The following is a 142846-nucleotide window of genomic DNA, read 5'->3' on the forward strand; positions in this document are numbered from 1 at the left end:
AGGGCACGTACCTTGGTTGCGGGCACATCCCCAGTAGGGGGTGTGCAGGAGGCAGCTGATTGATGTTTCTAACTCTCTATCCCTCTCCCTTCCTCTCTGTAAAAAATCAATAAAATTTATTTTTTAAAAATCAATCAATAAATAAAATTTAAAAAAAATTTTTTTTTAATTTCTGAGGGGAGAGGTAGGAGGAAGTCACATGCTAGAGTGGTGGCTAAGGTCATCTCAACACAAAGCAGTGATATGCTCCGCTTTTCATGTTTTTAACCCGAGTTTCCCCTGAACTGCTCTTACAAATTCCAACCTCGAACCACAGCTAATTTTACTGAAGACCCAGGGCCTTCACCAAAACCAGGGAAGTAATTTTTGAAAATCAGATCAGTAACTCTCTGCAAGGCAGAGGACTCTACTCCACACACAAAGACAACTGGATGCAGACCTTTTCTTTGGAACCTTTTTTATTAATCATATAACCAACAAAGGTGGTCAGCTTGAACCAAAAGTGGTCAGCTGTAACAGCCTCAAAAAAGGCCTGCTTCATTACAACACAATAGGGCAAAACCAGAAATGAAGACAGTCTAGCCTCCGTTCTTTTCAGAGTAGGCCAAACATGTATCTGTACATAGTTGCCCTATTAAAAACTGATTAGCAACATATGTAATACTTCCAACAATAAAGAAAAAAACACACCAAAAAACTGATTAGCAGTGCACCATCACCAAAACCACAGTGTGTAGAAATCCTGTTGGGGATTCCTAACGTGTCATTCTCAGAGCCAGCCTCTTCCTCAGCTATAAACAAGCCCTTGCTTTTTTAGGGAGAAAGAATAGAAATACAGGATGATCAGCCTGTATCTTCAGTGATGGCATCTGGAACTTTGATGGGGAGGGAACTCACTTATTTCCTCCCTGAATCTGAGATGCTAGCCTGTTTGAATATCAAACAAGTGTCCTGGGTGATAGGTGGTGGAGGTTCCCTTAACAAAGAGTTTACAGAACAATTGTGTAGGGCTCTTTAAGTACTTAATCCTGTTGTTTTTCAGAAGCCTTTGCACCTGGGCTCCCAAGAAGCAAGGAGGGCCAAATCAGTGCCCCACCAGCCTGTGAGTGAGGTGCTTCTCAGAGCAGTCAGCCACAGAAGCGGAGGCAGCAGGGGAGGGCAAAGGTGGAGATGCAGGGGGACAGAAATCAGCTGAAACACTCCATGCTGGTTCTGACTCGCTCCATCTCATGCAGGAAGCTGTAGAACTGAGGCAAGGTTAACTCTGGGGGAAGAAAAGTCAGCTTCAGGTAAATGTTTCCAACTCCACAGAATCATCCAAGAAAATTAATTTCCACCCAGAGAAATTTTTTTTTCTTTTTTGGCTTAGTACAACCAGGCAGCTTTTGATGGGTAATTGATCATAATAAAAAACTGAGAGCCTTGAATATAGGGAAGTTCTCAGCCCCATAAAAAAAGGAAGGAGGTTTAAAATGGCCCAACTCCAGGGCATAGAGATGAAAGGGCATTAGTAGGATGTACAATGACTTCTACTAGAAGAGCCTCTTGCTCTTCGATCTTTGCCATTCCTTTCCCCCCTTTTTCAGAAAGGTTCTTCAACTCTGGGGTCTCCAACTTGCCGGCGGCTTATTAAGTATCTTTGTACCATCTTTTATGAGAGGAAAGGCAGTGGTTATAATACAACTTAGTAATGACTTTTTCTACATGAGTCCATTGAGTGAAGAGAACAGAGAAAAAGGGGAAAGGTTCAAATGGGAATTTGAACTCACCTATATATAAATTTTCAGTCTGATTTCCTTTCTTAAGCACCAACTTTAACTGATTAAAAAGAAGAAATATAAAAATTTAAATTAAAATGACAATTGGGCAAAGAAATTTTTAAAACCTGAACTTTCACTTAAACATCAAAGCATCCAGTTTCTAACTTGAGGGCTTACAAGAGCAGTCTGGATTGTCCACCAAAACTTCTAAAAAGTCCCATGATTACAGGAGCAATCAAACTTTTAAAAATAATACCTGGATCCTATTAATCTGAAAGTAAACATGTTGATGACCATGTCTTTGGCTGACCACATTGCTCTGAGGCACTTCAGTGGAACATCCATTTAACTGGATATTTAAAGAAATCCAATGTAGGTTTAATAATTTTTAACCAGGTCAAAAATCTACCCATTTTCAACAATCAAGAGAAGACTTACTTGTAAAAAAATACTTCCCACTTTTTCCAGTTCACTGCTCCCAGAAGTCACTATGATACAAAGAAAAAACTAGTAAGCGGCTGGTTGAGGACCCACTCTGAAGACCCCCATCCTGCAGGTTGTGCAGCAGAAGCCACATGGGGGTGAGTATGAGGACAGCAAAATGTGTTTTTCAGGAAGTCAACACATCAACAGCGTGGGCAGAAACAGCTGCTGAATATGGACGGCAATACCAGAGGCAGGTGCTGGCCCCAACGGTGTTGGAGGATGGAGGGCACCTCTTCCCCATAGAAGCTCTCTAAAACAGGGGTCCTCAGACTTTTTAATCAGGGGGCCAGTTCACTGTCCCTCAGACCGTTGGAGGGCCGGACTATAGTTTAAAGAAAACTATGAACAAATTCCTATGCACACTGCACATATCTTATTTTAAAGTAAAAAAACAAAACGGCAAAAACACCCACATGTGGCCCGCGGGCCGTAGTTTGAGGACGCCTGATCTAAAAGCTTCTGCAACCCAACCCTACATCACCCAAAGGACCTGAGACTGGCTCTAACTAGTTACCTCCAAATTTCCACTCCATATCTATAAGCTGGTTAATCATCAGAGTCTGACCTATGGCCCATCGAGCAAGGGTGGGGGCATTCTGCTTCCACTGAAACAAAAACAAAAAGCCAAAGTCATAACAATGGGAAAAATTCTCCCTCTTCATTCCACCCCCCACAGCAATGTTTAGTTATTTATACTGACAGTGAGAAGAAAGCAGAACCAAGGGCTGGTCTATATACACAGATCTGGGTGGTGGGGGAGTGTAGAGGGCGCAGAAGTTAATATAAATTTTTTCTTTCATTCTCAGATTTAATCTATGTTGGAACAACAGTATGACATTAATACTTAATCAGATCAATGGGGTACACTAAAAAATGCACAAAAAATACAAATGTGTTAAATAGTGCAATTTAAAAGCTGGATGTATGTCATTTGCATGAAACCAAATAAAAAAACATTAAGCTGGGGAAATGACACATAATGATTGATGACTTTTCCTTAGTTGGCATTTTCCATTTGTTTCTTTTCATGAAATAAAAGCAAGTGATCTTAATTAACCTTGATTAAGAGGAATTATGATACCTTTTCAGAAAAGTAAGTGGCTTTCTCTTCACTAAGACCTATGAGAGAACATAGGGAGACATTAATATACGAAAGAGTTGCAAGGCCTATCATTCTGAGGAACCTTGGTAATGACCTACCCAGAGTTATGAAATCAGCCCGGACCTGCTCAGCTGTGAGACTCTTCTTCAAGGCACCTGGAAAAAAGGGGAGAAATCCGTTACAAAGGACAAATCAATTAATCAGTTAATAGTATTTATTGGGCACAACTTATACAACACAGATGACACAAGGAATAGGCAAAACTCAGTTGCTCCATGAAGATCTCAATTCAGCTGGGGGAAAAAGTCACATTGAGACAAGTGGAGAACAAGACAGACTATTTTGTTTATTGTACAACACAAGTGTTTACCTCCCACCTTCCCTGAAAGTATAGAGGACATTAGAGACAGAAGAAAGGGTTTTGTGAAGTTAGGGGTAGGGTACCTGATCTGAGGAAAGAAGAAGGCCACAGATTCCTGGAGCAAAGTGGAGGAAGCTCAATGCTGGGCTGGGCACAGGGGCAACAACCTAGAACTGTACTGTGCCATACATAACCACTAAACACGTGTGGTTAAATTTATTAAAATTAGCCCTAACCGGGTTGGCTCAGTGGATAGAGTGTCAGCCTGCGGACTGAAACGTCCCAGGTTCGATTCCGGTCAAGGGCATGTACCTTGGTTGCAGGCACATCTTCAGTAGGGGGTGTGTAGGAGGCAGCTGATCGATGTTTCTCTCACATCGATGTTTCTAACTCTCTATCCCTCTCCCTTCCTCTCTGTAAAAAATCAATAAAATACATTAAAAATTTTTATTAAAATTAAATAAAATTTTAAATTCTGTTCCTTGGCCCCACTAGCTATTTCAAATGCTTAATAGCCATATGGCTCCAGTGGCCATAATACATACTGGAAAGTGCAGATTACAGACCATTTCCATCTATAAACGAAGTTCTAGCCTGGCCAGCGTGGCTCAGTAGTTGAGCTTTGACCTATGAACCAGGAGGTCGCAGTTTGATTCTGGTCAAGACACATGCCGGGGTTGTGGGTTCAATCCCCAGTGTGGGGTGCGCAGGAGGCAGCTGATCAATGATTCTCTCTCATCATTGATGTTTCCATCTCTCTTCTCCCTCTCCCTTCCTCTCTGAAATCAATAAAAATATTAAAACACACACAAACAAAACAAAGTTCTATTGGACAGTGCTGCCCTAGAAAACCAGCTTTCAGGAAGTACACCCAGATGGGCTCAATATTTGGCCTTTAGAATTCACAAGTCCCTTCCAAGAGGCGTATCAAACCTTCCCCTCAGAAATTCTGGAACACTCCCCAGTGGGGGCTGCTTTGTTCTTTCTGCCCACAAGCTCCAATTCCTGAAAACTAAGTATTGCCAGCAATCTGAATGTCTCAATGTTTAACCTGCAGGCTACAGCCTAGAGTCACAATTTGGCAACGGGTCTAAAAATTTCCACTTCTTAGTCTTCCAGAAGATGAATAAAGAATAAGGAGGGCTCTGAAGTAATTCCCTAACACCAAGTCCCCACCCCACCCTCATCTCACTCCAGAAAAACAATCCTAAAGGCTGTTGTGCCTGAAAAATAAACCATGTAAACAAAGGGAGGAAATCTTTTATCTCCAAAATCAGTCGGAGCAAGGAAGCCAAAAAAGGAAATAAAAAAAGGCAAGACCTGAGGAAACTGTGGCCATAAAGGCCTTCCAAGCAGGGGGTCACTTCCTAGCCAATCCAATGAACTCAAACTATCACATGTACAACTCCTTCATATTCATCCAGTTAAAACCCACATTCCGCTTGATTATCCCAAATACTCTGAAGTGGGCATTATTAAAACCTTTATCAGGAACATAAATAGCAAGCTTTTGGGGGAGAAAATTTATAAAATGTACATAGTCAACAATTGCACTGCCAAGAATTCACCCAACCGATTCACTCCAAAAGTATCCGGAGGCCCTAGCTGGCTTGGCTCAGTGAATAGAGCGTTGGCCTGTGTACTGAAGGCTCCCGGGTTTGATTCTGGTCAAGGGCACATGCCCGGGTTGCAGGCTCAATCCCCAGCAGGAGGCTTGCAGGAGGCAGCTGATCAATGATTCTCTCTCTCACCATTAATGTTTCTATCTCTCTCTCCCTCTCCCTTATTTATAGCTTTAATTATATCCTCATCCAAGAGTAAGTAGGCAGCCCTAACCGGTTTGGCTCAGTGGATAGAGCGTCGGCCTTCAGACTGAAGGGTCCCAGGTTTGATTCCGGTCAAGGGCACATGCCTGCCTGGTGTGCAGACTCAACCCCTTGTAGGGGACCTGCAGAAGGCAGCCAATCAATGATTCTCTCTTATCATTGATGTTTCTATAGCGCTTTTCCTGCCCGGGTTGTGGGCTCCATCCCTATCGGGGGGCATGCAGGAGGCAGCCGATCAATGATTCTCTCTCATCATTGATGTTTCCATCTCTTCTCCTTCTCTCTTCCTCTAGTTAGCATTGGAATTTCCAACAGGACCCAAGCAAAGAATTCAAGGAAGATTATAATTGCAGCAAGGTACACACTTGGTCGGCCAAAGCCTTCTTGCCCGCATCCGCCGCCAGCGGGCGCCGCGCCGCTGCCCGCCACGCCCTCCCGCGCACCCGCGCCCCCGGCCATGGCTCCCGCCGCAGGCCGCGCTGGCTCCAGATCGCTGGCGCCATCGCATTACTACATCACGCGCCCGCGCCCTCTTGGGCTCCGAGCCTACGCCTGCGGGCCCACGGCCCAGGTGGAGGCATCTGAGGTCTGAAGCCCCAAAGAATTTTTTTAAAGCAATTAAATGAATTGTCCAGGGCCACAAGAGCTGGCAAATGGCAGAGACAATTAGCTTTTGGCTCTTTCCACATCGTCATTCTGAGATGCTGTCCCAGTGAAGCTATACCTTGACGGTGACCACGAAAGCTCCCAACTGCAGGGACCAAAGGGCTAGTTTTCCATCCTGTATTACTCTGCCAGGCAAACTTAAAAAGTTTCTCAGTGGGTACTGAAGGGTCGTGGATTTAATTCCCTGTCAAGGACATTTTTTTAATTGATTGATTGAGTTGCAAGTTTGATCCCTGGCCCCCTCCGGGGTGTATACAGGAGGCAATCAATCAATGTCTCTCCCTTACATCGATATTTCTCTCTCTTTCTTCCTCCCTTGTGCTCTCTCTAAAAATCAATGAAAAAAATATCCTTGGGTGAGATTAACAACACAAATATATATGCATCACACTAGGCCTAAGTCCTTAACTAATTTCTTTCCTCCTCCAGTTCCTCCCTCCATCTTTCTTAAAAAATATATTTGCATCGTGCTAGCCTTAAACCCTTAACCCATCTCTTCCTTCCATTCCTTCATTTGTGAGATCTAATTGACATATGGCATTGTAATTTTAAGGTGTTAATTTGACACACTTATATATTGCAATATGGTTACCACTATAACATCAGCCAACACTTCTATCAGGTCACATAATTATCATTTCATTTTTGTGGTGAGAACATTTAAGATCTAGTTTCTCAGCAATTTTAGAATTCATAATATAGTATAGTTGGCTATAACTCTTAACTTCCTTTTCAGCTTTTTCCTTTGGTGACTCCTTTGCCCTAACCACAAGACAGGCCTGCAGCCTAGATCCTATACCAGACAGAAAACTGTGAATTCCAGAGCTGGAATCACCAGAACATGTTAATTGGTGGAAATTGAGAATGTCCTTTTTTTAGAATATATTTTTACTGATTTCAGATAGGAAGGGACAGGGGAAGAGAGATAGAAATATCAATGATGAGAGAGAATCATTGATCGACTGCCTCCTGCATCCCCCTACTGAGGATCAAGGCCACAACCCAGGCATGTGCCCTGACCAGGAATTGAACTGAGATCTCCTGGATCATGGGTCAATGCTCAATCACTGAGCGAGAATGTCCTTTAAACACAGATAACCATCTGGGATAGTTTATAAATTCCTTGAACACAAATTTCCAATGGAATGGCAAAATTTCATTGCCATTATACAGTATGGTGGACAAGACAGAGATGTATGTGAGGGTGAGAATTTCAGTTTTGCCGGGGAACAATTGGAAAATGAGCAAACATTGTTCTTCTAACCAAAAAATCTATGTAAGCTTATTCAGTGTAATAAGAAAAGCCCAAGGAACAGAACTAAGCCTTGGTGAAAATTCCTGGAGGGATATGAGAGAGGAGGGTGAGCTGTATTCATTCAGTGATTATAGACCCTGAAGGTTGACCAGCTGAATCCACCCCTACAAGGCTCGTGAGGGAACAGTATCTGGATTTACTGAGCACCTGCTATTGCCAGCACTGTGCTGGACACTGGGAAACATCAATGCACCAAACAGACAACAACTCTTAGGCCTCATTAGGTCTACATTCTATTGGGAGGAGAAAACCATAACTATAACAAATAAGTAAGCCATGTATAAGATGAAAAGTGCCACAGAGCAAAGTAATAAAGCAGGTTAAGAATGGAAATCCTGCCCTAACCGGTTTGGCTCAGTGGATAGAGCGTCTGCCTGCAGACTGAATGGTCCCAGGTTCGATTCTGGTCAAGGGCATGTACCTTGGTTGCAGGCACATCCCCAGTGTGGGGTGTGCAGGAGGCAACTGATTGATGTTTCTAACTCTCTATCCCTCTCCCTTCCTCTCTGTAAAAAATCACTAAGATATATATTTTTTTTTAATGGAAATCCTGGGGAACTTTGTTCAACAGTTGATTAAATACTATTTGTAGCTATTTTTCAATGCTGATCGTTCCTCCCAAACACACACAGAGAAATAATTCCTTTGGGAGTTGGAAAAGGGAGTTAACACCTTTTCTTTAAAAAAACAAAACAAAACAAAATATAAAAAATCAGTTAGTGAGTACCCACAATAGGGAAGGAGGAAAAGAGGCAGGGTTCAGGCTCACAAGGGAAAGGCGAATGGGAAGGGGACGGTGGGAGGAGTAAGAAGGAGACAGACATGGAAAATGAAGGGAGAGAGGGGCCGCAGGAGGTTCAAAGGGAGGGAGGGAAAGAAAGCAGGAAAGAGAAGGATCCTAAAATGGGGTGAGGCCAGGAAAATAGTTCAATAAAAAGAAGAAACAGAATGTGAGAGTGAGGGGAGTTAGTAAGAAAATTAAGTACACCTGGCCCCGGGTCCGGGTGGGGCCGCGGGCCCCTGGATCCGGGTGGGCCTGGCCCCGGGTCCGGGTGGGGCCGCGGGCCCCTGGATCCGGGTGGGCCTGGCCCCGGGTCCGGGGGGGGCCGTGGGCCCCTGGATCCGGGTGAGCCTGGCCCCGGGTCCGGGTGAGGCCGTGGGCCCCTGTATCCGGGTGAGCCTGGCCCCGGGTCCGGGTGAGGCCGTGGGTCCCTGGATCCGGGTGAGCCTGGCCCCGGGTCCGGGTGAGGCCGTGGGCCCCTGGATCCGGGTGAGCCTGGCCCCGGGTCCGGGTGAGGCCGTGGGCCCCTGGATCCGGGTGAATCAGTGCCCCTGGGTCCGGCCGAGACCAAACCAGAGGGAGTCGGACCTGCATTACCACCATTTGTCCACCATCCAGAGCTGAGGGGTCAGTGCCGACATGTACTCATAGCGAACTGGTGGACATTGATATTGGGTCTCAAAAGAACTGTTGGTCCAGAAAGAAACTCACTACAGACTGATTCATTTGCCTGTCAGCATAACTATTATTGCTCGTCGCACATTCAATTCTTATAAGTATATCTCTAGTGACACATGATTTCGCTCATCTAGGGGAAATGATGAACAACATAGACTGATGAACAAGAACAGAACCAGAAACAAGGAGGCATCGATCGGACTATCGGGCCTCAGAGGGAGGATAGGGGAGGGTGGGGGGAGGGGGGAGAGATCAACCAAAGGTCTTGTGTGCATGCATATGAGCCTAACCAATGCTTAAGTTCAAGGGAGGGTTGGGGCATCCAAGGGGAGGGGTGTGGGATGGGAATGGGGGGATGAGGACAAATATGTGACACCTTAATCAATAAAGAAATTAAAAAAAAAAAAAAAAAAGAAAATTAAGTACAGGGTGATTTTTAAAAAATGTAGTCAGACATCCCCTGAGGGCTCCCGAACTGTGAAAGGGAGCAGGCTTGGCTGAGCTCCCCTCTCCCCCGCACCCCATGCACGAATTTCATGCACCAGGCCTCTAGTTTTAGATATGATAATGGCATTGTAGTTGATAAGGGTTTGGAAAAGTCCTTTCAGAGATACAAAACTAGGTATTTAGGAATTCATTCATCATGATATGATGTCTGAGAGATTTAGATTTGCTTTAAAATAATCCAGTTTATAGAGCAGCAGGTGAAGTGGGTGGGATACAGATGAAACAATTTGGACATGAGTTGAGTAACTGAAGTCAGGGTTTTTAGAATTACATACTAAATAGTGTAAGATAAACATTAAAAAATTCCACTAGACTTTAACTCAATCAAGGGAGGTTCTAGCTCCAGTTTTTGCACTACAAGATCTTAAATCAAGTTGCTTTCCTTCTGTTAGGACTCTGTTTCTTTATCTCCAAGACCAAGACTAGACTAGATTAGCACTTTATAAAGCTTTTACTTGACCCCCATCCTGACAAAACAAAAAACGAGTTCCATGATTAACTGTTTCACAGATACTGGTTAAGCAGGTCCCAAGGCTGCAGAGGTGGAGAGACAGTATATTCTGACTGTCTGGCTGCTGAAACCTTTTCTGAATGAAAATACAAACTTTGGACCCTGGCCAGTGTTTCACAGTGGTTAGAGCATTGGCCCATGCACTGAAGGGTCGCAGGTTTGATTTTCAGTCAAGGGCACGCACTTGGGTTGCAGGTTTGATCCCTGGCCCTGGTAGAGCGTGTGTGGGAGGAAACCAATCAATGTGTCTCTCTCGCCCAGGCCGGTTTGGATCAGTAAAGAGCATCGATCTGCAGACGGAAGGGTCAAGGGTTTGATGCCGTTCAAGGGCACATGCCTGGGTTGAGACTCGATCCCCAGTAGGGGGCGTGCAGGAGGCAGCCGATCAATAATTCTCTCTCATTATTGATGTTTCTATCTCTCCCTCTCCCTTCCTCTCTGAAATCAATAAAAAAATATATTTCAAAAAAATCTCTCTCTCTCTCTCTCACATTGATATCTCTCTCTCTCTCTTCCTCCCTCCCACTATCTCTAAAAATCAACGGAAAAAATACCCTCAGCTGAGGATTAACAAAACAAAGAAAAGAAAAGAAAACACAAATTTGGGGAAGACTGATCTGGAGGGTCCTTGAGGCCCCTTCAGCTCTAATAAGCTCTGATTCTACAGTGAGGTCTAACTGCACAGGCAGAAAGAGGATGAGGGAAGTGGAAGAGGATGAGGGTCTTACATTTCAGATTTAAAAAGGCCTTGAATACCAAATTAAGGACTGCAGACTTCATTATGTAAAGTAAATAGTTGAGAGGAGCAGCATGTTCCGAGTTGTACGGTATAAGCGTGCTTCCAGGGCAAACTGGAATCTGGGATGGGAGAACGGAAGTGAAGCTGTTACTGCCACAATAAGGTACAAAGGGCCAAGACCTTGCTCTGGGATGGCAGACTCTGGGACTGGAAAGAAAATGACACACAAGACCAAGATTTGAGGAAGAGGCCAAGAGACTTACAAGCTACAATAGCAAATGATTAGGAGTCACTCTAGAAGAAACGGAGAATTCAAGTAGGAAAACTCTGCAGGAAGACAAAAGTCAGATTGCATGGGAACAAAAAGAACAGTAAAAAAATCTGTTGAGAGCTGAGAAGTACAGCAAACCTGAGACTTCAGTACTAAAATTTAAAAAGCTTGAAAGCTTTGGAGCATCAACAGACAAGAAGTGAATTCAGGTTCTCTCCATTAAGTGAAGGAAAATTTTATTGCATAACCTGATATTGAGGCATGGGGCTGAAACTAACTGAACTATCAACAAATAAAACTAAAATTTAGCAAGTACTGTATTAAGTTCTTTACACATATTAACCCACTTATTCCTAATGCCACTGCCATAATCTGCTCTTATTACTTCATTTTTTCAGATAAGAAACTGAGCCTCCAAGAGGCTGGTTTGTCCAAGGTCAAATAATTGCATTAGGTGATATGAACAACAGTCAAATCCAGTGAGCCTCCAAAGCCCAGGTCTGGACTGACATGCTATGAGTTCTTCAGTGTTCTCTACATCTATAGAAAATGACCTTCTATAATCATTCCTGCTTAAAAAACACCCAGCCACAGGATACCTCAAATTCAGTTCAACTCACCCAGCATGTACTAAGCACTTGTTCTATGTCATTAAATTGTAACCCTAAGTTCAGAAAGTAGTACAAGACCAGCCCGACTTCAAGGAATTAGCTATCTGTGAGAGCCACGAGACAAATACATACAAAGCAGTATGAACAATAGAAAAGTAAATGATTATGTTCAAAATGAGAGATGCAAGTAAACAACAACAACACCCAGATCTGTTGCTGAGCGGAACAAAGGTCACTGCAGACTGAGGAAGGCTTTCTGAAGGAGACAGCGCAGGGGCTGGAGCCCAGAGGCTGGGAAGGACTGGAGGCAGTTTGACAGGATGGAGTGGAGTAGGGAGCAGAGATGAGAAAAAAGACAGGAAAGAATGGAGGCAGGGACACCAGACAGAGGTCTCCAGAAAATCAGTGTCCATAACAGTTACTGTATAAACAGGTCTCCACCTGCAGACAAACCCATTTCCATGGGTATAGACTTGACAATGACAGCAAAGTGCTGGTTCTGCACTCTGGGCACCTGTCCTACAGAAATGCTCACACACGGTGAGCACACAAACGTTCACTGGCCTTGTTTCTAAGAGTGAGAAGTTAGAACAACTCAAAGTCCAGCAATAGGAAATGGATTCACTAAAAAATGAGACTTTTAGTCCAAGGTATTACAGTTATCAGAAGAATGCAGTTGATGTGGAGATATCTCCATGATAGGTATGAAAAAAAATGCAAGCTGCATATCTATTCTATGGTTTGCTACCATCACTGCATGTAAGTTTGTCAGTGTATGTAAAAATACAAAAGGACATACATCAAAATTATATTGTGATTATTTCTAGAGACAAGAGTGGGATGACAGTAAAAGGGAATTTTCACTTTTGACTCTCCATAGCTCTGCACTGTTTTAAGTTTGCAATGAAAATTTAGTCCTGTGTTTAAAAGACTGCAAGTTCCCATCCAGCCTTGTGGTTCACATGCCTTTAACCTTCCATGAGGGTATTGGGGGGAAAAGGGAGAAATCTGTAATACTTTCAACATTTATAAAGATAAAATAAAAAAATAAAAAAAGAATGTAAGAATCACACAAACAAAGGTTCATAAAATCTCACAGTTGAAAACCTCAGGGATGTTTTGATTCAAGCCTCCAGAACTTCTGGAGCACAAGACAGGCAAAGGAAAGGGATGTGCACTAAGATACGGGAAGACACCCAAAAGGAACAAACAAATTTAAGCCCCCAACTTTTAGTGCACCATTTGGCTGAATCCTGGGAAGATCAGCTTATTCATGATTTTTAAACTGTGCAAACGCAAACAAGGGATGCTGTTTTACTCCTTTCAGTCTTGTCAACATTTATTGGTTCTTTCAGACTGGGCTCAAATGTTGCCTCTCTTTAAATAAAGTTAATTTTAAATTACCAATTTAATTCTAGCAAATTTTTAGACAGTACATAGGCAAAAATAAACAAAACCACCTACAGTCTTACCGCCTAGATATAGCCACAGTTAACATTCACTTCCTTCCTTTCATCCTTCCTCCCTTCCTTTACAAAAAATACCACTGTGGTAGAAAGTTTTGTAAACTACTACTTTAAACAGTATATTGTGAAAGGTTTTCCAAATCATTACATTTTCCTCAAGAGCATCTTTTTAAATGACTACATAATTTGAAAAATAAGAGCAACTTTTACTGAGGTACTGTGCTAAGTATTTTATTTACACGATCTCAATCTTCAAAGCAAGCCTCCCCTTCGCCCCCCCCCCCCATACACACCAAAAAAAAGCCTTAGCTTGGGGTGGGGGGAATGTTGGTAGGGGTTGGGATTCACACCCAGGTCCATCTAACTCAGAACTGTGAATTCTTTTTTTTTTTTTAGAACTGTGAATTCTTGACCACCATAATGTCCCCTGGTAAAAATAGACCACAACTTACACCAATCTCCAGTTGCCAATTTAATGGTTTCTAATTTCTCTCTATCATATACAGTGCTACAATGGACATCCCTGCAGCCACACCTTTCTCACCTCCTCCCTCCTGGCTAGAAACTTCCCAACTGGCCTAGGCAAACTCTGTTTATCAAACTACCTGCACCTTTTTTGTTTTCAATCTATCACAGATCAATATTTTTGTAAAATACAACCAAAATTAATTCCTAGAAATGGGAAATGAGCCCTTGCCGGTTTGGCTAAGTGGTTAGAGCATCAGGCCTTGATAGTAGGGCCTCGGGTTCTGGGCACATACATGGGCTTTGGTTCAATCCCCGGCCCTGATCAGGCAAGTTGGGGAGGCAACCAATCGATGTGTCTCTCACATTGATGTTTCTCTCTCTCTCTCTCTCTCTCTCTCTCTCTCTCTCTCTCTCTCTCTCTCCCTCCCTCCCTCTCTCTCTCTCTCTCTCTCCCCGCCCGCCACCTTTCCTTCCTTCCCACTCTAAGAACCAATGGACATAGAAACCCACACCTTAAACCTATATAATCATGCTGACCAATGTACTCCAATAAACTTAAAAAAAAAAGCATCAATGGAAAAAATATCCTCTGGTAAGGATTAAAAAAAGAAAGAAAGAAAACATACAAGCCCCATATGATTAAAATAATAAAGTTTGTTACATATATTTTACCACATTTAAAAAAAACCCACCAAGCACCATTTTAAAAAACTGTATTAGACTTAAGAGACTTTGTCAAATTGCTTTAAAAGTTTCTAAATGCTTACTCTCAAAAGTTTCTAAATGTTTACTGTGTAGAGGACTAGATAACATTTTGGGGACTGAAGCCGGGATGCAGACTACACTTTGAACTGCAACTCTATTATACTCTACCAGGGTTATCTATCGACCTGGCTTCCCTCCCGTGTCTGTGATTCCCGCCCATGTCTAGTTTACTACTGAATGCTCTGGCTCAGTGCCCAGAGCACGCTTGCCTACTCTGTGGACTGAAGGAATGTTCAAGTAATGTCTCTGACCTCAGCTGCTGACAGAGGCTACTCACCGTTTGGAACCAGAAGGAAGCTTTTCACGATGCTTCTGAGGGGGCCAACACTGATCTGATTGATGGTGGCAAATTCAGAGAGCTGAGCCAGAAACCTTTCCACCTGCAGAAAGGGAACGGCACAAATGAGGCTGTCACTTGCTAAGCATCTCAGGACTGTAGACCCACACCCAGAAACTCCCCTTATCACAAAATACTTTACCTCTTTAGGCTCAGTTAGGAAGTGAAAAAGCACTTCTGTCAGGGCTGAGAACTGCTGTGAAGAGAATAACACAGAACATCAGTAAAATTCTACGCCTGGTCAGTGTTCCCACATTCCATCCAACCATAGACCATTAAGAGAGAAAGAATAACATGCAGGTTTTGATCATCTTAGAGTTAAAAAATATTTACAATATCCACCACCAATGTCAATATACGTGTCACTATATTCTCTGAAAAACTTGTATATTTTATTGGGATACTTGGGAGGTATATATTGAGAGAGTGTGAGTGTGTGTGCACAGGTGCACACATACATCTCAAGGGCCCAAATATACGAAAGAATGAACACTCTTCCCCGCCCCCCCCCCCCCCCACAGCCTAAAAGGAAAGTTCACTGGAACATTAATAGCAGTTACTTCTGTTTGTTTGTTTATACTTACACATACTTATTCAAACATAAGCCAATCCAAATATACAAATTCTCCCCCCCCCCAAAAAAAAAAGATAATATACCCTATAAACTTTTTCTGTACCTTTTCAAAAGCAGTTACTTTTGTGCGGTGAGATTTGGAGTAATTTTTATTTTCTTCTGTTTTGTCTATCTATCTTTCTAGTGGCTTACCCCATAGAAAGATCGTGTGTGTGTGTGTGTGTGTGTGTGTGTGTGTAATATATATATATATATTATTTGTAATATATATAATAAAACAGTAAAGTTTAACAGTTTATTTTACATTGTCTTAGACCAGTCTCTTATTATTTTGTGCATGTAAATCTTCTCTTTATTGGTATTGTACTTTTAAGGACTGAATGTTTGTGTCCCACAAAATTCATATATTGAATTTATTACTGTATTTGGAGATAGAGCCTGTGAAGAGGTAAAGAAGGTTAGAAGAGGTCATAAAGGTAGGGCCCTAAATTCCTTGGAAGAGGAAGAGACACCAGAGCTCACTCTCTCTAAGACACATGAGAAGGCAGCCATCTGCAAGCCAGGAAGAGGGCTCTCACCAGAAACTAAATCTGTTCGCACCTTGATCTTGGATTTAACATCCCCCAGAACTGTGAGAAATAAATTTCTGTTGTTAAAGCCATCCAGTCTGAGGTATTTTGTTATAGCAGCCCAAGCAGACTGACACATTTACCATAACTTTACCATGTTCTCTCCCAATGGACAGTGTGTGCACAGTGTGGGAAAGAGTTTAAAAGACCCAGATGTGAATCAGTGTTTTGCTACTTACCCCACCATGTGCTTCTGGGCAAGTCACTTAGCCTCTCTGTGTCTCAGTCCCCAGAGGGAAAACAAAGGTAATAATACATAGCTTCCAGAACATACTAAAGGTGGCATATGCAAAGCCTCCAGCACAGTGCCAAGCTAGAGGCTAAACAAACGGTAGCAATTATAATAGCCACTAGAGGCCCGGCGCACAAAATTCGTGCACGGAGGGGGGTTGTTCCCTCAGCCCAGCCTGTACCCTCTCCAATATGGGACCCCTCAAGGGATGTCCGACTGCCCGTTTAGGCCCGATCCCACTATGGGATCGGGCCTAAACGGGCAGTCGGACATCCCTCTCACAATCCAGGACTGCTGGCTCCCAACTGCTTGCCTGCCTGCCTTCCTGAATTGCCCCTAACCGCTTCTGCCTGCCAGCCTGATCACCCCCTAACCACTCTGCTGCCAGCCTGTTTGCCCCCAACTTCCCTCCTCTGCCAGCCTGGTCACCCCTAACTGCCCTCTCCTGCAGGGTTGATCACCTCCAACTGCCCTCCCTTGCAGGCCTGGTCCCTCTCAACTGCCCTCCCTTGCAGGCTGGGTGCCTCCCAACTGCCCTCTCCTGCTGGCCATCTTGTGGTGGCCATCTTGTGTCCACATGGGGGCAGGATCTTTGACCACATGGGGGCAGCTATATTGTTGGAGTGATGGTCAATCTGCATATTACTTTTTTATTAGATAGGATAGAGGCCTGGTACAGGGGTGGGGGCCAGCTGGTTTGTCCTGAAGGGTGTCCTGGATCAGGTGGGGGTTCCCTTGGGGCGTGGGGCGGCCTGAGCGAGGGGCCTGTGGTGGTTTGCAGGCCGGCCACGCCCCCTGGCAACCCAAGGGGAGGCCCTGGTATCTGGAATTTATTTTCCTTCTACAATTGAAACTTTGTAGCCTGGAGCGGAGCCAAGCCTGGGGCTCCCTCCGCAGCGGCAGCTATTTCTGTTGGGGTTATAATTGAAACTTTGTTGCCTTAAGCGGGTGGGCCTGGCCAGGGTGTGCGGAAAGCTTTGCTTCCCATTGCCGGCGGCAACCCTGGCCTGCTCTCTCAAGCTCCATTCTGCCGCCATTTGTTTGAATTTGTTTACCTTCTATAATTGAAACTTTGTAGATTGAGTGGAGGCTTAGGCCTGGCAAGGGCAGGCGGAAAGCTTGGCTTCCTCTGTTACCTAGGAAACCTTGCTCTCTGTGGCTGTAGCCATCTTGGTTTGGGTTAATTTGCATACTCGCTCTGATTGGATGGTGGGCGTGGCTTGTGGGCGTGTCGGAGGTATGGTCAATTTGCAAATTTGTCTATTATTAGGTAGGATAATTAGAGTCACTATACCACTTGATCCACCTTCAAGAAACAATACAACTTAAACAAAATTATATGCAGAAACTTCAGCTCAAAGTCCCTAAAGCTGTACATGTAATATGATTATCAAATGCACCTAACCCTTTTGCATGAGCCACTAAATTCCACACAAACCCCTGGTATAGCTCTGTATTATTTTATTCTAAAATGTATTATGTTTAAAAACTAGTCTTTGAGGCCCTGGCCAGGTAGCTAAGTTAAAGCATTGTCCCAATATACCAAGGTTCTAGGGTTGACCCCCAGTCAGAATGCACAAATAAGTGGAACAACAAATCAATGTTTTTCTCTCTCTCTCTCTCTCCCTCTCTTTCCCTTTCTCTCTCTCTAAAATTAATAAAAAACAAACAAAAACCGCCAAAGCCAGTTTGGCTCAGTGGATAGAGTGTCGGCCTGCAGACTGAAAGGTCCCAGGTTCAATTCCGGTCAAGGGCATGTACCTTGGTTGCGGGCACATCCCCAGTATGGGGTGTGCAGGAGGCAGCTGATCGATGTTTCTCTCTCATCGATGTTTCTAACTCTCTATCCCTCTCCCTTCCTCTCTGTAAAAAATCAATATATTAAAAAAAAAAAAAAACTACCACACTAGCCTTTTGAAAATATAAGACCAATATATGTGCAAGGTTTTGAAAAGACCCAACTAGTATAAAAGATTATAAACATTTCTCTTTCTCCCTGCCCACACCTCCGTCCCACTCCCCACAAGTAGTTACTGCTAACACCTCTGTGGCTTTCCCATCATTTTATTTTCATTTATTTTAAATACAAACTGACTCCCAGCACTATGCCTTTTTTCACTCAATTTTATCATAGAGATCAATCATGTCAGCAGATATAAATGTAGCCAACTCTTTTAACAACTGCATGGCATTCAACATAAGTTAGCTTCCTAAAGAGGCACATTAGTGTGTGTGTATGTGTGTATCTTGTTGGTATTATTAAACAACTAGAGGCCCAGTGCACAAAATTTGTGCACTGGGGGGCGGGGGGCCCTCAGCCTGGATTGCGAGAGGGCACAGGCCAGGCTGAGGGATCCCACCTGTGCACAATTGGGGCCGGGAAGGGACACGGGAGGTTGGCCAGCCAGGGAGGGATCATGGGAAGGCTCCAGGCTTGTCTTGCTCAGTCCCGATCGGCAGGACCCTAGCAGCAAGTAACCTACTGGTTGGAGCATCTGCCCCTGGTGGTCAGTGCACATCACAGCAAGCGGTTGAGCAGCCTTAGCATATCATTAGGATATTACGCTGTGATTGGTTGTTCGGTTGTTCTGCCATTCAGTTTATTTGCATATTACTCTTTTATTATATAGTATATAGATAAATTCTTAAAACATATCCTAGGTCAGAGGATATATGCATTTTTTTAAATTCTGAGAAAATTTTGCCAAACTGCTTTGCAAAGAAGTTGTACAGATTTACACTCCTGGAAGTGTCTATTGTCTTGAAATTTTAATATACCCTGGAAACATGTTAACCAATGTTGATCCAGGCATTGTCTTTCTCCAGTATTTGTGATATTGGGTAGTAGCCTTGCTTAACTGCTGATTCTACAAAGTAAACACAACAGGATGGGCTGGAGAATGTGTCCTCAAACTATTCATGAGTTTTTATTTCTTTACATTTCTGCTGCAAATCTGTGGAACTATCAGATCTTTGGCCAACTGTATTTCCTGATACCCAGGGCCTTAAAAATAAACAAAAAATAGGGCAGCTGAGAAGCCCTCCAACTGCTTTTCCATTTCCAGGCCTCAGCCTAGCAGTCAGGCTCAATCCCCTTGTGAGGTCTCATCGCCCACTTCTCAAGAGGGGCCTCAAGCTAATCTGGTCTGTCAGTTGTTACAGACCCCCATCCCTATCTTTATTTGCCCAAACCCTCTTTGTCCTTCAAAACCTAGGACAAGATACCAGGACACTCCCAACAAGAAAGGGACCTATCCAGATTCTTAATCTCTGAGGCTCCCCCTTGGAACTTTACCTGGGGGAACTTAGAATTTTCAATCCAGATAAGGAACAAGAACAAGTCTTCCCAGAGATTCCTTGTATGGCTTTGTATGGTCACAGCACCTTAACCATTGTAAGGGCACAGTAAGTATTTATAGAATAAATCTCTGAATATTTTCCCCCATTCTTTGCCTTTGTACCTGCATAGCTACCTCTCCCTGGAATGCTCACCTGCCTGTGACTATCCACTAAATCAATATCTTAACTATTCTCACCAGTAAACATATGAAAAGATGCTCAAGATCATTCCAGATTAAAGAAATGCAAATTAGTAAAACATGGAAATATGATTGTTGTTGTTTTCTTATGAGATCTTCAAAAATAAAAGTTAAAAATAATAAAAGTTTGATGACATCAGTTCTGGTCGAAGTGCAAGGAAATACACATGTTCACACACTGCTGATGAGAGGATAAGATAGAGCAACATTTCTGGAGGGCAATTTGGCAATCTGCATCTAATTTTTAAAGTTTATTTATTTATTTATTTATGAGAAATGGGAGGGAAGGAAAGAGATATCAATTTGTTGTTCCACTTATTTATGAATTAATTGGTTGATTCTTGCATGTGCCCTGACTGGATCGAACCTACAATCTTGGCATATCAGGACAAAATTCTCTTTTTTAAAAAAATATATTTTATTGATTTTTAGAGAGGAAGAGAGAGGGAGAGAGAGGGAGAGAGAGATAGAAACATCAATGATGAGAGAGAATCATTGATTGGCTGCCTCCTGCATGCCCCCTAATGGGTATCGAGCCCGCAACCCAGGCATGTGCCCTTGGCAGGAATCGAACCCAGGACCCTTCATTCCGCAGGCTGAAGCTCTATCCATTGAGCCAAACCAGCTAGGGCCAGGACAAAATTCTTAACCAGTGGAGCTACCTAGCTAGGGCTGCATCTAATTTTTAAATGACCATGCCCCTTGACCTAGTAATTTCATTGCAAGTACATCCTTCAGATATGTTCAAAAAGTAATCCCAGACACATTTACACAAAGCAGTTCTTTGACAGCATTGTTCATAAAAACTGAAAACAACTTAAGTGTCAAATAGGGGACAGGCTAAATAAATTATGGTAGATCCATTTAAAGGAATATCACACAATCCCTTTAATGCCAAAAAAAATATTTTTTAAGGATACCTACATGTGGTGACAGATGCAGACATTTTTCCTCCATAGGTACACAAGAAACTATTAAAATGACTATTTCTGGGGACAAGATAAATAGGTGTTTTGTTTTTTATTTTATACCTTCAGATACTGTTTGAATTTTCTAATGTGTGTGTATTGCTTTTGTTTATAGGTAGGTGAGAGGCTTGCAGGCCATTTATTTTCTTCTTTATATTTTTCTAAATTTCCTCTCTCATAACCACTCTAAAAATGAATATTTTTTAAAATCCCACCTACTTTCAAGGCTCCACATTACCCAGAACTGATTATAGGCATTACAGAGCACATGCAGATACACTTAGTACTATATTGCATCTCCATTTTTGACCTGCTCTCTCAGATCACAACTGCCCCAGCACAATAGGTTGCATCCACTAAGCCTTTGTAAACCTCACTGGGTTTAGTGGCTAGTTGGTATGCAGTGAGCGTTCAGATAAATATCCACTGAATGAACAATAAATGGTGATGCCAATATTAATAAAATGATTCCTTTTCTCCTTTAGCCCTAGGCCATGGACTTCAAAATAAATTCAGATAATAGAGTGGGTACTAGAAAATGTCTGATCACTCAACAAAAGAAGAAAAAATGGCCCAAAGTTGGTAAGTTGCTTATCAGGAAAAAGCTTTCTGTATTAAAAACAAAGGTAAAGGTGTAGAGTATGTTTCAAAGTTAGAGAATGTGTCAAACCCTGGTCTTAAAGGAAATGGTTTGTATTTTCCATAACTGCCAAGTTGGAGGTGACCTTAGGGATCATATAATCCAGTAGCTTAAAGTTTTGTGGGTGTTTTTTTTATTTTTATTAAAGTACAGTTGGTATACAATATTATATTAGCTTCAGGTGGATGCTTAAAGTTTTTTGGATGCAGAATCTATTTTATTCTCCAAATGGAAGCCTTCCAGAAAACACCTACATATAAATAACAGCTAAGATACTTAGTTTGGGAGTTCATCTACAAAGCTCTGTTCCAGTGTGTTTAATTCCCCAGGATCTTAAATCAGATGTCTGGTCCTGAATTACTGACTCCATCACTTCCGAGCTGCCTGACTTTAAACTGGTCATTTTAGCGCTGCCGGATGTGGCTCAGTTGGTTGAGTGTCTTCCAGTGCACCCCAAGGTCAGGGCACATGCCTAGGTTTTGGGCTCCATCCTCGTTAAGGGTGTGTGCATGTGGGAGGCAATTGATGGATGTTTCTTGCTCTCTCTACTTTCCTCTCTCTCTACAAATCAATAAAAAACAAAAAGAAAAAAAATATTACAAAACACACAAATAAAAACTGGTCCCTTTATTTCCCTGAACCATTTTTCTTATCTGTAAAACCGGAATAAAGCTAGTAACTGACTTTTAGGGTTGTTAAGACATAAAGCACCTGAAACAGTGCTTGGCTCAGTAAATGACAGGTATTTTAACTGTTCCGTGGCTCTGCTTCCTCATCTGTAAAATGGGATTTATAATAGTACCTACCTGAGAGGGTGGTTGCAAGGACTCAATGAGTTAATGTACATAAAAGCACTTAGTCCTATGCTGTGCAGTACAGTAACCACATGCCACATCTATATTATAAAAGGCCAGTGGCTGTAACACCATAATGCTGTAACGACCAAACAACCAGTCACCAGGAGGTGCATGGAGCACCTCTTGGGCCCTCGCTCCCACACCCCCGGGGCGCCGGCAGAGTCCACGGAGCATGCGAGGTGTGGCAAGGTGGCGGACATGGCCCTGATGGCAGGCTAGGTCTAAGGGAACCTACACGCACACGATTTAATCGTGTGCTGGGCCTCTAGTATAGCTATAAAGGACTTAAAAGGGCTGGTCTAATTTGAGACATGCTATAAATGGAAATACATACCAGAATCAGAAAACTTAGTACCAAAAAGTAAAATATCTGATTGATATTTTTATGAGGATTACATGTTGAAATAATATTTTGACATAGTGGATTTAAAAAAACATTAAGATTAATTCCCTGTTTCTTTTTAATTTTTAAATGTGGCTGTTAGAAAATGTAAAATTAGACATGTGGCTTGCAATTTATTTCTTTTTATTTAAAAAAATGTATATTTTTTTATTTCAGAGAGGAGGGAGAGGGAGAGATAGACACATGAATGATGAGAGAACCACAGGCCAGAATGCCTCCTGCACAACCCCCACTGGGGATGGAGCCTACCACCCGGCATGTGCCCTGACCCCAGACTCGAATTGTGACCCCCTGGTTCATAGGTCAACGGCCAACCACTGGGCCACACCGGCCGGGCTTGCCATTTATTTCTATCAGACACCACCGCCTGAGAACATGCCTGGCATTATATGTCACTTTAACCTTTTTACTTAGCCGCCTTGGTGGCATCAAAGGGGCATCATCCCAGCCGGCACAGGCACCGGAAGCCTCCAAGGCGGGCGGGCTGGCACCCGAGGCCGGGCCCCGCGCGGTGGAGGGACAGTACGCGGGTTCTCCCTTTGGGACCCCCAGGCGGCTCCTCAGCTGGGGGTGCGGGCGGTGCCCGTCCTCACCAGCCTCGGCCCGGCCCCGCCCCGCCCGCAGCCCTCAGGCCCGCAGCCCAGGCCGGCCGGCTACTCCGGCCGCCACGTCCGAGCCCCGCCTCCCGGCCCCGCCCCTCCCCTCGGGAAGCTGGGACCGCTCCGTCCCCCAGGCCCCGCGCCGCCCTTTGCACGTCTCAGTCCCTCCCCGACCCCAACCCCTGCGCTCCCCCGGAGCCCCTCCGCCTCCCGGCGCCCTCGGTCTAGTCCTTAGTTCCCCAAACTCCCTTCCGCCTCGCCAGGACGCCCCTCAGTCCCTCTTCTGGGACCCCTCACGCTCAGCTCGTCCCGGAAGTGCCCGACCCCACCTCCACCCCGAGCCCCTCAGCGGGCCCTCAGGCCCCCCGAGCTCGCCGCAGACCCCAATTCCTCTCAGCCCCTCCCGGAGTCGCCACAACGCACACCGGACGCGGCTCGGCCTGGTTCCCCCAAACGCTCCTCGACGCCAGGCGGCCCTCAACCCGGCCGGCGCCCCCTCGGGCCGCCCCGCAGGCCCCCGCCCGCCCGCTGGGCCCACCTGCGCGCCCAGCTGGTTCAGCTGCTGCATGTCGCCGCCCACAGCCTCCGGCACCGGGCCCTGCGTGCAGAGCAGGCGGCCCATGGCGTCCTCCCGGCCCGCGGCCTCGCAGCTCCCGCCGCCGCCACCCCCCGCTTCCTCCTCGCCCGCTGCCTCCTCGCCGCGCTTCCGCAGCCGCACTTTCGCCACGGCCCCCGCCGCCTCGCTCCGCCCCCGCGGAGCCGCGGACACGCGCGAACTGCGGGGCGTGGGGCGGGGCGCCCCCGCGGACACGCGCAGACCCCGGGGGCGGGGCGCCTGGGTGGCCGCTGCGCCCGTGGATGTCCCTGAGGAACCAGCGATCAGACAAGGGATTCCCTACCGGCTCTCCCGCTGGGGGACCCCCCCCCCCCGGGCGCAGCTTGGCCTTGCAGAACCCCCGTTTCACTATCCCTAAAATGACCCCTGGGGTGGCTAGTCCGCCGGCGTTGTGTAGAACACAGCCTGACACACAGGAGGTCCTAGCCGCTATCGTTATCGTCGTTATTCAGCAGATTCCCATTGCCAGTGCCTCCCGGGGCCCGGCCCGGTGATGGGGAGGTGACCGGGAGGGCTTCCTCGGAGTAGGGAGAGCCGTGCGTCTCCAGCTGGAACTTGCATAAGCACCGTCTGGGGGGCTTGCTCCAGGGCAGATTGCTGGGTCCCATCCCCAGTGTCAGATTAGAAGAGCCTGGGTGGAGTCTGAGAATTTGCATTTCCAACCAGCTCCCTGGGACCACACTTGGAGAACATCCGGAGTGGAGGAACTGACCCAAAGAAGTGCAAGGGCTACCCTGGCCCTGGTCGGGAGGCATGCGGGAGGCAACCAATCAACACATCCATGTTTCTCTCTCTCCCTTACACTCTCTCTAAAAAAAACACACACAAACAATGGAAAATATTAGGTGAGGATTAACAAAACACAGAAGTGCAAGGGCTGTGCTAGTGCCAGGGAGGGCAGTGACCAGGTGGGTGAGAGGAGGTTACTGGGACAGTTGATCATCACTGCAGCCCTGTTAACCCCCAGGCTCTCTTCCCAAGGACCCCTCGAATTCTCCAGCTCCCCATTGGAAAATGGAGGCATGCTCCTTGCAATCTAGAACCTGATCTCCAAGCGCGAGAGCTTTTTCACCTTCTGGGAGGGTATGAACAAGATGTCTTCCACCTTCCCTAACCGGTTTGGCTCAGTGGATAGAGCGTTGGCCTGCAGACTGAAGGGTCCCAGGTTCAATTCCCGTCAAGGGCACATCCCCGGTGAGGAGTGTGCAGGAGGCCGCTGATCCATGTTTCTAACTCTCTATCCCTCTCCCTTCCTCTCTGTAAAAAATCAATAAAATATATATATATTTTAAAAAAAGATGTCTTCCACCCAGCCCTAGCTGGTTTGGCTCAGTGGGTAGAGTATTGGCCTGCAGACTGAAGGGTCCTGGGTTCGATTCTGGTCAAGGGCACATGCCTGGGTTGCGGGTTCGATCCCCAGTAGGGGGCATAGTAAATCAATGATTCTCTCTCATCATTGATGTTTCTTTCCCTTCCTCCCTGAAATCAATAAAAAATATATATTTTTTTCTAAAAATGTCTTCTACCCAGAGGCCAAGCTCCTCACATTTAATCATTATTTCATTCATGCATTCATTCAACAAATAATATTGAGTGCCTACTGTGAGGCAGATGCCAGGACAGGTGCTGGGACCCCTTGTGACAAAACCAGATGCAGAGCCTGGCCTGGGAGAAGTGAGTTTAGTCAGGAAGGCATACCCACACATGTGAAATTCATGTGTGTATGAAATCATTAACTGATGCCAAGAAGTACAAAGTGTTTCCAAGTTCAAGGTACCTGGAAGAGAGTAAACCTTCCAGTCACAGACAGACAGGGAGTGAACTCAGACTTCCTGACTCACCATCCAGGAATTTTTATTTTAAAATGTTTTTAACCTTTTAAAAAAAGATCCCTGTCAGAGCATTATATTTACTTATATCTTTAAGTGTTAAATCAACTTTGTTGAGTTATGACTTATATACAATTAAATGCACCCATTTTAAGTGTGTTTCTTTAAATTATTTTAGCCTTTTTTTTTTTTAAACATCCTTGAGGAAACCACTGGATTTCCTTTATTTCTACTCCTACGGTGCTGAGCCACTTAATAAATACTTGTGGAATTTGATTAGCCTATGTGACAGAAAACAGGGAAAGGGAAAGAAATTCATTCGAAACTGTAGGCCAACACTGCAATGAGTAACTATTATCTTATAGTCTTTTTCCATATGACAGGTCATTGGGGTTTCAGTGATATGTCTTGTTTTTATATATTCAGGGCTCTCCCACGCCCTGAATTCAAAATGTCGTCCTTGGACCAGCAGTAAGGACATTACCCGGGAATCTGTTAGAAATGCAGGCTCTTAGGCCTACCCTAGACCTGCTGATTCAGGACCTGCATTTTTAAACAAGATCTCCAGGTGATCACTGGGAACATTTAAGTTTGAGGTACAAATAATAAGCATTTTGTAAATGCCTACCATGTATAGGGCTTTATTTTAAGCACCCAAATATATAGCATGTGTAATGTTAACACTTTGCATTGCCTACCTACTGTTGCCCATATTATTTTTATGTTAATGCTTATCCCATTGTGTTATTGCTGTTGTTTACACATTTGTCTTCCCCACTTACTAATTATGTTGTCTTGGGCAAATTACTAACCTTTCTGTTCCTCCATTTCTTTTTACAATTGTAAAAAAAAGAAATATTTAATAGAACCTACTTGAAAAGATGAAATGAGATAATATTTGTAAAACAGCACAGCAACTGGCCCATGGTAAGTGCTCAATACATGTTTGTTATTATTATTCCAATTTTCCAATCTTATAAACAGAACAAGTCAAAAAGCATCCCTGTACACAATTCTTTTGCCATATCTGTTTCTTTGGGAGAAACTCCTAGAAGGGTCAAGGGATACTATGTTCCCAGTTTCTGGGTTCAAAACAGCACAAGGATGGACAAACTTCCAAGGTAGGGAGAGGCTAGGCCATCATTGATCTCTCCGAGAACACCCAGAAATTAGCATTTCAGCCTGAACAGGCACCTGGCAGCAGGTTGATCCTGCCCACAACCCACATTCCCTGAGCCTCAAGGAGAAGTTCAAGTGCTCCAAAAGAAGGCAAGAAGGCCTCAGAATCTCAGACAACCCCATTCTTGGCTTCAATTGTAAGTAGTACAAAAACATCATAAAATGCCACTGCGTACCCACACAGAATTCCCATGGTTGCCTATTTAGGTCTTTATGATTTTTTCAGTTTTATTAAGAACGTCTCAACTGACAAAGACAATAGATAAAAATGGTGTTTCCAACATTCTCGGTCACAGTCCACTCTTGGATAGAGGAAGGAGCAGTGATTACCGTTAATGTGACATTGTAGCAGGAAATGCAGACCTGGGGCCAGGCCACCCTTCTAAAGAACCCTGCCCCCAACAGTTCCCATTTCATCCTTAATGAGGGACCTTGCTCCCTTCATTCACTTTAAAATGTCCCCAAAGAAAGCAAAGGAACCCCCCTCCCCCAATCCCTGCAAGTGAAAGAAGTTCATTAAGAAGTCCTTTCTCAGGCGTGAGGATTCCTGCTGGGAATTTCACCAAGGGGCAGATTCTCTCCAGGAGAAGAGTTGTCCCTTCACTCTGAAAGGCCAAAGGACAGTTTATAAAACGAAACTTTTTATTTTGAGATAATTGTGACTCATACACAGTTGTAAGAAATCATACAGCGAGGTCTCTGTACCCAGTCTCACAACCAGGAGATTGACATTGAAACAGGTGAGATACAGAAGGATCCTGCGTGTTGCCCAAGGGTATTTTTTATTTAAAAAATGTTATTTTTAATGTTGACATAATTGAAGGTGTCCCTCTTTTTCCCCCTTTTGCCCACTTCCATTCACCCCCAACTCTCCCTCCTTTGGCCTTCACCAAACTATTGTCTGTGTCCAAGCAGTATGCATATATGGTCTTTAGCTAATCCCTGCACCTTCAAACTATACCACAAGGCCATTATAGTCAAAGCAGCCTGATACTGGCACAAGAACAGGCACATAGACCAATGGGACACAATAGAGAGCCCAGGAATCAACCTATGCCTCTATGTTCAATTAATATTTGACAAAGGAGTCAAGAGCATATAATGGAATAAAGATAGTCTCTTCAATAAATAGTGCTGGGAAAATTGGACAGGCACATGCAAAAAAAAAAAAATGAAAGAAAGAAAAGGAACTAGACCACCATACACAAGAATAAGTTCAAAATGGATAAAAGACTTAAATGTAAGTCGCAAAACAATACAAATCCTAGAAGAAAACATAAGCAATAAAATCTCAGCTATCTCTCACAGCAATATTTCTCTGCTCTATCTCCAAGGGTAAGGAAAACTCAGGAAAAGATAAACAAATAGGACGACATCAAGCTATTCTCATCATTGATGTTTCTACCTCTCTCTCCCTCTCCCTTCCTCTCTGAAATCAATAAAAACATATTTTAAAAAAAATAAGTACATGCTAGAAGTATTTAAGGTAAAGGAAGATAAAATGTTCCCAAAAAATTGAGGGGGTAGTGCAAATATGGCACATGTTAACAATTGGTGACATTGACTTTGTATTATTCTTGTAGCTCTTTTGTAAATTTGAATTCATTTACAAAATAAATTTTAAAGTGGTGGTTAAAAAAAGTGAAATGATCTTTGTTCCCATCCTGTCGTAAGGGAAATCATTTTCTATTTGAACAAATATCTGTGTACTCACTCAGGGAGAGGTGCTGGCCATTTACATGCATTTTCTCCCTTAATCCTCTCAGTAACACCACCAGGAGGTGTTAACTCTTATCCTTGTTTTCTGTAGCAGGGGATATGGGGCTTAGAGAGGTGTTACCCAGTCACTTGTTGGTTAGGGGCACATCAGGATCACTCTGGAATGATTAGCTTTTTCTCCATATTATTATTATTTTTTTGAACCATGGACTCGTACGTGCACTGTTTACACTATTTGTAGCATCTTGCCTTTTCACTTAGCGGTATATCTTGGAGCTCTCGCCTTATCAGCACTTTCAGATTTGCTAGTTCTTTTCCAGCTGCACAGTGTTTCATTGTATGGAAAAGTCCTATCTGATTTAACCACTTAGGGTTTGCCCGGGTTTTCACTATTACAAATGCTGGAGAGAACATTTCTGCATATACAGATATCTGATGAAGAGAGTTACTCGGTCTTAGAATGGAATTGCTAGGTCAGTACCTTCCATTTTGGTTGGAGTTGCCAAGTTGCCCAAGAAGATTTGAGTTCAGCCTTGTAGATACTTTAGTCCATTCATGCAGCATGTCTTAGTTGAACACCTACTATGCACCCCCACATCTTGCTGGGTGCTGGGACAAAACAGTGAGCCAGATTAAAACTCCCTTGTTGGGAGGCTGTTAGGCAGAGAAGATGAGACAGGTAAAAAAGGAGTCTGAAAAAATAAAAACAGTAAATCCGGACCAGGTTGGATGCAAGCTCACCATCATATGGAGCTGTGGCGAGATTACTGATTAGTTGTCAAATTGACTATAGAGCTTGCTGGAAGCTGGGGAAGAGGAGGCAATTCCATGTTTAGTTTTTTTTATCTTTATACAGGCAAATTAATACAAACACTATTCTATTGTTGGATTTCTAAGGCAGCTCCAATTCTGATATTTTCATAGGCTGGGGTGATGAATTCGCTTCTCTGCTTAAAAATATTCTTCCAAATCTCAAGATTTTTTCCTTGAGACAAATTTGAGATATGTAATTCCTGGAGTAAAGTTTAAGTCTTTTCAAGATCCTTGGCCTAAACTTCAATGGACATTTAAACCGTCCCCTCTAGAAATTTGCTCTTTAAAGGACCTTTTGGTAATTCCTAGTTTGGAGGGTGGGGGTGATAATGACTCCAACCTTTTGGATATCTCACCCTTTATTTCAAATTCAAGGGAGGACTCCTTTGCCTAAGAAAATGAGGGCTCAGATCTCTATTGTCCGCTTTGTTTTTCTCCTCAGGAATGCCTGGTCTGGCCCAGATTAAGACTGCAATGCAAATTGCTGCTGGGTGCTGTGAACACAACCTTGGGGTATAACCTTGGAGGATTTACCTGAAGAACTTTCTCTTCTAGACCATTTTTATTATCTTAAAGATTAAGGAGTCCACTCGTTCATTCATTCAGGCAGCACTTATTTATTGAGCACCTACTATGTGCCGGGCCCATTGCCAGGTGCTAGGGACACATCAGTGAACAACACAGACTACTGCTCCTCACCCATGCAGCTCACAATCTAATGGAGGGGACAGACTGTATTTGAAGACATTAAAAAGGGATAAATACTAGGAAAGAGTGGGGATTGTGAGCAGGTTCAAACATAACCTTGGGAGGGGGGAGAGGAAGCCAGGTGTAGGTAGACCTGAAAGATGAATAAAAAAAGTTAAGCAGACTGAGTTGTCAGGCCCTGAACAAAATAATATAACAATCAAGGGGGAAGCCCGGGGTCTTGGGCATGCCACCTTGCCTTCTCTCATTACTGCCCAGCTCAACAGAACTGAGTACAGCAGTTCCCACTTATCTGCAGTTTTGCTTTCCACGGTTTCAGTTACCCATGGTCAATCATGGTCTAAAAATATTAAATGGAAAATTCTAGAAATAAACAATTCATACGTTTTAAATTGTGCACCATTCTGAGTAGCCTGACAAAATCTCACACCATCCTGCTCAGGGCGTGGGTCATCCCTTTGTCCAGCATCCCCAGGCTGAGTATGCTTCCCGCCCCTTAGTCACTTTAGTAGCCAACCTTGCAATGCTTCTGTTCATTTTACTTAATATTGGCCCAAAAGCGCAAGAATAGCGATGCTGGCAATTCAGATATGTCCAAGAAGCCATAAAATGCTTCCTTTAAGTGAAAAGGTGAAAGTTCTTGACTTAATAAAGAAAGAAAAAAAATCATAAGCTGAGGTTGCTAAGATCTAGGGTAAGAATAAATCTATCATTGAAATTTTGAAGAAGGAAAGAAAAATTTGTGTTAGTTTTGCTATCGTACCTCAAACTTTAAAAGTTATGGCCACAACCCTGGCCAGGTTTTCTCAGTGGTTAGAGCATTGGCCTGAGGACTGAAGGGTCCCTGGTTTGATTCTGGTCAAGGGCACGTACCATGTACGTTGGTTGCAGGCTTGATCCCTGGACCCCCGGTCGGGGCATGCAGGATGTAACCAGTGGATGTCTCTCTGTCTCGGTCTCTCTTTCTCCCTTCCATTCTCTCTAAAAAAATCAATGGAAAAAATATCCTTGGGTAAGGATTAACAACAGCAAAAAAGTTATGGCCACAGTACATAATAAATGCTTAGTTAATATAGAAAAGACATTAAATTTGTGGGTGGAGGACATGAACAGAAAAAGTGTTGATGAATAGCTTCGGACAGCATTGAACCCCACCCGACATTAAGAGGAAATGCTTTTAATGACTTTCTCAAAGCTTTGGTCATTGAACAGTTTTAAAGGCTGTATACAGTATCTACAATAATGATAACCCTGCACCCAAACATTGTTTTTCATTAATAAACTCTGTAACACTTGTTCTTGGTATAGCTATTTAAAATCCTGGAGGAAAATCAAGAGAATAAAGAGCATGGTAGTTAGAAAAAAAGAAAGAAAGAGAGAGAGAGAGAGAGAGAGAGAGAGAGAGAGAGAGAGAGAGAGAGAGAAAGAGAGAGAGAGAGAAAGAGAGAGAGAAAGAAAGAAAGAAAGAAAGAAAGAAAGAAAGAAAGAAAGAAAGAAAGAAAGAAAGAAAGAAAGAAAGAAAGAAAGGAAGGGTTGATATTGAGGGCAATGTGTTGCACCAGAAAGCATTGAGCCTGTATGAAGACTTCAGCAAGGGTTCCGCTGAAACAAGTGACACCGAGCAATTTACTGCAAGTAAAGGCTGGTTACACAGACTCAGGAATAGGTATGGCATTTTATCATCTCACATCATCACAAGAAGAAGAAGGGTGAGTATAGAACAAGGTATTTTGAGAGAGAGAGAGAGAGAGAGAGAGAGAGAGAGAGAGAGAGAGAGACAGACTACATTCACATAACTTTTATTACAGTATATTATTATAATTGTTCTATTTTAATCTTAGTGTTACTAAGAATCTCTTACTGTGCCTAATTTATTAGTTAAACTTTATCATGGGTGTGTCTAGGAAAAAACATAGTATAATGGGGTTCAGTAGTATTAGAGGTTTCAGGCATCTACTGGGGTCTTGAAATGCATCCCCTGGGAGTAAAGGGGGAGCACTACTGTAATCACTTTCCAAAGCCCAGCCTGCAGGCAGGGTTATCAGCATGCTGTGTACGTGCACTTCCTGAAGCTTTGAGCAAGAGGGCCTGCCCAGAAGAGATAAGGACAGGTCTGCACTAGGGGGTCCATCCCCTCTATTTTATCCCACAACGAAAGAGGAGGCAGAGTCCGGATCCACAGCAAATCCAGGAAGTGGAATCCTTCCTTTCCAGTCCCTCAACAACAATGACAGTAGTTAATATTACTGCATATCAGGCATTGAGTTCAGTTTCCACAGGGCTTCTTATCTAACCCTCAGTAAACTTCTGAAGCAGATACTAGTTGGGCCAGGGAATTTGAGTGACCTTTCCAAGGTCACACAGACGTCAGAAGCCAATGTCCTAAGCCATAGGACCTCTTCACTAGCAACACTTGGGCAGTATTCTACAACGTGCATTTCCACGTACCGTGTAACGTATCATAACAACACAATGAGGAAAACTTTGGGAGCCCCCTTTTAAGGAAGAAATTCAAGCCTTAGAGAAGGTAAGTGCTATAGGTAAGTCCCAAACCTGTGTTCTCTCACTCATCAACTAATATTTATTGAGCACCCACTATGACAGTGGTCGACAAACTCATTAGTCAACAGAACCAAATATCAACAGTACAACGATTGAAATTTCTTTTGAGAGCCAAATTTTTTAAACTTAAACTTCTTCTAACGCCACTTCTTCAAAATAGACTCGCCCAGGCCGTGGTATTCTGTGGAAGAGCCACACTCAAGGGGCCAAAGAGCCGCATGTGGCTCGCGAGCCGCAGTTTGCCGACCACGGCACTATGAGCTAGGCCCTATTTTAGGTCCCAATGAACAACAGATAGCAGTGGTCAAACATATAAATAAGCTGTCCCTCAAAGACTTATTCTAGTCAGGTAGACAATAATAAGTAAATACATTGCATATTGGACGAAGATATATGGAAGGAGGATGGAAAGTGCATAAATAAGTGGAACAACAAATTGATATCTCTCTCTCTCTCTCTCTTCCTCCCTCTCGCTCTCTTTCTGTCTCTCTCTTATCAATAAATAGGCCCTAGCCAGTGTGGCTCAGTTGGCTAAGCATCGTCCTGTGCACCCAAAGGTTGCCGGTTCATTTCAGGTCAGGGCACATGCCCAGGTTGCAGGTTGGGTCCCGGTTGGGGTGTGGGGGAGAGGCAACCTATAAATGTTTCTCTCTCCATCTCTCTCTAAAATCAATTTTTAAAAAAATTCAAATCAATAAAAAGTTTTTTAAAATAATGAAGCAGAAAGGAATTCCTTCTAATGGTTACAGGATGTTCCTGTTGAAAATGAAAGGTGAGAAAAAAAGGAAAAGAAAATGAAAGGTGAGGAACCTACTTTGCAAATGAACATGACCTCTAATGACACTGCAATTAAGACTGAGTACTTTACAATGAGGTTCTTTCACATACTTGGGCTCTGTGAATCCCTCAGTCATTCTGGGAAGTAGGCATTAGGATTATTATTATTATTCCAATTAGATGAGGAGATGACTGAGGTCCAAACTCCTTAGCATAATACACTCAGAGCTACTCAGAGTAGGGGGGTGGGGCTGGAGCTCGGCGTCTAGTCCCAGCTTTGCCACCAACTAGCTGTGGCTTCCAGGCAAACTGCCTTCCCTTGCGGAGCCTCTGTTTCCTCGACTATAAAATGGGGCTCATGATACTAGACAGTGCTTGTAGACCTAGGGGTGAGCTGGGCTTGCCTTAGAAGCTGGGAGCCCAAGAGATTGCGAAGGCAGGGAGAGGGCCATCTCCAAGCCTGCCAAAAGCTGGGACAGCCGGGAGAGCAGAGCAGCATGTATTCATTATTATTAACAACAATGTATGTTTGTAATTTAACAAGCTCTTTTTTGGTATTTTTGCACGTACCAGGAACTGTTCAAAATGCCTTACATGTATTAACTCATATAATTCTCACAAAAATCCTATGGAGTTGGTACTGCTATTACCTCTTTTACAGATGAAGACATTGAGGCACAGAAAAATGAAGTCACTTGCTCATATAAACACCTACCATATATGCAGTATCTATAATGCATCAGGCATTGTGTTAAGCACTTTGCATGTGTTGTTAAAAACCTGTACCTGCCCTAGCGAATTTGGCTCAATGGATAGAGCATCGGCCTGCGGACTGAAGGGTCATGGGTTCAATTTTGGTCAAAACTGATTGCACGTGCCTTGATTGCAGGCTCGATTTTTGGGTCAGGGTGCATGTGGGAGGCAACCAATCGATGTGTCTCTCTCTCATGATGTTTCTCTCTGTCTCTCCCCCTCCCTTCCACTCTCTCTAAAAAAAAATCAATGGAAAAATATCCTTGGGTGAGGATTGACAACAACGAAACAAACAAACAAAAACCTGTAGCTGCTCCAAGCATTGCAAAGATGATGGCATAATTCAACACAAATATAATATTTAACCACAACATAGGTGTAAGTTCAATGTCTTGACTTACTAGCATGAGAGCTGGTTAAAGAGTTCACCTACCTCAAGCAGGCAACTGAGAACAAGTGCTGGGCACTCCAGGAGTTGAACAAGGCCTACCGCTGAACGTTGGCAGGCCAGGAGGCATGGCTTGCACATTGGCACTGCCTCCTCCTCTTCCTGCTAAAAGGACTCCCCGCCCCCACCCCCCAGGGCCATCTTCACTCAAGGGAGTGTGGGGACACTTGCTTAAAAACACTGCAGTCATTGAGGCACCCTCTTGGTTTCCCTTCTTCTTAAAAAAAGAAATATATATATATATATATATATATCAGGCGTCCTCAAACTACGGCCCGCAGGCCACATGTGGGTGTTTTTGCCGTATTGTTTTTTTACTTCGAAATAAGATATGTGCAGTGTGCATAGGAATTTGTTCATAGTTTTTTTAAAACTATAGTCCAGCCCTCCAACAGTCTGAGGGACAGTGAACTGGCCCCCTGTTTAAAAAGTTTGAGGACCCTTGATATATATATATACATATATATATGTATATATACTTTTTATCTAGATCAGAGAGGAATGGAAGACAGAGATGGAAACATCAATGATGAGAAAGAATCATCAATCAGCTGCCTCCTGCACACCCTCCACTGGAGATCAAGCCCACAACCCGGGCATGTGCCCTAACCTGGAATCGGGAATCAAACTGTGACCTCCTAGTTCATAGATTGATGCTCACCCACTGAGCAATGTTGACCAGGCCTGGTTTCCCTTTTTTGTTTACATGATTGAATCTCTTCTGGAAAAGGTAGCAGATTTATATAATTCTATGTACAGCTATTTTTAAAAACATTTTTAGGTATGTATTGATTTTAGAGAAAAAAAACATCAATTTGTTGTTCCACTTATTTATGCATTCATTGGTTGATACTTGTATGTGCCCTGACTGGGGATTGAACTCACAACCTTGGTGCATTGGGATGACACTCCAACCAACCGAGCTACCCGGCAGGGCTATGTACAACTATTTTTCAGTGTCAGCTCTGTATTGTATTTTATTATCTCCTGAATAAAGTGATGATATTGAGTCTTTTAAAAAGTTTTTTTTTTTTAAGTATATTGATTTGAGAGAGAGAGAGAAAGGAAGGAGGAGGGAGAGATCGAAAGAGAAACATCAATTTTGTTGTTTTACTTGTTAATGCATTCATTGGCTGATTTTTGTATGTGCCCTGACCAGGGATCAAACCCACAACCTTGGTATATCAGAAAGATGTTCTAGCCAACTGAACTACCTGGGCAGGGCAACATCAATTTGGAGGTGGGGGGGGAGGAGAGAATGGGAACCTTTTTAATCAATATAATCTCTAATTTATGGAAGTGTTGTAATACTAGTACTAGTACAAGGAACTCTCAAAATGTCTTTTTAATCAGATTCACCATTTATTTACATTTTGCCCATTTGCTTTATAGTCTCCCTCTCCCATATATATATATATATATATATATATATATATATATATATATATGCATCTTATTGTTTCTGAACCATTTAAGGGCAAATTGGTGACATTGTGTCCTTTACTCCTAATAAATACTTTAGTGTTTATTTCCTAACAGCAAGGACATTCTCTTATCTGTGTGTTTTTGGGTGATGAAACAAATGACCTTTAATCACAGAATTTTTGTTGTTTCCTTTATAAACATTGATTTCCATCACGATTACCATGATTATGATGTTACAATAAGATTTTAAGTAAATGCCGTTTTATCAATATGCAACCAGAGGAATATTTGAAGTCAGTCTAGAAACAAAAGTTTTTTTCTAACTTTCCATGTTCTCTGCTGCCTTTGTGTGTATATAGTAATACCGATATATTTTTTAAACATTAAAAAGCAAAATCTTGCTGGCGGGGGAGGGGGAAACGGTGAAAATAAAAGCAAAATCTTTCCTTTAAAATTTTTTTTCCAATTACAGACAAACAAAATCTTTCATAGAAATATTTCTGCCCTAGCCGGGTGGCTCAATTAGTTGGAGTGTTGTCCCCTACACCAAAAGGTTGTGGGTTTGATTCCTGGTCATGGCACATACCTAGGTTGCAGGTTCAATTCCTGGTCGAGGTGTGTATGAGATGTAATCAATTGATGTTTCTTTTTTTTTTTTCTCTCTCTCTCTCTCTGTTAAAATCAATAAAAATGTGTCCTTGGATAAGGATTAAAAATACAGGGTGTCCCAAAAAAATGCATACACACTTAACAGCTGATAGCTCAATTGATGTTTCTTTCTTTTCAGATTTAACCCATTGGAATTATTAATTATTCAAAGTGTATATATATTTTTTGGAACACCGTGTGTGTGTGTGTGTGTGTGTGTGTGTGTTTCTTTGGGGGCCGGAGCTTTGTCTGCCCAACTGGGTAATCCAGCATCAATGTTTCATTTAAGTGCATTCCATTGTCCCAGTAGCAATTCTGTGAAGGATTCTTTTTCTATGGCTGAGGAAACTGAGGCTCAGAGAAACGAGGTGATTTATCAGAGTCATGTGATCTTGGAGGTGGAATTCAAACCACAGTCTGATAAAAAGCCTCCCCCCTCTCCCCCAGGACATAGAGTCAGTCCCTCTAGGAATGCATGCTGGAGGAGAGGGTGTGGTGTGGGAGATATATATGGTATGTCCTACCACCCAGACAGTAAGAGGAACACTAGAAATGAGAGGCAGGGGACCTGGGCGTTAGCCCTGCACACAGTGGGTGTGACTCCACATTCACATTTACAGTCACATGGCCAAAGCAGATCTACTGAACTCCCCTCCAAATGCACATTCTGGGAGCCTTCCTCATTCAGTTAATGAACCTCCCTTCCCATGGGTGCTCAGGGTAAATCATCCACTCTTCCCTTTTTACCCCTGGAACCATCAGCACCACTTGACTCAATCTCCACCACCTATCCCAAATCCAGTCACCTTTCCACTTCCTTTGGTCCCACCATGGTCCAGGCCACCACATTCTCAGTCTTCCTGTTCAGGTACCAGCCTCCTCCTCATCCACCTCCCTACTTGGGTCTGTTTGATATATGAGTTGGATCATGGTTCAAATGGTGACATCCAAAGTCCAAAGTCACCAAAACTTATTAGACCCTGCAAAATCTTCTCCCATCCCCAGTTATTTCTCCCTTCCTCACGCCCTCTGCTCTGGCCACACTGGCCTCTAGGCTGTCCTTCCCACATGCCAAGCTGAATCCTGACCTGACTCAGGCTGCATCACTTCAGTCTCCATGTTATCTTCTTCCCAGATGTGTCTATACCCGCCATTCTCTTATTTCTTTATGTTTATTGTTTGACACTCCCCAACCAGCATGTAAGCCCTGGGCCTCCCTGTCTGAATTCATAGTCAGGTACATGCCACACAGCAGGTGCTCAGCCAAGGTCAGGCTGCCTGACAGACTTACTTTGTACAGTCCCTCTCTTCCCTAGACGCTAACGCCCAGGTCCCCAAGTAGGGACCTCAGTCTCCTCATCTGAAAAGGGGCCCTTCATTCTCCATGCCCTGACTCCTCCTGGAGTGGCTGTGAAGCTCAAATGAGATGGTGACTATGACCAATTTTTTTTTTTCCAAATTATAAAGTTTTGTGCCCATGGAGACATCATGCCTTTTTTCTTTCATGGTTCTCCTGGTGTTCACGCTCCTTTCCAAATGACAGGACTGAGGCAGCTTGCGCATTTGGACCCTCTATTTTTTATTTCTTGGAGTTAGGTTGTCTACTGTTCCCAGAAATGTGGGCCATGTCCCAGAAAACTCAACACTCGGGCATCTTAACTAGGCCTCCCAGGCATTCCTGGTGGGGCATAGACGTCCTTTACCACATGGCAGGTCTTAGCTTATGATCAGAAAACAGAGGCCCGGCAGCCTGCCCAGAGGCCCACCAGCTCATATATGTTTTCTTTCCTCTAAAGACATACCTCTTCTTCCTGTACCAACTGACGGGAACCCAATTTTGGATGTCTGTGCCCGGGGTCAAGGAGTTCCTGCTGCCCTTTCACACGAGGCTCCACTGGTTGCTGAGCGCGTTCACTTTTGTATCTCCCTAGCCTCTCTTCAGTTCCCTAGGTTGAACAAAAGCCAGTAAGTTTAGAAGCACTCGCAGCTTCCAGAGAATTTGCCACTTACTTATTTGCAAATACCTGGTAAGAGATGAAGGGAGAAAGCTGTGGTTTTACTCAGAGCCTAGAGCCCAGGAGGCAGGAAACCTGTGCTCATTCATTCATTCATTCATTCATCAAACTTGTATTGAACTCCTTGTAGGCACTGGAAATAAAGCTTGAAACAAGACAGACAGGTGTTTTCTGCCCTCATGAAGTAGAGTTGATTGATTGTGTGTGTGTGTGTGTGTGTGTGTGTGTGTGTGTAACAAGAAAACAAAGATGTGAACAAGGAATTATGCAAAATTATTCAAACAGCTGTAAGTGCTACAAAGAGAATGAAATAGGAGTGATGGAGAGGTAGACTGTTCTGGTGGCATGGTCAGGAAAAGCCTCTCCAGAAGGAGAGAGAACTGAATGGTGAGAAGCTGGCCCTGCAGAGATCTGGGCAAAGAATGTCCAGGAACATGCTTAATGTGTTTGAGGGACAGCAAAGAGGTGAGAAGATTAGAGTGATGTGAGGGAGGGTGAGGGTAGGAGGTGCTTAGAAAGGCAGGCAGGAGCCAGCTATAAGGCTTTGAAGGCCATCATGTCATCATTCATTTGTTCTTTCATTCATGCAACACATTTATTGAGCACCTACTGTGTGCTAAGACACACTGAGACCCTGTCTTCACAGTCTAATGTGTAGATACACATAAGCAGGTAAAAAACAAAACAAAAAACCCAACCCCAAAACAAATACAGGGCAGGGCAAAAGTAGGTTTACAGTTGTTTGTATGGAAAATAATACCATAATTAATAAATAATAATACAGGAATAAACTTTCATTTACTTAAAACTATAAATCTACTTTTGCCCCACCCTGTAAGAAGTATAAATACCAGGTATGATAAATATTAGGAAGTGCGGTTTTCCAGTAGTTTAGTGCCCCTTTAAGGGTAGAGGAAGTTGAGACCTGCGAACAGAATGAGGCTTCTCCGGTTCCTGAGGCGAGCAGATCCAAGAACCCAGGCAGCCAGGGACCGGACCGCCTTTCCTCCCCTGCTCTCCCCCCTCCCCTCTAAGATGGCTGATAAAGGCTGAGCCCGGAGGAAGGAAGGACTGACTAGTCAGCCTGCGAGTCCAGAACGGGGTGGCTGGCTGGCAGGGGCACCGCAGCGCCCAGGTGACCTTGCAGCTGGAGGTGGGGGTAAATGGCTGCTGGGGAACGGCTCCTTCTCTGGGCCCCCGTATCCAGACCCAGAACTCTGTTTCTGGGTCCGGGACCGGGGTAGGGGGCAGAGAGGAGACTCAGAAGGACTCTCGGGTATTGGGGGGACCTCTGCGAACTCCCTGTTAAGTCTTGGTATCTCTGCGGGTGACTTAACTGGCCCGGGTACGAGAGGCGGCGCCTGTGCAGGAGGGGCGGGGGGGAGGCTCCGGAGTGATTTCAAATTTCCCTCGTCCCCACCCCTCGCTCCCCCCGGCGCCGGAGGCGGGCTCTGAGTGGCTGCGGCGGGGGCGCCCCAGGGCGGGGGCGGGGCGAGCGCCGGGCCGGGGCTACAAGGGGACGCGGCACCGCCCCCAGCCCACCCTGTCCCGCAGCCCCGCCCGGCCCGCGCGGCTCCCTCGCCGCAGCTGCCCCGGCCGCAGCCCGCGTGGAGCTCCGCGAGTCCCCGGCCCGACACCACCGGCCCGCTGGCCCGCCGACGAGCGAGAGGCCGCGCCCGGCCGGCAGCGCGGGGGTTAAGTGGCCCAAGTAAACGCAGCTCCGCGATCGGCGCCGGAGATTCGCGAGCCGAGTGCCCTGCACGGCCGCCCGCCGGCCTCCCGCCCGCCTGTCGGGACCTGCGGCTGGACCTCGGAGCCGCGTCCGAGTCGGGTTCTCGGCAGGTGAGCGCCCCGTGGTGCGGAGGGGGCTGGCCCGTCCCGAGGCGCCGGGGCTGGTGGGGGAGGGGGGGCACCCCAGCGGTGCCGGGACTGCGAGGAGGAACCCGGTCCTGGGTATCTGCCGGGACAGCGGCTCCCATCCGGCTGGAGACCAGGCGTGCCAGGGGCGGAGAGGTCCCCTGGCCCTACTTGGGGGAAGCGCGCGAGAAGGGCAAAACGGGGTGGGGGGTGGAGGGCGGAGTACGTGTCTCCCAGGGATTCGAGTGGCAGGGCTACCCTTGCTGGACCCCAGGTCCCCGAGGAGAGAAGTTCATTCCAAGGGAGGCAGACCGGGCGGCCTTCCTGGGGTCTGGAGTCGAGTGGAGGAGGTGTCCCTATGGAGAAAAGGGGAGCTCAGTGGGAGGGGGTGCCCTTACCTAGCCTCGGCTTGTGAGGGATCCTCCTTGGGGAGGGGGAAGCGGAATAGGAGAGAGTTCTGCCTAGGAGGGGGGCATCCGGCGTCCGTTCTTCTGACCTGGACCTGGGGGTTCAGCTGAGAGAACTTGTTTTATTTCCCCTACGAGGGGTAGAAAAGAAGTGTTGTGCGTGGGTGCCGGCGAGCAGGTGGGCCGGGGTGTGCGCGCCGCCGGGGAGGGGCGGGCTCCCGGGGTCCTCCCTTGATGAACCGCGGGGGGTGAGGCGCAGCGGGGCTGCAGGGATGCCCGGAGGGGGTCCGGGGGGGGAAGGCTGCCCTCTCCCAGTGCACACCTGGCCGAGAGGAGCGGCCCGGGGGCGGCGCCTCCCTGCCTGGCCGCTGCCTGCCCTGGGGGCTCACTTTCCATTTTTTTTTACCCCTCTTCTGGAATGAGGCTGGTCCCACTTCCCTAACCTGTAAGCTGAGGCCTCAAGACTGCTATCTAGCACCACCTCCTAGAAGACGGGCTTCTTGACCAGGGTGACGGTTTGGCGAGGGAAGGTGGATGTTGAGTCCCACTTCACAGGTGAGAAAGTGGAAGACGGAAGACGGAGGGCGGACTTAGCAAGGTAGCAACCAGGAGCAGCTCTGGGGCCCAGCTTTTCCTGCTGGAGTTACTCACCTGTGGCAGGGAGAGGCTGCAGGAGTTCTGGGCCCAGCCCCAGGCCTGTGCTTCCAGCCGGCCTCCTTCCTTTACCCCCTGGGCTGAGAGGTAGGCTGGGCCTTTGTGCTTCCACCTCCCCCCACCTGCGTCCCCATCCCCCCAAGCCCAAAGGTTCATGAATCAAACAGAATTAAAGACAGTGTAAACCTTGAACTGCCTCCTGATTTCTGGATGCTGTGGATTTTTGGCCAACTGGTGGCAATTGTTTTTGGGAAGCAAATCCCTGCTGGGGCTCTCACTTAAAGTGCCCAGGAGGCTGACCTGCCTCTGCCCTCTAGGAGGCCTGCTTTGCTTCTTGAGTGGAGGCCATTGGACTCCCCAGGTGCAGACTTGATTATTTTCTGGAGTCGGGATGGTGGTACCATTTTGATAGGGATTGCATAGAGTAATCCCTCAATCGCAATAAAAGTTTGCCACTGTTGGCATCCTTATCTAGCACCTGGGCTAAGCAGGCTGCCCTGTTTGGGGGGATGCATGAATCTTTGGCCAGTGTTTAAATCCGCCCCAATCAGTCCCTTGTTTTCTATGTCCATGTTATTACTTCTGTGAAATGGGAACATGCAAAATAACCCCAGATTGTGTAAATGAAGCCAGTATGAGTGATTTAACCTCTAACCCCCAAAGCTCCTGAGATATCTGATGGGTGGAGTAGTCCTTATCACATACCATAGTAGGCTCGGGTGGAGACTCAATGAGATAGTGCTGGACAAAGCAGGTGGTGAATATTGACATCTGTATTAAGTAACCAGTAGCTCCTCTTTTAAGGGTAACCATTAATAAAACTTGGGGATGAGGGGAGGCACCCCTAATCATCATCCCTGATTTGGGAGTTGGCAGGAAGGAGTGCCTTTGTTCCTTTTTGAAAGGAGCCATGGTTTTTTTCTTTGAATGGGTTGGGGACATTTTAAACTGCCCATCTTCCTCCTCCCCCCAGCTTGGGGCCTTGAATTCTTAATTTCAAGCCAAGGAAGGTCCTTTACCTTGCCCCTTTGGGGTGGAGAGGGCTGAGACAAAGGGGCCAGGTTGGTGCTAGCTGCATCCTGCTCCTTAAAACCATAGGCATAATCTCCACCCCTTGCAAATGTTTGAAGGTGGGGGGGAAGCATCTGGGAGCTGCAGGGGTCTAAGGGGAGGAGCTAAGGAGAAGAAGTTGGGGGAGGCTGCTTCCCTTTCTTCCCTTCCTCCAGCCACGTGGGGGGGGGGGTGCCCTATGACCCAGAAGTGCCTGTCGCCCCTTATTATTGCAACCCCAGAGACCTGCTTCTGATGTTGGGTTTGGGCAAGTTCTTCTGGGAAAACTTACCTTGAGATTGAGTCCTTTGTCTCAGACCAGCTCTCATGTCAGTTGCCGCGCCTCCAGGCTCAGACCCCCTTTCCAATTTCATCGGAGATGGTCCTGGCTGAATCTGAAACTCTGGGTCCTACCCTATAGCAAGTGTCCCCTCCCCAGAGCCCTTGATAGGTACAGGGCCTCAGTTTAGAAATGCCCTTGTGTTGAGCAAGTTTTTTAAAAATCGCACTTGATTTTCAGTTTCTTGGTGGACCAGGGCTGAAGGAGTCCAGAATACCTCCTTTTCCTTGCAGGCTACCCTCTTTGTAAAGTGATGGATGGACTTGCCTCTCTTCTTGGGGTGGGGGGTGATGTTCTCACTGGGCCCCGTTTGCAGCTGATGGGACTGAGGGCCTGGGATATCCAGTCACTTTCAAAATTTGGTGGTTCTTTTCAGAACGCTTTTACATCTGCCACTATCTCAGGACAGAGTTTGGGAGGGAAAATGCCTGGAAAATGGCAGAGGAAGCCTGCACACAGGGCTGCTGCATCCTGCTCTTTAAAACCACAGGCAAAACCCCTCCCTTTCTCGATTTTTGTTTCCATCTGTGTAATGGGTACAAGCACACACCTACCCAGTAGAGTGCCTAGGAGGACTAAATGGAATCCAGGGGCCTTTTAGCTTAGCAAACCGTAGTTGCTCATTCACAATAAGTTGGCGGGGAGGAGGGGCTCTAAATATTGTAAAGATTCTGTTATTTGTTGGGTCATGTTATTTGTCCCAGACAACAGACTAAAGGGGTTTGGGCTTTGAAATTAACTTTTGATTTAGAGTCCTATTTGCTTCATTTATAAACCAGTGACCTGAGCCTCAGTTGTTCCATCTGAAAAATAACAATTGTTGGCCAATCCCAGGGGATATTGAAGTTTAAATAGAGTTGCTACAGATTAAAAAACGCACATACTGAGGGTTCAATAAATGTTGCATGTTATGTAGTAAACACTCAAATATTGGTAAGTGGTTGTGATTCACTTCCTGAAAGAAATGCAGTCTCAGTTAGTTAGCATTCCCGAGTTTTCCAGGTAATAAAGAATTTGGGGACTGTTTTGTGTAGAGAATTTGAATATTTCAAAAAGTGATATTCACTGTATTTCATACAAATAAAAGTCAAATTCACCTTCTGATGCTAAAAAGAAACAGATCATTACCTGTGAGCTCAGTCCCAAAGTACCTCACGTTTCTCCTCAGCATGGAGAACAGGGTAGTCAGGGCCAGGAGCCCTACCTAAACGAAGGGACAAGAACCCCGGAAAGGACAGATGGGGAAGAGGGGTGAAGTCTTAGATTTAGAAGGCACTGCTGTCACGTTGGGCCTGATGGAAGGTAGTTTGGGGTAACAGTGGGAAGAGATTCTTTGGAATCTGCAAAGCTTTGACCAGCTTGCCTGACCAAAGCACTTAAGTCACATCACCCACAGAGATTTCCATTCATTCAGTGTGGTCTACGGCCTCTGCCCTTGCAAACCCCGGCCTGTGCCCCACACCCCAACCACTCTGCTTTTTAGTTTTGCGACATAAGAATTAAACTTAAAATTTCCAGAAAATTGACTTTTACAGCCTTTGAAATTTGTGGGAGAGCGGTAGCCATTGAAAAGATTATGAGCAGGAAATTAGAAATGCATTTCCAAAAATGCCTGAGTGGATGGGTGGGAGATAAATAGTTGTCAGTGGGGAAAGGTTCTTAACCAATAACTTTCCTTTTGGGGACAGGTTGATGCTGATCAGATGTGTGAAAGAAGGGGGTGTGGAGGGAGAAGGGAGGGGGACCCTATCTTAAGGTTGAGGGAATAAATTTTCTTGGATCATCATCTTCCTTGTTTTTTTTCCTGCTCTCATTCTATAATTCTTATTCAGATGTTGCCTCTCCTGGCCTGGTGGAATTTTCCGTGATCATTTGTTGATTTCAGAGAGGGAGAGTAAGAGAGAAATGGAAACAATGATGAGAGAATCATCTGTTGGCTGCTTCCTGCACGCCCCCTACTGGATGGAGCCCGCCACCCCCCAGGCATGTGCCCTGACCAGGAATCGAACCATGACCTCCTGGTTCATAGGTCCACGCTCAACCACTGAGCCATACTCGCTGAGTGACCATTGGCCCTTACTGTTTTATTTTCTGGGTGATATCCTCAGCTACCAACCCTCTGTTTGAACTTTTGTTCTGTGTTTTGAAGAGTTCTTATTCTACAAATTGCATTTGTAATGGTATCTTCATCTTGTTTTGATCTCCCTGAGAAGATTAATTCTAGTGTTTAGTGATCCCTTTAATATTTATTTCTGAATATAGTTGTGTTTTTGGTGTTTTGTTTTTTATTTTTTACTGTTCAAACTTTATCGCTGTATTTGAGAGCAACCAAAATTGTCTGGGACTTGAGTACTGAAGGATTTCTTTGTGAGACAATGCCTTGAACTTGTCTTTTGGTTTCCCAAGATCTGAAGGAACTTCTTGGCTGTTGGGTCTGTCTTATTTCCCAGAGCAAAGGAATCTTCTGGTGCCCTGCCTAGGAGGTACAGGCCTGGCTGTAGGGGAAGGGTACTGCGGGGTAGGGGGGTGGAGGGGGGGCAGGGGGTGTCAGCCCGGCGGGAGGTCTCAGTTTGCCCTCAGAAGTCTTCAGCTGTTGCATGCTGGGTAGAGGACTGGTGGCCTCTAGAACAGGCTGGAGAAGGGGACGTGGGGCGTACCTATTTTCCATTCTTCCCTGCAGCCCCATGTTAGGTTAATTGGGCCTCTTCCTAAGTAGCATTTGTTTCCAGTTGCATTTGCTTCCTGTGGCAAGTAAACATGCTTGGGCCACCGCTGGGGCTGGTTCCCAGGCATTCACTGGGCCCCTGGCCCCTGGCTCCTTGGCTGTGTTCTGTAACTTGGCTAAAGCAGCAGAAGCAGGCATTGCTCTGCCATGTAGCTGCAGCAATGGAACCCACAGGAGACATTGAGAGTGAGTGGAAGGAAACCAGCTCACCGGGGATGCGGTGAGAAATGGAGTGTTAACTAGGCTGGATGCCTGAACAGGCAGGTGCTGTTGACAGATTTTCAGGGTTGTTCTGGGTTTTCTTGGGTTACTTGGGAGGCAGTGTGTAACTGGGTAGTAGGATTTGGAAAATTCTGAGCAAATGTGTAGAATCTCGTCTTGAGCTCTTGGCAAAAGGGTATCTGTAGTGTAAGAATAGTGTAGATTTTGGGGTGAACCAACCTTGTTATCGTAACTGTCTCCTAGCTTTCTTTTCCCTACACCCTCTCTGAACCCACTGGCAGCTGCATGAAGACAGGGGCTATCTGGCCTTCATCGATTCTCAGTACCGAGCATGGTTCCTGAAGCTTAGCAGGAACCTCCTATCTGATGAATGGGTAAGAGTGGCCTTTCCCAGTGTCTTGAACTGTCCTAGGATGTTATGTGTGAAGCTATAAGCACAGTTATATTAAATATTAACATATTACCCTAACCGGTTTGGCTCAGTGGATAGAGCGTCGGCCTGCGGACTCAAGGGTCCCAGGTTCGATTCTGGTCAAGGGCATGTACCTTGGTTGCGGGCACATCCCCGGAGGGGAGTGTGCAGGAGGCAGCTGATCGATGTTTCTCTCCCATCGATGTTTCTAACTCTCTATCCCTCTCCCTTCCTCTCTGTAAAAAAGCAATAAAAAAAAAATATATATATTAAAAAAAATAAATATTAACATATTATTGCTCTAATATTAAATAGTCAACATTACATAAGGCCACACAGCTAGTGAGGAGTGGAATCTTGATTGAAATGCTGTTAAATTTGAGACCCTAGTCTCCACTGGGCTTGGAGCCACAGAACTGGTATGATGCACAGATGTGTTGGGTTAAGATGCTTTGTCTGCAGGCCTGCTACCCTGCACCACTGCTGAGGTGGGTAGACCTGAAACCTGTTACCCTATCTATCATCAGGTAACTTTTTGGTTTTTCAAAAAATATATATTTTAAAAAATATTTTATTGATTTTTTTTTTTTTTTTTTATAGAGAGGAAGAGAGAGGGATAAAGAGTTAGAAACACTGGTGAGAGAGAAACACCAATCAGCTGCCTCCTGCACACCCCCTACTGGGGATGTGCACGCAACCAAGGTACATGCCTTTGACCGGAATTGAACCTGGCACCCTTTAGTCCGCAGGCCGATGCTCTATCCACTGAGCCAAACTGGTTAGGGCTCAAAAAATATTTTAAGCCTTAGCCAGTTTGGCTCAGTGAATAGAGCATCAGCCTGCGGACTAAAGGGTCCCGGGTTCTATTCCGGTCAAGGGCACATGCCCAGGTTGCCGGCTTGATTCCCAGTAGGGGGTGGGCAGGAGGCAGCCAACCATTGATCTCTCTCATCATTGATGTTTCTATCTCTCTTTTCCTCTCCCCTTCCTCTCTGAAATCAATAAAAATATATTTTAAAAATTGATTTTTAGAGAAAGGAAGAGAGGGAGAGAAACATCCATGCAAGAGCAAAGCATCAATTGGCTACCTCCAGCACACCCTTTACTCAGGATCCAGCCTGCAACCCCAGCACGTGCCCTAACCAGGAATAGAACCTGACCTCCTGGTTCCTAGCTCGATGTTCAGCCACCAAGCTAAGCTGGCAGGGCTAGTTACCTCATTCTTTTCTTTCTTTTTTAAAAATATATTTTTAATGATTTCAGAGAGGAAGGGAGAGAGATAGAAACATCAGTGATGAGAATCATTGATCAGCTGCCTCCTGCATGCCCCCTACTGACAATCGAGCCTGCAACCCGGGCGTTGTGCCCTTGGTCAGAATCAAACCCGGGACCCTTCAGGCTGCAGGCCAACGCTCTATCCACTAAGCCTAACCGGCTAAGGCGGGATCAATTCTTTTGATAATTCTGATCAATATTCCAAGGCATGGTGTTTACTGTACAAAGACCTAGAGGCACTGAGCAATTCTCAAATGCCTTCTGAGTCATCAGGGATGAAGGGATACTTTGCTTTGTGTGAGGCATAGCTGGGAAGTCTGGCAAGATCGCATAGAATGCGTTATTTCCATGTCTCAGGATTTTGTCACCTACTTTGGGATCCTTAGCACCAATTACCTAGGGCAGTGGTGGGAAAACTCATTAGTCAACAGAGCCAAATATCAACAGTACAACGATTGAAATTTCTTTTGAGAGCCAAATTTTTTAAACTTAAACTATATAGGTAGGTACATTGTTATTAACTTAATTAGGGTCCTCCTAAGCTGGCCTTTGCTAAAAACTCAAGGGGCCAAAGAGCCACATGTGGCTCGCGAGCCGCAGTTTTTGAGCCGCAGTTTGCCGACCACGGACCCAGGGAATTAATTAGGCAGGGTCACTTCATTTTACAGATGATAACACTGGGGTTTGAGAAGAACATTGGAGGCTTTTGCTTTCCTGCGAGCCTGTTCTCTTCTGGAATTTAGGGGTTATTTCCTTATCAAGCAAAGGCAATGCACTGGGACCTTGTGCTCTGCCTCCTGGGCCCCCTGCCTGGTGCCTCCCTGTTTTCTACGCACGTGGGTGGTGTTCTTCCTGGGGCTTAACTTTATAACTGTATTTGCCACATTGTTTTAAAGATGTTTTCAAGTTCTGTCCCTTGGATGAGGCCTAAATCGCCATCATTTTGTTGCTGTGTGAGCCTGGACAGGGGGTCGGCTGATCTGCTTCCACTGAGATTCAGTGTACTCCTCTGTAAAGTGGGACAATCAGAAGTCGCTTGTTTTTTGGTGAGGTACATAATGAGTGGTCCATCTCAGCTCTTCTTTTGGAATCTTGGACAGTGGGAACAGCTCAAAAAGACCTGAGCCCTTCGAGGGGAGATTCAGAAGGCTAGATTCCCCGCCCGTAGGTTTTAAAATAGGGGAGGTGGGAAGATCTTCCAACCTCTCCCTTTTTATTTCAGTCTCACTTCCTAGTAATACCCTCCAGCCTCCCTTTCTGCATTGTGAGTTTAATTAATGCAATTAACATTTACAAGGTGCTGCTGCCAGCCTACAGGAAATGAATGACATCACTTCTCAGCTTTATAGAAGGCTTGGGGGGAGTTCCTGGGCCTCCTCCCAGGGTCTAATTGGGGGTGCCACTCATCCTTAATGTCTGCCACGTCTCATTTGGACACATCTGACCTGGTTCAGTTTGAACACAAGCACCGTTCACTAATGAGGCAGGGCCTTGCAGGAAGAACCTTGAGGGTGAGCCCACCTCGCACGGCTGCACACCCCTCAATCACATGCTGGACCCCAGCCTCTGGGAAAGGGTCAGAGTTCACCCTGCCTCAGGAGGTTGGATCACCACCTCCTGTCTAGCTAAACACTCAGTTGGTATATCATGTCCCTCAGCCAAAAAAAACTATAGCTCCTGGGATGGAGGATGCATTGTCAGAACTTTAATATATTCTCCGTGGCCTTGTTTCCTGTACAGCAGTTACAGGCACGTGCCCTGGACTGCCTGGGCATGAGTCTTGGTGCTGCCACTTTGTTGAGTGACTTAACTAATCTGAGCCTGTTGAGAGCAGATTGATAACAGGACCTGCCTCAGGATGGGGTACAGGATAAGAGATGTTTGTACTGCCTTTAGCTTAAGTAGGAACTGGGGAACTGTTACTACAACAGTGGAATGACGAGGTGCAGTTCGAAAGCTGGTATGCCAGCCATTCTGGAAAAATCTCATAGGAAGGTGCCACCTCTTCCAATGAGGTAACCCAGCCAATTTTTCCTCTAGCCCTGGCATGATCACACTAGATAAAGCAGTTGGCTTGTGTTGGGAGAACACATTATCCGGAAAATGCCAATCTTTGAATCACCAGAAGCCAAACTGAGATAACATGGGATGAGGTGAGGGAGGTGTGTATCTGTCCTTACCCACCAGTCCCTGGTGCTAATTTATTCCTGTTGCCAAGGGCATGTATTTTTCTTATTTAACTTCCCTGGACGATTGCACTTCAAGGCACATTGATCAAGTATGTCTTACGTTACTTAACCTATCTGTCTCAGTTTATCCATCTATACAATAGGGATAACAGTATTCACCACATTTAAGGATTAAATGAATTAATACAGGCGAAGCACAGAAGAATGCCTGGCATCTGGTAAACACTGAAAAAGTTAGTCTATTATCAGGTGAGAGGGTTTGTATATTTACTTGAGGAGCAGAGAGGCCTGTGGGAGAAACCTTCCCGGCTTTTGAGATGTGGTTTCTGAAACCTGAGTAATAAGGAGGCAGGTGATAGGGAGATGGAAGGACTTCAGCAGCAGTCCACACCTGGAGGCTGGCTTTATTTGTCGCTGTAGAGTGTGGACGGGAGAGAGGAAATGGGCTGGGTGCAGGTTGTGGCAGAAAGGCAGCCCAGGGTAGTTAATGTTATCACAAACCCTCTGATGAAAACTACAGAGAGCGAATATATATATATATATATATATATTTAAATATATTTTATTGACTTTTTTACAGAGAGGAAGACAGAGGGATAGAGAGTTAGAAACATCGATCAGCTGCCTCCTGCACACCCCCTACTGGGGATGTGCCCGCAACCAAGGTACATGCCCTTAACTGGAATTGAACCTGGGACCCTTCAGTCCGCAGGCCGACGCTCTATCCACTGAGCCAAATCAGCTAGGGCGAGAGCGAATATTTTATGAAATCACATTGAATTATGTAACTGGAAAGAGTATTTTTACCTGCCCAGCTCACCCTGGGGCACCCAGGTAGCTGGTTGGTTTTCTTCCCTGAATCTTCCTTCAGGTCCCATGGATCTGGTTCTAGGGACAGATGTTTCCTGAATGTTGAGATCTGGCTTTGGGAAGGTGCTCTGCTCACACGTCCCTCAGGCAGGCCTGCAGCACAAATTGGCAGTGCTGAGCCCTGGGGGGAAGCCTGAGGTGGTTAATCATTGCTGGCTCTGGGCAGCAGGCTCACCTGGGCCTGTCTAGTTAATTGACCCCGTTAGGAGCTGTCTGAGGGAACTCTGGGTCCCCCAGATGAGAGGGAAGTCATGCACTTTGATTCAGCATATGATCTGCTACCAGCTCCTGATTTAGAAACCATGTCTACCCCTCCACAGGGCTCCTGGTGTCTTACACTCAATGGCCCAGCCTCCCACCTTTTGCCAGGTTACTTAGTTCACTGGTTTGGCCTGGAGTGAAATGCAGGGAATTATTACTTTGAACCACACTCCAGCAGTTTTCCTGGGATTCTGCCTGTTTGATCTCACCGGAACTGGCCATAGGTCAGGTAGCCTGTTCTAATTCCAGGTCAGGGCTTGGTAGGGAAAGGTACTGAGAAGCAGCCTATTAGGCCGGGTCAGGCATTCTTTTTCCCTGGGGCTGGTGAGATTCCTTAACATGTGTTGAGGAACTGTGAACCTGCACAGCCTAGAACCAACGGGTGTGTGTGTGTGCATGTGTAAATATTACATTGTACTCTCTATCAGTATATACATTTATAACCAGAACAGTATCTTTTTTTTTTAAACCTCACCTGAGGATATTTTTTTTTTATAGCTATTTAGAGAGAGTGGAAGGACTTTTTTTTTCCTCATTGATTTTTTGAGAAAGTGGAAGGGAGGGGAGAGGGAGAGACAGAGAGAGACACATAGATTGGTTGCTCCCACATGTGCCCCGACAAGGGCTGGGGATTGAGCCTGCAACCTAGGTATGTGCCCTTGACTGGAATCGAACCTGGGACCTTCAGTCCGCAGGCCCACTCTCTATCCACTTAGCCATATGGCTATGGCCAGAACCTTGCCCCTTTAACTTGCATATTAATCATCCATGGATCTTGTGAAAAGGTCTGTCCTGATTTAGTAGGTCTGGGATGGTGCCCGAGATTCTTCAGTTCTAACTGGCTCCAGGTGATGCGAAGGGCACTGGTCCTTGGGCCATGTGGAGAATAGCAGAGGTCTAGTTGCCCTACACCAGTGGTCGGCAAACTCATTAGTCAACAGAGCCAAATATCAGCAGTACGACGATTGAAATTTCTTTTGAGAGCGGAAAACCAACTTCTGCGCATGGGCCCCGAAGTTTCAATCGCACTGTACGTGAGCGCCTGCACGTGGTATTTTGTGGAAGAGCCACACTCAAGGGGCCAAAGAGCCGCATGTGGCTCGCGAGACGCGGTTTGCCGATCACTGCCCTACACCCAAGCCTGGGGAATGGACAGTTGCAGAGGATGGGATCTGGGACCCCCCTCCAGGTGACATTGGGAATCCGCCTGGGGGCGCTATAGGCCCCTCAGACTGAGCCCCACAGCGCCCCCTGGTGGGCACGGCACCAGCGTCACCACTGCAGCCCTATATACTAGATGCTTCTAGAAGGAACCCCGGGATGCTAGCGTGAGTCGTCTGGCATTTCATGTCATCTGGCTTCCTGTGTAATCTGTCACTACATGGTAAGTCCCTGAGACAGGACTCTGGGGCTGAGACAGGGCTCCGGGTCCGGAGTGTCTGTAGGCAGCCATTTGCTGGGGAAGCTTTCCCAGGCCTGGTTCCACGTCATGAAGGTGTGGTACCAGATACTTCTGGAATTGTTTTTGGGAAACTAAGAAATAGGTTAGTTTCCAACTGAGCCAGATAGCTCAGTTGGTTAGAAGGCCGTCCCAATAAGCCAAGGTTGTGGGTTTGAGTCCTGGTCAGGGCACATATAAGATTCAACCAATGAATGCATAAGTAACTGGAACAACAAATGAATGTTTCTATTTCTCAAAAAAATCAATAAAGTAAAATAAAATAAATTAAAAATATTTTAAACAAAGAAAAAAAAGAGAAAGAAAAAATATCAGTCTGAGGGCCTCACCCTGTACTTACGCTCTCGTTTTGCATTGGCCCCACTTCTTAGATGGGATTTTTGACTTAACAGTAGTAAGGTCTGTGTGTCAGTTTCCCTCTTCTATAAAATGGGCCCACAATGACATTAGGAGGGATAAATGAAAGGTACAGGTTCTTGCTGCCAACATGTTATAGGTGGTGGGCCAAGTCGAAGGTCACATAGCCCTTGAACCCATCTGTGAAGATCTGGCCTGAGCTGGTCTTAGCTGAGTAAGTGATGGTGCATTTACCAGGAGGAGCAGCAGTAGGAAGACAAAGGCCCAGAGTGGGGTAAGGCTGGAGCAGATTGGGGACATGCCTCCTGTTAACTGTCCCAGTCCTTTGCCTGTGCGTCCTCTTATCCCTTCCCTTCTTGGGAACTTGGGACTCTCAGCCTCAGCTGGTGAGGGTGGAGAGGAGAGAGCGACAGGCAAGCAGACCAATGGGTCCCTGAGGTTGGGGTGGGGCGGGGCTTGTGCTGCCATGGAGAAGAGAGAAGCTGTTCTGTGGGGGAGGAGGGGGCGGTGGGAAGAGGACCTGGAGATTGAGGGAAAGGGAGAGAGAGCAAACAAAGGGGTCAGGAGGGAAAATAATGCACTGGCTTCCCGAGGCCCCACAGAAGCTGGGCAGGGAGAAGGGGCCAGGGGCAGAGGGGACCAAGGCCAGCGGCAGTCAAGGCTGAGGCAGGCGGTTATTAGATGGCATTGTTTGAAGTGGCCAGCTAATTGCACAGAGCAGCCCGGGCCTCAGACCAAGGCCCAGCCTCCTGGGTGCTGGCGTCTGAGCCTTCGGGCAGCCTGGTCACATGGAACCAAGTCCTGAGCCTCCGAGTTTGGTGAGGGGGGCAGGCTGTGGGGGCAGTCTGGGTGGGGTCCTGGGGAAAGGAGTATCGCCCTGAGCCTATGTCCTAGGGTTTCTCTTGCCCCGAGGGCAAAGAACCATAGGTGGGACGTTTGGGGGCATGCTGCCCCCTCTAGCCCTTGCTTCACTGCTACCCTATCCATTCTGACCCTCTCACAGGAAACAATGAAGGGAGACACCAGGCCACTCAGCAGAGAGGAGGATGCCAGCGGGAGGGAAGACTCCATCATCACCAATGGGGACTGCAGCAACCAGTCTTCTGACTCCAAGGACGCGCCGTCACCCCCGATCTTGGAGGCCATCAGCACCCCGGAGATCAGAGGTGGCCGGGCCTGTGGGGAGGTGGGGTGGCACAGACACTGGACCGCAGCTGGGACATGAGCCTCCCTTTGAGCAGGCTGCAGGCAGATTGTGGGGAGAGGGTCTGGTCCCCGACTACCTCCCAGGGAAGGGAAGAGGAGGATACAGGCAGAGCCAAGCCCGCTTGTCACCCCTGCCACAGCCCTTGGCCTCCTTCCTCTCCTCACCTCAGTGGAGACTTTGAGGAGGCGACGATCCCTGTTTTTTTTCCAGTCACAATGCGGGTGGTTGCAGCATAGCCTAGGGTCTTTGGCTCTTCTGGGACCCTGTTCCCTGGCATCTGGGACTGTGACTGGGAAGAAAATCACTCAGGCTGGAGGGGCTGAGGCTTCTTTCCACCTTTCCCTTGCCTCAGCAGTTCCCCAGGTCAGATGACCTGGGATCCACCTCACTGAGCTTTTCTAACCCAGATGGTTAAAAAAATCCTGTATTGCCCCGTCCTATTATTGACAGCTCCTCACACTGTACTGTCTGATAGAACTTTGCAAGGGTGAAAGTGTTCTATTTCTGTATTCACTACAATAGCCAGTAGCCACATATGAGCACTTAAAATGTGGCTGATGTGGGAGGCAGTGGACTGTTCATTTAAGTGTGGTTAGTGCCACTGAATTGGGCAGCACAGTTCTGGAAGGAATTTTTGATGCCTTCTCTCATGGGAACCTCTAGTTTTGTTTTGGATCGTATAATGTGCCTGGCCCTGTACCCTGTTGCCTTATGAATACATTGAGGTGACTACAGGTCCTGAGTGGATAGGCGTTAACCCTTGAGGATGCCAGCAGCTTAAGTGAGATCCCATCAGCCCAAAGAGGAAGCTACAGAAGGTTGCCCATGAGCAAAGGAAGACATGGCTCCTGACCAGCCCCGGCTGCCCCTTCCACAAAACAAGCTGCGTTCTCTTTCCTCCACAGGCCGCAGATCAAGCTCACGATTGTCCAAGAGAGAGGTCTCCAGCCTGCTAAGTTATACTCAGGTATGGGCTCTGCTCTGCCTCTTCCAGGATTCAGGGGGATTCCCTTTAGCTTTCATTAAGTGGGGTACACAAGGCCCACCCAAATATTTGTGTGTTTTTTTGTTTGTTTTTTTAAATATATATTTTATTGATTTCAGAGAGGGAGGGAGAGGGAGAGGGAGAGAGAGAGAGACATAGAAACATCAATGATGAGAGAGAATCATTGACCGGCTGCCTCCTGCACGCTCCCCACCGGGGACAGAGCTCGCAACCCCAGGCATGTGCCCTCGACCAGAATCGAACCTGGGATCCCCTCAGTCCCCAGGCCGATGCTCCATCCACTGAGCCAAACCAGCCAGGGCCCAAATATTTGTTGAATGATGAGTTGTGGACTGCTAGGCACACAGTACTTTGAACAACCTCACACTTAGAATGGCATGTGCTGCCGTTGTATGCCAAGTTTTTAAAAAATCATAAACATTTATTTTACTAAATTATGAAGTTTTTTACTAGCTGCTTCCTGCATAATTTTTGAAATCACTTTTTTTCTCAACCTGAATAATCAGTTACTTAAATCGACAAATTCCTAATGAAGCAAATTGTCCTTTTATTCCTGGAATGAGTTCAACTTCAACTTGGGCACGTTATGTTTTGAATTTGATTTATGTTTTAGCATCTATTCCATGAATTAGATGTATGATTTTATTTCTCATATAATGTATCTGTGTCTGGCTTTGATGCACATTGGAAATAACTCACCTGGCTTGTTCTAGGGAATTTTTTCGCAGTCATTGCAATATCAGAGTTTCTACTTGAGTTTTTTCCCCAAGTTACAGTTTTCCTGACATTATTTATGCCTTCTGTCTTGTTAATTCCCTTAGAGTTTTGTCAACTTGGTTAACTTTTTTCAAAGAACCAGTGTCAGGCATAAGGGACAACGTCATGATAAAAGTGCATAAATGAAAGCTCGCCCTTTATTACAGCTTCTATTCTGGGGGGCACCCAGCTGCTGGGGACAGTGTGCTGGATGAGAGGCTCAGGGCAGCTGTTTTGGTCGATAGTTACCAGTAATAGCAATGAAGTCTCCTCCCTGGGCAATTTCTCAGTGCTGGCCTTGGGTGAAATGTGCTATAACCCTGTTGTTTTATAAGGGAAGTACTGTTGCTCCAATTTTATTTTATCCTCCCCTGAAGGTATGTTTTATTTTATCCTCCCCTGAAGGTACTGGTGAGAGAGAGACAGAGAGAGAGAGAGAGAGAGAAACATCAATGTATGAGAGAAACATTGATCAGTTGCCTCCCCATACACATCCCCACTGAGGATGTACCCTGACTGGGAATTGAACCAACAACCTTTCACTGTAGGAGACAACGCTCCAACCAGCTGAGCCACACCACCCAGGGAATGGACACACTGAAGGCCACACAGTTGAGACTGGGGTCCGGTCTCCCTGCTAGAGATAGCCAAATTAGTCTAAGGCGTAGACAAAGAAGTCTTCGTGATGTATATTGCCGTCACACAATTTCTTTGGTTTTCTGATTCTACTGGGGTTTTATCTTTCATGTCTTGACTTCATGATCCTATGGTTTGAGCTATTGTAAAATTTGTTTGGAACCTAATTAGATAGTTGAAAATATTTTTAGGTCTCTTGGACCAATATTAAGATTGCTTGTTTTTAATATGATTGACTTCATTTTTAAGCTATTTTGGTTTTATAACCTGTTCATGATATCCTGAAGCAGCACATGTTTCATTTATAAAGGATCTGACGGGTGATGGAGATGGCGATGAGGAAGATGGAGATGGCTCCGATACTCCAATAATGCCAAAACTCTTCCGGGAAACCAGGACTCGGTCTGAAAGCCCAGCTGTAAGTCCCCACCCCTGAGCCAAGGCACCATCTCAAACCACTCATAGGCCTGTGGTAAAAAAACAACACATGTTTAGGACCTAGGGGGACTTGGAAGAGAAGTAAACAGTTTTGAAAGTAGAAAAATGATAGCAAGGCTTATGAAATATCATTGTTTTCTTTCACATGGTAGTTTTTAAACTCTTAAAACACTGTTGGATGTGCCCAAGGGTGATAGAGTTGGCAGGTGGTTGGCTCAGTGCCAGTTACCTATGAGAGTCACTTCTGTGGGTGGATTCTGTGAATGGAAGATACTTATTGCTCTCGGGCAACCCAGTATGTTAGCCGGCTAACCCTTGGTGACCATTGCAGGTGCAGTTTATAATCACACTCTGCTCTAGGATATGATGTGTATCATCCCCCTTTTTACGGACGAGAGAAGATTCTGGTAACTTACCAATGGTTCAACATTAACTCTTCTGTAGGATTCCAACACAGGTCTGCAACCCCCAAGTTCATGCCACTTTGAGAAAGAAGCCCAAGGCTTTCCATCCATCTTGAGGATCCAGTACCTTCCTGAAGAATGCAATAATTATTCTAATGCTTTTTGGGGAAAAACATGTTTCGTTGAGAGTAAACTTGGATTTTATTTTTCAATCCAATTTACAGGTGCCAGTTTCAGCTGTGACAGGCAGTGGGGTCTGCTGTGGATTGTCTGTCAGCCCTGCTGGCTACCCTAACGCCTTATCGCACGAGCTGGGGAGTGTCTGAGTGGGAAGTTGGCAGTCTTCTCTACCCCCACTCACATACCTCATGCACTTCTGTTGACCTGAAACTGCCTCTTAAGCCCAGTCCTCTGGGCCCCCTGCGCGACACCACATGCCTACAGTCACCAAAGGCCTCGTGCTTATCCTCTCTTGCTTCTAGGTCCGAACCCGAAATAACATCAGTGCCTCTGGCCGGGAGAGGCACAGGCTCTCCCTCCGTTCCACCCGAGGCCGGCAGGGCCGCAATCACATGGACGAGTCCCCAGTGGAGTTCTCAACTACCAGGGTTGGTTCCCGGATGCTCAGACCCCTGTCCCCACTTCTACTTGGAAGATCACCATGAAAGTACCCAGTGTCTAACCCTAACTGGCTTCTGTTCTTCACACTCCTCTGCTTTTCAGGGTCTTGCCTTTCCTTTCTCTCCTGGGTGCTGGGTAAGCTTCTCTTAAGCCTGATGACCTCTCTGGCCTGATCCCGGATGGAACTGTGGTGGGAATGCAAGAATTACCTGATGACTGGGTTCTTTCCCCTCCTTGGAAACGAGCTATAAGCCACTGACTTCCAAAAATCTCTTGTCTCCCTGGTATCTTCACTGACTGTCTTGAGAACACCCGCAGGGGTTACAGCAACTCTCCGCTCCTGTTGCAAGTTTGGGCACACAGTGTAAGCACTTAGGAAGTCAGTGGTCCTCTCTGAGCGTGGCTCAGAGCCTCTACGTGAGCATCACTCATTCTATGCCTCTGTCCTCAACTGTCTGTTTTGATGGGCGTGGCTTTGCTTTCTCTCACCACTTAAGGGATACTTGGTCACGGAAAACCATTCTTGTTGGTCTCTGTACTTTTTAACTTACGTCTTTGTCTTCATTTTCTCTGCTTGCCTGGGAAGCAATCGGGGTGACGCTTATCTCTGGTCATCTACCTGGTTTGCTGTGGCCCAAGCTGTGTGTCTTTCTGTCCACAGTCCCTGAGGCGGCGCACGGCATCGTTGGCAGGCACACCGTGGCCGTCCCCCGAGAGCCCCTACCCCACCATCGACCTCACAGATGACAGTGTGGTGCCCCAGAGCAGTAGTACCCCTTACACCCGCCTGGCTCAGGACAGCCAACAGGAGAACTTGGACTCCCCACAGATGTATACAGAGGGCAGAGATACAGACGGCACTGAGTATCAGGTACCGCCAGGAAGGGGTGAATTTAGGAGACAAAAGCACACTGTTACTGGAGGGGACTGTTTCTACAATTTTGGGTCACTCTTGGCATAATATTTGAATTGATTCAAGTACATTTCCCACATGTAACATGCTCCTTTACCCTACTTGTCTCCCAGATATCTCAAGCACATGATTCCTGATTTTCTGAACATGACATAGTTACACCTAGAAATACATATACTTTGTATACATAGCGCATGATTCTGTTCATCATTGTATAGTATACATACAAGTGTTAATTGGCTTTTTTCACATATTAGGAAAATGAGTTGTCTTTCATGTCTGTAATCAACAAACTGAGCTTGTTTTCACTCAAGCACTGCTGTATAGTTAGTACATATCTACGTACACATATCGTGTAGAAATCCTTTTTTCACCATACATTACTTCAGAGTAGATTACACCATATATTTTAATAAGTTGCTTATTTTTATGGGCACCTCACATTTTATGGCAAGCTATGTGTAAATGGCCAACTTTATTTTTTTTGCATTTTAATGGCTTTGTGCTACCCCATCTGATGGCCTGTGGTGGAATATTCAGCTGATTGTCATTATTTTACTCTGATCTATTTCCTGTTCGTTTTCAGTCAACATTCTTGCATGCCTAAATGCTAGGTTAAATGTTACAGATCTAATATAATAAACCCCACATTCCTATCAAACAACCAATCCTGCCCATCCATTGCCCCTTATATTTTTAAATTTCTTGATTCTAATTTCATTTTTTAAAGATTATTTTAAATTTTATATTGAGAGAGAGAGGGGAAAAGATTGATTTTTGTTGTTGTTAAGAAACTGGTTTCTTCCACTTGTTTATGTATTCATTGGTATTCATTGGGTGGAAGTTTGACCAGGACAATGCTCTAACCAACTGAGCTACCTGGAAAGGGCCCACTGCCTCTTGTTTTCAGCCATTCTCACTCAGACTTTTCCTACCATGAAGTGTTGGAGGCGGGTAGGTAATGTCCCGAGGCGTTCTGGCAGGCACTCCAAGGAAGCCCTGGGTGGCTCGCTCAGGCAGTTGCTTGCCATTGGGGTCAGTGGGGCTGCAGGAGTTTCGCTTGGCCCAGGTCGTCCGTCTCATTAGGATTCCTTCATGTGGTTTGTCTTGCAGGATGGGAAGGAGTTTGGAATAGGGGACCTTGTGTGGGGAAAGATCAAGGGCTTCTCCTGGTGGCCTGCCATGGTAGTGTCTTGGAAGGTCACCTCCAAGCGCCAGGCCATGTCCGGCATGCGGTGGGTCCAGTGGTTTGGCGATGGCAAGTTCTCTGAGGTGAGTCCAGGGAAGGGCAGGCTGTCATGGGCCTGCAGACCCACAGCGTCTCTGTCCTTTCTTTTTGCAGTTGCCTTTTGAGATAAGGGCCTGTGCCTTGCTATTTCCAGATGGGTGAGACTATCTTTGACTCTGTATCCAGGAGTAATAACAAATCTTGCTTGTAAAATGGCTTAAAGAGACACACACAGGGTCTTGTGGGCCAGAGCTCAGTCTACCCTTACAGGAGACACATGGATGGGAAGTCCTCTGGGTCCATGGCCACTTGGTCTCTGGGGCAGAAACAGGAAGGGTGAACCTAATTTAGCCCTGCAGAGGTGGCAGGTAGGCGCCTCTAGGTAGCCTGGAGATGGTCTGGAGTTGCATGGTGATGGTAATCAACTTTGCAGAGTTGGTTATTTCAGGGTTTTTCAATTATTGGGGTTAGTCATTTTAAGTTCATCTTTCTTGAGAGTCTGCCCCATAAGAGTGGTGTTAGAGACAAATGAATTAGGCTGTTGTGATTCTTCTATTTTGAAGGCACATGCTGAAATCTCCAGGTGTTTTGTTTTGTTAATCCTCACCTGAGGATATTTAGTCCATTGATTTTAGAGAGAGTGGAAGGGAGGAGAGATGGAGGAGAAACATTGATGTGAGAGAGACACATCGATTGGTTGCCTCCCACACGAGCCCTCGGGCTGATGCTCTAACCACTGAGCACCCGGCTGGGGCTGAAGTCTCCAGGATTTGAGTAGAATGTTGCAGACAATAGTTTTCCTGGAGTGGTCTCTTTTTGAAATGTTCCTTTAACCTTCAGTATGCCCAGAGATTAGGTGAGGATACAGAACAAATTAGATGGAGGCAGATGTGGGAATGAAGGACCTCTAGTACATTTGTGGGACTTGGCCTCAAGTTGAGGTTTTGGTTTCCTAGGAATTGGGCTTCCTTTGGGCCATTTGCTATAAACACATTGAAGTTCCCACAGGGCAAGTCTCCCTGCATGCTGATGTCCTCATTGGCCAGCAGAGGGAGCAGGATAAGTGTCCTTGTCGCTGCTTGCCTTGAAGCATCTAAAGGCAGGGATGTGGGCAATGAATTCTGTGAAATGAAGAAGCATGGATTATTTGTGATTGCTTTGGCTTGGTGAGACATAAAATGCACTTTGCAAGACTGAGCCTGATGCTAATAAGATAAAGTGTGGGGCTGTAAGCATTAAGGAAGGTATTACCATGTGAGGTCTGGTGCTAAGCCCTTGTGCTACATTGGAGCAGCTTGGCGTTGGGAACAGCATTTGCATTCAGTATACAACTGTGTTGAGCCCCAGTTTCTTCTAGCCCTAGATATGGATGTAGAGTTGCCTGGTGACAGGAACCCCCACCTCGTGGGACCTTGGGCTAGAGGTGTATGTGAGTGCGAGCATGTTCCGTGGAAAATGAAGCATCGTGTGTGTCTTTCAGTCTGATCAGCACCCCAAACACCCAGTTCCATCCCTTCCTGATTGGTTCCTGCATGGCCTTGGAACTTGGGGCATGAGATTTTATGGATCTTTAGCCCCAGTGGAAGGAAGATAGGAACAAATAGAAAAAAAAAATCCTTACATTGTGCCAAACACTGTTCTCTAAACATATACTAAGTTCAACTAACAAATTAATAGAAGGCTAAGTAGTAATCATAGCTATTTGTCACATTTACAAAGGAGAGGGAAGAACATGTGCAAAACCCCAATGTTGGAGCATCCACAGAGAATTTCAAGACTCACCTGCAAGGGGCCCACACCAGGGACCATGTGGGTCATGTGCCCTTAAAATACGTACAAATACAGGTTGCTTCTAATTGTATCCACTTGGAGCAGAGACTTTCTCACACTGGGAGCGTCAACCATGCTTCTGGCTGTTGGGTGCATCGGGAGTATATATCATTTCTATTTTCTCTTTTACTCTTTCCCCTTTTTTTGAATCTGAACTTGATCCCCTGGAATAACCCTGTGAGAGATAGGTCACCCCAGATGCAGGGTAGGTGGATGTTGATGATGTCTTTCTCTTTTAGGTCTCTGCAGATAAGCTGGTGGCCTTGGGGCTATTCAGCCAGCACTTTAACCTGGCGACCTTCAATAAGCTGGTCTCTTATAGGAAGGCCATGTACCACGCTCTGGAGGTAACACGGTGGTGGGTGGTTAGACCTGGCCCCCAGAGCAGGATTAAGGCAAGAGACATACAGAAAGCCAGCTCAGGCCACAGTGTAACCAAGGATGGCTTGGAAGGGACAGGGCCACCAGGCAGGAGGTGAATGCAAACCTGTTGGCCTAAGGGCCAGACTGGGAAGGGAAGGAAGGGATTTGAGCCTTCCATATGACTCTGAGTACTAATTACTTCAGCTTCTCCCTGGTGGTTCTCAGTATTGCTGATTGAATTAAGAAGGAGGAGCACTGGAAAGTGGGGGACAATGTTTACAACAGTGAATAATGCTTTTCCAGAGCTAGCAAAACCTCCTTTATTTATTAAAAAAAATTTTTTTTATTGATGTCAGAAATGAAGGGGGAGGGGGAGAGAGATAGAAAGAAACATCCATGATGAGAGAGAATCATTGATCAGCTGCCTCCTACATGCCCCCCACGGGGATCAAGCCCGCAACCCAGCATGCGCCCTAACTGGTTGACAGGTTGACGCTCAATCACTGAGCCACACCAGCTGGGCAAAACCTCCTTCCTTTAAATGGCGTTGTTCAAGGCCAACACAGGGCAGCCGCTGAGGACAGCTGCCTTTTTCCCCTTGTCTGTGGGATCCATCAGGCTCTATCTATCTTTCCCGTTCCCTTGACTTAGAACTGAAAAGATCAGTGGCCTTTGCCCAGCATTTATGAACCAGCCTCTGCTTAGTTAGGAATCCTAGTGCTTCTTAAATAAGACCTAAAACTTGACACCTCGCCATCTTCATTAGGAAAATAAACCAAGAAATCTGGAGCATTCTCAGAGTTGGTGATACTTCTGTATCTAAAAGTAGCAGTGCTAATTCTGATCCTCTGCTCTCTGAGAGGGAGCTGACCACTCAAGTTCTCTACAGGGAAGAGGTCATATTTGGTGCCGGCATGGCCTCCCGCCCGTCCCCTGCACAGGCCCCTCCCTGTCACATACCATGCCCAGGACAGCTGCCTGGTTATGAAAGGGCCCAGAGTGAAGGGGAATGCAGGCCCCAGCTGCGGGAATCCCTGGGTGCCACCTGGCCAGCACCCACCCCTGCTGTTCATCACAGACTCGCCTTTATCTCGCCAGAAAGCCAGGGTGCGGGCTGGCAAGACCTTCCCCAGCAGCCCCGGAGACTCATTGGAGGACCAGCTGAAGCCCATGTTGGAGTGGGCCCATGGGGGCTTCAAGCCCACCGGGATCGAGGGCCTCAAACCCAACAACAAGCTAACAGGTGGGAATGGGTCCCTGTGACAGCCCTGACTGCCATTGCTAGTGGGAGCACCCTTGGGAGATGCAGCCACCTCTCCTACCCCTTGCCCCACCCCAGCTTTTCAGCAACCAGTCAGTCTTGGAGACCTGCTCTGTCACCCTGTGAACCCCAGGGCTATGGGAAAACAAGCAGCCCAACCTTTTCTGGCTTCGCTGGTCTGCGATGGAATCTGTTCTGTAAACTTGAGTCAACAGGAGATAAAGATGGAATCTTCACTAGCACCTTTACTTTTAAAAGGAAAAATTAAGCTCTGCTCATTGGTGAAAACTTGGAAAGTATTTTAAAAAACCTCCAAAACCCTGAAACCATGAGCCATCTCCAAAAGAGGCATAACCTTACTCTAACATTTTGACCAATAGCATAATTCCTCCATTATAAGCTATGTATAGTTTCCCATTATCACTTTCTAGAAATCCAGGATGCCTGAAATCCATGATTTGTCTACTAATTCATACATTTAACATAGTGTTTTCTGTTTTGTTTTGTCTCCCCCATTAAAAGTGGTTAATAAGTCGAAGGTGCGTCGTGCAGGCAGTATGAAATTAGAATCAAGGAAATACGGTATTCCCTTCCCATCCTTTGACTATGCACTATTTTCTCTGCACTTTTCTTTCAATTTCTTTGCCTATACAGTGGTCACTGGAAAAGAAATCTCAACCTGAACTCTCATCCCCCACTTCACTCTCAACCTTCACAAGTCCTCCATCCAGGTTCATCTTGTTGGGTGTGCACATCCTTCCAACTTTTTTTGTACACTAGTTGGATTCCTGCTTTCCCTTCTTGATATTAATCATATGGCCACTGACAGATGTCACTAAAGAGTCCTTATGATTTTTAATGACTGCATAATTTTCTTTCCTAGGAACAGAGTCGAACTTAACCATGCCCCTTTTAGATTATACTGTATATATACATATTGGAGCTAGAATATATATAAGTGGAATTTAAAGAAATGTAAAGAATTGCCACATCATATACTTTAAAGAATGTTCTAATAGCCACATTGAAAAGAGTAAAAGAAACAAAGACAGTTAGTATTAATTATGTGTTTAATTTAGTCCAGTATTTCCAACATTTTTAAGCAGTCCTAACAGTCAGTATGAAAATTAAGTTATTTTACATTTCCTTTTAGCACTGTTTTCAAAATCTCATATTTTGTATGTTTTACAACATCTCAATTTGGATGTGAAATTTTTGTTAGAAAAACTTGATCTGTATTTTCACAGATGTATGTTCCAAATTTTCACTTGACCAAGTTCCAAATGAACTACTTAATTGGAGCAATCTTAAAATTTACATTAAAATTAAATGCATTCAAGTTACATTTTAAGTGCTCAGTAGCTTTAAGTGACCGACAGTCACTGTGTTGGGCATCGGAGACAAATGTTTCAGGGTTTCAGCTATGGGTTAGCCTTTGCCTAATGTTTGTGCTGGGTCTAAAGCTCTTTAAAACCCTATAAACATGTTAGATATGTGAGGGATTTTGACTTATGTCCCATAGTGGGACCATATGGCGGACCCAGTGTGGACCCTGTCATGGCCCAAAAGCATCCGTCACCCAGGCCTAGCATGGTCCTGTCCCAGGCCCATGTTCGCCCTGCACCTCCTACCAGCCCCGGCTGCTATGTCCTTCCCTTTCACAGAGAACAAGAAGCGCAGACGCACAGCTGATGACTTGTCCACCTCCACGGACTACTGCCCCCAACCGAAGCGCCTCAAGACAAACTATAACAATGGCAAAGACCGAGGAGAGGAGGACCAGACCCGAGGTGATTTACGGCGCCGTGAACACCCATTACTGGGAGGGCACATCGTGAGGACTGCTCAGCAGGGGTTAATTGATCAGTAAGAGGCTCCCTGACCCCATGTCACACCTTCTTTTCTCAACAGAGCAAATGGCTTTGGATGTTGCCAACAACAAGAGTAGTCTGGAAGGTAATGGTAATACTCTCCCTCAAAGTCCTCACTTCCCGTCCTGGGTAGTTCCAGGCCTTTCCTGCTTGTCTATCCTGTCCTGCCTGCTGATAATGAAGGGAAGTCAGGGTAGCCCAATAGTTAACCACCTGGGGTCTGAAACTGTGATTATGGCTGTGTGTAGAGTCTGGTCATTGGAAAGTCCTTTCCTGATGTGACAGTGAGCCAATTGGTGTCACCACGAATTGTCCCAAAGTCCTAGTCTTTGAAGAGTCTCAGATTTGTGTGCCAGGCCTTTGCAGCTTGTCCTTGTGCTGGAGGTGCCCTGGCTCAGTGTGTGTCCCACGTCGGGAGTGGGTCTGTTAACGGGTCTGTTAGCGTGGAAGAATTGTTGAAAGGAATAAAGCATGAAGAGACCTTGGTATATTGCTAGCATGGAATAAATGTTCAGGAACCGTAGACACGAGGCTTTAGCAGCTGTTATTGGTCCTGAGGTGTCACAAGCTGCGTGCATGCTTTCTTACAGACAGCTGTTTGTCCTGTGGTCGGAAAAACCCCGTGTCCTTCCATCCTCTCTTTGAGGGGGGACTCTGTCAGACATGTCGGGTAAGTCCTGTCCTCTCCCTGGACTTTATTGCCCCTTCTCTCCACACAACTTCCCTGTCGTTCCCCCGAGAAAAGCACCTGCAGGTCGCCATTGGGGGAGGTTCTAGTGAAGCCCTCCCTGGCCACCATCACCCCATCCTCCCCTCTGAGGGCAGGTGCTGCCACAGAGGAAGTCATCTGCAGTGGCACGCACACCCCAGCCAGTTGTTCCTGTAACGGGAACCAAGCCACCAGTGACCTGTCCGTCGAGCCAGCGGGCCCGGTGGTCCCTGGTCTCAGTTTTATGAGTTTCTCTCTGGCCGCCAGGACCGGTTCCTCGAGCTGTTCTACATGTATGACGATGATGGCTATCAGTCCTACTGCACCGTGTGCTGTGAGGGGCGCGAGCTGCTCTTGTGCAGCAACACAAGCTGCTGCCGGTGAGCTTCAGACCAGCCGTGTGGGTGAGACCCAGCAGGGCCCTGAGGCTCCCACGTCATATCTGTGATTCCTACAGCCCAAAAAAACTCTGGCCCAGGGACTGGGAATCCAGTGGACCTGAGGACAGGGGCCCAGAGTTACTACTGCTCTGCAGGGGTTGTGGTTCTCATCTGTTTGAGACAGAAATGGCTGAGGGTGGTGCCTGAGTTGTGGAAGCCTCCCGGGAGAATGGCCACTTTGGGGGGTAGAGATCCTTTGCTGTGCAGAGCCTGTGCACTGAGGGTACTGATATCCTAGGAAAAACAGGTTAGTGTATCCCACATCACACTGTAGGGCCCTTCTGCCCATGGGGAGAAGCAACCGGTTCTTAGCCAGTGCATTACTATCTACCTGGGAAGGCGGGCTATGGATGTAGGAGAAAGGCCTGATGTCTTCTCTCCACTCCCGGCCGCAGGTGCTTCTGTGTGGAGTGCCTGGATTTGCTGGTGGGCGCGGGCACAGCAGCCGATGCCAAGCTGCAGGAGCCCTGGAGCTGCTACATGTGCCTCCCGCAGCGCTGTCACGGGGTCCTGCAGCGCCGGAAGGACTGGAATGTTCGCCTGCAGTCCTTTTTCACCAGTGACCCTGGGCTCGAATACGTAAGCCACAGGTTCCTTCTAGCACCACCTACCCCAGAGAGTCAGGGGACTGCAATGCTCTCGAAGTCTGTTGGCAAGATTTCATAAAGAGGTCCATTATACAAATGACTGGCTGGGTCGCTCCTACTTCAGAGACGGGGCCAATTCATATGTCCTTTGTACAGTCCTCGGCCTTCCCCTGTGGCCTTTCTCTCCTTTGTGGCCTTCCGTGGATTTTCTAAGGAAAGAGCAGCCCGTGACTTAGTCTTTAATTGTAGTGGGAGTGGATCTTCCTGGGCTCCATTCTACCAGTTCTGTGAGGCAGGCCCAGGTCTTCCTGTTTAGGGTGTCGTGTCCTTTTGTGTGTGTGCATCTGTCTCAGAGTCTCTGTGTTCCATGTCTTAAGGGTAGACTAGCCAGTCTGTGCCAAATCTCTTAAGGGGATCCCTGCTAAGAAATGGCTGAACACAGGGTTTGAGTTCCTCAAAGGAAGGTCAGCTCGCCCCTCGCCCAGAGGTTGATCCTTTTCCCCTGCACCCTGACCTCCATGACCTTCTTTAACCTGGCAGGAAGCCCCCAAGTTATACCCTGCGATTCCTGCAGCCAGAAGGCGGCCCATTCGAGTCTTGTCCCTGTTTGATGGAATTGCCACAGGTGAGTTTGGAATTCACCTTGGGATGCTCACCTGGACCAGGTGTCTGTCCTGAATGCCAAGCAAGACCCCTGGGATTATCTGTCTGTCAACAGTTTTGAGAAAACCAGTGGCTTCTTGTTTCTCTCCTCAAATCCTCTTCACGTATTTCACCTGCGTTGGTCCTCTTGTTCCTTTTAAAAGTCTTATACATATTTCATATCTTACATTTTACTTGTATTATATGTAGATATCTTGGAAAATTATTTTTACTCCATAAACATGGATATATTGGAGATTAATAGACAATTCCTATTAATATCCATTTTTTTCTCTCCCATTCCTCCAGTTTCCACATGTGTAGAATAAGCATAACCAACAAGCATGTCGCCCTTGGGGAGCTTTGCCTAATTTAACACATTTAATACTCAAAATTGCTTTGGAATGTAGGAATATCTCCATTTTACCAGAGCAGGAAGCAGTGGGGATGAGGTGCTATGCATTTAGCATCATTTGTACTTGTGTGTGTCTACCAGTGTCCACCTGCCTAAAGCGGACAGTTTTTAATGATTCTCAGGGTCATGGCTAGCTGCTTGTTTTCCCCACCCTGCTGCATCCTCACACCTGTGTATGCTGGCACAGGTAACAATAGAAAATGGAGTCTTGGCCATTGTCCCCTGACTTTGAGGTTATTTTCTAAACACGGTTTTGGTGAAGATCCCTGTCCTTGTGTCTGTGCTTGACTATGCTGGGCCAATGGTTGTAAACCTGTCAGGTTTGTGTGTGTGTGTGTGTGTGTGTGTGTGTGTGTGTGTGTGTTTTGTTTTCTTAATCCTCACCTAAGGATATTTTTCCATTGATTTTTATTTTTATTTTATTTTAAATAGAGTGGAAGGGATGGGGAGGGTGAAAAGAGGGAGAGAGACATGAGAGAGTCACATCCACTGGTTCCTCCCGCTACCCCAATCTGGGCCAGGGATCAAGCCTGCAAACGAGGTACATGTCCTTGACCAGAACTGAACCTCGGAACCTTTAGACTGCATGCCTACAACTATCCTCTGAACCAAACCAGCCAGTGCTAGACATGCCAGTTTTAATTAGTCCTACCAGTGGGCTGTACCAGTTGATACATACCTATTTCCTTCACAAAACTCTCTACTCTGCAGACCCTGCTGTTTCAGCTAGTTTGTGCCATATGCAGGGTTGCACGTGAGGACTATAATGTACTTTTTGGGTCTGGTGTGAGTTCTTAGATATGATGTAGAATCACAGGAGTCAAGATGAGCCTGAGTGTATTTTATGTCTCCCCAATCCCACACAGGGTACTTGGTCCTCAAAGAATTGGGGATCAAAGTAGAGAAGTATGTCGCCTCTGAAGTGTGTGAAGAGTCCATCGCCGTTGGAACTGTTAAGCACGAAGGCAATATTAAATACGTGAATGACGTCAGGAACATCACAAAGAAAAATGTGAGGACAGCCTGCACCCCTGGGGGCTTTGTAACACCCTCCTCCTCCAGGCCCTGAGCCCCATACAACCTCACAGCCGTACCCAGGGTTGTGGGAAAAGGTAACCTGTGGTCATAGCATCAAGCTATCTTGACAGGTTACCTGGAACCCAGGCTGTCTGTCCCTCCATCCTTGATCCTATCCTCCTGTGAGAATACTGGTTTTTTTTCCCACAGGTTGAAGAATGGGGTCCCTTTGACTTGGTAATTGGTGGGAGCCCATGCAATGATCTCTCAAATGTGAACCCCGCCAGGAAAGGCCTATATGGTGAGTATCCCTTCGTTTGGTAGCCCCAGAAGACCCTATGTCAGTGGTCGGCAAACTCATTAGTCAACAGAGCGGTAAACCACGGCTCTCGAGCCGCAGTTTGCCGACCACTGCCTTATATCAACTGAGTGTTGGTCTAAGAGTGCGTTGAGAAAGAGCTCTTAGCTTCTTGCCAGCCTTACCTGTCAGCTCTGTCCATGTCACATTGTGAAGCCTCAATCCCACAAGATACTTAAAAATATTGCACTGCCGATTAAGGGAATGTAGGAATGTAGAGCACCAGCCTCAGTTAGTTAATCTCTGGGAACCCATTGGTTGCAATGTGGAGGGGTGGTTTTGACCCCAGCCAGCCATCTTCTTTTGTGGGCTCAGAGGGCACAGGCCGACTTTTCTTCGAGTTCTACCACCTGCTGAATTACGCACGGCCCAAGGAAGGTGACGACCGGCCCTTCTTCTGGATGTTTGAGAATGTGGTAGCCATGAAGGTTGGCGACAAGAGGGACATCTGTCGGTTCCTGGAGGTGAGGGGACCTAGGGTCCTGATTGTCAAGGCGACATGGGCGGGGAGGCCCTGCTGGCAATGAGAGTGGGGATTTCTATGTTGTGAATTATTTTTGGGATTTTGACTGAAGACCTGGCAAGATCCCAGAATCTTGGAGTCAAGTTGGTTGAGTCTCTTGTTCAATCTCCTTTGGTTCAAATATTTTTGAGGGGAAAAGTAAATGATCTCTAAGTTCATCACGAACCTATTGAAGTTGGATGATGAAACAAACCATCACTTTTAGAGATCTCATGAGATTTGACTCCGATTTTTACTCTATAGAGAGTTTTTTAATCCTTACTCTGAGAATTGTTTCTTTAGGGCACATAGATAGGTTCATTATCCAATCCTTAATATGCATTAAACGTTGTAGTAATACTTTTTATACACTTACAACGTCATTTAATTTTCCCCAAAGCTTTACAGCTTAAGTTCTGTGATAACGATTATAGAACTGGCTAGTTAGTTCTCTCATGCTGTGTGAACCTGACAGTTGGGTGTCATGGGGCATATGTTGCCAACACTGCATTCCCACACTAGGGCCTTGATTTGCCAGATTTTTGTTTTGAGCTGTTTTTGTCACCTGTGCATCATAATAATCTGGTGCGCCCCAGCCCATACCTTCTCAGAACTTGCAGGTCTGATCTGGTCTCTTTTCCCACCATTAATATGGGGCACTAGCTATGCCTCCAGCCAGATTCTTGCTGAGAATTGGTCTGTCCCTTGGTTGGCAGGAATCGTGTGTCCTCGATAGCTAAGGAGCAGCCCTGTCACCTGCCCCACTCTGGTTACTACCTGGATTCTGCTGTGGGCTCCTAGCAGAGTTGTTCTTCTGTCTCCCTACAGTGTAATCCAGTGATGATTGATGCCATCAAAGTGTCTGCTGCTCACAGGGCCCGATACTTCTGGGGCAACCTGCCCGGGATGAACAGGTAACACAGGGCTCTGAGTGGGACAGATAACCACCAAGTGAAATGCATCTAATGGTGTGAGCTCTGACTGGTTTACTCACGAGACAGAGCCACCCTGGGCTTCAGACCAATCTCTGGTGTTACAGATTGACATCTGGTAAGACGTACAGCTACCTGGAAATCTCAGGCCCAGATTCCTCAGTCTGCTCCAACTTGTTTCCTGCTCTGCCCAGGGGCCTGGTGCTTACAGTGCCATGTGCTGGAGCAGACAGGCGTCTTCTCCCCGCTGGAGATGCTCATGCTTTATACCCCACCTCTTCTCCTAATGCCTGTCCCATTGGGAAATGGAGGAGAGTGTTAGACATGCCCTTCTCCCTGATAATGACCAAGCAGGTGGCAGAGCTGAGATGACAATTGGGAGCCCAAAGCCTGTCATCCTTGGATTTTCTTAGCCAAGAACTTTTCCCAGTTTTTCATTAGTCCATTCATATTACTGAGGATTAGTTATATTCTATATGTGGTTTCAGGGCTATGTGGTGTTCTAATTAAGATACAAAACGTGATGGTAATTTGATTTCCCGGACTGGCAAATAAGTTTTAAGCTTATAAAGATTCTCCTTTAGAAGGAAGAGTTGGAAGCATAAATAACTCTGGCCATTTAGCAAAATGTAGACCGAGGTGAGAAGGTACTGGTATAGCTTGGAGGATTTCTGCTTGGACATCTTGGCATTTAAAAAAATTTTTTTAAATATATTTATTGATTTTAGAGAGAAATATCGATAGGTTACTTCCTGCGTGCTCCCCACTTGGGATGGAACCCAAAACCCAGGCATGTGCTCAACATGGTACATGGGCCAATGTTCAACCACTAAGCCACAATGGCCAGGCATCTTGCAGTTTTATTCGGTAGTCACCCAATCAGATAGTGCAATGCCATCTGAATTTGGAGTCAAGTGGGCTCATTCACTGACCTCTCCTTCTGTAGCAGTCACTGTTGTACATGCTGTCAGTTTACTGGTGAACACATCAGATGTAAGTCTTCTTTCAGAGTTAACATGCTAGTGGGGGATGGGTAGAGAAGACAGTAAATGATTTCAGGGTCATGGCTGGAGCGGGCAGGGCATTGGAAGAATTGATGGGAAGGCTTCTCATTCCAGAAAAGACCTACAGTAGGAATGGAGCCATAGTTATTTGAGAGAACATTCTAGGCAAAAGGAAGAGGGTAAGGGGGTGGGGTTGCAGGGCACTGTGTTCCTCATTTAGTGAGGGGCTGTGAGAGGAGGACAGAGAACTCATTAGTATGGGCCAAATTATGTGGGGCCTATGGGTCCACTTAGATCTACTTTTGGAATTCTAAGAAGTTTTAAGCTGACGAGTTGTATCCTAGATTCATGGTAGTTTCTGGTAAAATAGATGATAGTGGGATGAGGGCAGAAATGAAGAGAAACTTGAGATGGTCATGGTCCTTTAGAGGAGGAGTCTAATTATTGTTGATGGCCCAGGAAGTGCCATTCATACACACATTGCACCTTGGGGCGTTGTATTTCCCTCCAGTGCTGTGAAACTTAGCAGGAGGGATTAGATTCTAGATAATGTGAGTGTTGGACTTTCAGGATTTGCTGAGGCACTGGATGTGCTGCAATAAAAGACGATAATCAGAGTCAGCAAAGATGCCACCAAGTTTTCTGTCTGAGCTGTGATAAGAATCAAGCTGTAGTACTATAGCCGACGCTACAGGGTTCTAGAATGATGACTCGAGCACTAACCAGGGGTCACAGACCCAAATCCAGCCTGGAGGTGGAAAACCTCAGATGTGCTCTGTCCTTTTCTCCAAGTCCCTCAGCCCCCTTGGATTATAAGAAAAGCTGGGAATGGGAATAGAGTGGCATTGGAAATGTGGAAGGTAAGGTCAAGGAAGATTGAATTTTAACGGAATGTTTTGTGTGATTCAATGGCCTCTCTTGTGGGCACTTGTTTCCATTCTTATGTCTGTTTCATTTGTGACCTTGAAGTTCCTTACACGGGAGCTGCTGAGGTATTGATCAAGTGTGGATACAGAGCTCTTCACTGTTTCTGCTCTTGAACTGCTCAACCACTTCGGTTCTAAAGCTCTATCCCCCTCTGGACACCTGTTTGCCTTTCTCTGCATTTGCAGGTTTGTTTGATGGTGAAAGGTACAAGGATAATTAGGGTTTTTTGAACCACCTCCTGTCTTTCCTACCTGCATCCACTTTTAGTCCTGAGACCCTCCCGTGGCTGCATCCCAAGCAGTAAGCCACCAAATCATGGCTTTGCAATGCTCTTTGTAGCAGGTAGACCCACAAAGATCTAATCCAAGCTCCTGAGACACTAGGTCCTGTGTAACTGCTCAGATCATCACTCGGTTAGTAATCGGGCTGGGATCGCATAGGGTCTCCCGACTCTTTCCAGCGTGCGTCCCCATTCCTGCTCTATTCAATGAGAGCCTAATTTGACTAATATTAAAATTTGAGGTAGAGGATCATTTGTTCCTCAACATTGATCTTGCCCCCTGAAGGGGCTAGTCTGTCCCTGACTTTGGCACACAGCTTTGTGCTTATGCCAGGATCTTTTTCACCATATAATTTATTTGTAACAGTTCGCTGCCAGAGCACATTTTGCAGGCTTAGGCCCTCACTCCCACCTTGGGAGGTGCCTAGCTATGGCCCATTGGCAGATGGTAGAAAGTAATGGGTTTTGGCTGTTCCCAGGCCCGTGATAGCATCAAAGAATGATAAACTCGAGCTGCAGGACTGCTTGGAGTTCAATAGGACAGCAAAGGTAAGATGTGCTCACAAACAGTCTGCGGAAAATGCACTTGGTGACCTCCAAGCGGGACTTGATCTTGGTACCGTTTGTTCCTGTCCCCTCTCCCTCACATGTAACTCCTTGGTGCTGGGACTCTTTCCCCACATAATTGTTCTGTCCTGCCTGTTAAGTACAGAGTAGGAGAGGTACTTGATAAACAATAATCACTATATGAGAAAAGGCAACTAGACTTTCTAATTTTGAATGCACATGCCATAGAGACACACATATAATTTCAGCTGGTCCTCCCAAGAAGTGATTAATACTTTGGCCAAAGGAAAAATTACCTGCTGGCAAGTCATAGATAATTATATTAAGATGTCCATAAACTTAATCCTTAATGTTTACATCAAGCCAAAATCCTGGTTTGGCTAACTATTCCCTATAATCTTGGGTGGACTGTTACATTTCGCTTAATGTTGCTTGATCAGTTGTGTTCTCTTGGCACCCATGTGATCTCATTCATGGGCACATTTTTATCTCTTGTCCTGAGGCTGATCCTTTCTGTGCATTAACTTCTTGGTGCTTGTGGGAAGCACAAAATGTCCTTGTCTTTCCAACTCTCCTTTTCTTATTCTCTCTGTGAGCCCAGCACTGCCACCTTCTCTCCCTCACCTGCCTCCATCCCGCATCTTCCCTCGGTGCTTCTGAGTCTTGACTCATCCCCAGAATCCTTCATTCCGTGCTCACTGCATGATGTCATTTTGTTCTCCAGTTAAAGAAAGTACAGACAATAACCACCAAGTCGAACTCGATCAGACAGGGGAAAAACCAACTTTTCCCTGTTGTCATGAATGGCAAAGAAGATGTTTTGTGGTGCACTGAGCTAGAAAGGTGAGCGAGGCTGCATGTGGAAAGGGAATGATGCAGACAGAGAGGAAGGGGAAGAAATGTGGTCAAGGCCAGCAACAAAAATTAGGCTTGCTTGCCTTCATGCTACATGGACCCACTGACCTTCCATGTTAGCGGGGCTGGGAGGAATACCTTTTCAGAGTTAGTCCTTATTTCCTGCCATAAATGGCGGAAGGGTGGTGGTGAGGAGGAATCTGAAACATGAGGTCATTAGACAGCACAGTGTGTGTGTGTGTTGGCTGTGCTGCCCTGGCATCTGCCTGCCTCAACATGCTGGGACACTAGGATGTAAGGAACCAGCTAAAGAAAACCCCACCAGCATGCCATTGCTCTTTCTCAGAAGACTTCCTTCTGCCAAGTTGCTCTTCTATAGCTGATTCCCACTGAGCCACAAATCTCTGTGTTTGGCTAAGTTTGGTAGCTTATCTATTTTGATTCAAAGAACCAACTTCTAAGTTTCAGTTCTCCTATTCTGGTTTCAATTTGTTCTCATTCCTTTTGTTTTTCTTGTTTATTATCTTATTTTTGTTAGACTATTGTTAAAGATGTAAGAAGGGCTATAGATATTCCCTCTACATTTTTGGCTTTGTCTTGAAGGATTTGATAGGCAGTATTTTCATTCCTGATATTTCAGTTCTACAACTACTTTTATTCTTTACTAAACATTAGTTTTCTTAGTACAAAAGTTCTCATTAGTAAAAACAAACTGGTCCTGTGGATTATTCTGTACAGTTGATCCTTGAACAACATAAGTTTGAACTACGTGGGTCCATTTATATCCAGATTATTTTCAATAAATATTGGAACATTTTCAGAAATTTGTGAGAGGTCCAAGCCTAACATGTTTGTGCCAGACCTGTGATACAGAATTGGTGCAGATGGCTCTCCATTATGTAGACAAATTAAGACAGAAGCCTCTGGAGCTGCAACGTTACATATTTCTTTTGATACCCATTCAGCATTGGCCCATTGATGAGAATTTTAGTGTTTGTTAAAAAGGTAAACCTGGATAAGAATAAGGTCCTCCTTGCCAGGCCTGATAAAATCCCATAAGGGAGGCTTTTGGTTTATTTGGTTGTTATCTACCATGGGGAAATGCTGGGATGCACATAGCAGGTACCCTCCTGGAGGGGCCATGCCCTCATGACTTAACATTTGTGTTCTGAAAGAAGCCTGCTCCTGACCTCTGGGGGTCAAGAGATGCTCATGTGCAAATGAGTAAAGGGGGCATAACGTATATTCTTTTCCAAAAATTTTAATTTCCAATAAAAATGAAAAAGTAAAAATAATAAAATAGTGTCTTTCTAAAATAAGAGGGCTCATAGAGTGGGCCCGGACAAAGGGCAGAGAGAGTGGCGCCTGGTGCCATCTTGGCCATGGTGAGGATCTCCCAGGGGCACTAAGTAGCTGCAGGTGGCAGTTGTGACTCCTGTCTTTTTACTCTGGTGCCCCCAGGATCTTCGGCTTTCCTGTACACTACACGGATGTGTCCAACATGGGCCGTGTTGCCCGCCAGAAGCTGCTCGGGAGGTCCTGGAGTGTGCCTGTCATCCGACACCTCTTCGCCCCCCTGAAGGACTACTTTGCCTGTGAATAGTCCCCCAGCCACTCTGGGGCACTGGGGTGTGTGGGACAGAGCTGGGACCCCGGAGGTACATCCCAGGCTCTGTCCTTTCTTAGCTCAACTGTGTGGGGCCACAGCCACCTGACACCCTCCTGGCAGAGGGTGCCCAGGTGCCACCTCCTTGCGCACAATTCAACTTGGCCCTCTTGGAATGGCCAAACACGGTGCTCATATTATCTTCTAAAACTTTGAAACTTGAAGTAGTTAGTAAAGATTGCTTTTTTTCCCCTCCTCCTGGGTTTACCGCTCAGAAACAATAGCTAATATACCAAAACCACAGTGCTGACTGCTCTCCCATACTCAGGTTAAGGCTGAAAAGTTAACCGAGACAGTGACTGCAATACTTTATTTTTTAAGCGTCTGCAGCAGCTTGTTTCCAGGAGTGTACAGTGGTAGACATGTTGTAGCTGAGGGACATTTTAAGGGACCAGGATGCTTTTTTCTAGGGCAGATTTGGAAATGATGTCTGCCATTATTGAATTTTACCCAGCATGTTCCCCTCACCTTAGTATAAAGGGCTGGGATGCACTGTTGGGGCCCATTGAGAGTTATTGTTCACACTGGTGATAATTTCAGGGCTATTTTCCCCTCTAGACTCAAGGGAAGGAAGGGTCTCCCTTAGCTAAATCCTTCCCAGTGACTGCAATAAGAACCCTTTAGGCAGTTCAGGAAGGAAGGAGTGGGCTGGGTCATATTATGTAGGTAGGTATGGCCTCTCACTATCTCTTCCCCATGTGAGGAGTGAAAGAGGATGCTTGGGTAAGGACTCCCCCCCCCCCCCCCCACACACACACACAGATGCACCCTCCTGACATCACAGATACAAGTCCCCCAGATTGGAAGTATGACCCTAGCTCCTCAGTCTTTCTCAAAACGCAGAAGCAGTGATAGCCAGGGGCAGAAGCACATTCCTCGCATCTAAGAGATTGCAGGGGGAAACTGATTAAAAGCGTGACCCTCCTTCCAGAGATTTTTAAAGTCCTTTTTTATTCCATGATAATTCTTTTGTAGGGATAACATGAGGTGAACAAGCTGCATTTCAGAAATGCTGTCGTAATGGTTTTTAACACCTTTTACTCTTCTTACTGGTGCTATTTTGTAGAATAAGGAATAATATTGACAGGTTTTGTGGGCGTTTTTTTTAATACATTTTTTTAAAACTCAGACTTCTATTTTTGTTTTACAATTTTCATAGAAATTTTTTGTGTGTGACTGGAGTCACATAACAAAAATGGGGGTAAATTGTGCCTTGTTTCAACAGTTTTTTGTTAATTTTTAGGCTGAAAGATAAAGGGTGCCTATTGTTTACCTTATGTTGGATTAAAATCAGTATTTCTCTATAACGGTCTGGTGTCCTTTGTGTTCTTCTGCAGGTCAGATGGGTGGGGATGGTGGGCTGCTGAAGTAGGTCAGTCATCCGAAGCACAGTGAATACCTTGGTGACTAAGCAGGCCAGCTCTAGGGCCCTGGTCTCCAAGCTCCAGTGTAGTCCCCGACAGGCTTATTCAAGAGATTTCTGGACCCCACCTTGTTTGCGATGCATTGAATGTGTATAGTGGAGACAGAATTCCATGCCTCTGGGTCAGAGATCACACTGGGCTAGTAAATGGGTTTCTAAATCTTGGCTTCAAACATAAGTGACTGGAATCTTAAAGGCTTGTTGTCTCCCAGTTCTTTATGCTACTCTAGCACCTCTTTCCACTGTTCCCGTGTTGCAGTTCAGCCACATTCATGGGGGGACTTGGCCCAGGGAAAGGACTGGTTGGGATGGCCCCATGATTCTAAAATAGCTGCCCATGGCTTTAGCTTTTTGGGAGGAGTGTGTGCCTGTTGCTCTTCTAAATTTAACATTGCAACTCCCTTCAGTAGTTCTGTCTTCAACCACTTAGCCTGGTGTCCCAAGACCAGAGTATGCCATAATCCCAGTGTCTCACTGAGGTAGGATAGTAAGAAGCTAGAAAAATTCCTTGGCAAGTGGAACAGGGAAACGGTTCAATGACCAGTTTGCATCCATCTCGTAAATCCTATCTTCCTTAAACCAAGAACACAATGGCTTAATCCCTGGCCAGATGGGTTTAGTTGGTTTGAGAATTGTACTGATACACTAAGGTTGTGGGTTCAATTCCTCGTGAGGACACATAAGAATCAACCAATAAATGGATAAGTGGAGGAACAAAATGGATGTTTCTCCCCCTAAAAATAAGTTTTTTGGAAGCTTTTTAAAGAATATTTTTATTGATTTCAGAGAGAAAGAGATAGAAACATCAATGATGTGAGAATCATCGATTGGCTGCCTCCTGCACACCCACTACTGGGGAAGATCGAGCCTGTAATTTAGGCATGTGCCCTTGGCTGGAATTGAACCTGGGACCCTTTAGTCCGCAGACTGACACTATCCATAAATAAATTTTTTTAAATGTAAATTTTGAAAGTAAATGGTTTATACACTTCTCCCCAATACCTTAAATCACAGTACTCAGAGATAACAGAAATAACAATCTGCCATTTGTGCCAACCACAGCCAAGGACAGATGAAGTTAAGGGAATAAATTTCATTTTAGCATATCAGCATAAGACATGAATATTCTATTGGGAATATGAAAGAGCTTAGCATAGACGCTAAGCTCCCTTAAGACCTCCCCAAAACTCCCAGCCTTTAAAAACCCTCAAAATGAAGGTCCCAGGTGAGCCTGTGCCTTCCTCTCACCCCTCAGGCAGGCATCTTCTAAACTCTAAGGGACCCCAGGAGACTCAACCAGGGGAGTAATGGGCAGCGGCTAACCCCCTAAACCAGTCTCCAAAGCCCCCTTTCCTCTGACTTCGCGGTGAGCTAAAGCAGCCACGCCTCAGCTCATTTCTCCCCTGTAACTTAGAGAACCAAAGCAGCCCAGCTTAGGCTCTCCTGTTCTATGCTAAGCCTTCCTTGTTTCACTGTCCCCACCTTTAATAAGTGTACCCTCAAAATCACCAAGACTTCCTCTACCTGGTTTGGTTCAGTGGATAGAGCATCGGCCTGTGGACTGAAGGGTCCCACCCGGGTTCTATTCCGGTCCAGGGCACATTCCCAGGTTGCAGGCTCGATCCCCAGTGGGGGATGGCAGCCGATCAATGGTTCTCATCATTGATGTTTCTATCTCCCTCTCCCTTACTCTCAAATCAATACAAATATATTATTTTTTAAAAATCACTTAGACTTTTGTTGTGAAATTATTTCCTGCATGAATTCAAGAACCCACACACCACCGGCCAGCCCTAGGCAGACCCTCTAAGGGCCAGGCCCCCTTTCGGTAATATCACTACCTCTCGCCTAGTCAGGGAAAAGGAGTCTACAAAGACTTAAGGGAGAAAGGTGTGTAAATGGGTGATGCCTGTGTAGTGTATTTGTTGAGCATTACTTAGACTTGGTAACTCTGAGCCTCTGTTACTTCACATGTAAGATAGATTATAACCCTAGCCACCTCCCATGATTGTAGTTGTGTGCCTTCAGATTGAGTTCCTAAATGATATGGCTCAGATTTGGAGTGGAGAATGGGAAACCAAATATGTTTTTAAATGCTGCTGGGCTTGAAACAGCCCAGGTGTGAGTTGCTATGGTGAGACAGTTGGCAATTAGTGAGCTGGTTGGCACTCCTCTCTGAGGTACTGAGACCCCAGGGACCTTAGGTGCCCTGTTAAGCCATCTTGTGTACAGTGCTGCATCAAATGCCAGGACAGGATGAAGCAAAATAAACAGCCCCGACCTCGAAACTCCAAGAGAGGAGATGGACGAGCCTTCCAGGTGAGGGGCCTTGGTGCTAGCCTGCTTGTGGGGCAGACTAGGGGAGGCCTGTTCTATGGGGGCAGTTCTTTTTTTTTTTTTTTTAATATATTTTATTGATTTTTTTACAGAGAGGAAGGGAGAGGGACAGAGAGTTAGAAACATCAATGAGAGAGAAACATCGATCAGCTGCCTCCTGCACACACCCTACTGGGGATGTGCCCGTAACCAAAGTACATGCCCTTTTCTGGAATCGAACCTGGGACCCTTGAGTCCGCAGGCCGACGCTCTATCCACTGAGCCAAACCGGTTAGGGCAGGGGGGCAGTTCTTTATGAGTTTTCTCAAGATGGCGAGAGTTGGTAACAAGTGATCGCAGGCTCAGTGGCAAGGGGATGAATGTTCCGCACTTGAGGGCCTTTGATGAAGCAATCTTCCAGGGTCTGGCATGTTTCCAGGATCACTTTGGGCAGGTGACGCTTGGACTTTTTGTTTGGTTTTCTTTTTATCTCTAAAAGGTGGGGATCATAAAGCCTATCTACTTCCTAGGGCTACTGTGAGCGTTCTTGGGCATGATCTGGGTAAAGTGCTTTGCCTGGTGCCTGGCATGAGCAAGCCCTCACATGCATTGGATGGTATTGTAATATGGCAAGCCATTAACACAGTGTGAATGACTGGGTGCCGGAAGTGATGGTAACACGCAATATTTACTAACATTATTTATTATGTATTAACTAGAGGCCCGGGGCACGAAATTTGGGCAGGGGGGAGGGCCTCCGCCAAGCCTGCACCCTTTCACAGTCCGGGAGTCCTCAGGGGATGTCTGACTACATTTTTAAAAAATCACCCTGTACTTAATTTTCTTACTAACTCCCCTCACACTCACATGCTGTTTCTTCTTTTTATTTAACTATTTTCCTGGCCTCACCCCATTTTAGCATCCTCTTTCCTGCTTTCTTTCCCTCCCTCCCTTTGAACCTCCCATGGCCCCTCTTCCTCCCTCCCTCCCTCCCTCCTCCCTTCTCTCCCTTCATTCCCCGTGTCTGGTGTCTGTCTCCTTCTTACTCCTCCCCTCCCCCCCATTCACCTTTCCCCTTGTGAGCCTGAACCCTGCCTCCCTCCCTCCTTCCCTATTATTACTCCCTCCGCCCCCCGCCATGTTCACTGGTTTTTCTTTTAAACCTTCCCCTTTCCTCTCTGGGACCTGCTTCTAGCCCCGCCTGAGCACACTTTGATATTAAAGCTTCCATTTGGGGGGCATTAACCCCCAGCCCAGGGCCCAGCCCCAGCCAGGCCTTCGCAGTCCCCCCTTCCCTGACCTCCCCACCACCACCCTCCTCCCATTCCCTGCCTGGGATGCCCCAACTTCTAGTCAACAAAGTACAATTAACGCGCCACCAACCTAATCCTGGCCAGTGTCTTTGGGGTCCAGCCCTCAGGGACGAACGTGGAACCCTCCTTAGTGTCCAACTCCGCCCCAGCTAAGCTGCGAGGGTGGCCGAGGCCGGTGCCGCCCGGGCACTGCTGCCATAGAGCAGGAGCACCTCCGCCTGGAAGGCCTTGGACCGTCCGTCCCAACGGCCTGCGCAGGGGGCCACTGCCCTCCTCCCACGTCTGGGCGGGGCTCCGCTCCACACTGCCTGGGCCCTGCCCCTCGCCAGGCACAGCTGCTCCCACCCCCGCGGTCGCCACCCCCTCCCGTGTGCAGCCCTGCATTTTCTTCCCTTTTCCATTCCTGTGTCTTTTTCTTGTTCTCTTTCTGTATTTGTTTCTCCTCTCGGCCTGTCTGCATGCAGGCCTGCCTTCCTCTCCCTCTCCTTTCTTATCCCCTCCTATTGTATCCTATCCTACCTACCCTGGGCCTCGCAGCTGCCTGAGCAGGGGGCGGGGACGCAGCCTGCTGAATGGTCGTTATGTAACGGCGTCCTGGACAATTTGCATATTCCTCTATTATTAGTATAGATAATAAAAGTTAAACAAAAGGACAGGGTAATGATCCCCCAGATGTTGCAGAGGAGCTGGGCTGTAGCAACAGCAGCGTCTGGTATTGAAGTTGTGTCCATCACAACACCCCACAGGGTTCCCTTGCTCCTTGTTAGGGAGAGTATATGGGGTGGACAGGATCTTTCTTGGGGGTATAGGGACTGGCCTCTGGATAGCACCAAACAAACAGGGCCTGCCACTGGACCTCAGTTCCTAAGGTTTTCTTGCCAACTGCTACTTCTTGAATGATCCTCTGTTCCCGGCCTGGGTTGGTTCTTGATTCCTCTCTGCAGCCAGGCTGGGTGCCCATTCTAGCTTTATCCCCTCCTGAGTTATGACCTTAGGTGTTTTCATAGCCTCTCTGCCTCAGTTTATCCAACTGTAAAACAGTGATAAATGATATCAACCTCTTAAGGCTGATGTGTGAATCAAATGATTCAGCATATGTGAAGCACATAGAAGAGTGCTGAGCAAACGGCACTGCTTTATTGCTATGCTAGAGAACCCTCCTAGCAACCCGGGAGTGAGGCTGTGATCACCATGATTATAGGTAAGAGAATTGAGACTGAGGACTCCCATAATAAACCCAAGCCACCCAGCTAGTGGAAAAGGAGTTGTGAGGTGGAATCTGTTTTGTGAAGCCAACATCTATTACTATTTCTCCTTGGTCTTACTTGCATCTACTTATTTATTTACTTATTTATTTATTGTATGTGTAGTTTTATTTTTTGTTTTGCTGGAGTTTGAAATTACTTGCTAACCTTTGCAGCATGTGATGCAATTTGCCTATTTCCCTTTCTTCCTTCCCTACTTTCTTCCAGCTTACCTTCCCACCTCCCCTCCATCCTTTCTACCTTCTGTTTAACTTCATTGATTTCTTAAATTTATTTTTAAAAAATTTTATTGAATTTATTAGGGTGACATTGGTTAATAAAATTATATAGGTTTCATCAGAAAAATACCCTTCACCCAAATTCTTCAAGTGTTAACATTTTGACACATTTGGTTTGTCATCCTCTCTATTATTTTTTTTTCTGAACTATTTGAGAGTAAGTTGCAGACATGAGGTCTCTTTACCCTTAAATCCTTCACTGTGTATTTCCTAAAGACCAGAACATTGTCTTACATAACCACAGTACATTTATCACAATCAGGTAATGAATATTCATTCACTTCTTTATCTAGTCTACAGACCTTATTTACATTTTGCCAATTGCTCCAATAATGCCTTTATAGAAGAAGAAAAAAGAAATATAAATAAGTAAACATATTTTGACTAGTATCTATTCCAGAATCATACATTGCACTTGGTTATTTTTTTACTCTTAAAACTTTTAATTAATTGTGAAATATACAAACAGAACAGTGTACATACAAGTCCTGGTGCTTCAGGCCTTATAACCTACCTGTGCTCTCTGACCTGAGGTTCATCTGAAGCTCTCAGCATTGTGTTAAAGGCAGGGGGAACCAGGTGTTAAACGGTGGGGTCAGACCAGACATGGGTTCAGCAACCTTGGTACTTGAATTCTGGCTAGGAAAGAATTCAGAGCCAAGAGTCCAACTATAAGAGAACATTTATTTGGTAAGTCACAGAGGTAGAAAAAGTGATTCCTAGAAGAACTGGGCTTAGGAAACAAGTTATAGAGGTAAAGGAAGGGCCCCTGGAGCTTGGGAAGGTAATGGTATCACACCTGGGGGTGGGGTGAGGGAAAGGTGCTGGGTCCTCCTTCAGGGTGATCTTAGGGGCAGTCCCAGGGGAAAATCTTAACAGAATATTCAGCAGCTTTCTAGGTGTGTCCTTTCAGGGCCTAGGTCTCCACTGATTGATTGGTGGGCACCAGGGCAGGGGATCATTATTCAATGAAGCTGGTCCCCTGAGGTCAGCCGTGGGGTCACTGGTCTGGTTTTGTCGCTCTTCTGGGCTTGGAACTAAAATACAACAAAGGCCTAGGTGCTGTCTCTAGGGAGCAAAGGTTAGGGGTCCAAACCACATGACCAGTGATATGCTAGGGGAGGAAAGGTCACCGTGGGGGCAAGGTCCCACCTTACATTTGTCCTTTGCTGAGCACCCAGGACTTTGCACCCTGATGACCTTCTGTACTTGGCCCATCATCCTTGCTCTGCTCATGTCTGTCTAACTGCCTACCACAATTGCAGAAACAAAGCAGAGGTTGGCATTACTAGAATTAGTAACTGCTTACTCTGAGTGTTTGCACATGCTGTTCTCTGGCTGGAACAGCCCTCTCCCCTTTGCCTGACTAGTCCTCTGGTTCTAACCTCTCCCAGGAAGCCTTCTTTGCCCCCATTCCAAAGTAGGATTACGAGCCATTCCCTAATCTGAGTTCTTCTCTGTGGATAGATGGAAGAATCTATCTCAGCACAAAGCTCTCTGCGTTATAATTTATTTTTGTAGTTGTGTTCTTTATGAACTAGAGGTCCTCAAAGCAGCTGAGACCTCCTAACACCATTTTTGAGTTCAATAAACTTGTAATACATTTGGAAAACTCAGGCCTTGAATTTTAGTTTTCTGTTTGTTTTTGGAGAGGAGACTCACAATTTGTTTCTGTGATAATGAGATTACATATTAAAACAGTTGCTTAAAGATGCCTATTACAGTCTCTAAAGCTATTTCTCCTTCTGGATGGAAATTCTTTTTTTTTTTTCTTTTTAGTCTTTGGCTCTTTGTAGTCAAGGCTTAATCTGACCCAGATGACCTTGGCTAGCTCCCTCTCAGGGACAAGAATGTACTGTGAGCCTATCACATGCCCCTGTCTCACCTCTCTGGGAGCTGTCTCCTGGGAGGGTAGATGAGTTTGATTTCAGAGGCCCTTGCTCAGAAACCTCCTGTCATGCGCTGTGTTTGCAGAACCAGGACCAAACTCCTGGTCTAGCACTCAATGCTCTTCTTGACTTGGCTTTCTCCACTGATTTCATCCACCACACTAATGTTCTGTCCTCCAGCCAAAATGGCCTTCAGGTAATGCTGACAATAACGGACATTAATTGAATATTGACATTAATCAAAAGGGACTCAGAAATCACTAACATTTATTGAGCACATACTAGTGTGCTAGGAGTGTCAAGAACTTTATAAATCTCATTTAATTCTAATTCCTAGCAGAGTCAGGATTTGAACCCGGACCTGCTGGCTTTGCTACTTATGACATTCACTTAGCCTGTTGGAAACTTAATGTCCTCATGTATAAAATGAGGACACTTTTCTTTTTAAACATTTTTTAAAAACTGATTTCAGAGAGGGAGAGGGAAAGAGAGATAGAAATTTCAATGATGAGAGAGAATCATTGATTGGCTGCCTCCTGAATGCTCCACTTGGGAATCGAGCCCACAACCTGGGCAAATGTCCTGACTGGGAATTGAACTGTGACTTCTTGATTCATAGGTTGACGCTCAACCACTGAGCCATGTTGGCCAGGCAAGGGTAATACATTTTGACATGAAGCATGAGTGATTGACTAACGATACTCCTAAATGCATTTGAATATCTTTACTCGATTATCCATGCTTCCTATCAATTCACTATAATGCTAATGTTACTAATATTGCCGTAATCACTTGGGTACAGGGCTCTTGCTATATCCTCTTGCTTGCTCTTTCCTAACCTAATGTTTTTGCCAGGTTACGCCTAATCTTTTAGGGCAAAGATCATCTCTGAGAAAAGCCTTCCTATACTACTCAGGTGAAGTTAGGTCTCCTTGTGATGTACTCTTGGAGTACTACATACCAGATAACCAGCAGTACTCATATTTAAATGCCTCCAGACTGATTGGTAAACAGCTCCCGCCACAGCTCCCCACCTCACATGCTGCCCTGAACATCTTTCCAGGAATCTGCAACTAATTGGGTGAGACCCTGGCCCGGAAGGGGTCTCCAGGAGCCTATTCCATGCAGTGATGTGCCATCACCCTTGCCACACACTGCTCCTGCATAACACTGAGTCTGCTTTGTAACTAAACAGTGATTTGTGTCATTAGTTATGATTTGCGCTTCCCCTGCCAGACTGGAAACTTGAAGAGCTCACAGGTTGTCTAGTTTTTGCTCACCATCAAATCCCTAGGACCCGACTGGCCAGATTATTATGACCACCTGACGTTGTAGGCACATCCTATCTAATAATAGCGTACCATGTAAATTACCATCACTCCGCTACGCCCACGATTGGGTGGCGGGAGGCTGGGGGCGGGACTCGGGGTGGCCTATCCGGCCATTGAGAGGCACGGATCCGCTGCCACTGACAGGCGCTACCCTGCTGATGAGAGACGCAGGGGGCGGGACTCCCGCCCCCTGCGCCTCTCAATGGCCAGATCCACGGCCGCTGAGGGGGCCTGCCGCGGACACCCAGCGGTGCCTCTCAATGGCAGGGTGCTGGCTGCTGGCACAGGGACGGGCCTGCAGAACATGCCGCTATCCTCACACCAGCTGGGAGGCCGCGGAGCCCCCTGGTCAGAGGAAGCATGGCCTTAACAGACCCGCTGAGCCAGCGTCGGCCAGTCCACGAAGTTAGTCGCCCCAAGAGCCAGGAAGTCAACCCTCGGAACAGAACTGCAAACGTGCGTCACGAAAGCGTGCACAAGGCCGCTCCAGGCAGCGCCCACGGGAGCCGGAACACGGATGCTCCAGGCAGCGCCCACAGGAGCCGGAACAGAAACCCAGCGTCCCCGGGACAGGCGGGTGAGAACCGGGTGCGTTAATTCACGCACCGACTGCTCAGGTACGGGGCCGGAACGTCCCGGACTCCGGTGGCTGCTGGCTGCTGGCACAGGGACGGGCCTGCGGAACATGCCGCTGTCCTTACACCAGCTGGGAGGCCGCGGAGCCCCCTGGTCAGAGGAAGCGTGGCCTTAACAGACCCGCTCCCACCCGCCAGGGGGCCACGCCGTCGCCGCTCGCCGAGGTGGTCCTGGGGGTGCTGCTGTGACGTCACCTCTGGAAGCTCTCTGTGGTTTAATGATCCGGAAGCTCAACCAGAAACAGCCGGTGGCAGATGTACCAGAGGAGACAGGGCAGGGCTGTACGTCCCTGCCGGCCAGCTGCGCCTCTCAACAGCAGGGTAGGCCCCATCAGCGGCCGCGGACCATCAAAAGTGGGGGAGCTGGGTGACTGTCTGCTCTGACACCAGGCCTTTCAGAAGCTAGCCGGAGGTTTCTGAAAGGCTTGGTGCACCAGCAGACAGGCACCCAGCTCCACCTTGAAAAGCGAAAGCATGTAGGGGACCCTAGACGTGCATGATTCAATCATGCACTGGGCCTCTAGTTAGCTATAATTTCGCGCTGAAGTTGCTAGAGGGCCAGACCGTTATAAATAGGGAAGCAGGTTGTTTACCATGACAGTAGAAGTGATTTTTTTCTGAAGACAGTGCTATTCATGAGGCATGGTGTCAGATTCCTCACATCACCTTTCAACATCTCTGTGGAGTCAATGCCAAGAAGAATCGCTGCAGTATTGAAGGCAAAAGGTGGCCCAACGAAGTCCTGATGGGGTGGTCATAATAATCTGGCCACTCAGTGTATATGTTTGTTGAATACATAAAGAAATGATATCTAGACCAGAAAACTAGCTCGAAACCTGGATCAGCCTCTGATGCCTAGCCAGTCAAGTGACCCACTGAGCCTCAGTTTCCTCTTCTGTCAAGTGGGTGTAATTCATTCCTTCAACAAGTCTCTAAGAACCTATGTATCAGGCACTGGGACCCAGGTGGAACAGGACTGAGAAGATTTCTGCTTCCATGGGACTTAGGAAAAGGCAGACAAAAAGGCGTAAACAAACAAGATGGCTTTATATTAACAAGAAAATAAATGCATGTCGATAACAGGGTGACAGAATGTGTCCCTGAGGTGACTTTTTACAGTTTTTCCTTAAAGTTCCTATCAAGGATCTTTACTTAATAACCTATTTTTGTATTAATTCATTGTAAAACCTAATTTTTTGGAGGGTGGGAGGGGAGGCTTACCGGGGCGGAGAGTTTGTAGCTGGATCCCGCCTTCCAGGCGGAGTCACACTTCGCTCGAGGAGAGATACCATTGGATGTGGCAGACCACGTGGCTGCGAAGACTCGGCAGTCTTGCCCCGCCCCTTGGGTGCCTCAGCTGTCGATCAAGGGTACTGGGTTCCGCCCCGGGCGCGCGCTGAGTCTCTATAAAAGGAGCCGGCGGACGATGACGAGCTTTTACGTCGATGCGTAACGGGGGGGTGCGTGTGAGGTCATCGCGCGGGCGGGCGGGGTCGGACGGTTTGAACGAGACGAAGACGGAACCGAAGCCGGGCACGGCAGTGGACGTGGTTCCGCCGCGAGCCGGTGAGCCGGCTAGCGGGCACGGGGCAGCGGGCACGGGGCGGCAGCCGGGGGGGGGGGGGCGGCTGTGTGGGCCTTGGGCTGGGCAGACGCCGGCGGGTCCTGCGGACGGTGCTCGGGCCGCTCCTCGCGGCGGTACGGTTCGGCCGGGTTGGGGGGAAGGGCGGGGCCCTGACCCGGCGCGCGCGGACTGGGGGGCGCGCGCTTCTCTATGCCCAGGGGGCGGGGTTTCGGACCGGAAGCGGGGCTGCCCCACGGCGCGTGGGGGCTTCTGGGTCGTGGCGGAGGTGTGGAATCCGGCCCGAGGTGTGGAATCGGGCCCGAGGTGGCGGGAGGTTCCGGGGTGGCCAACTCGGTTAGGGGGTATGTGTTGTTGAAGTGAGGCCTGCCCGGAGCTCTGGGGACCCCCACTGTAGTAGGCGGTGTTGCCTGATGATTAAAAGTTCGGGTTTTGATTCAGACCTGGGTTCGATTCCCTGCTGTGTAACCTTGGGCAGGTGCTCTAACCTCTCTGGGCTTCCGTTTCCTCATCTGTGAAATGGGGAAAAGGATAATACAGAAAACTGTAACGCAGTGCATAACAGAAACCAAGCCAGCTCAATGGACTCCTTCCTTTCTTAATTGGGTATTTGTTGAGTGCCTAAAAGGTACTAGGCACTGTGCTAAGCTCTGGCTATACACCAGGAGCAGAGGGCAAAGGCCTGAAACTCCTCTCCAGGAGTCTACATTGTGGTGGGGAGACAGACAGGAAGTAGAAGATGCATACATGGACAAGATAATTTCATATAACTACTAGGAAGACAATATATGAACAGCGTTTTTTCCAATTTCTGCTTCACAGCTGCCCTAGGGCGCTACAGGGCAGAGCTTGGCCTCTGCCCCATTTGGCGGATGAGGATCCTGAGGCCCATTGAAGGATACACCACGCCTGGCATCCACCTCTAATGGGGTGTCTCAAAGAGTAGTAATAATAATAATTATTTGCTAATTGGGCACTTGCTAAGTGTCCGGTATCGTGTAAAGTGCTTGATGGGGCATTATGTCATTTAATATATCACTCTGTCTCTAAGAGATAGCATCTTCATTTTATAAATGAATGGACTTAAGATTCTTAGAGGAGGAGAGATTTGCTTTATGCTGTCCAGCAAGTGGCTAAACCCACTTCTGCGACTCGCAAGTCCAGGCTCTTAACGTCTATATTCCACTGCCTCTCTGAGGTCCGGACCTAGAGAGAGCATGTTTCATACCATTGTGTCCTTTTTCCTGGTTTGTCAGTGACTAGCACAGTTTCTGGTACGTAGGAAAGCCTAGGACATGATGTACTTTTCACTGGAATGTTTTCAATTAGATCCTCATTTAATCCCCATTGCAATGTTTTGCAGAAGATATTGTTCACCTTTGACAGGTGAGCCATTTTGATCCAAAAGGTGAGGTGTTTATTCAGGGTCACATCACTTTTTTTCTGGTGGTATCTCCTCCCTCTTTATATAGCACTCGGTATGGTGCCTTGAAAGTAAGAGGGTGCTCATAGCTAGCATTGGATCAAAATGAGTTTGGGAGCCTTCTAGAAGAACTGGGGAAGGAGGAGAGCTACCTGGGTGAGGCAAGAGGAAGCTTCTTCATGGCAGTCGAAACTTGGTTGGAGGAGGCATTTAAGGGTGAAGTTTGTGGGGTGGTCATGGGGTCCATCCATTGAGACCAAGCAATGGTATCCTTATGGAGGAAGGGGAGCTGTAGCTCTAAGAACTGGGCTCTGTTTTGACTGCCTGGAAAAGCCAGTTAATTGGTTAAGTCAGTAGATGTTTATGGCACATCCACAGAGTGCCTAACCTCACGTATTTAGTGGCTGCAGAGTTTTCAAGCACATAGGACCCGGTATTAATGTACTGCTAATGAAGAGTTTAAAATTATATGATGATGAAAGGCCACTAATGTTTTCTGAGCTGGGGTGTGGTCAGCAGTCACACGTGGCTTAACCAGCTGCTTACATTTTATGGTAGCATGACACACACAATACCTGATGTATGTATGAATGTCACCAAAATAGATTACAAATGCTCAGTCTGGGACCATGTTTTTTGTTTGGATGTGCCCTTTGGTACCTGATAATAGTGTTTTGCACACAACACAGTATTCATGTCATTTATTTGTTCATTCAAGTATTTTAAACAGGGAGACCCTTGATCTGATTTGTGATTCAGAAAATTATCTGTGGCTGCTTGTAAGAATAGATTGAGACTAATTTGAACGCTGTGGCAGTTGATCCAGATGAGAGATGGTGGTGACAGGTCTTTGTTTTTGGCACTGAAGTTAGGATGAATGAGACAAGATCCCTCCCTGCCCTGGACCTAATGTTCTGAGTTAGATTGCATGCCAAGTATTTTATGTAGGTACATAAAATTTCATTTAAACCTCATCCTTCTCAAGTAGGTGGCATTAACTCATAACTGAGGTGCATTGAAGCTAAGTAACTTACCCAAGGTCATACAGCTAATGAATGACATCCTCAAGTTCAAATTCAGGTCCTTCTTGGTTGAAATCCTCAGTTCTTTGCATAGAGCAAATTGCTTTCTGGCCCAAATCTGGTCCTGGAGTGATTCAGAAATGAAGAGATAATGATAGTGCAGTGCAATAATGCCTATCATAGAGGTTTGAATGAAGTGCTGTGGGAATGTGGGGATTAATTTCCCAATGGAATCAGGAGCTAAATTATGCTGGTTCTTTTTTTTTTTTTTTTTTAATATATTTTATTTATTTTTTACAGAGAGGAAGAGAGAGGGATAGAGAGTTAGAAACATCGATCAGCTGCCTCCTGCACGTCACCCACCGGGGGACGTGCCCGCAACCAATGTACATGCCCTTGACCGGAATCGAACCTGGGACCTTCCAGTCCGCAGGCCGACACTCTATCCACTGAGCCAACCCGGTTTCGGCTATGCTGGTTCTTTATTACAGCTTTATCATTTGAGTTTAAGATTGTAAAAGTGTTGATGGTTTGCTTCTGAAAAAAGTTTACATAGATATATATATTTTTCTCTTTGACACTGTCCTGCCAACCTGAAAAAACAAGTAACTTTTAATGAGCGCCTACTGTATGCAAGGCACTCTGCCTAGAGTTGTGTGGGATGTGAGGGCACAAACTTGGTAAGTCATTTACCTCTCCAGACCTCAGTCACCCTGCTCATAAAAAGGGGTTGAATGGGTAGATCTCTATCTCTTCCAGCCTTCACATTCTGGAGCTATGTCGTGAGGCTTGCAGCAGCCTAGTGCAAAAGACAGGGGTGGGTGGGAAGAACAACTCATATACTGGTCACTGGGTGGAGGGAATGAAGTGCCAAATGGGATCTTATGGTGGTTCTGAGTCCCCCGTTCCCGCTTCCCATTGGTAATATTGGTGTCTCATGAAATGAGGAAATTATTAAGTGCCATCACTATGAAATCCAGTGTTTGACAGTGTGTGCCCTCATGGTAATTGCCCCAGGATTTCACTTAGATCTGGATTAGCTCATCCTTAGCTCACATCCCTTCCCACTGTCTATTTTCTACCAGCAGTTAGGGTGGTCATTTTCAAACTTAAATGAGAGTTTGATTTTATCCCATAACCCTTAACAGTAAATCCTTACCATGGCCTGCAGAGTCCTAACATGATCTGACTTCTTCGCTTTCTCCACTTCTGTTCTGCTCTCCCTCTTGCCCACTGGGATAGCCACACTTCTTCCAGATCTCTCCATGGCTGCTTCCTTCTAATTCTTAAGCTCAAACGTCTACTCAGAGAGGCTTTCCCTGCCAACATTCCCACCACCCCCATTGCCTTGGTGGTTGGTATGAAATGACATTTGTTTGAGTACTTGCTCTGTAAGACTTCCACTACTAGAATGTGAACTCTGAGGACAAGTCACTTGTCTCTACTGGTTATTTGTTTCCTGGTGCCTAGAACAGTGCTTGGTAAATGTTTGTAGATTGAATGAGGATGATGATGGCACTCGCATTTAATAGCGTTTCAAGTTGATTTGTTTTTGTGTGTTGTTTTGAATTTCAAAGCCTGGCAGAACGATGAGGGGTGGCACTTTCTAGGCTAGGGGAAAGAGTGCTGACGATGGTGCTGGGCAGGCTTGGCACCATCCGCTTCTCTGTGATCGACGCCTATGGTTTCTATGCTGAAACTCTCTTTCCTCCTCTGTAAAATGAGGAGAATCAAGGGAACCTTGGAGAGAGTTGTCAGGGTTAAAGAACAAGTGTCTGTGAAGCTCCTGGTACTTAGTAGGCTATCAGATGCCCTCCTGTGACCAGGTGGCTCAGCAGAGAATTAGTACCAAGGACTCTTCATTGTAAGGTCATTTGCCACAACCTTTGTAGTACTTAAGTTATTGAAAAGCTTACTTTTGATTTTAAAAGAGTGAAAACTATAAAGAGGAATTAATAAGCCATTATGGAAAACAGTATGGAGTTTCTTCAAAAAATTAAATATGGAACTGCTATTTGACCCAGTGTTCCCACTTCTAGGAATATATTCTAAGACACCCAAAACACCAGTCAGAAAGAATGTATGTACCCTATGTGCATAGCAGCACAATTTACAATAACTAAGATCTGGAAACAGCCCAAGTGCCCATCAGTAGATGAGTGGAGAAAAACGCTGTGGTACATTTATACTATGGAATACTACTCAGCAGTAAAAAAGAAGCATGTCTTATCCTTTGAGACCGCATGGAGGGACCTGGAGAGTATCATGCTAAGTGAAATAAGTCAGTAAGAGAAAGAAGTGAAATAAGTCAGTAAGAGAAAGACAAGTATCACATGATCTCTCTCTTATGTGGAACCTAGGTAACAAAATAAACTGGTGGATCCAGAGACATGGAAGCATGGAACAGAGTGGAATCTCAGAGGGAAGGACGGGGGAGGGTGGGAGGTAATCAACCAAGGACCTTGTATGCATGTATGCATGGCCCATGGACACAGACAATGGGGCGGTAAGGGCCTGGTTTGGGGCAGGTGGGCTGGAGAGGATCAATGGGGGAAAAAGGGGGACATATGTAACACTTCAACAATAAAGAATTATTTTTTAAAAATTTAAAAAAAGAAGAATTGCCGAAACCGGTTTGGCTCAGTGGATAGAGCGTCGGCCTGCGGACTCAAGGGTCCCAGGTTCGGTTCCAGTCAAGGGCATGTACCTTGTTTGCGGGCACATCCCCAGTAGGGGGTGTGTAGGAGGCAGCTGATCGATGTTTCTCTCTCATCGATGTTTCTAACTCTCTGTCCCTCTCTCTTCCTCTCTGTAAAAAATCAATAAAATATATTAAAAAAAATAAATAAATAAAATAAAAAAGAGGAATTAATAAAAAGCCCACCATTTGAAGAATACTTCTGTAAGCATATATATATACTAGAGGCCCAGTGCATGATTTAATCATGCACCTGGTGCACCAGCGGGCTGGCTGTCCGCCGGTGCCCCAGGCCATCCGAAAGCCTCCGGCTGCTGCGGAGGCTTTCGAAAGGCCTTGCGCCGGAGCAGACAGCCGGCCAGGTCCCCCGCTTTGGCCTTTGATCGCGGGGGACCTGGCCGGCTGTCCGCCGGTGCCCCAGGCCTTCCGAAAGCCTCCAGGGCAGCCATGGCACAGACGCTGAGCTCGCGGCACCAGTGGCGCCGCGAGCTCAGCGTCCTGCTGGCCCAATCAGCTACCCTGGCCACCCTGAGTCCCGCCCCCTGCGCCTCCTGCTGGCCCAATCGTGGGCATAGCGGAGTGATGGTAATTTACATATTACCATTTTATTATGTAGGATATGTATAAAAGCCTAAGCGACCATTACAACCGAAAGACTGGTCGACTGGTTGCTATGACGCATACTGACACCAGGGGGCAGACGCTCAACGCAGGAGCTGCCCCCTGGTTAGTGCGCTCCCATAGCCAACCTCCCACGGTCCCTCCCCCCTGCTGGCCAGCCAACCTCCCTCAGTCCCTCCCCCCGGCCAGCTGGCCCCCAATCGGTCCCGATTGGGACTGGGCGAGATGGCCCCAATCGGCCCCAATAGCCAGCCAGGCCGAGGGACCCCACCTATGCACGAATTCGTGCACCGGGCCTCTAGTTTTAATATGTTAATGGATAAGCTTGAACTGATGGTTTCTAAATAGAACGTTGTTGTTTGTACATCAGCCTCCCTTCATAAAACATTTAACCTTCCCTTTACTTAGTGTTCATTGTAGCTTAAAATTTTATACCAATCACATTAAAATGGGGCCTAAATTTTAGGCTGGCTGTTGTTGGGCAAGTCATGTTTATTCCAGGCTCATGGCTAGAATGCTGGTGTCTCAGATTTGGCCTTTTGGGAAAGAAGGTGAGGCTTAAAAAAAATTGAGAGTTCCCACAAGTCTTGTATGATGTGTAGGAAGGAAATGCTTGCTCTCCCTTGCGTGCTTAATAATGCAAACCCTTTTCTTTTCCTCACATGCTATAGAAGATGGCAGTGAACGTATATTCAACGTCAGTCACCAGTGATAACCTAAGTCGACATGACATGCTGGCCTGGATCAATGAGTCCCTGCAGTTGAATCTGACAAAGGTCGAACAGTTGTGCTCAGGTAAAGAGAAATCCACTAGACCACTTTTCCAGGAAAGCCTGTAGGTCCTTCAGGAATGTGCAGGTCTGTATTTGACTACAAAAGCCACAGGTTCAGATTTTATGTTGGGGCTGCCCCATTTCTTCTCAGCCCTGCCCTGGTTTCACTTCTGAAAGAAATGCGCTTAAAAAGAGCACGCTTCTGGCTGGCCTGTGAGTCCTCCATCTCCGGCCTTAGAAACTGAATTCTGAGGCCTGCAGCTTAGCCCCAAGTCTCCTTTGTGCTCTTTCACGTTTAGATTTGAGATGTTTTGAGGACAGTAATTATAATTGTTCTAATTAATTTATCAGTGGCATTTCTTTTTTTTGTTTTGAATTTTATTGATTGATTTTAGGGAAAGAGACAGGTAAGGAGGGAGGGAGGGGGAAGAAAAGGAACATCGATTTGTTGTTCCACTTATTTATGCATTCATTGGTTGATTCTTGTATGTGCCCTGACTGGGGATCATACCTGCAACCTTGGCATATCGGGATGACACTCTAACTAACTTAGCCTCTCGGCCAGGGCCTATCTATGGCATTTCTTATTCCAAGTAGCACAAGACCAAAGTCGGACAAATGCCATTTCAGCCACAATTTTATTGAACTTCTATTTAATAAAATTTGGCAGAGAGGTAATGATTTAAAAAAAGAAGAAAAACATGTTTTGTTTCTGTATATACGAATAATATAACATTTAGAAAACTAGAAGAAGAAAAAAATGCTGGTAGTTTATTATTATTCAGAGAAAGCCACTGTTCAGATGTTTTACTTTTCTGTGCACTTTTTCTGCTTAGCTTTGTATTGTGGATATTCTTTAGTGTCACTCTCTTTATATTAGTTATTTTTAACGACTATATGCTATTTCTTTCTATAGCTATGCTGCAGTTTTTTAATATCTTTCCAATTTTTGGACATTTTAGGTTATTTCTAATTTTTCCATTGTGACTATGGCTAGGTTAAGAATCCTTTAGCATAAATCTTATCTCTGTTTATCTCCTCAGTGATTCCTATAAATGGAATTAACTAGTTAAGAGGGTATGAACTTTAGGTTCTTGGTAATTATTTTTCATAAAGACCTTATCAGTTTCTACCCCCCCCCCCCCTGCTTTTTTTTGTTTGCTTGAAATAATAGAAATGTATTATTCTGTCACTGTTCTGGAAGCTCAAGTTCAAAATCAGGGTGTTGACAGGGTTAGTTCCTTCTGACTGTCTCACCTTTTGAGAGTTCTGCTGTCTACCCCTGATTGTCCTGACATAAGGAATGTGTTAGGGTTATCAAAACTGAATTTACTACAGGATAGGAGGTGAAGTCAAGAATATGCCAGAAGAAAGATGAGACATGTATTCTCTGCTACTTAAATTCTTTGATTGTTTGTGGGATAGAGAATTAGAATCCTTAGATTCTCCTAGAAATGAAAGCAGTCATTTAATTGAACACTTGTGTTCCAGGGTTATGTAAATGCTTTTTAAGTATATCTTCATTTAATTCTTACTATACCTCCAAGAGATAGGGATGTTTATTAATCTTACTTTACAGATGAGGAAATGGGCTTAGGGAAATTGAGTAGTAAGTCCAGAGTTATAGAGCTAAGAACAAAATTGAGACTTGAACATTCATTCAAGTGAAGAGCCCGGGCTCTTCAACCCCTGTACCCTACTTACTCTAGACTTTTCCTTTACTGACCAGTGCTATTTGGATCAATTTAAAATTATTGCTCTCATTTATACGATCTAAAAAAATTAATTCAGCTTGTACTTCCTTATTTTATAACTGTGTCCTAGTCTTGGTTTCATTAGCTCGTTTTGTTATTTCCCCTGTGAAGCTTAATCTCAGTTTTACAAATGGTCAGAGGAAGCTCCATGTGAAGTTGTTCAGTGAAACACTGGTGCCCGAGAGTCATGCTGATTAAACATGAGTTACTTTGTTAGGCAGAAGCGCAGGTTGTTAGCCTTAAATCTGGACTGCTTTTTCCCCATTTCCTATTAGTTTCCTCAGTTTTATCACCACATTTCTATTTGAGGCTTTTAAAGCACTTGTTTGACCCGTGATTTATGACTAATGTGTGGATGAGGTCATCTTAGTTTTCATTGGAGCTGGCCTTTTCACCAATTTCCCCCTAAAATTTACTTCTTTCTGTAAATATATACCAAAGTATATTTCACTTAGTTAATTAGAAAGTTAGCTCTCTTTTCATGTGTAAATAAGTTGTGCATGTGCTGATCTGGCTCCAGATTTATCTCATTCAGACAGGAAGCTGTCATGATAGGACGAGGCTTAGGTCTGCTCTGAGCCTTTTGACTTTGGAGTCCCTTAATGTTCTAGTTCTTCATTTGTAATCTGGGGTAGTAGGACCTTTTGGGCTGTTGTGAGGCTCACCTGTAAAAAGAGCTGTCAGATACGAGTTCTTTACTAGACTCCGGGGGTAGGTGTAGACTTTGTTTTACAGTATGGGGAATGTCCATGGGGCATGGCTGGTTTTGAACCCAGATTTTTCTGACTACACAGCCCACACTTTTTCTGATGTATACACATTATATCTTTTTTTTTTAAAGCATTTGAAAGAGTTAAATGTAGATTACATATAATTAATTACAATGATATTATCTCATTAAAAATCTGTGACAAGCCTGCCCCGGTGTGGCTCAGTAGTTGAGCATCGACCTATGAACCAGGAGGTCACAGTTTGATTCCCCCGTCAGGGCACATGCCCAGGTTGTGGGCTCGATCTCCAGTAAGGGGGCATGCAGCCTATCAATGATTCTCTCTCATCATTGATGTTTCTCTCTCTCTCCCTTTCCCTCTCCCTCTCCCTTTCTCTGAAATCAATAAAAATATATTAAAAAAATTATGTGAAGAATTTTAACTTGCCTGTTGGTTGTTACTTTTCTTGCTCTAGATAAAATGCTTTTCCCCAGTACAAAGTGGTAAGTGCAGGACACTTAACTGTTATTTGTAAGCAAACCTTTATTCATTCATACCATTTCTCCTCTTGTCAGCTGCATAGGGCTTCTCTCAGAGTATGTAGATGGTTGCATTGTGTTTCATGTTAATGCTTAGAAAACCTGGTCTCAGCTTCTAGTCGGAGACCCAACAGGATAAGCTACAGACACTGTTGGGTCCCTGAAGAAGGCCTGCTGCCAGGGGGTTGGAGTCATAGAAAAAGTGAGGCTCCTCAGATCCTTGTGTGTGCTGAGGCCAAAGCAGAATCCCAAGAGTCTTTAACTCTGGTGCCTAGTACTTCCTCCTGTTCTTAGCTAGATGAGAAGAGGATCAAGCAGATTTAAATTCCCTGCCAAACACCAGCTTTAGAAGGTAGGAATAGGTTTTCCTCTTGGGGGCCTATACTATTAATGTGCTGGCTACCTGTGAAATGGCTGAGTTTTGTCAGTATTGTGGACTCCCCTTCCCCTCCCACAATCAGTGAAATGAGCCTTGGCTTGGCTCTTGTAAGTGAGATATGGTGAGGATAACTTTCAGTGACAGAGTTGGTAGGTTGTTCAAGATTCACTACATTCTGTAGTTCCCTGCTTTGGAAAGCTAGACATCAAGAAAACAAACCTGATCACAGAGAATGATTTTGATGAGGGATTGCTTATTTCAAAAAGGGATACTGGTTGCCTTTTGTCACCCATTCTCTTTTTCCTCAGGTCTGTTCCCATATTCAGGCCCCTCCGCACTTTTCCAGGGGCCCAGCATCGTGCTTTGAACATGCCAGTTGTCCCTCGCTGAAAGAGTTCTTGGCTCCCCTCTCTTCTGCCTTCTCCGCCCCAGCCTGGCCTCTCCATTGTTCCTGTGCTGCACTGAATAGGAGAGGTGTTCACATGCTCCCAGGCAAATGCTAGCTTTCCTTTTCCCCCAGCTATAAAACAACTTGTCAGTTACCACATTCTTAACCAGGCCTACCCCACTTTTTCTCTTCAAGTTGACTCACTTTTTCAGACACTCCAGTTGGGGCCATGATTTCACCATTCTAGTGTCGCAGGCCTGAGAATCATCTGAGTCTAATTCACAAAGTTCTGTATGTCTTCTGAAGGGTGTTTCAGATCCAGCCCCTTATCAGTTTGCCCACTGCTGCCACAGTGGCCCCTGACTGGGCACTAGGTTCCCTCTGAGTTCCCCCACCCTCACTTCTCTCTTGTTCTACCACATTAGTCTGCAGCCTTTCTAAGAGACCTTTTATTTTTTAAAATCCTCACTGGAAGATAGATATATATATATTTAAAAAAATTTTTAAATTGACTTGTAGAGAGAGAGGAAGGGAGAGGGAGAGAGAGAAACATCAGTGTGAGACAGAAACATTGATCAGTTGCCTCCCAAGAAACTTTTCTTCTGATTATAAGTGATTAAGTCTTTGTTATTGAAACATTAAGAAAATCATAACCATATTCCACTGTAATGCCACAAGTTAGTGACAGTTACTGTTATCTTTTAGCTGCATTTTTTCTTAGTTATGGCTTTATTTATTGAGTGCTTATAGGCCAGGCACTTTCCAAAGTGCTTTACATCTATCACCTGGGAGGTCAGGAATATCCATACCATTTTACACATAGATAAGTGAAGCAAAGAGAGGTTAAACGACTTGCCCAAGGTTACTCATTTTAGTTGTACTTTCAGTATTTTCCTATAATTTTTAAATTTAATTGACATAATGTATATATGATTTTTATTTTTTTGAATAACTCAAAGTCTTAAAATGGTTTAAAATTCAAAAGGAACAAAAAGATAAAACAATGATAAGTCTTCCTCTTAACTGGGTCTACCAGCTACCCAGTTCCTCTCCCAGAGGAAACCAGTGTTATCAGCTGGGTAGCCAGCCTTGAGAGAGAGTCTATAGTCTGTGTGTGTGTTTGTGTGTGTTGTGCACCTATTCTCCCTTTCTCACAAATGGTAGCATATTTAATCACAGTGTGTATTCTGGAGAGTGTGCCATATCCATATATCATCAGATGCCATGTTAATTTCTTTTATGGCTGGAGTACTGTAATTTTCCTTGGATCTGTTCATGTTAATGGACATTTAGTTTGTTTCCAGTCTGTTGGTATTACAAATTGTTGCAGTAACATATACAAACATGTGTCGTACAGTTTTGTTTCCTACTTTTAAACTTACAATAGGATTATTTTTCCCACATTAATTTTCTTGATGACTTTTAATGTCTGCATTAATGACTCCTCACAGTCCTTTTTTTCCACACTAGAGGCCCGGTGCACGAATTCGTGCACAGGTGGGGTCCCTCTGGGTGGCCTGCAGGGATTGGGCTGAAATCCACAGTCCAACGCCACCTGCAGCTCCTTCCTGCCGCTCCCGCTCATCCCGGGCCCACTGTGCCTGCCACAGGCTCATGCCCAATCAGTCTGGATCAGGAGAGGCTCGCGCTGCCACAGCAGTGCTCACCAGCCATGAGCCCTGCGTCTGGTGCCTCCCAAGGGGAGTGGTCTGTGGGATCGGGCTGAAATCAGCTCTCCGACATCCCCCGAGGGGTCCTGGATTGTGAGAGGGTGCAGGCCAGGCTGAGGGACCCCACTGGTGCACAATCAGGGCATGTCCAGCCCATCTCGCTCAGTCCTGATCGGCTGGTCCCCAGCAGCAGTGTTATCAGTGTTGGAGCATCTGCCCCCTGGTGGTCAGTGAATGTCATAGCGACTGGTTGACCAGTTGACTATCTGTCCCCTGGTGGTCAGTGCATGTCATAGCGAATGGTTGAGCAACTTTAGCATATCATTTGCATATTATGCTTTGATTGGTTATTCGGTTGTTCTGCTGTTTGATCTATTTGCATATTACCCTTTTATTATGTAGGATTAAAACATATTTGTTTTTATTGATTTCAGAGAGGAAGGGAGAGGGGGAGAGAGATAGAAACACCAATGATGAGAAAATAATCATTGATCGGCTGCCTCCTGCACACCCTGTACTGGGGATGGAACCCACAACCCGGACATGTGCCCTGACCGGGAATTGAACCGTGACCTCCTGGTTCACAGGTTGAAGCTCAACCACTGAGCCAGGCCAGCTATTTCCACACTTTATTCATCCTCTAATGACTCAAGCCTTACCTACTCCCTTAAGCCTGAATACTCATACATTTAGTAGTCATCTATTTCCTGCCTGTTTGAGTTAAAACATTGAGAGTTCTTAACCTGGAGTTTTCTGGTAGGGGAGCATCTGTTCTGTGTAGAATGTTGGCTGCAGCTTTCATCTACTTCTCCAAGGGACCCTTGACCCAAAAGGGCTGAGAGCCAGTGCCCTTGATAATATTGCAAGCTTTTGGAGCAGGGGCCACACAGTGCCCTCGTTTTGTGTTCTCTGCTTGCAGCACAGATCCTGGTAGGGTGAGGCTGTGGAGGTTAGTGAGATTTGATAGTTGATGCCATGACACAGCTAGTCCTACCTACCCTAAGTCTGTCTGCATCTTTAAGCCACAAATTATGTGGGCCTGTTCTGTGGAACATAGTTGGGACAGTGGCCATTTAAGAGGAGTCCTCTTCTAGCCCTGCTTGGGTTGCCAGCCTTTGTTATTAAGGCAGAGCCTAGAAGGAAATCCTCTTCTATTGATGAGCACCTAGATTTCTTCCATATATTGGCTTTTGTAAATAATGCTGTAATGAACATAATTAAATTTATTTAGAAATGTAAAAAGCTCAGGAAGACAGACATCTTAGAAAAAAATTCTTTTAAACCCCAGAACATGGATCTTTGAAATACTTGGGAAATCCCTCCTCCTGCTCATGAGGATGAGGTTATGTCCTTGGGAAAAATCAGAAAATGTCAACCTCTGTTTCCCTTTTCTCAATTCTATGCATTCTTTAAAAAATATATATATTTTTTGCAGTGGTCATTTTATTATGTTTCTAATAAAAGAGTAGTTTTAAAATTTCATAGAAACATATTCCTTTTCCTCTCATTGCCTTCTAAGTCCCTTCACTGTCTTCCAAGTTGCAAGTGTGTTGAAGAACCGATCAGGCAAAACCACAGTCTTGTTATAGATTTTAAAAATGACTTCGAAGTCAAGTGGTATTGAAGCTTTTAGGTATTGTAGGTCCACTTTACAACTTTTAAAATTGTACCTGGGTTAAGGGGCTTTGGGGTAAATTTCCCCTGCTGCTTTAATAATAACGTTTAATGACTTATTGCATATTTTGTTCTTCTGTTGTTCATTCAGGGGCTGCCTATTGTCAGTTTATGGACATGCTGTTCCCTGGCTCCATTGCCTTGAAGAAAGTGAAATTTCAAGCAAAGCTAGAACATGAATACATCCAGAACTTCAAAATACTACAAGCAGGTTTTAAGAGGATGGGTGTTGACAAAGTAGGTAAATTTTATTCTTTCATATAAGGTTGTTTCTTGACTAGTGATTGTTACTAAGGATATAGCTGCTGGCCCATGACTTTGGCATGTTCTTTTCCCATTTAAAAAAAATATATATTTTATTGATTTTTTACAGAGAGGAAGGGAGAGGGAGAGAGAGTTAGAAACATCAATGAGAGAGAAACATCTATCAGCTGCCTCCTGCACCCCCCCCACTGGGGATGTGCCCACAACCAAGGAACATGCCCTTGACCGGAATCAAATCCGGAACCCTTGAGTCTGCAGGCCAACACTCGATCCATTGAGCCAAACTGGATAGGGCTCTTTTTCCAATTTATATATTTTCCTTTTCTCCAGTTATCATAGAATTTACTGGGAGCAAAGTTTTCCTCTATCCTCTCCTACCCCAGTTCCCTTGCTATGTTCTTTCTTCATAGTGAAGTTAGCAACCATCTATAGGAGTCAACCTGTTTAATCTCTGTTACTGAGATCTAACTCTTTAATATCTGGATTTAATTCTGTAAAGCATAGAGAAGATTCTAGAAATACTTGCTTTGTAAAAGCAGGATACAGGGACGATCCCTGTGGGTTGGGAAGTTTCCTCTTGCCCCCCAGGTTTTTGAAGATACCCTCAACCAGGCTTCATTAGGACAAATATTATCCCTGTTTTAGCAGATAATAGATTAGAGTCATGCGTGACATAATGAAGGACCACCTATTGACATGACAAAGCTAGGTGAGAAGTCCCTGTCTCTTAGTGACATTGCAGCATGTAGTACAATGCATTAAGTGTTGGTGGTGCTGGTGTAAATAAACCTACTGCTCTGCCAGTCGTATAAAAGTCTAGTATGTAGTACATATAATTATGAATAGTACATAATCCTTGATAATGATAATAAATGACTCTGTTACTGGTTTATGTATATACTATACTATTTAATGGTTATTTTAGAGTGTACATACTCTTTCTACTAAAAAAGTTTGCTGTGAACAGTATGCTGTGTCATGCCTGCAGCAGCTTCATACATCCTGTGTTTACCACATCTCTTGCATCATTCTCTCTTGTGCTTGATTTGATCTGTGAGGTTTTGTATATTTACGTTCTGTGCAGGCTTATAGCCTAGGAGCAATAGGCTATACCATATAGCCAAGGTGTGTAGTCAGCTGTATCATTTAGGTTTGTGTAAGTGTACGCTGTGCTGTTTGCACAGTGATGAAATTGTCTAACGATGCATTTCTTTGAGCGTATCTCCATGGTTAAATAATGTGTAATAATTGCAAAATTAAGCAATTTCTCTCCTCACCCATTAGAAGGGTTTTTCCTTTTAAGCCGTTTCTTGGGGAAAATTCGTTTTTAGTAAAGCTTGTAATCACCCCCTAATTATTTTGCTTGTGTGTCTGGTTTTTGTTTACTTTGAAATCAGTCTTTATTTTAGTTTTGTCTCTGCACTATATAAAATACTCATGTGTATTGTAAGAATATCATTTAGTTGCCAGGCATAGTGTAACTAGGTGCAGCTTATTATATACAGTAATCTATCTTTTTCTTTTTGTAGAATTTAAATTTTTTTGAATAAGGTAAATTTCTAAAGTAAAAAGAGTATGGTGCATTGATCCCCCATGTACCTCAACAATTATCGACTCATGTCTAGTTTTGTTTCAACTATACCTCTACCCCATACAAAGTAATTTTATATTTATTTGCTCAGAGGGGTGGATATATTTCAGATTATTACATATATTATTTATAAAAATACCATTGCAACTGGAATCGTTGAACGTAAACTCTGGCTAGTAGTCCAATGACTTAAAGTAATATCTGATAACACAGTATTCTTGTATAATAACAAAACTTACAGAATCCTTAAAGTGTGCTTTAATAGGATTGTATTTACTTGAAAAATACACCATTTTGTAGAAATCTGTCCTCAGACTGATTTTGTGTCTTGACTTACTTTTAAGACAATTAATTTTTTTTTAACACAGTTTATTATAGATACCTGTGGTTAGTTTATGCTCTGGGTTTTATATTTTATGACAGGCACTGTGGCCATGCAAGTTACACAGGAGACTTACTTTTTATAGTGAAATGACATGTCTTAGGATGTGCTTGGAATTGTGCTTGTCTATGATACTTGTTCCATTTGCATTTCTGATTCCTTTTGATGGACTTGGAGGGGGCGTGGTAGGTAGAACTATTCTGTGGAAGGCAAACTGGTTAAAATTTGCTCTATAAACGTTCAGGGGCTTACTTTATAGTAAGTTCTTGCCTCTAAACTATATTTTTTTCCTTGGCAGGCAGAGCTTTATATTGATTGATGCATTGACATGTTTGACGCTTTCCAAGCCTCTTGCTTTGAGCTAAACAGTCTTGATGTTTCTTTGCAGATAATTCCTGTGGACAGATTAGTAAAAGGAAAGTTTCAGGACAATTTTGAATTCGTTCAGTGGTTCAAGAAGTTTTTTGATGCAAACTATGATGGAAAAGACTATGACCCTGTAGCTGCCAGACAAGGTCAAGAAACTGCAGTGGCTCCCTCCCTTGTTGCTCCAGCTATGAACAAACCGAAGAAACCTCTCAGCTCTACCAGTGCAGGTAAAAAACCATATAGAAATATCAATTCCAAATAATAGTTTTGCAGGTATTTATTCATTCATTCAACATTTAACCAGAATTTTTGAGTAGCCATAGGCTTAGGGAGCTTAAGGATAAGCCTAGTCACAGCCATGTGGCAAGACCATGGAATGTGGCATCAGGCTGACCTGTGGTTGTTTTTAGGTCTCTGTAACCCTGTGTGAGCTACTTGACCTGCCCTATAGTTTCCTCCTATATAGAACAGGAATTTGAATATGTGCCCCAGAGAGTTGCTTTTGAGGCCTGGATGAGTTATTGTATGCAATTTTGCCAAGGCTCTCTAGTTGTATGGAGTAGAAACCCTTCAGGTTAACTCACATAAAAGAGCTTCGAACACAAGGACATTATACAGAGCCCAATAACAGTAAGACCTGAGCTCCCAGGAACTGAAGGAGCTTTCTAGGTCTCTCAGGGACTGTTCTTGGCTCTCTGCATCATTATTCTGTCTGCAGATCAGCTTCCTGTACATTACTTACAGCTTTCCTGCCCTCCCAAGAACTTTAGCTGTTAAGTGGCTTTGGCTTGCTGTGATGCCAGCAGAATCTGGGAGGCAGGGGTGGGGGTGGGGGGCTGTTTTTTAGAGACCTTCTCTAAAAAGTCTTGGCCTGGAGGTTTCCCAAAATGTGTTTGTAGTAGAATAGTTATAGAGTACTAGAGGCCTGGTGCATGAAATTCGTGCACATTCATAAAAATTACCTGTCAGTCACCCTGGTCCCCTCATTCCAGCCTGCGCCCTCTCCAATCCAGGACCCCTTGGGGGATGTCTGACTGCCAGTTTAGGCCCGATCCCCTGCAGTCTGGATGTTAAACCGGCAGTCGGACATCCCTCTCACAATCCGGGACCATTGACTCCTAACTGCTCACCTGCCTGTCTGCCTGATCGCCCCTAACCGCCTCTGCTTGCCGGCCTGATTGCTCCTAACTGCCCCCCCGACCCCCGCCGGCCTGGTCACCCCTAACTGTCTCTCCCCCCCAGCCTAGTCGCCCCCAACTGCCCTGCTCTGCTGGCCTGGTCGCCCCTAACTCCGCGCCGCCCCCCCCACCCCCCCACGCCGGTCTGGTCACTCCCAACTGCCCCCCCCCCGCTGGCCTGGTCACCCCTCACTACCCCCCTCTGCCGGCCTGGTCGCCCCTCACTGCCCCCACTGCCGGGCTGCTCACCCCACGCAGCCTGCTTGTTCAGTCGTTTGGCGTCCCTCACTAACCCCACTGCTGGCCTGGTCACCCCACGCAGGCTGCTGTTCGGTCGTTTGGTTGTCCCTCACTAACCCCCCTGCCGGCCTTGTTGCCCCATGCAGCCTGCTGTTCAGTCGTTACTGTGAGGGCATCCTGACCAATTTGCATATTACCCTTTTATTAGTATAGATACATATACTTTGGGGGCAGGGTGGATGTTCTACAGATGCTAATGCCTCCTTTTCAAGAATATCAGATAAGGTCCCATTATACCTTGAGAAAGAGGCTGATCCATCTGGTAGGAAGAGAAGAACATTGAGTACATTTAAATTTTTATATGATCTGATATAAATGGGATCATAGAATATGTGTCTTTTGTGTCTGTTTTTTTCATTTAGCATGTTTTCAACATTTATCCATGTTGTAGCATGTATCAATACTTTATCCCTTTTTATGGGTGAATAGTATTCCATTGTATGACTAGACCACAATTTTATATATTCATCAGTTGATTATTTGTGTTGTTTCCACTAACTATTATGAATAATGCTGCTATGAAGATTCCTATACAAGTTTCTTTGTAGACATGTGTTTTCATTTCTCTTGGGTATAATGAGATCTGGGAGTATATACTCTTAGAGCATAATTATTGGGTCATATGGTAACTCTGTGTTTAACGTTTTGCAGAAATACCTGTTTTCCAAAGTGGCTGAGCATTTTGCATTCCCATAAGCAGAGTATATGAAAATTCTGATTTCTCCAAGTACTTTTATTTCTTAGCTACTTAGAATGGGGAACTGCATAGATAAACCTGTGCATTTCACATTTCAGATGTGGCTAACAGGCAAGTGGAGACTTGCATTAAGCATTTAGTCTTTGGGATAAACTTATTAGTGATAAACATACTTGAGATGATACTAGAGATCATCCAGAGGTAATGCCTATTACCATATGGTTATTGAATAATTTGGGGTATCAGGAAAATAAGATATTTCTAAGTCTGGCATAATGTATAAGCTTTCCAGAATGATTGCTGAATGAATGAATAAAATCATGAATTATACATTTGCCGTGAGGTAGCCCAGTCTTGATTATTTTAACTTGTAGATAGGTTGGCTCCTTTACTACTTTCTCCTTATCTGCTTTCGGCTACTACCACTGAGAGAAGTTTGTAAATCCTGGTCACTGTGCTCCTTTTCTCTCCTAATCCTTCTAACCACCTTCTAAAAGGTGAGCAAGATATGGGCTTTGAAGTAATTACTTGTAAGAGCAGTCTACCACCCCGCTCTTCCAATACAAGGAGTCTGACGTTCTGAGTTCGGAGGCATCTTACTTTCCAAGTGGGGAACTGTGAGTGCAGAGCAACAGCTGGAACTGTGAGCTCACTACTGGCATGAAGTATGCTTTTGTGCTATGAAGCTGACCTGCTGGTGGATTTGGTTGGAACTGGATTAAGGTACATCAACTGTGTGTGCCTCTTTCAGATATAGTTCTATTCACCACAGCACAAAAAGACCTCATAGGAGGACTTACTCCCAGCACAAGAGATTGTGGCTAAAATTGGTACTTTGCTACCAGGATAAAAAACCATTTTGGGCAAACTTGGGGGTATTGTCATACATGCCGGGCTCTCCACATTGGGTTCCTGCATTACTGTGAAGGGAAGCCTCCTCTTGTCATCTGGTGTTTTGTTGTTGTTGTTTTTTAATCCTTACTCGAGGATATGTTTATTGATTTTAGAGAGAGGGAGAGAGGGAGGGAAAGAGAAACATTGATTGGTTGCCTCCCATATGTGCCTCAACTGGGAATGAAACTGGAAACCTTTTGGTGTACAGCTGATGCTCCAGCCACCTGAGCCACCTGGCCAGGGCTGGCAGGTTCTTTTTGGTTTTGAAATTTCTGCTCTTAAAAAAACCTCTGATCTCTCAGCTCCACAGAGGCCCATTGCAACACACAGAACTACTGCAACCCCTAAGGCTGGCCCAGGTGTGGTGCGAAAGAATCCTGGTGTGGGCAATGGGGACGACGAAGCAGCTGAATTGATGCAGCAGGTAGGTCCCTCCTGTATCCCAGACTGGAGTCATGTTGGTGGAAAGGATACTTGCTGCACTAGCCAGAAAAGGCTTGTTTGTGTTCTTGTAGGAAGACCCACTTTGTCTGCTTGCTGAAACAGTCATCGTCCTGACATGTGTGAGCCTGTCAGGTGCTATGTGGGGAGCAGTGTGAGTGTGGAGGTAGAAGAGGGGTGTCAGGCATTTCTGAGATCTGTTAGTGTGACAGAAACCAATGTCTTAGTTTGGAAACCCACCTATACAATAGAACCCTGTTGAATGTCTCTGGAATGCTGTTAGGATTCCGTGGGATTCAGAGTATCTTGAATTTTTTGTTCTGAGAAAGATAAAGGAGATTTTCTTTCTGAGTAATATTTAAAAAGGATTTTACAGTTTCTCTGCTGAAATCCAAGTTGAGAGTGGAACTGATATGAAAAGCCTATTCTTCTGTTCTTAATAGGTCAGTGGTTTGAAATGTCTTCTTTAGGATTAATTAATATCCTGAAGATACATGTCAGGTCTATAGATCAGAACAAATTTTAGATTTTTAAACATTTTCTCACAAATCCTGGTAGTTATTTTGTTTGTTTGCTTTTGAATGATTCTCTTGATTAACCCCACTTTTAAAATTGCAATGCTTTGTCATCTTAGTGAATTTGAGTTTGGACTCTTTTACTTTCCCAAAAGCCACGTCCTAAAACCTGGGGGTCACAACTTCATGTTAATCCTGACCCAGTCCCTGCATCTAGGAAACCAGGATAGAAACGCCTGCCCAAAGATCATGTTTTCTAATTTATTCTCTAATTTGCATGTGGTTCATGGTCCTAGGTGCCTGAGGAGTGTCAAGGTGACTGGGTCACCAGCCCCATTAGTGTGGCTGCTTTGAGCATCCCCTCTGGGTGCTGTCACTAAAGTGTAGAAGTTCTGGAGACTAAGGAGACTTCCCTGTAACTGTCGGTGTTCAGGCCTGGATGTACACAGGAAGCAGTCTCAGAAGACTGGGTGACCAGCACAAGGCTGATCTCGAACCCTCAGGAGAAGAGGCAGAGGCGCAGCGGTGTCCTGTATGAGGGAGCGCAGGCTTTGGGATGCATAGATTTGAGGACTATCCTGGCTCTGCCACTTGGAGCAAGTCAGTTAATCTCTCTGAACTTACTGCCTCCTGTGAAGTGGGCTCATCATACTTTGCTCACGAGAGTTGAGTGGATTCCATGAGCTGATGTTATGTCAGGTGCCTGGAATGGTGTTGGGATAAATAGGGTAATGGCAGTTGTGGTTATTATGGTTCCTGTTCCTTGTCTTGATACAGTGAGATAGATCTTGAAGTGTTTTTTAAAAGTTCACAGGAATAAAATATTTTGCGTATGAAATAAGTACACAAGTGTTAATACCCTGTATGGAACACTCGAACATTAATAGCAAAACCAAAAATAGTTCACACTTTTAGAGTGCGCATGCCATTATGTTATTAAGCACTTTAATTTCACTTTTACATTAGCCCTATGAGGTTTTACAGATAAGGATAGTGTGGCTCGGAGAGGTTAAGTAACCTGAGCTGGGATTTGAACCCAGCTCATACTCAGCTGGTTCAGCCCTGTCTCAGAAATATTTTGGTCTGCACAGGGTTATTATTATTATTATTATTTTTAATACATATTTTTTATTGATTTCAGAGAGGAAAGGAGAGGGAGAGAGAGATAGAAACATCAATGCTGAGAGAGAATCATTGATTGGCTGCCTCCCGCACAACCCCCACTGGGGATCGAGCCGCAACCCAGGCATGTGCCCTTAACTGGAATTGAACCTGGGACCCTTCAGTCCAAGGCCAGTGCTTATCTACTGAGCCAAACCACTAGGCTGCACAAGGTTTTAATTAATTTTTTTTTTTTTTAATATAAAAGATTTTAGCTTCTCTCTAGGTTGCCAAAGGCTTTCCCACACCCTGTTACTCCCTTGGTTCATTACATGAACTTTCTGGCCCCTGAAAATATTTGAATTTGTGGCCCTAACAAAGGTGTGGAGGTCTGGGGTTATGACCAATAGGAGAAATAGAGCCAGATGAGTTTGTTAGGATAAGAGAAGAGTCTATTCTATACAAATTACCTTGTACTGTTCATATCATTGGGAGATCTGCAGCAATTCCACATTCTTAAGTCATTCTTGAGAAATTTACCTTTATTTGATTTTATTCCAGAGCAACACTGTTCAGTAGAAACAGAATGTGAACCAGAAATGTGAGGCACATATATAATTTGAAATTTTCTGATAGCCACATTAAAAAAAGGAAAAAGAAACAAGGTTAAATTAACTCTAATAACACATTACCCCATATATCCAAAATATCATTCTGACATAATCAGTATAAATAATTATCAATGAGATGTTTTACATTTGGAAGCCCACATTTCAAGGGTTTAGATAGCCACGTGTGGCTCATAGCTGCCAAATTGGCCAGTGCAAGTCCTAAGCATTCTTCTTGGGGGCTTCTTAGATTATGGCTATTACTTTACTACAAGAGAATGTTCTAAGAGTGACATTGATTAGTAGCCACAGATTTTTAATAACCTCATAAAGAAGCATTTAGAGGAGTGCCAAGTGACATAGTGTGTACTTCTGAGTGTTTCTTGTGGAATCGTAGTTACTGAGTGATAGTGAGGAGGAACGCTGCTTTGGTCTTATAGGTGGGGCCCAGAAGGCTGGGTTCCGGTGCCCTGGATGATGTGTAGGCCAGAGAAGGTTTTAATGATTTGTGAGGAAGGCACTAGTGAAATATGAGCCAGCATACCTTTTTAAGGTATTTTGGTTTCCCTTTCCTTCTTGGTCACTAATGTGATTAGAAGGCCTCTTCCCAGGCTTTTGGATCTTGCAACTGAAGATCCAAGGCAGCTTCCTATTGCTGGGGTTGGTCAACTCTTGCCCTTCTATCCCTTTTTGTATTGCACTTTGAGGTAACTGATAGTTTAAGGAAAGGCAACCGGCAGCAGTTAAAAGCAGGGGTGGGGAGAATTGAGGGAAATGGACAATTTAGTTTTGTTTTTTGTTTTTGTTTATCTTTTTTTTGAACAGTTTAGTGTAATCTGGTTATGGGTAATGGTAGTACTTTATTGAAACTTTCATTTATTTTAAAAAGTGATTTCTGTGGTTGATAAAGGTATTTCTTTATTTTTCTGATGTGGTCTGTTCAGGCCTTTTATGATGAACATTAACATTAAATCTTTGATAGCCCTAGCCAGTTTGGCTCAGTGGATAGAGCGTCGGCCTGCAGACTGAAGGGTCCCAGGTTCGATTTCAGTCAAGGGCATATGTCCGGGTTGTGGGCTCGATCCCCAGTGTGGGTGTGCAGGAGGCAGCTGATCAATGATTTTCTCTCATAATTGATGTTTCTCTCTCTCTCTCCCTCTCCCTTCCTCTCTGAAATTAAAAAGAAGTCTTTGATAGAATGGTCTTGCTGGTTCTAGTCTTCTGCTCCACATCTCGGGATGATTCTTGACTGCAGGTTATGAAGGGGGAACTAGATAGGGCCAGTACTGATCCCTCTGGTTTTGTCTGGCTTCTTCATCAGGCTGTAGGGAAGCTAGATCAGCTGTTCACTTCAGTTTTTGCAGCTATGAGTTCAGACTAGATTTCTGTAGTGCCTTCTGGCTCTCAGATTCCCTGCTATCCAAATTGTTCCCATCTGCTTTACCTTTGATTTCCTGGCTTGGTTTTCCATGTGCCCCTAGCCTGTAAGTTCCATGAGGATTTTATGCTGCACAGTAAGCCTTGTAATTTACATTTAGTGAGAGTTAAAGTGAATTCACATGTCATAGATTTAAATATACTGGAATGAAGCTGCACCATGCTAAAAATACATAAAGGACCGGGAAAATGGTTATGACTTTTATTACTCTTGGCTAGTTAAGAGTCCTGGCCTAAGCACTGAGATGGATTTCTTTGTTGTCCCTTTGTGGAACTGAGAGCCCCTCAGTGGAGCTCCTAGAAGCTCCTGCTGCATGTGTGGTGAGCAGATGAGATGCTCAGTGGAGGGAGCTAGCAGTGGAATGTGGTGGGGTTTGTTCCCTCCCTCCGCTGTCTTCTCTCCCTTTTCAGACTCTTCAGAGAGAGACGGGGGCCAGGACACTCCACAGAAGATGTTTTTCTTTTGAGTTAAGGATCCCCCTCCCCCCAGTATACAGGAGGGGTGGAAGGGAAAAACCACTGAGTTTTCTGTGCCCAGGCCTCCCTAAGTCCTAGCTGTCTTTGGCTAGTATTAGTCATCTTTAACTAGTCTTCCCCTCCTGGCTTGCCATTTCTACTCTGTCCCCTGGACCAGGCCCTCTGTTTCCATTGACCACCACATGCAAAAATATATGAACTTGATTGATCGATGGTAAGGACTCAATTTATGATTGAGTCCTGGTGGGGTGGATTTTGCTTCTATAATTGTCTCAGGCTCCCATAGTTTCTTCTCCTAGATCTTTTCTCAATCCCTAAGAAGTTCCTGAATGTTCATGGCGGTATCTGCCCTTTTGTGAGAATTATTATATTTAAGGTGGCCATGAACAAGCCCGTGTTATTTATCTGGGCCTGGAGAAAATTGATACTAAACTGAAATGGGTTTTTGTCCATATTAGAGAATTTGATGAAAGACCACATCTCCTTTTGGGTTAGATGTTTGTGTGATATGTTACTGGTACATGAATGCCAAGTTTCTCACCCTTCTTAATGTCTTGTGCAGGTCAACGTATTGAAACTTACTGTCGAAGACTTGGAGAAAGAAAGAGATTTCTACTTTGGAAAGCTAAGGAACATTGAATTGATTTGCCAGGAGAACGAGGGGGAAAACAACCCTGTATTGCAGAGGATTGTGGACATTCTCTATGCCACAGATGTACGTTTTGACATGAGGATATTTGCCATTTTGCCACCTAAGAGAAAATGAATTTTATCTGGTTGGTTTTGGCAAACTCAGTGCTGATGCTTGTCGAGTTCCACCATAGCGTTCACAAAGGACTTCATCTTTGACTCTTCAAAGTCAGCCCGAGGGCACTTCTGCCAGCTCCAGCCTTTGCCTTGAGGTCTGTGAGCCCTTGAGGCAGGAATAGGAAGAAGTAGGTGGCTGGTTTGCCCTGCTTCTGTAGTTTGTGGCTACTGATAGGTAATGAGTGCCACTAAATGATCATGCTGCACCATCCCCTCTCCACACCCTGCAGCTTAGAACTCTCAGCCTGAGTTGTTGCCTCCATTTTATCAGGGCTCCTTGCATGCTCTGGAGAACCGAACCAGGCACGTGGCTCCTTTTTTGTGTGTGCTGCCCACAGCTGTCAGAGTTTACCTTTGCTCCTCCCTCCCAAGATTGTGTCTGATTCCCATTTCCTCAAAGTGCTTTGTGGTCAGGTTTATTGGGAATCTATGTGTTTACACAGCCAAATCTGCATATAAATTAAATATATATATATATACACACACACACATACATATACACACACACACACACATTATTGATTTCAGAGGGGAAGGGAGAAGGAAAGAGAGATAGAAACATCAATGATGAGAATCATTGCTCAACTGCCTCCTGTATGGCCCCCACTGGGGATCGAGCCCACAACCTGGGCATGCGCCTGGACTGGGAATCGAGCCGTGACCTCCGGGTTCATAGGTCTATGCTCAACCTCTGAGCCATGTTGGCTGGCTGAATCTGCTGATATTATTATATTAGCTGACCAGGGAAGACTGATTTTTCTTCGATTTAGGTTTTGGTATCTTGATGTATCCACTGTTTAGTGGCTATATTATAATTTTTCTGCATTCCTAGCAAGGTCTATAGTATATGTCTAAGTACTTTGTAGTATATATGTAGTATACTAGTACAGACAGAAGGTTTATGCTGTTATTAATACTGTTCTCCAAACATATCAAGTGAATTTGAGGGATTAAAATGACTGAAAAGTGAATAATTTGTTAAATAAATTCTTATTTCAGGCTTGCTCTGTGCCAGATAATGAAAACAAAGATGAGGATATAGGGGTTCTTGTTCTAGTCTGAGTATTTTTTTTTAAAATATATATTTTATTGATTTTTTACCGAGAGGAAGAGAGAGGGATAGAGAGTTAGAAACATCGATGAGAGAGAAACATTGATCAGCTGCCTCTTGCACACCCCCCACCGGGGATGTGCCCGCAACCAAGGCACATGCCCTTGACCGGAATCGAACCTGGGACCCTTGAGTCCACAGGCCGACGCTCTATCCACTGAGCCAAACCGGTTTCGGCTAGTCTGAGTATTAATTTTATTTTATTTATTTATTTTTTGAGTATTATTTTACTTGAGTCATATCTAAGTAAATTTGGCCATAGAGATTTGTTAAAAAAAATAAGATGATGGTTGAAGGGAAGTCTAATTTTTTAAAATATATTGATTTTAGAGAGGAAGGGAGAGGGAGAGAGATAGAAACATCAATGATGAGAGAGAATCATTGATTGGCTGCCTCCTACATGACCCATACTGGGCATTGAGCCCGCAACCCAGGCATGTGCCCGTGGCCAGAATCGATCCTGGGACCCTTCAGTCTGCAGGCTGATGCTCTATCCATTGAGCCAAACCAGCTAGGGTGGGAAGTCTAATTTTTATGTTATTGCAGCCATTAGTATATGCCAGAATGCCCTAGAGCTGGTGTGAGGTGGGAGCCCCAAATCTGATTTCCCATGATACTAGTGTTGGGTCAGTCTTGCAGCTATTTTTGTACAGACATGTTTATGTGTAAACACTTAAAACACCCACAACACTCCTACATAGCAGGCATAGTTTCTAAATGCAGTCAAAGGAATGTATAAAGGAAAAGCTGCCTATAGACAGTTTATTGAGTAGTGATGGTAGTAATGAAATTTATGGTGACCTTAGGGATTGTTGAGGGTAACTTTTTTTTTCATTTTCTTTTTTTTTTTTTTTAATTTCAGAAAGAGGAAGGGAGAGGGGGAGAGAGAGAGGGGTAGAAGCATCAGTCATGAGAGAGAATCACGGATCGGCTGCCTCCTGCACACCCCTTACCGGGGATCAAGCCCACAACCCAGGCATGTGCCCTGACCAGGAATCAACCATGACCTGGGTTGACACTCAACCACTGAGCCACACCAGCCAGGCTAACTTTTTTTTTTTTAAACAATCTTATTGAAGTAGAATTGACATAATGAACTGCACATATTTAAGTACAACTTGACGTGAAATCATCATCATAATCAAGCCAATGTATAAATGTCCATCACCATTTGATTGTGCTCAGTGTTTGTATTTTGTGAGATGTGATTCCTCTGCCTGAGGAATAAAATAGGGGTTCCCTGGCCTTAGGCCATTAAATGCCAAGTGTGTGGTAGAGGCAGGACTTTAAATTTGAGGAAAGTGAACCCACATTAGAAGCTTATCATTCACTGTTGAGTAATAGCTTTTCCTCTCATTTTCCTATTTTAGGAAGGCTTTGTGATACCTGATGAAGGGGGCCCACAGGAGGAACAAGAAGAGTATTAACAGCTTGGACCAGCAGAGCAACATCCTAATTCTTCACTCCAAATCATGTGCTTAACTGTAAAATACTCCCTTTTATTATTTTTAGAGGACTCACTGGTTTCTTTTCATAAGCAAAAAGTACCTCTTCTTAAAGTGCACTTTGCAGAAGTTTCACTCTTTTTTCAATAAGTTTGAGTTAGGAGCTTTTACCTTGTAGCAGAGCAGTATTAACATCTAGTTGTTCACTTATGGAACAAAGAGGCTGACCATGGGCTCACCATATGGATGCTGGTAACACTGATTGCTGGAGAAGGTGTTTTTATGTGATACGCTGAGGTGGATACCTCAGTAGCGAAATGTAAAGATTGATTTTAATTTTAAGCTAATGTGAAATCTTGGCAGAGAACGTTTTAATAAATGAATGCCTTAAGAGTATTTAAATTACGTTTGCATATTTTAAAATATAAATTTTAACCTGACAGGAGAGTTTGTGTGTTGCCCTTGTGTCTGGGAAGGAAGGGCCAGACCTTGGAACCTTTAGAACTTGCTGTTCACAGGCCTTGCAGGGCTGCTTGAATCTTCATAGGCCTAACCTTGGCCCAGAAGGAAAATTTAAAAAGTTGCTCTCTAAAGCCATTTGGTGTCCTTGACCAATTGCATCTCTGCTAAGAAGCAAGAGGCATTGTTGGCTGAATGAATAGAGGGTATGTTTCAGCCCTGAGATATTTGAGTTGAATAGCTTGATATTCATTGAGCATTTCTCTGATGATTTTTCCAGTTACCCCTGAAATTTCTGTGTATTGTGTTTTTGGGAAATGAGGTGTGTTCAGTTTTAAAATCTAACAACTACTTTTGGGGACTTGCCCACATCTCTGGGATTTGAATGGGGGTTTGTGTCCCACTTTGCTGTCTTTTAAGTTTACATTTAACACGTTTTTCTGCATCCCTTGCCCACTGGGGACTCCTCTTTGGCTCCTTAAAGTTTGCTGCTTAGAGTGAAAGCTCAGCAGGCAGGTGATCATGCTGCAAGTTCTTTTTGGACTTCTGACAAAGGGAGTGATCAGTGAAGGCCATCGCTACCTTGAGATCTGCAAGGCTGGGTGTTTTTGGTACCTGCTGTCCACAGCCCTCCACTGATACCAGAATACTTTGCCAGTGCACTAATCTCTTTGGAGATGAAATTCGTTAGTGTGTTACTAAATGTTAAGTTTCTTTTGCAGAAAATACAGTACCATGTCTGAATTAATTATTAATATTTAAACTATTTCATTCCTTAACACCCCTAATTTGCTTTGCCTACAGCCTATTCAGTTCCTTTGTTTGGCAGAATTCTGCAAAATGTGTGTCACCCACTACTGAGCTTGTTCAGCCCCTGATGTAATTGTATTGATTTGTTGATGGTGGTAGTTTGTCTAAAATGTGTGTAGAAAGCAGGTATTTTATAATAAATTGTTGTGTAGTGCATGCTCTGTGTGAAATTCAGAGAGAAACCCAGATTCAGTGATTAACAATGCCAAAAATGCAAGTAACTAGCCATTGTTCAAATAACAGTGGTGCTATTTCTCTTTTGTGGCCTTTAGACTTTTGTTGCCCTAAAATTCCATTTTATTGGGAACCCATTTTCCACCTGGTCTTTCTTGACAGGGTTTTTTTTTTTTTTTCTACTTTAAGCAGTTTCTAAATAAAATTCTGTATTTCAAGAGTGTCATGTCTTCTGAAATTTGTCTTGCCCTGGTATGTGTTCTTTTAGGTTCAAATGATAAGGTACTGATACTTCTTTCTTAAATTAGTATTGATCTTTTAAAAATCTTTTACTGTTTTTCAAATGTGCTTATTTCTCAGCCTATTCCTTTCTTCTCTAGTCTTCATATTATATTTTTCAGCCTCCTGCTGTTGTAAATTCTCATAATACTGTGAGAGGTCTTTCAGAAGTCAAGGATTGGCCAAGCTCCTGTGAAAATAGCCTTTTTAGTTTATTTCCTCCTGAGATATACAGCAGGACCATGGGGAGATACTTCTTTTTTTTTCTTTTTCTTGAAAGTATATTTCAGAGGCCGGGAGCACAATCTTAATCTATAAAATAAACATGAAAATTTTCACCATTTTTTTAAAAAATAAATATATTTTATTGATTTTTTGCAGAGAGGAAGAGAGAGAGATAGAGAGTTAGGAACATTGTTCAGCTGCCTCCTGCACACCCCCCACTGGGGATGCACCTGCAACCAAGATACATGCCCTTGACCAGAATCGAACCTGGGACCCTTGAGACCGCAGGCTGACGCTCTATCCACTGAGCCAAACCAGTTTCGGCAATTTTCACCATTTTTTTCTCCTTTTTAAAATTCTCTCCTGTAAGAAATGAATTCAAAAGGAGACTTGCTCCCATTTTCAATACGAAATAACAAGTTAAATGGGTAGAGGGCAGTTTTTTTGTATGATCTTTAGAGTATACCTACCACAATTTGGATGCTATGTAAACCCAACTTGATGATTTTGACTAGGGTTACACCCACATTACTTCCTCTAGAAGTTAATGGTGTTATGTATGCATCTTCAGAAGGAATTTGACACCTTATGTGTTGGTAATCTAAAAGAAGATACCTCCAGGAGTGCATGGAGTTTGTGAAGATACTGTTGGGTAATGTCAACTGAGAAGTTAACTTGGAAAGAGTGAAGCTGAAACTGTACCTCTGACCTAAGTCCATTGACCTGGCTCTTTAGGCTGAGGCACATAAAGTCTTTTGCTGTGACTAACTCAGGTTAGGTCACTGGTACAGTAAATTTGAATAAGCTGCTTGGTTTGCTTGGCAAGTTCTGTGGTGCATGGAGGATAGGTAAACAAATGGGTTTTCTGGCTTGGATTTAGGATTCATTCATGTTGGTGATCCTCAAACTGATGGTCTTCAGGATCACCTGGGGAACTTGATTGACAACATATTTCTGTAGTCCATCCCCAGAAATTTCAAGTCAGGACATTAAAAATCTGCCTTTTACTATGTACCTCAGGTCACCTGGGCTTGATGTAGTCCTCAGACCTGTACTTTGACCTTACGTATATACCTGCAAGTTAAAGTCTAATTCTGGCAGGGTTGGGCAGGCAAGGGGATTAGTCCTTCTAGGTTGCTCCTAGCTTTGTGACTTTTGAGCTAATTGACCTCTCTTCTTGTTCTGACCTGCAAAACAGGGATGATGATGTTGAAGTGCTTCCCTCACCGGGTGCTTTTTGGGATCAGAATGAGCTGACAGAGCAACTATGACGTTAGATGGCCCTGCATGGGTTCTTAGATCCAATCTGAAATTCTGTTTCTAGATCAGAAAAGCTTAGGGCAGGGTTTTGTATCCTGAAAAATCAGGATTCCTTAAGATAGGCTTTGAGTATTTGTAAAATAAGTAATAGGCTCTTTCAATGTTTCTTTTTCAGCTTGGTGGTATTGATGAGCCTCGCTCCTTTCACTTTTCAGACTATGATTTTCATTGTTTTTCCAAGTGAGATCAAGGTCTAAACAACTCAACTGTTTTCTTTTAAATGAAGATTCATGGATTTAAAAAATTGTGTTTTCTTTAAGAATATAATACCGTGTTTGAAAGGAAGCATTTTCTTTTGCTACAACCAAAGAGAATAGAGAAGTTTTTCTTTAAGGATTGTTTTTAAGATTTGGAATGAGGAACTCCCTTTGTGATGTTTACCATAGTTTACAATAGTCCACAAATAAAACCTAGGAATTAAGCCTGGTCAACTTTTATCAAATTAGCTTGCAAGAATGTGGGTGACCTAAATCTGACTGCTGTTAAGAGAGTGGGAGTAATTGCTTTGGAGCAAGCTGAACCTGAGCCTGTGGTCAGTGTTTGTGAATGACCAGTCATTTTGCTGGTCTGACTCTGTTGCTATTGATTTCAAGTGAATAGGTCATAACTTTTTTTTTTTAAAACATTTTTATTTTTTTAAAATATGTTTTTATTGATTTCAGAGGGGAAGGAAGAGAGAGAGAAACATCAATGATGAAAAAGAATCATTGATTGGCTGCCTCCTGCATGCTTCCTACTGGGGATCGAGCCTGCAACCCAGGCATGTGCCCTTGACCGGAATTGAACTGGGTTCCCTTCAGTCTGCAGGCCGACGCTCTATCCACTGAGCCATACTGGCTAGGGCAATATGTCATACTTTTGAATTCATACTTTCCATTTATAAAATTTTAAAACCAGATGAGTTCATATTTATTTCTGATGCTTGGTATTTTTTCGCATAGTTTTCACCTGTGAGGATATACCTGAGAATGCAGAGTCCTTGTCTGAAAGAAAGCCCAGGGAGGGTTTCCGTACGCTCACATCGAACTTAACTATAGTTAGAACCATTAACCCGAAGACTTAAAGCCAGATTGTTACACAGTTATAACTCGTGAAGGTCTCTTTCCCTTTTGGCTTAATCTGAATTGGAAAGTAATGTTACCTTAGTTCTTGGAGCATAGAAACTTTCTGTTGAGATTGTAGTCAGATGGCTTTATTATTTTGGTTAGGTAAGCAGGTCTAGCGTAGAGTCGGATTTCTAGGCTCCTCAATCCAGGATCTTAAGTAATGTGTGTGTGTGTGTGTGTGTGTGTGTGTGTGTGTGTGTGTGAAAATTTAAATAATCTGTATTTTCTTTTTTTTGGAGGCTTTGAGGTTCTGAAATGTAAAATGAAAATAGCCTTCACAGTCATAGCTAGTTTGGCTCAGTGGATAGAGCGTCGGCCTGCATACTGAAGGGAACCCGGTTCAGTTCCCGTCAAGGGCATATGCCTGGGTTGCAGGCTCGATCCCCAATATGGGGCATGCAGGAGGCAGCAGATAGATGATTTTCTCTCATCACTGATGTTTCTCTCTCTTTCTCCCTCCCTTTCTCTCTGAAATCAATAAAAATATTTTCAAAAAAGAAGATAGCCTTCACAGACATATTTTTGCAGATAAAGAGAGGCAAATCTTTGTCCTGTGACCATTTGAAAGCAAACCAGGTTAGCAACCAAAGTCTAGAGAACGTTGTATCAAGAGAGAGATTTAAAATTGCAAAGTGATCTGTCAGCACTTTGGAATTCTATGTCTTACCTCAAAAAAAAAAAATTAATCCCTTAACTCTTTCCTGGTTTACTTTGGTTTCACAGTCTGCAGGAATTATTACTGGTGGGGATAGGGTGGACATGGGTATGAGGAAGAGGAGGAATAGTAATTCTATTTACTGATGTCTTTAACTTTCAGTTTTGTTGGTAGAATGAGATTTGGGAAGCTGGTAGGTGAGATTCAGTCCATCAGGGAAAGTCTTAACAAAGCTGGCTTTATAGCTTTTACTAGTTTCCACTGGGAACAGAGTTGATTCAGTCTTAAGGAATGATTCACAACTTGTAGTGTAGACAAGTCAAGTCCAAGGTTAAATAAGCATGCAGTGGGTAGGCAGAATATATAACGGGAGCCTGTGGCTAGGGCCCTTCTCTGACCTTTACCAAAATGAATGAGGGAGACTTATGGTCAGGAGGCCAAGGACCATGAGTTGAGACAGGGTCCTCTTCCAGGTTGTGTATTCCTGGTCTGCAGAACACGGCTTTTCATTGGCTCAGTGAGACGGTTCCTCTTTCCTCCCTTCTGAGCCAGAAAAAATTACTTCTGTCTATAAAAGCCAATAGGATACTGGACCAGGAAAGAGTGGGGGAGTGCCTAGTTCTGGCAACTGTTGCCTCTGGAGGCAAATTTTCATCAGTTGAAGGACAATTAGGTTCAAAGGCCAGTGTTTCTCAGCATCAGCTACATATATTTTACATGAGAAATTTAGAAAAAATTCTCCTTGACAATGAAATTGTAAAGTGTATAGCTTTTGTGTTTCAATGAAAGTTTTGACTCTAAAAGAAAAGGCTTTGACAGAAGTAACAAGTGGTTCAACAAATACGTTTGGCTTTCCTTCTGCAGGCTGTAGCAAACTGCAGGGAGAGCTTTGCCAATACATTCATCTCTGATCGCCGTTTAGTGCAAGAATCTAGATGTATTGTACCCAGGTCTGTCATGGTTCATCCTAGTTTAACCCTTTGCACTCGCTTGCTTTTTTCTCGATTCCTTTATTCTACTCAGGATTTAATTTTTAAAATACCCCAGATTTTACAAAGCGCGGCAGTAGAATAAAAAACTGGAGTTTCTTTTCATACAAACTTATTTATTTGGATTTTTTAATATTTCAAATTATTGATACATTCAAAAAGTTTTATAAAAAGAGCTGCTACCGATGCTAACTGTGTCGAGTCACACTCGACATTCGAATGCAAAATTAAGCTTGAGTGACCTTCAGATTTCTTTTCTCTCTTGCTTGCTTCACAGTTGTTTTATCATGTTGCTATTTATATTTCTCCTAAAGGGGCCCGTTTATATATTTTGATTTTAAGCATACCTCAAGGTCGTCTGGATTTTAGCATTCTAAAGGTTTCTAACCTGATACTGCCATTTGGGGGTGGGGGGTATTTTATATGTTTTTCTACAAAATAGTGTGAGAATTAACCATGTGTAATTATATATGACTGTTGTTTTTACTTTGATATTTTAAATGCTGCTTGGAAAAATGGAATAAACTATTTGTGTGTTTTACTACAGGTAGTTATAGGCTGTCCCAGTTTGTCCCTGTGTGTGCACCTCCCTGCCAGTTAATTTTTAATGGGTGAGAAATGAAATAATTCAATGTCAAATGAAATAATTATTTTTAAAAATTTCCTAAGAATTTTTAACTCTCTGCTCCCCTTACCCCCCATCTTTAAGAAGTACTTTTCTTTCTTTTTTGGGGGAGGAGATAGGTAAGTAGCCACATTGAGAATCTGCCTTTTTTCTTAAATTACAGCATTTTGAAATCGATCTCGTTTGTGTTTGAAAAGGAAAAAGCCTCTGTTCTTGGCTAACGTGTTTGCCTGAGATCGAAGTCTGAACAGGAGAGCATCTCCTACCCATTTCTAGGACAGTTTTACCTGCCTTTGGCCTTAAGTCATCTGCCCCTACAAATTCTTACAAACTATTCAGCAAACCAAGTTGTATATTACAAATTTTGAAAAATTCTATAAAAGTTGAGGATATGAGTTTGTTTTTTAAACTTTATTGAGGAATAATTAACATATAATTGTATATTAGGATACAGGTATTAATGTTTTAAAACTCACAGTGGTAAAGTTAGAGAGGACAATATTGGCATTGCTGCTGAGGGGAGTGGAGGTGCCTTCCCTGGAGCAGGTAACTGTCTGCCTCCCTGCAGCCCTCGCACCACACGCTAGGGATGGAAGGAGAATAATTGGTTGGCTGGATAATTACTTTGTAAGAATCTGTAGGGGCAGGTGACTTCAGGCAGGTACAGTTGTCCCTCTGGCAGCATCCCATCTGCACTCTTAGGGATCAGAATCTCCTTGGGATTGGCAGTTGATGCCTGAACTAGTCTCAAGTGGGACTTGGAACTTTTTTTTCAGAATTACTTTTGTGCAGAGGTTTATCTGGGAGATTTTTTTCTTCCAAATGCCCTCCCCTCCTATTTTTAAAATTTTATTTAAATTTACGTTCTTTTTAGGTGGGAGTGTTCTGAACTTTTCCTTACCTAAAAGAATGCATCTTAATATTTCTCCTCTTTTTCTCATGTTTTGTGCCAGCGAAGGAAAAGTGTATTTATTATGACAGAATTTAGCATAGTTAGCCTGTATAAAAATATTGATAAATGCAGGAACTGCTGTAAGTAGAAATGATAACATTGAATTGGAAATGAAAGCACTGAGCCAAATCATACACCACACTGGTGAACAGTCAAATGTAGAACCATCAGCCTTGTTTTTAAAAAATAAACACTCCTAGCTTATTAAGACCTCGTTTAGTAAAACTGATTTAAAAGACCTGTATCTTTTATGACATTTCATTGAACCACTCTACTTTTAGTGTTCTACAATGTGACAAAATCTTTTCTTTATTGATGAAATGGGAGCAGAAATTTTTCCTGTATGTTGGTGTTCTCCTTTGTGGTATAGGTCTGGGGAGTGTCTTGTGTGGTGATCAGTTCCATGTCAGTGATATGTAGGTCACTATGAAATGCGAGTTAGCTGGATATCTTTAAATCCAGACTCCATGTCCCTGGTTGAAATTCCCCAAGAGATTTACCTTTGGCCAGCCTATCCTCCTGTATTGTGCCATGGACCGAGTGAATAATGCTGCACCAAGTCCAGGCCTGCTCTGAAGTCTGCATTTGTAGGACCCCCATCTCACATACAATGCTCTTGTAGCCTTCTTTTCAAAGAATTGGCACTCACGCAGAGGACATGTTAAGAGAGCTGCTGTGCCCTTTCCTGTCCCAACTATGGGGGCCAGTTGGCCTTTTGGTTTTGGTGAACCCTGCTTTATCACAAGGCTCTCTGGCATTTCCACATTTTCCATGAGAATGGGCATTCTGTGCTGTATTTGTCCTCTGGGACATTTTGTACTCATACTTGTCCTGGCTATGTGTGCTGTAGCTCCTGTCACTGTCTGCTGTAAGTTCAACTTCATCAATAAAAAGATTGTCTCAAATTGGATGAAAAATGGCTGCGTTGTTATGGTTTGTGGGATGGATTCTGTTGTTCCATTTTGTGTTCTGCACATGGAATTCTGTCTCCTTTCCTGGTTGTCAGCGTGGCCAGCTGACTCTGCAGTTAGGTGGAAGCCCCCGGAGTTCCACGGCAACTTCCGAGAGGAGCTGCTTTGGATACAGGGACAGCTGCCAAGATGTCTTCCTTGAGATGGAGGGGGAAAACCAGTAAACTTCTGTCAGATGTGTCCTTCAACATTAACTGGGGAGATCATTTTGGTTTAGGGTGAGTAAGGGTTTGGGGATAAAGTAATTTCTAAAAGATTGGACACCTGGGCCCTAACATACGTTTGCCTGAGATCAAAAGCTGAACAGGAGAGCATTTCTTACCCATTTCCAGGACAGCTTTACCTGTCTTTGGCCTTAGTCAAGTGCCTCTACAGATTCTTAAAAACGAATTATTCAGCAACCCAATTATTCTCCTTCCATCCCTAGTGTGTGGTGCTAGTGGCTGTTCAAGCTCCACTCCTTTGTCCAGGTTTGTCCAGTTCCTGGCTCCTGCCCCAGAGCAGGTAAACTTTAGGGAATAGATTTAGGCCAATGGGTTTGTCTTTCCTGATCTTACTCGTTCTCTATTCTAAAGAGAAATTTAATTCTACATCTGAAGTTTCCTTCTCGCCAGTATTGGAAGACTACTCTCTGCTTCTTACTCTTTTCCTTATTATCTCTTGGGTATCTCTGTTGCCCTCCACCAATATGTTTTTCCACTTGTTGCCTCAGTCCATGAACATAGGGTTCTCTCTCTTCTGATTAAACACATTTTTCTAAAAAATATTTTGTTTTGAAATAATTAGCATTTTCTAAATAGTGTAAGAATGGTGTGAAGAACTCTTTGCCCATTTTGGCTAATTGTGAACATTTTGCCATGCTTGCTTTGTCGTCATATATGTTTGTTGAACCATTGGGAATAAATTAGATGCTGCCCCTTTACCCTGAAATGCTCAAGTATATTATTTCCTAACAGCAGGGACATTCCCTTATAACCACAGCACAACAGTCAAAAGCAGGGAATGTTAATTCAGTAATATCTGAGAATGTAGAGCTCACTTCCAGCTGTCAACAATGGTCCTAATGGCCCTTCGAGGGTTTTTTTTTTGTGTGTTGTTGTTTTGTTTTATTGTTGAAACTATTACATATGTCCCCCTTTTATCCCCATTGACCCCTCTAGCCTTTAGAGTCCCCCCCTTCCACCTCCTCTTTCAGTCTGGGATCCAATTCGGGTCATTGCCTTTAGTTGTTGGCTCTCTTCAGTCACCTTTAATCTGGAACAGTTCTTAGCCTTTCTTTGTTTTTCATGACTCTGACATTTTTAGAGTAAAACCCAGTTATTTGGTAGAATGGCCTGCAGTTTCAGTTTGTCTCGTTTCTCCAGACTTGATTCAGGTTACACGTGTTTGTCAGTAATACCACCTGTCAGTGATGGGTCCTGAGTGCGGCACCCAGGAGGCATGCAGTGGCCTTTTGCTCCCTCGTTGGTGATGTTACTCTAATTGTCAAGACTTTAAAGCAAAACAAAACATGCTTATTTCTTTCAAACTTACCCATGCTTTCCTGCTTTATATAAATGTGTTGATACATGTGCCTTTTGTTAGTGCAGACTTTTTTGTATTCCTTTATTCTTTGCCCACCTTTTGCCACATTAGCCCCCAACTCCCCATAACCCATATCAACACCTAGTGTGTATCCTTTGGTGCTTTTCTCTTGTACTCATGCCTTTGAACATATTGACAGTACAGTCCCTCTCTTAGACCCAGACAAGAAGGCTGTGGGTTGCCACATCCCTCTCCACCTGTTAAAGAGCCCAGGGGGCCAAGAGGATACGGCCATGCAGAGGCTCCCCTCCCCCACTGCTCTACGTACTGGTATTTTCTACCCAGATGTCTTTGAACCTGATTCCAGGGTCTGTGGGTGCCTGCTTCCTAGTGAATCCGTTTTGAGGCAGCTCGCCTTAGGCTTGAGGTGGCTGTGGAGCGGTGTAGGTGACGGGGAGGTCAGCCTGGGTGTGTGGGTTGGGGTGTCCATGTACATGCCACCATCTTTAAGCCCCTTGAGCAGGACAGAGAGGGCACGGGGAGGCGGGCAGGGAGCTTAGTGGCTGGCCCTCCCCACTCTGCCAAATTTTGGCACTGAGCTGAGGAGTTTCAAGAATTCTAAATTTGAAACTGGTTGTCCAGGTTGTTTTGAAAGTGTATTTATCAAGGTAGGAGAATAGAGTATTTTATTTAATAGTATATTAACTTGACATTTAAAGTGTTGAGACTTCCTATGTGGACCTATATTCTTTGGCCTTAGTCCCATAATTACTAAGGGTAGTCCTATTTACAAATGTAGTGTGCATAACGTGTGTGTGCACGATGTCCTTATTTGTGTAAACATACCTCTTGTATAAAAATTGGTATCATACGTGCACTCTTTAGCATCTTTTCTTAGTTATTTGTATCTCATGGAAGTCCCTCCTAGTTGTCTGCTGGAACTTAGGCTCCTCCTTTGAGTGCTTGAGTGAGGATCTGAGTACAGGTGTACTGATTTTTCAGACATCCCTCTTCTGATAGCCATTCACTTTATTTTTTGCCACTATGATCAGTGCTGCAGCAATTACTCTTGTACAGTGGTCTTTCACAGGTTAGTAAAGTACATCGCCACCCACCATTGAAATAAATTTTAAAGATTGCCATGGCCCTTTTCTGAATTAAAAAATAGAGATTTAGAAATCCTTTGTAATCTCACCTGCCAGAAATAATTGCCATTACAACTGGAGCATAATTCCCAGGCACTCTCTGTGCTTGTGCTAACACACACATGCTTAACAGCAGTGGACGTAGAAGTCCACTTCTGCAGCCTTTTTTTACTAGGAACCTTTAATGGCCATGTTCCGTGGCCTTTTCGTTTTCTTATCTTGGCCCACTTTGAAGCATCCCATCCTCCTCGCTGACTCATCCTGTTTTGTCTATGTTTCTCCTCTTTCTGTCTCTAAAAGTAGCCACTCCTCAAGTGTTAGTCCCATATTTCCAGGTATTGGGTTTTTTTTAATTTTTTTTATTTCTAATTGGACAGTTCAACATAACATGCATTAGGCTACTTTCCTTCTTTGTTCGCTTTTCTAAAAATGTTTCTGGCATTTCCCTCATTTACCCTGAGATTTGGCTTCCAAATCTCCTTTCCTTTGGCTCATCTTTCTCCGATGGTCCTTACATCTGAGCTGCTGCCAAGACACTGTTAGGTTAGGACTCTGTTGGCCAGTCTTCAGTCCCCCGCCCCCACCCCCCACCCCCCGCCCTTTTTTCTCTCTTGCTGACGAATGTTCATAATTGCCCTTCATCCTATTCAGCCTCCCTGGCAAGGTAATTTAAAATGCTACATTCTACTTGCATTTTTCTTTTTTCTCTTCTCTCCCACTCTTCCTCCCCTCCCCTCCCCCAGGAGCCCTTCGCCAAGCCAAGCTGGCTCATTTGCTCTACTGGGTGTGTGTGGGGCTTGACTCCTTCCTGACCATTCCCCTGCCATCCTAGAGTACCCTCTCTGTTCCTGCTGGTGGGACTTGCTAAAGAGGTGAACTCACCGGCTCCCATCTTCCATGGAGGTGCCACTGATCCAGTGGAAACATGTCATTTATATTCTCAGATCTGAGCTCCAGGGAACAGACCTCTACACATTCTCCCCTGACCCTTTGCTACTGTGAGGAGGGTTCTGTCACCTCTCCCAAAGAAGTCCTGTCTCGGAGGGCATCAGAGGGCAGTGTCGGGGGAGGTGTAGGAGGTGGACAGTTGGGTCCTCCTGCTTCCCTTCTGGTGCATGTCTTCTTTTAAAAAATATATATTTTTACTGATTTTTTACAGAGAGGAAGGGGGAGGGATAGAGAGTTAGAAACATGGATGAGAGCGAAACATCGATCAGCTGCCTCCTGCACACCTCCTGCTGGGGATGTGCCCGCAACCAAGGTACATGCCCTTGACTGGAATCAAACCTGGGACCTTTCAGTCCACAGGCCAGTGCTCCATCCACCGAGCCAAACTGGTTAGGGCTCTGGTGCATGTCTTTGACCCTTTGGACACAGGCCTGTTCCTGGGCCTTATTTTCCTAATCTCTGAATTGTAGTTGGGTCACCTCATGGCCTCCTAATTCTGTAAAAAGGGTGACCCCTTTAGGAAGCCCCTGGCTATAATCCAGAAGTATAGTAACTTGAGAAGCCCCAGGGCTTCAGAAGGGACAACTTTCCATCAGCGGGAAGAAAACTCAGGTGTAAGCTTGGAAAAGCTTCCTACTGGAGAAGCCCCTATGGGAAAAGGGATGCTCATCAAATGCGTGCTGGGGTGTCCATCGGCACGGCTCAGCCACCCCTGCCTTAACCCTGACTTCTTTCCCCGCTTCCTTTGACTCAGCTAGGTCAGCCTCCCACAGAGCCCTTACAAAGACTGGACTTAAAGTGACTATGATTCCCTATTCTAGGTCAAAATCAGAATCAGAATCTTCCGAGGACTTAAGAGAGGTAAGAAAACCAGAGTTGGTGATGGGAGGGGGTATTCTAGCGCCACCCAGACATCACTCATAGGCATAGAATAGAAGTCTACATTGGTTATCAGCCTCTCACCAGGGGTTGCAAACTCAGATATTTACAAGGCCAGATAGGAAACTGAAGTGTGTGCTAAGGCAGGCTGGTTCTTCCTTTTTAAAGCACTGCATGGGCCAAATGCAGCAAATCTGAGGCTACCCAATGGCAGCCTCTCCATGGACTAGACTTAATTTTCTTCAGCCCAGTTATAATGGTGTGATGGGCTGTACAAATTACTATCAAGCCAGATAAGTATTTAGTGTCTACTATGAACTTGGGGCTAGGAAATTGTAGAGATAATTGGTATAAATTAAATTAAGATTAAATTAAGATCAATATGCCCTTGCTCACTATGAGGAGTAATAACAGGAGCCACCATTTATTGTGTGACTGCAGTTTGCTGGGCCTTTGCATGTGTTCAGATGTTGTTTAAATTTCACCACAACCGCCCTGACCGGTTTGGCTCAGTGGATAGAGCGTCGGCCTGGGGACTGAAGGGTCCCAGGTTCGAATCCAGTCAAGGGCATGTACCTTGGTTGCGGGCACATCCCCAATAGGGGGTGTGCAGGAGGCAGCTGATCAATGTTTCTCTCTCATCGATGTTTCTAACTCTCTATCCCTCTCCCTTCTTCTCTGTAAAAAATCAATAAAATACATTTTAAAAAAATATATAAATTTCACCACAACCCTGCAAAGTGGGTATCGTGGATCTCTTTTGCCGATGAAGACACTTGTGGCTCATAGAAGCGATGTAATATGCTCAAGATAATTTGCTCTGAAGTAGGGAGCCAAGCAGAATTCTATCCCATGCTGTCTACATGTATGGACACGTGCACTAGTATAACACATGCATGGCAGATATGAACAAAGAGTTTGGGAGTACAAAGGTGGCAGTGGTGACTCCTTGGAGGAGGTGCCTTTTGAGCCAGACTGTGAAGAATGGGTAGGAGTTCACCTCTGGGCGAGATGGTCAGTAATACATAGAGGGAACAGTGTAAGTAAAAGTGGAATGCTTGCTGTGTTGGGATGTTGGAGAGCCCTTGGTGTGCCTGGACTATGCTGTGTGCATTGAAACTAGAAAGATAGGTCAGGGCTGCATTGCAAGGGGTTTTGAATGCCACACTCAGTAGTTGGAGGTGGTGGGAATACCCTGGAAATGTCAGAGCTGATCAGATTTGCCTTTCAGAAAGATGATTGGTGCCAGTGTTGGGAGGTGGATTGATAGGGAAAGCCAAATTCTGGTCCCAGGTAGTGGAGGCCACTGTACTTGTTCCAGCAAAAGGCCAGGGTTCAGGGTGGAGCAGGGATATCATGAGAGGAGGGTTTAGATGTAGGAGATGGATCACAGTAAGAACTAATAGGAGGGGCAGCAAGAATGTGTAGGAGGAAGAGGGAAGAGCCAAAGATGGTGCTCAGATTTCTAATCTGTGGGCCTGCAGGGCTGGTGAGAGATTAACTAGTTTATCTGCCTGGCCCCATGAAGGCAGGTTTCCACTCTGTTCACTTATGTGTCCACAGTGCCTGGCACTCAACAAATGTGTGTAGATATTGAGGGAATGGATGAAAGTTTACAGGAGATGAGCATTTTGCCTGGTTGGTGGGGTTGGGAGAGTGAATAGTCCAAACTCCACTAAAGTTTTCTTGTCCGAAAAAGCCCAAAAAGCAGCACGTCTCAGTGAGCACCACTTAGTGGTTATCATGTCCTAGTCCACACCTACAGTCTTTTGGGTGCGGCAGACTTTGAGAACCTGAGCCTTTGGCAACCTGAAGCATTGTGCCAAGTATCAGAATGAGTAGGAGCTAAAGAGAGGAAGCATTGTTGATTGTTGAGGGATGGAGGGGTGGGGAAGGCTTTTAGTGGGATGTGGGAGGTGAGTAGGAGGAAGCTGTGAGTCCCTGATGGAGGGAGGGGACTCACAAGAGCTTCCAAGTGTGTGCAAATAAATTGTCTGGGCTAGTCAGAACCACATCAAATTGTCTGGGGAACATAGAGCTGGATTTCTTGGGGGCTTGAATTCTGACAACTGAAGATTTGAAACAATGTAGTTACTGAACTGAAGCACCTTATAAATTAGAGCCCTGTTATGTGTCAGGTGGGACATTGGCACATCTGCTAAACTCACTGAGCCTCAGTAGGGGAATCTGTAAAAGAGGAATTTGCCAAAGCCAGGAGAAGCAGGCTAGCTCTTTCTTGGTCTTCCTAGGTCTGAAAGTGGCCAGTTAGTAACATACCATAACACTGCATGCTCTGTCCTTTCCCCAAGGCTCTCTCTCTCTCTTTTTCTTGTTTGTTGCTAACCCTCACCCCAGGATATTTTTCCATTGATTTTTAGGGAGAGTGGGAGAGAGAGGGAAAGACAGAGAAAACCATCAATGTGAGAGAAACACATCGATTGGTTGCCTCCTGTATGAGCCCCAATCAGGGCCTGGGCCAGGGAGCCAGGGAGGAGCCTGCAACCAAGGTATGTGCCCTTGACCGGAATTGAACCTGGGACCCTTTGGTCCACAGGCTGAGGCTCTATCTATTGAGCCAAACTGGCTAGGGCAAGGCTCTCTCTTTTAATCAGATGTGCTTAAAAATATTCAGAGCAGGAAATCAACCTTCTCAGTCTTGTAGTCATATTTGTTCCAGTCACCCACCCTAGGTAGATCCCCGTCATCATCCGTCACCTTTAGCCAGACGTCCACCGTCCAAGATGAGTCTCAGCCATTTTCAGAGCTACACCTGGCCAAGATTAAGAGAATATTTGAGGACGGCATAGACTCGACTAGAGGTAAAGTTGCACTGTGGGCTTAGTCTCTTGGCTTTTGCACAGTGGGGGATCCAGTACCTGTGGTGTTTGGACAAACATTTTTGCATCCAGTGTCTCCTTTATTGTTAAACTAGTGGCCCGATGCACGAAATTCGTGCACAGGGGCAGCAGGGGGGAAGGGAGGGTGGGAGTTCCCTCAGCCCAGCCTGCATCCTCTCCAATTGGGATCCCTTGGGGGATGTCCAACCACCGGTTTAGGGATAGGGCCTAAACCGGTGGTCAGATATCCCTCTCACAATCTGGGACCACTGGCTCCTAACTGCTCACCTGCCTGCCTGCCTGATCACCCCTAACTGCCTCTGCCCATATGCACTATACTGCCAAACTGGTCATTAAAAAATTGAACCACTTTTGTTCACCTTATACCAAACAGCTGTTGCCCTTAAACCCCCTTGTCAGCCCCCACCTTAGGTTCTGCCTTTGCACTTCACTCAAATTTGGTTCTGATTGGTCGGTTTCTATGCCAGTCAGCGTCTCTGGGCCTATCAACAGGCCTGATCAGAGGGGCGGGGCTGATCAGCAGCCCCAGCAGAGGCCTGAGAGAGAGGTACAGCTGCTGGCCAGGCCCTGAGAGAAAGAGAGAGGCAAGGGCTGATCAACAGCTGCCACGGAGGCTATGGATCAGACCCTGCTTCTCTCTCCAGGCCTCTCTTTGGGCCTGATCCGCAGCCCCCTCCGCAGTCAGTGCTGGGTCACCCAGCATTGACTTCTGGTTGGTCGAGCCTTTGGTCATTTTGGATGTTACAGACCCTAGGTTTTTTTATATTAGGATAAATATTGTAAGTATATTGGAAGCTACTTGGGATGTAGAAAAAAAAAATCCCTAATCCAAATACCTAAATGTAACCACTGTCAGCACTTTGGTATATATTTTTTCAAATAATTTTATATGTATGGCTTATTACCTATTGCTATGTAACAGTATTCCCACAAACTTACTGACTTAAATGACCACATTTCTTATCTCACACTTTTAGTGGGTTAAGAGTCTAGGCATAGCTTAGCTGGATCCTCTCCTCAAGGTCTCACTACCATGCAATGAAGGTGTTAGCTGGGGTTGTGATGCCATCTGGGGTTTGACTGGGCAAGAATCCACTTCTGAGCTCATTCAGGTTGTTGGCAGAATCCAGTTCCTTACAGCTGGAGGACTGAGGGCTTCTGTTTCTTGGCTGGAAGCTGCCTTCAACTTCTGAAGCTGCCTACAGTTCCCGGCCATGTGGGATTCTCCAACATGGCTGATTTCAAGGCTCAAGCCAGCTAGGGAGATAGAAACTCCACCAAGATGGGTGCTACAGTCTTATCACATAGTAATGTAATCATGTACATGTGGTCCTGTACATCCCATCACCTTTGCCATATTGGTTAGAAGTGAGCCACAGGTCCCACCACCCTCAAGGGGAGAGGATTGCAGGGAGGCATGAACACTAGGGAGGCAGACCTCATGGGGCCTCTTACACATATGGCTGTGTGTTCTTACATGTCTATAATTGTACTACATATGTAATTCCAGACCCTTTTGTTGGTACCCTTTAAGGGCGGTTTCATACTGCTATGTGGTCTTCCAAGCCATCATTACCAATAAACGCAAGTGTTCTACTGGTTGACCAATCCCTTCCTTTATATTTGGACACTTAGGTTTATTGAGTTTAAAAACATTGTGAAGAACATCCTTTGTGTATCAAATGTTTTCTCTTTACACCTTGATTTTTCCCCTTGGGATGATACACATAAAATAAAATAGTAGGGATACTTAAAGACATTTATATCCACTAAACTATGAACATCAATGCTAGGGCCCTGTCTACTCAACCCATCAACCCATGGGTTCGATGCCTTTTGAGTTTTACAGCCTCACTGTAATGTGGGCAGGAAAGGATAGCAAATCTTGTTTACAAATAAGGAACGTGAGTCTGGAGAGGGACCATTTGTGTCTGACCTGAAGATGAGATGATTCCTAATTGGAGTTCTTTCATGTTTGTGCTTGGCAGCCAGGAGTTGCCACCTGTGTCTTGGAGGACCCCGACAGCGCCAATTTTGGCCACGATTTTGAGTGTTTGTTTTGAATAGGTAATATAGTCATGCAGTTCAAAATTCAAAATGCCCCTTCCAGTGATCCTTTTTTGTTATAGAGAAAAATGTCTCCCTCTGCTGGACAAGCACAGAAGTGGGTATAGTTGCTTCCTCCTTTTTACAATGTGCAGTGGGAGCCAACTCCCCATAATTCTACTTGTTATTTTTTTCAGCTTTATTGAGGTATAATTGACAAATAAAATTATAATGCATTTAAAGTATACACTGTGATGATTTGATACTGGTATACATTATAAAAGGATCCCCACAATTGCCTGTTCCTTGCTTTGTCAAAAAATAATTTTTACAAAAAAAAAAAATTTTTTTTACCAAAGTTTCCCCTCTTGCTTTTTACTTACTATGTCTTGGTAATCTTTTCATATCAGTGTAAAAGAGAGGCTCTTCATTTTTAAAAAACTGGTCATGGTTTTAAATGGAAGGGAGGAAAATTCACCTTAGCTGATGTATAGGGTAAAGGAAAATAGGATAGTTTTCCTCCATTAAAAGTCTTTAAAACAGATGGATTCTGGCATGGGCTCGATGCCTTTGCTCGGGAACCCTGACCAACTCTGCCTGCCTCGGTGGAAGGGGGAGAGGACAGGGCTCTCCTCCCTGTTCTGCAAGTTCCCTTCCCGGCCTTAGTTTTTCTGTTGGTTGAACCGAGGTCTTTGAGGTATGTGGGTCTGTGGTGCTTTAAGAGGAGTGCTGACCCATCTTTGGTAGGTTTGGAAAGTGTCCATGAACCCACAGCCCCAGCACCCTCTGCCTGGGGAGCCTGCAGGCTGCTCAGGGGTTGAGGGATTAGCACTGAGCGGCAGCCTGCAGCTCCCTGCCTGGACCCCGTGTGGACCTTACCTTTAGTGCAGGTGCTCCAGGGTGGACGTCAGTGGCACAGGGTCCCCAGCAGACATTTTGCCAGGCATGATAAAATCAGCGTTGGGGCAGTCTTCTGGGTTGTAAAGCCCTGTCAGACTTTATTCAGTTCTCACGAGGGCTCTGCAGAGGTGGCGGTAGTGTCCTGGCTGGCTGTGTGAGGAGTCTGGCCCTTTCTTTGCTCACATGCCCAAATGGAGTGGCCCGGAGCCTCTGACACCAAAGCCTGGGCTTTTGTGGGCACCCCATACCATGCGTAGCACCCCAGATGCCAGAGTGAGTGAAGGAAGAGTGGATCAGGCAGCGTAGGGGCCAGTCTGTGATTGCGATGGAGGACTGTTTATGACACGTGCTTATTTCCCCCAGAGGGCAGAGGGGAGGTTAGGAAACAACATTTTTTCCTTAAATAGTTTTCATGTAGCACTTAAAAAAATATTTTTATTGATTTCAGAGAGGAAGGAAGAGGGAGAGAGAGAAACATCTATGATGAGAGAGAATCATTAATTGGCTGCCTCCTGTGCGCCCCACACTGGGGATCGAGCCCGCAACCCGGTCATGTGTCCTGACCAGGAATCGAACCATGACCTTCTGGTTCATAGGTCAATGCTCAACCACTGAGCCACGCCGGCTGGGCAGATAGCATTTATTTTTAAAAATACTTATAAGTATATAAAAATAGTCATTACAAAGAAAGGAAGAGAAAGGGGTGGAGGTGGGGTGTGGTGTTGGGAGGCACTTGGGAATAGAAGTGTGTATGGCTAGAAACCTGCCTGGGAAGGTGAAGTAGAAGTTTCCCAGGACATGGGGAGGAGGGCAAAGGCAGAAGAGAGGTGCAGGGGGGTTGCTGTGCTAGAAGGAGAAGGGATGTCCTGGGGCAAGGTGGGGAAGAAGGGGTCATGGCAGGGGGACTCAAGTCAGGAGGGGCCCTGGACCCCAGCAGTGGGACTGACGGGGAGGTGGCACATGCAGACCTGTTTGAGGAGGTTGGGTGGATATGGGAGGGCTTGGCTGTAAGAGGCCCAGCCCTACAGAGGGGAGTGGAGATTATGACAGAGAGAAGAGAACGCTTCGTTTTCAATCCCTGCTGCGCCACTGTGTGTCCTCAGGCAGGTCCCTGAGCTGCTCCGTGCCTCTGTGTCCTCACCTGTGTGATGGGAGAAAGACAGTGCCTCCATTCTAGGGTCATAGGATTCTTACGAGGATTTAGGAGGGAGGACATTGAAAACCCCCCTCAGGTGTTCAGCCTGGGTGACTTGGGGGAAGTGGCACCACGAGCAAAGGAGGCAAACACAGGAAAGGGGAGCACACTTTGTGATCAAGATAAGTTGGATGTAAAACATTGAGTTGGAGGGGCCGGGGGACTTGGAAATGGAGTTAGGGACATGGGGGAGAAATCCTCTCCTGAGATGGAGAGAGGGGTGAGTAGATGAGGTCACTCAGAGCTTCAAGCAGCAAAGCAAAGGACAGTGATGAGAAGAGGCAGACACAGGGTGACAGGCAGGGCAGGCAACAGCGCCCGGAGGAGGCGGGGCTGCCCAGGAGGCACTGTCAGGTGTGGTTGGTTAGAGGTCACTGGTGGCTCACTGGAGTGGGCTGGCAGAAGTTAGGGGACCCCCTCCCCCCAAAAAAGTTCCTGCCTGCCTGATCCTAGTAGTGATCCCTCCCCAGGGAAGTGATATTGTTACATTTAAGCTTTGAGAGCTTTTAATTAACCATTTGGGACAAGATGGTGAGTGTTTCCTTTCAGAGGTGATGAGCCGGGGTCTTGCCTGCCCCCACAGTGTACATTTCCTTTCTAGAATACCTCTGTGTCTACTCTCTTGTTTTCTCAAAAATTGGGTTATGAGAAGAAGTATATTGAAATAATATGGCCGTGAACAGTGTCTATGGTTTCTGAAACACGGTGAAAAGACTCGATCCCGGGGGCGCTGTCCCGAGGAGTGTTTTCATTAACCACGGCACAAAGGCGCGCTGACTCCAGCTCTGTCCGCAGGGGAAGGCTGCTGCTCACGGGCCGTCACCTGATGTCTGTGTTGTGCACGGAAGGACTGGGAAGTGCCACTCAAAACGCGTGAGCCTCTGGGCTCTAGCTTCAGATAAATACAGTGGATCCTTCTTTAGGCAGGGCATGTTTTGTTCCAGCTTTCGTTTGTTCCTCAATGCAGCAATAAGCAATAACCATCGTTACTGCTGTAGCACGATTGCCCAGGAGCATAGAGGGGGGTGAAACAGGACCTCTGGAGCCAGATTGCTGGGCTCAGTCTCAGGCACCACCCCTTCGCAGCTGTGTGCCCTTGGGCATGGGACCTCACCTCTGTGTGCTGTAGTTTCCTCACAAGCCCCTCTCATTAGGTGGTCAGTAGGCATAAACAGATGAGACTGGCACCCAGTGTCATTGCCATCACATCCTAGTGCTGGCAGAAGCCCTCAGGGGACACAGTCATGGAGGGACAGGCTCAGCCCTGCTCTCCTGGAGCTCACGGGCTGGAGTGGTGATGAGGAATGTCGGGAGGACAGTAGCGTCGGGTGTGGGGGTCGGGGGCCTCCTTAGTCTCAGGAAGGCTTCCCTGGATCAGGGAACCAGACAGTGCAAAGGCCCTCAAGTGGGAGTGTGCTCAGTGGTTTTAGAAATAGTGTGGGGACTTCATGGCTGGACCAGAGAATGCAAGGGGACTCTGGTCGGAGGTGAGGATGAGAAGAGCAGGATGATGCACGGCCTTCAGGCCACGGCAAGGACTCCAAATACTTGGAGGGCTTTTATTTGTTATTTATTTATTTAAAAAAATCTTCATCTGAGGTTATGCATATTGATTTTAGACAGAGGGGAAAAGAGAGGTGGGGAGAGAGAGAGAGAGAGAGGAGAGAGAGAGAGAGAGAGAGAGAGAGAGAGAGAGAGAGAGATACATTGATCTGGGAGAACATTGATTGGTTGTCTTCTGTACATGTCCCGACCCAGGATCCAACCCACAACCCAGGTGTATGCCTGGACCGGGAATTAAACCCTCAACTTTTTGGTGCACAGGACGCTGCTCCAACCAGCTGAGCCACACCGGCCAGGGCTGGAGAGGGTTTTAGAAGCACATTATAAATACTGTGCTTGTTTTTTAAAATCTAGACAGAGGTTATCGACTTACTCGTAGACAGAGAACCTTAGAACCACAAGACGCAGCACAGGAGATATTTCATCCCTTCTCTCTCCTCCTCACCTCTCCCCATCTTTCCCTCCAGCCAAGTTTATATTTTAATTGCCTTTAAAAGATGCACGTCACCTCTCCCTCTATATTTTTAAATTTATGTCTCATTGTTGCAATTCTTTATTTTTAGTTTTTATCAGTTTTCTTTGTCTCGATGCCTGGTCAGTCTTATTTGTTGAGTAATGATATCTGATCTTTTTAGTACACCCCCCTACCCCCAGCAGTGGGGCCAACATAGTGCTATTGCGTGGAAGGTGTGCAGCCAGTATTTGTGGGATGGTTGAATGTTGAACAGGCGATACAACAGATAACCTGGCAAATGTGAACCTCCCTGTGTCACCCCCTTAGCACCCAGACACCCCAAAACGCTGTGGTCAGTGGTGGGTTGTGATAAAGTAGACAATATTCTTTCCTCTCTCTCTTGAAGCCCTGGACAAGATGGCCTTCATGAAAGCCATGAGGAATAATCTGAGCAATGTGTCAGATGATGTGCTAGAGGCGCTGTTTTTGAAGATGGACCTAGACGGCACTGGCGTCATCACCTGGGTGAGGCGGGCAGCCCTGCTGCCTCGGTAGTTGGAGGGAGGCTGGGGGCACAGGGCTTGGCGGGTCAGTGAAGCACATGGAGGGTTGAAGATGGGGGCAGTCACAACATTAGAAAGCCTCCTGTGGATTCTGGGATACATGCTGAATGGAGGGAACCCTCACAGTCCTCAAGGGGGCCCTCCTGAGACTTTGGGGAGCTTATCACAGCTCATTTCCCTCCTGGGATTCAGGAAAGTGTATGACGAATGTCAGTGGTCTCTGCCTGCAATGAACTGTGTGCACAGCAGTGAGCAGCTCACCAGCCCCGAGTTCAGCTCAGGGGATTTCAGCCAGTGCCACAACCATCTCATGGCCCTTTACGCTCACTCAGGAACAGGCAAACCTGTGGCTGTTAAATCCAAAAATGTCAGGGTTTAGAGCATGTTATTACTCATGCTTTTGTTTTTTTTCTGATTCTATCTCTTCTACAATGAGCAAATACTGTACAGCATTAAGAATACAAAATACAGAAAAGTAAAAAAAAAAAGTCTGTCATTGATGTCATGAGGATGACAATGATAACTAGCATTTACACCGGGCATTGTGCTAAGCACTTTATGCATTGTTTTCCTTAAACCTCACAGGAATCCCATGGGGTAGGTGCTATTGTAGACCTCCACTTGATAGGCTGGGAAACTGAGGCACAGAGAAGTTAAGAACCTTGCCCAGGATTGTAGAGCTAGTTAGCAGGTGAGCCTGTCTCAGGCCCAGGGAGTTTGTCTCAAGAGCCCGTCCATTAACTGCTCTATCATACACCCCCCACCCCTTGGCTTAGGGGTACATTCTGGGTCTCTTTTTTTTCTTTTGGCTTTCATCTCCCTTAATAGCCTATATAATAAAGAGGTAATATGCAAATTAACCCTCACACCCTCACAAGATGGCTGCCTACGACCAGGCTGGCAGGGGGTTAGTGAGGGAAGACCAAACGACTGAACAAGCAGGCTGTGTGGGGTGACCAGGCTGGTGGGGGCGGGGTACAGTTGGGGATGACCAGGCCGGCAGAGGGGAGCAGTTGGGGGCAACCAGGTTGGCAGGGGGGGCGGCAGTTAGGAGCAACCAGGCTGACAGGTAGGGGGCAGTTGGGGGTGACCTGGCCAGTGGGGGGGGGAGGACAATTAGGGGCAACTAGGCCAGCAAGAGGGGCAGTTAGGGGCCATCAGGTCAGCACGCAGAGGCAGAGAGGGGCGATGAGGTCAGCAGGGGGGGTAGTTAGGGGCAACCAGGCAAGCAGGCAGGTGAGCAATTAGGAGCCAGCAGTCCAGGATTGTGAGAGGGATGTCCGACTGCTGGTTTAGGCCCGATCCTGGCAGTTGGACATCCCCCAAGGGGTCCCGGATTGGAGAGGGTGCAAGCTGGGCTGAGGGGACGAATTTCATGCACCAGGCCTCTAGTTCTGCAATAAACATGTTTCCAGCATTCTCTGCTATCAACACAATGATCTTTCTTTTTTTTTATTATTATTTAAAGTATTATAAATAGTAGTACATATGTCTCCTTTTCCCCCCATCGACCTCCCCCCAGGCTCCCCTACCCCCAGGCACATGCCTTTATCCCGCCCCCCCCCACCCCCCTACCCCTCCAGTGTCTGTGTCCATTGGTTATGCTTATATGCATGCATACAAGTCCTTTGGTTGATCTCTTACCCCCTCCCCTCCCCCTCCCCTGCTTTCCCACTGTAGTTTGACAGTCTGTTCGATGCTTCTTTGTCTCTGTATCTATTTTTGTTAATCAGTTTATGATGTTCTTTATATTCTACAAATGAGTGAGATCTTGTGATATTTATCTTTCTCTGACTGGCTTATTTTGCTTAGCATAATGCTTTCCACTTCCATCCATGCTGTTGCAAATGGTAAGAATTCCTTACTTTTCACAGCAGTGTAGTATTCCATTGTGTAGATGTACCACAGTTTTTTTAATCCACTCATCTGCTGATGGGCACTTAGGCTGTTTCCAAATCTTAGCTATTGTAAATTGTGCTGCTATGAACATAGGGGTGCATATATCCTTTCTGATTGGTGTTTCTGGTTTCTTGGGATATATTCCTAGAAGTGGGATTACTGGGTCAAATGGGAGTTCCATTTTCAGTTTTTTGAGGAAACTCCATACTGTTCTCCACAGTGGCTGCACCAGTCTGCATTCCCACCAGCAGTGCACGAGAGTTCCTTTTTCTCCACATCCTCGAGAGCACTTGTTGTTTGTTGATTTGTTGGCTGAACAGTAGAGTCTAGAGTTGCCAATGAGATGGTACCTCATTGTTGTTTTGATTTGAATCTCTCAGATGATTAGTGACTTTGAGCATGTTTTCATATGTCTCTTGTCCTTCTGTATGTCCTCTTTCAAAAAGTGTCTATTTAGGTCCTTTGCCCATTTTTTGATTGGAGTTTATCTTCCTTTTGTTAAATTGTATGAGCTCCCTATAAATGTTGGAGGTTAAACCCTTATCGGAGATAACATTGGGAAATATGTTCTCCCATGCAGTGGGCTTTCTTGTTGTTTTGTTGATGGTTTCCTTTGCTGTGCAGAAGCTTTTTATTTTGATGTAGTCCCATTTGTTTATTTTCTCCTTAGTTTTCATTTCCCTAGGAGCTGTATCAGTAAAGATATTGCTACGACGAATGTCTGCTATTTTGGTGCCTATGGCTTCTTTTAAGATTTTTATGGTTTCCTATCTGACGTTTAAGTCCTTTATCCATTTTGAGTTTATTTTTATGTATGGTGTAAGTTGTTGGTCTAGTTTCATTTTTTTGCATGTATCTGTCCAATTTCCCCAACATCATTTATTGGAGAGACTGTCTTCACTCCATTGTATGCTCTTGCCTCCTTTGTCAAATATTACAGTGATATTTCTTAATAACTCCCTATTACTTGTCATAGATTCAGCTGGGGCCCGTTTTGGCCTTGGCCATATTTTCATGAGGCTGAACAGTAGAGTCTAGAGTTGCCCTAGTGGCCTGGCTTATGGGCCCTCCCTTGCTGTTAATGTGATAGATGATCTGGGGCAACTCATCTGTACTTATCTGGGCACAGTCTTATTGTCCGTAAAGTAGGGTGAATAAACACTCAGATGAGATGCCAGGCGTGGAAGTGATGTGAAGATGTATATAGCACAGTGATTTCAACCAGTGGCTCACAAGAATTTAAACCAGATGCAATACGTGACTGTTAGTCAGGGGCACTGCCTTTTTCCTCTTGGGTTGTAAAAAACAACAAACAAACAACAGCCAACACAACAATAGCCATCTGGTGTGAATGAATCAAAATTATGCCTATTTTTCTTGTCAGATTGGCAAAATATATATATTTTTAGTGTGCTGCGGAATTTTAGTAATTAGTTTATGTGTGCCATGAGATGGAAAAGTTGAAACTTGGTGATCGAGCCTTAAGAAAAAGCTTTAAAGAGATCAACCAAAGGACTTGTATGCATGCAAATAAGCCTAACCAGTGGTCACGGACAACAGGGTGGTGGGGGCATGCGTGGGGAGGGGTTTGAGAATGGGGGGATGAGGACAAATATGTGATACCTTAATCAATAAAGAAATTTAAAAAAAAAGAGAAAAAAAGAAAAAGCTTTAAGGAGGGAGGAGCTGCTATGCTGTCTTCACAAATACTTGCCAATTCAGATGCAATAGCAGCACTGCTGCTAGGCTGCTTCCCTTTGCCAGCCTGGGTGGGGGTGGGGCTCGCAGAGCCCCTTGGAAGGGGCTGGGAGAGTTGGGGGAGAATACTGGAAGCTGAGCTTGGGTTCCCAAAGCCCAGTGCTCAGACCATTGGGCCAACACCCTCCCTGCCTCGTCTTTCTTCTCGAGGCAGTCGAACTGTGTGGATTATATGATGCATGAGTTCCGGGGAAAGGAGTTGATGAGGAAGAGCCAGTACCACCTGCACTTCCAGCTGCCCATGAAGATCATCCCCCTGTAAGGAGCCTCTCCCTGGGCCGAAAGGGCGGGTCTGCACAAGGCCGTGCCGGCCACGCAGCTAGTGCTCTTCCTAAATCCCTGAGCCACCTTGGTGGGGCCACCAAGGGTCTGGCACCCGGCCTGGTGCTTGATGCCCTTTAGCTCCTATCAGCCTTACAACTGGTAGGTGGGCAAGAGCATTAGGTAAGTGATTTGTCCCCATTTTACAGATGAGGACATTGAGGTTCAGAGAGGTCAAATGGAAGTAGTGGGTGGTTCTGTTTGCCCCTCTCAGCCTTCAGCTTCCTCAACACGGCTCCTCCTGCTTCCTCCTGGGGCCGGGGCTGAATACACCTGGCAGTTTCATCCACAGGACACAGATGCCTCACACAGTGGGGACAGGGATTAAGAGGCACAGCAGGAAACTGCTCCTTCTGCTTGCCCAGGCCTGGGGGCAGGGGAGGGCGGCCCCTCTGCCACTCCTGCAGCATGCAGCTGTCCCTGCCTTGACTTCAGCCTGACCCTGCCTGCTGGATGCTCCTGCGGCTCCTCCCCTGCTGTGCCCTCTGGCACTTCTCATCCTCTCTCTGTGCTGTGGCCTGTTAGCCCCTACCCTTCAAAACACCCTAAGAGTGAGGAGTGCTGGGCCGCTGGCTCCCTTCCCAGAGCGCACCTTGTGTGGGAGCAACAGCTGCCTGGTGCAGGTGGCTGGGGCCAGGAGCCAGGTCCTGTGAGACATGCATCTGTGGCCTGGTCAGGAAGGGCCATGGTGGATCTGTCCTCAGGGGAACATCCCCAGAGCAGGCCGTGGGGAGCACCACGAACTAGAAGGCAGCCCCTGCCCTCAGCAACCTGGAGTTGAATAGAGAAGATGGTTTAAAGGAAAAGCACGAAAGGGCACATTAAACAAATT

At 45.2% G+C, this 142846-nt stretch overlaps 3 protein-coding genes across 8 annotated transcripts in view; 2 read left to right on the forward strand and 1 right to left on the reverse strand.

Annotated features, from left to right (window-relative positions):
- Positions 1–23795, reverse strand: part of COMMD7 (COMM domain containing 7) — a 24525-nt gene extending 730 nt beyond the window's left edge. The window contains exons 1-9 of one of the 2 annotated variants that reach the window (XM_079783609.1): positions 23630–23795; positions 14793–14843; positions 14591–14693; positions 3447–3503; positions 3328–3365; positions 2761–2851; positions 2199–2248; positions 1770–1818; positions 1–1264 (exon numbers count right to left, since the gene is read on the reverse strand). The exon at positions 1–1264 is cut by the window's left edge and continues 730 nt beyond it. In XM_079783609.1, coding sequence (XP_079639735.1) covers positions 1188–1264; positions 1770–1818; positions 2199–2248; positions 2761–2851; positions 3328–3365; positions 3447–3503; positions 14591–14693; positions 14793–14843; positions 23630–23713 — 600 coding nt within the window. In that variant the 5' untranslated portion in view covers positions 23714–23795 and the 3' untranslated portion in view covers positions 1–1187. Of the gene's footprint in view, positions 1265–1769; positions 1819–2198; positions 2249–2760; positions 2852–3327; positions 3366–3446; positions 3504–14590; positions 14694–14792; positions 14847–23629 lie in introns of both variants that reach the window. The other variant, XM_079783608.1, reaches the window with a different exon arrangement.
- A 15875-nt stretch (positions 23796–39670) lies between these two features.
- On the forward strand, positions 39671–77474 carry DNMT3B (DNA methyltransferase 3 beta). 5 transcript variants are annotated; one of them, XM_079784156.1, is made up of 22 exons: positions 39671–39718; positions 53665–53827; positions 54774–54835; positions 56577–56684; positions 57591–57716; positions 58391–58600; positions 59756–59914; positions 61940–62047; positions 63162–63306; positions 64989–65114; positions 65236–65280; positions 65786–65865; positions 66172–66284; positions 66740–66923; positions 67472–67556; positions 68855–69000; positions 69216–69306; positions 69679–69827; positions 70694–70779; positions 73488–73557; positions 74300–74418; positions 75892–77474. In XM_079784156.1, the coding sequence occupies exons 2-22, from the start codon at positions 53671–53673 to the stop codon at positions 76031–76033; spliced, it is 2511 nt and encodes an 836-aa protein (XP_079640282.1). In that variant the 5' UTR covers positions 39671–39718; positions 53665–53670; the 3' UTR covers positions 76034–77474. The 5 variants fall into 5 exon arrangements, with proteins under 5 accessions (XP_079640282.1, XP_079640281.1, XP_079640283.1 ...); XM_079784155.1 differs by lacking the exon at positions 39671–39718 and adding an exon at positions 40139–40425; XM_079784157.1 differs by lacking the exons at positions 39671–39718; positions 57591–57716 and adding an exon at positions 40139–40425.
- Positions 77475–87990: 10516 nt separating this feature from the next.
- Positions 87991–117060, forward strand: MAPRE1 (microtubule associated protein RP/EB family member 1). Its single transcript, XM_079784329.1, has 7 exons — positions 87991–88112; positions 94564–94687; positions 101871–102016; positions 104405–104612; positions 107757–107878; positions 112596–112748; positions 115322–117060. Exons 2-7 carry the CDS (start codon positions 94567–94569, stop codon positions 115376–115378), a joined length of 807 nt encoding a protein of 268 aa, XP_079640455.1. The 5' UTR covers positions 87991–88112; positions 94564–94566; the 3' UTR covers positions 115379–117060.
- Positions 117061–142846: the final 25786 nt, after the last annotated feature.

Source organism: Cnephaeus nilssonii, assembly GCF_951640355.1.
Source record: "Cnephaeus nilssonii genome assembly, chromosome: 11".
NCBI lineage: Eukaryota > Metazoa > Chordata > Mammalia > Chiroptera > Vespertilionidae > Cnephaeus > Cnephaeus nilssonii.

Excerpts from the sequence above, each read along its gene's own strand:
- DNMT3B (XM_079784156.1), top strand. The coding sequence starts at position 53,671 with ATGAAGGGAGACACCAGGCCACTCAGCAGAGAGGAGGATGCCAGCGGG. Across the intron at positions 69,828-70,693 it reads ACATCTGTCGGTTCCTGGAG|TGTAATCCAGTGATGATTGA; the intron begins GTGAGGGGACCT and ends GTCTCCCTACAG. Across the intron at positions 73,558-74,299 it reads AGTTCAATAGGACAGCAAAG|TTAAAGAAAGTACAGACAAT; the intron begins GTAAGATGTGCT and ends TTTGTTCTCCAG.
- MAPRE1 (XM_079784329.1), top strand. The coding sequence starts at position 94,567 with ATGGCAGTGAACGTATATTCAACGTCAGTCACCAGTGATAACCTAAGT. Across the intron at positions 104,613-107,756 it reads TCTCAGCTCTACCAGTGCAG|CTCCACAGAGGCCCATTGCA; the intron begins GTAAAAAACCAT and ends CTGATCTCTCAG. Across the intron at positions 112,749-115,321 it reads ACATTCTCTATGCCACAGAT|GAAGGCTTTGTGATACCTGA; the intron begins GTACGTTTTGAC and ends TTCCTATTTTAG.